The sequence below is a fragment of the Cucurbita pepo genome, chromosome 4 (assembly GCF_057944985.1).
Source record: "Cucurbita pepo subsp. pepo isolate OVF chromosome 4, ASM5794498v1, whole genome shotgun sequence".
In the NCBI taxonomy this organism is placed as follows: domain Eukaryota; kingdom Viridiplantae; phylum Streptophyta; class Magnoliopsida; order Cucurbitales; family Cucurbitaceae; genus Cucurbita; species Cucurbita pepo.
The window spans coordinates 4872813-5012167 of NC_141801.1; the positions used below are offsets into that span (position 1 = coordinate 4872813).

General features: G+C 37.3%; 9 protein-coding genes across 16 annotated transcripts; 4 read left to right on the forward strand and 5 right to left on the reverse strand.

The window, feature by feature from the left end:
* Positions 1 to 23899: 23899 nt before the first annotated feature.
* LOC111792732 (kinesin-like protein KIN-14G) lies at positions 23900 to 30079 on the reverse strand. Its single transcript, XM_087123562.1, has 19 exons — positions 29587 to 30079; positions 29147 to 29313; positions 28938 to 29081; positions 28608 to 28850; positions 28439 to 28510; positions 28288 to 28356; positions 27458 to 27535; positions 27069 to 27377; positions 26920 to 27001; positions 26748 to 26843; positions 26479 to 26655; positions 26280 to 26386; positions 26005 to 26185; positions 25759 to 25918; positions 25425 to 25678; positions 25161 to 25321; positions 24890 to 25081; positions 24363 to 24814; positions 23900 to 24276 (listed from the first exon to the last, which is right to left on the reverse strand). Exons 1-19 carry the CDS (start codon positions 29702 to 29704, stop codon positions 24135 to 24137), a joined length of 3204 nt encoding a protein of 1067 aa, XP_086979688.1. The 5' UTR covers positions 29705 to 30079; the 3' UTR covers positions 23900 to 24134.
* Positions 30080 to 49392: 19313 nt separating this feature from the next.
* LOC111792737 (RING/U-box protein) lies at positions 49393 to 52982 on the forward strand. 6 transcript variants are annotated; one of them, XM_023674311.2, is made up of 4 exons: positions 49393 to 49550; positions 50116 to 51351; positions 51451 to 52480; positions 52575 to 52982. In XM_023674311.2, the coding sequence occupies exons 2-4, from the start codon at positions 50116 to 50118 to the stop codon at positions 52826 to 52828; spliced, it is 2520 nt and encodes an 839-aa protein (XP_023530079.2). In that variant the 5' UTR covers positions 49393 to 49550; the 3' UTR covers positions 52829 to 52982. The 6 variants fall into 6 exon arrangements, with proteins under 6 accessions (XP_023530079.2, XP_023530075.2, XP_023530078.2 ...); XM_023674307.2 differs by having other exon boundaries at positions 49395 to 49550; positions 49864 to 51351; XM_023674310.2 differs by having other exon boundaries at positions 49395 to 49550; positions 49864 to 51351; positions 52578 to 52982.
* A 61-nt stretch (positions 52983 to 53043) lies between these two features.
* On the reverse strand, positions 53044 to 57254 carry LOC111792779 (protein DEHYDRATION-INDUCED 19 homolog 3). 2 transcript variants are annotated; one of them, XM_087123327.1, is made up of 5 exons: positions 56977 to 57254; positions 55984 to 56126; positions 54453 to 54532; positions 53704 to 53955; positions 53044 to 53326 (listed from the first exon to the last, which is right to left on the reverse strand). In XM_087123327.1, the coding sequence occupies exons 1-5, from the start codon at positions 57050 to 57052 to the stop codon at positions 53218 to 53220; spliced, it is 660 nt and encodes a 219-aa protein (XP_086979453.1). In that variant the 5' UTR covers positions 57053 to 57254; the 3' UTR covers positions 53044 to 53217. The 2 variants fall into 2 exon arrangements, with proteins under 2 accessions (XP_086979453.1, XP_086979452.1); XM_087123326.1 differs by having other exon boundaries at positions 53044 to 53329; positions 56977 to 57247.
* A 2969-nt stretch (positions 57255 to 60223) lies between these two features.
* LOC111792743 (nucleolar protein 56) lies at positions 60224 to 63339 on the forward strand. The gene is made up of 8 exons (XM_023674320.2): positions 60224 to 60570; positions 60711 to 60925; positions 61036 to 61193; positions 61372 to 61559; positions 61643 to 61895; positions 62112 to 62260; positions 62383 to 62517; positions 62813 to 63339. The coding sequence occupies exons 1-8, from the start codon at positions 60363 to 60365 to the stop codon at positions 63166 to 63168; spliced, it is 1662 nt and encodes a 553-aa protein (XP_023530088.2). The 5' UTR covers positions 60224 to 60362; the 3' UTR covers positions 63169 to 63339.
* A 611-nt stretch (positions 63340 to 63950) lies between these two features.
* On the forward strand, positions 63951 to 65731 carry LOC111792786 (GATA transcription factor 16). Its single transcript, XM_023674372.2, has 3 exons — positions 63951 to 64234; positions 64333 to 64437; positions 64953 to 65731. The coding sequence occupies exons 1-3, from the start codon at positions 64208 to 64210 to the stop codon at positions 65325 to 65327; spliced, it is 507 nt and encodes a 168-aa protein (XP_023530140.2). The 5' UTR covers positions 63951 to 64207; the 3' UTR covers positions 65328 to 65731.
* Positions 65732 to 69621: 3890 nt separating this feature from the next.
* Positions 69622 to 72202, forward strand: LOC111792790 (uncharacterized). The gene is made up of 4 exons (XM_023674376.2): positions 69622 to 69781; positions 71237 to 71345; positions 71599 to 71747; positions 71901 to 72202. Exons 2-4 carry the CDS (start codon positions 71237 to 71239, stop codon positions 71976 to 71978), a joined length of 336 nt encoding a protein of 111 aa, XP_023530144.1. The 5' UTR covers positions 69622 to 69781; the 3' UTR covers positions 71979 to 72202.
* A 1422-nt stretch (positions 72203 to 73624) lies between these two features.
* LOC111792781 (transcription factor bHLH149) lies at positions 73625 to 74674 on the reverse strand. The gene has a single exon (XM_023674366.2). It carries the CDS (start codon positions 74446 to 74448, stop codon positions 73825 to 73827), a length of 624 nt encoding a protein of 207 aa, XP_023530134.2. The 5' UTR covers positions 74449 to 74674; the 3' UTR covers positions 73625 to 73824.
* A 22670-nt stretch (positions 74675 to 97344) lies between these two features.
* Positions 97345 to 100743, reverse strand: LOC111792584 (pentatricopeptide repeat-containing protein At5g48910). 2 transcript variants are annotated; one of them, XM_023674094.2, is made up of 2 exons: positions 100412 to 100551; positions 97347 to 100307 (listed from the first exon to the last, which is right to left on the reverse strand). In XM_023674094.2, the coding sequence occupies exon 2, from the start codon at positions 100304 to 100306 to the stop codon at positions 98675 to 98677; it is 1632 nt and encodes a 543-aa protein (XP_023529862.2). In that variant the 5' UTR covers position 100307; positions 100412 to 100551; the 3' UTR covers positions 97347 to 98674. The 2 variants fall into 2 exon arrangements, with proteins under 2 accessions (XP_023529861.2, XP_023529862.2); XM_023674093.2 differs by having other exon boundaries at positions 97345 to 100743.
* A 1595-nt stretch (positions 100744 to 102338) lies between these two features.
* On the reverse strand, positions 102339 to 103622 carry LOC111792563 (nicotianamine synthase). The gene is made up of 2 exons (XM_023674069.2): positions 103069 to 103622; positions 102339 to 102994 (listed from the first exon to the last, which is right to left on the reverse strand). Exons 1-2 carry the CDS (start codon positions 103555 to 103557, stop codon positions 102503 to 102505), a joined length of 981 nt encoding a protein of 326 aa, XP_023529837.2. The 5' UTR covers positions 103558 to 103622; the 3' UTR covers positions 102339 to 102502.
* Positions 103623 to 139355: the final 35733 nt, after the last annotated feature.

Below are 139355 nucleotides of genomic sequence, written 5' to 3' on the forward strand. Positions count from 1 at the left end.
TTTGTTTCAGATCGATGCTCGGTCTCGTGGTTGCATTTTGTTGGTCGTCATCTGGGTCAGGGTGGTAGGGCTTCAAGTTGCTCACATGAATTACTGGGTGGATTTTTATCCATGCGGGTAATGCAACTCGGTAGGAGGTAGCTCCGATCTTTTTAAAAACTTCAACCGGGCCTTCATATTTTCGAACTAGTCTATGGTCCTTTCGGCTGCGAAATCTGATTTGTTCTGGTTTCAGCTTGATGAGAACTTGATCTCTTGCTCGGAATTGAAGGGGGCAACGCTTCTTGTTTGCCCACTTTTTCATATGCTTGGAAGCCTTCTCTAAATATGCTCGGGTTATATCTATTGTCTGCTTCCATTCTCTTGTGAAGTTTTAAGCTTGAGGGTTTTTTCCTGCATAAGGATGATCAATAGTATGGGGTAAGGCCTGTTGTCGTCCACTTACAATTTCGAAGGGACTCTTTCCCGTAGACGAGCTTGTCTGACAATTGAAGCAAATTTGGGCGACATCTAATAGTTGTATCTAGTTCTTCTGGCGAGCGTCGACGAAGTGACGTAAGTATTCTTTGAGCAAGCAATTGAACCGTTCTGTCTGTCCATTGGTTTGAGGGTGATAACTCGAGGAGATGTTTAAAGTTGTTCCCAAGAAGGCAAATAACTTAGTCCAGAATGTCTCAATGAATCTGTCATCCCTATCGCTGATGATGCTCGATGGAATGCCCCATAACTTTACAACGTGTTTGAAAAATAGTTGGGCTATGAGTTCAGCCGAGCATAATTTGGGAGTGGGGACGAACGTCGCATATTTTGAGAATCGGTCTACAATAACCAAGATGGCGTCATATTCCCCGACTTTTGGGAGGTGTGTTATGAAGTCCAGAGACACACTTTCCCAGGGTCTTGTTGGCACAGGCAGAGGTTCCAAGAGTCCTGAGACTTTGGCTTTCTCGACTTTGTCCTATTGACAGATGAGGCACGTCTTGGTATATTGCATGATGTCGTCTCGCATGTTTGGCCAGAAGTACCCCTTTTTTATTAGGGCGTATGTTCTTTGCCACCCAGGGTGTCCGGCCCATAAGGTATCATGACATTCCTGAATGAGCTTCTTCCTCAGTTCTCCCGTTCTTGGGACATACAATCTGTTTCCTTTTGTCATCAGGAGGTCTCCCTCAACCCAAAACTGTCGTATTTTCCCAACTTTAGCTAGTTCGACGACGGCTTTGGCCGATGGGTCTTTATGCAGATGTTCTTTGATGATGTCGCGCATCGATCCATCGATCTTACTTGAGTGAATATGGGCTAACATGCACAGGGCCGCATGTTTGCCCTTCCGACTCAGTGCGTCGGCTGCTTGATTACATTTTCCTGCTTTGTGTTCGAACTTGAAGTCGAATTCGGCCAACGCCTTCTGCCACCGAGCTTGTTTTGCCGTCAATTTTGGTTGATCGAAGAAGTGGCAAATGGCGCTGTTATCCGTCTTCACTACGAACTGTGATCCCAAGAGATACTGTCTCCAGACTCGTAGGCAATGGACTACAACCAGCATTTCTTTCTCGGAGACAGTGTATCTCCGTTCGGCATCGTTGAGCTTTCGACTTTCGTAAGCGATGGGGTGACCTTCCTGAATAAGGACCCCACCTAGGGAAAAGTCGGAAGCATCTATTTCTATTTCAAATGGCTTTGTAACATCTACCAACCCGAGGACAGGACCCCTCGTCATGGTTGTTTTCAGATCCTCAAAGGCCATTTGACAATTATTTGACCACGACCAAGGGTGGTCTTTCTTCAACAGCTCTGTCAATGGGGCGGCTCGTCGTGAAAACCCTTCGACGAACCGCCTATAGTAGTTGGCTAATCCTAAGAAGGACCGCACATCGGATACGGAAGTAGAAACTTTCCATTCTTGGATAGCTTTTATCTTATCGCTATCCATACTAATCTGTCCACATTTGACGACATGTCCAAGGAAGTTGATGCATGTTTGTGCGAAGGCACATTTTTCTTTCTTGACATACAGTTGGTTTTGCCGCAGCTTGTCAAACACCAGCTTCAAGTGCACTTTGTGTTCTTCTAGGGTTGTGCTATAAACAACTATGTCGTCGAGGTATACTATGACGAACTGATCCAAGTATTCGTAGAAAACTTGATTCATCAACGTGCAGAAAGTAGCTGGGGCGTTTGTCAAGCCAAAGGGCATTACTAGGAATTCGAAGGCCCCATATCTTGTTACATACGTCGTCTTGGGCTCGTCCCCCTCGGCAATACATACTTGGTAATACCCTGATCGTAAGTCCAACTTCGTGAAGTATTTGGCCCTGTGAAGTTGGTCGAACAAGTCGGATATTATCGGTAGTGGATATTTGTTGCGTATCATCACCTTGTTTAAGGCTCTATAGTCTATGCACAGACGCAACGTCCCATCCTTCTTCTTCTGGAACAGTACGGGGGCCCCGTAAGGTGCCTTTGCAGGGCGGATGAATCCCGCCGTCAACAACTCATCCAGTTGTTTCCTCAATTGGGCTAGCTCAGGCGGAGTCATCCGGTATGCGTTCTTCGCTAGCAGTTTAACCCCGGGGAGGAGTTCGATTTCGTGATCAATGCCTCGACGAGGTGGTAATGTTTGGGGTAAGCTCTCTAGCATTATGTCAGCATAGCTGTTTAGTACCTCCTTGATTTCATTTGGGACAGTTTCTTCGGTGGTCGCTTCTTTCATCAGTGGTATGGCCATAAATGTAGGTTCCTCTCGTGCGAGTCCCCTTTTCAATTGTATGGCCGAGATCATTCGAAGATTACCTGGTTGCTTGATGCTTGTAGGTATTACTGTGGGGTTGTGGTCGGTGATCACCAAGCATTTCGCCAGTGGCATTGGGATAACTTTGTGTTCTAGGAGGAACTCCATCCCAACTACTACGTCAAAGTCGTCCATGCGAACTACGACAAGGTCTAGCTCTCCTGTCCAATCCCCTATTTTGAAGGGGACTCTTTTGGAAACTCCCACAATAGGCAAGGTCTTAGAGTTGACAGCTTTCATTTTCCCCGGGTTCTTTTATGGTGAGTCCCAATCTTCGGGCTTCTTGATCGGCGATGAAGTTGTGGGTCGCTCCTGAATCTATCAAAGTGCTCTTGCTCGGTCGAGAATTTATTGCCGCATCTACAAACATGAGCCCTTTCTCTATTATCTCCTTCGGTTCGACTTTCCGTTGGAGGGCTGACAATAATTTAAGCGCGCCCATTCGGGGATTGTCTTGATCTTCCTTCTTGTCTAGCATAGTCTCGACCCTTGCGTCATTGCTGAATGGACACTTGGAGCGCAGTGAGAGAAGCCCGATGAGGACAGTAGGATACTTTGTGGGGACCTTTACACAGCATGCATTGTAAAGGCGTCGTCGGGTGGTTCCTTTCATGGTAAGGTCCTCGAGATGTCCCCGCTTGGTTGTTTTGAGGTGGTCTATCCGTTCATCTGCTTGGTCTGTCGTTACCTTCGTTTGGTCTATTGGGGCTTCCATTTCGATGACCTGGTGGCTTGTATGTTTTTCCCCTAGTGTTTGGGGCCGGTGTCGTTCTTCTTTGGGATCCCGCTTCGTTCCCATAGTTTAAGAGTCTCTCGGCGCAGGCCATTGCGGCAGCTAGGGTTTGGACCTTGTTCTCATGTAGCTTTGTTTTGGCCCACGGCTGTAACCCATTTATAAAGAAGAACACCTTGTCCTTCTCTGATGTGCCCCTGATATCTAGCATCAGGGTTGAGAACTGTCTGACATAGTCTGGTATGCCTCCAGTATGTTTCAGGGCTACTAGTTTCTCCATTGCTATATGTCCTGCGTTTACGGGGAGGAATTGGTCCCTCAACTCTTTCTTGAGGTCCTCCCACGAGTCGATGGTGCACAATCCATCCTCGATGTCTTGCACCTTCGTACGCCACCACAGTTTGGCGTTGTCTATGAGATACATCGAGGCTACGGTCACCTTCTTGTCGTCACTACAAGCCGTTGTGGCTTTGAAATACTGTTCGACATCAAAGATGAAGTTTTTCAACTCCTTGACGTCTCGATTCCCTTTAAAGGCTCTAGGGTCTGGGAATCTCAGTTTGTTGGATCCTGCATTAGTTTGCCCAGCTGTGACGTTCTCCACGGCTTTCATGGTCACTTCAATTCGAGTGCTCATGGAGGCCATCCTTTCTTGGATGTCGTCGATTGTTGTTCTGAATTCATCAGCTAATCCATTGAACAAGCTCATCATTGTATTTTGTAGCACGTCGAACTCTTCGCCACGTCCCTCTTTGTACGCGACAGAGCTATCCGGACTACCAGACGGTTTTGGGCTACTTGTAGGAGCAACTCTTTCTTCGAGGGAGGTCACTCGAAACATCAGTTCTGCGATTAGCAACCCATCCAGGCGGTTGCCCATTGCGTCGATTTCTACGACTTTCCCAGTCAATTCGGTCACCCGTGCTTCCAGGAAGCGGAGGATGTCAGGGACTTCTTTGAGGAACAACATTTCCTCCTCTATTAGCGTAAGCCGGTCGGCTTGTGCTTTGGGTGTCGACTTTGTCGCCGACATGGTTTCAGTCTTTACTATGTCACGAGCTAACAAAGCTCTGATACCACTTGACACAATCGCACTTTTGAAGGCAGCGGACTAGCGATTGTGCGGCACTCACTTTCCAACGACAAGTGAGCTAAGCCAATTTGTTCTTGCGTAGCCTATGGCCAAGCGACGTATGATCGAGCCTCTAGCCTCGATTTTAAAAGAAGGTTTTAGAAAACGAGGGTAGAGAGAGAATTTTGAAAGAGACGTTATATAAGCAAGCAAGAGAGAGATAACAACGGCTTAGCATATATAACTTTGGGTAGGGAGAAGTTGACAACTAGTCATATCCCCCTATAGTACATTTTGAGGCATTTCATGTCTGGCAGGCCTAGACATGATATTTTTGAGGCGTCATACGCCCTAGAACTACAAAAGTAAAAGCACTAGAATGAAAAGACATGACAAGGGTTTGGCTTGTCATGGGCATGCGGCCATGGGCAACACGCCCTGGACGAGCATGACCGTGACACTCGGCACGCTCCCAAAACACTTGCAGAAGAAAAACATAGAGGAAAGAGGGAGAGAGAAGTTGGTGAAGTTTTCCAGCGAGGATCCGAAAATGAAACCCATGAACGAAACAACCCAAAACCGACGTCAAAACACCCAAGTTACATTGCGAAAGAGACCCCCCAATGACTGTACAACAACCCAAGGTACGTTTTGTGTCATTTTCATACGAGCCATTGTCGAGAAACGAGGTCGAGATTTCGTGTTTTCTAAACACCCATAGATCTGTGATTATAGGTCATTTCAAGCCACGAAACTCTAAGAAAGGAAGGAGGGAAGACAAACAGAGAGGGAGAAGAAGGAAAAGGACAGAAATCGGCATTGGAAATGACGAACAGAGGAGAGATAAATGTCGCCAGAAAGTCGCGTAGGAAGTCGGGTAAGGAAGAAGAGATCTGACGGATCTGATTTGAATTTATCCGTGACCCGAGGCCTAAAAACCTCTCGGCTCAGCCAAACATATAGTGGCCCAAGCTCGAGGTCCAAACTCACCTCGGTCTAGCTCGTTCTGAAACCCGCGCTACAATCCACGAACCAACCCAAGAACCCGAACAGGATACTCGAGAACCCAATCCAGCAGCCCAGCCCAAGTTCCCTCTGCCCTTAACTCTTTTCGGCCCAGTAGCTCGAGGCCCAAGCTCATTGTTAGATAAATCCCTATTTTTGAGTTAAACCACAAAATTAAGTTGAGTGGAATGACCACGTCGGGTGGAATGAAGTTAATTGAGTTGTCACTCCTTTCCATCTTTTCAGAGTAGAATTGTTATTTAAATATGCCAATCTAATCAGAAACAAATCACTGGTATTCAGCAGAATCTAAATGTCTTCCGTCTCTTGTTTTTTTTTTTTTTTTTTGTTATTTTCTTCCTATTCTCACTGGCGTGAGTTGCTCAAGCAAAATACATCAACCTACAGCCCCAGTAGCTCACCTGCAACTAACGACCCGCAAGCCAACCCGAACCACAATCCAAACCGGAACGTCGACCTGCGCTTCGACCTGAGATGCCTGCGCTATCGTGACCCTCTTAGATGCTGCCACATGTCAATTCGCGGCGCAAGAAGCCCTTCGGCTTGAGCGGCTTAAACGGCTTGTGGAGGGCGGCGGCTTGTGGCGACGGCGGCGACTATTCAGCTTGATTTTCAATTTTTGACCCGATTTCCATCGTTTCGATCCTCCTGGACCTATTTTCGGCCTCGATTAAGGTAATTGAGGCCATTTTAGAGCCATATTTGACATTGTTAGTTGGATTATTAATTAAAATGTAAAATACTAATGAAAGGTGACGAACAGTGCGATAAGAAGCAAACCCCGACAACCTTTGGAGCAGCTCCTGAGGAACGGGAACTTACTTTAATTAAATTAAGGAATACTTCGACTAAGTCCAACAAAGTAAGTGGTCTTACTATAAGATATGCTAGAAATTGTATGAGTTATAATTTATGATGTATGACCTAGGATGATGTAATAAGTTATGATGGTGTATGAGCTGTATTGTATGATGTCGTATATTAGTATATGATGATGTATGAGTATATGATGATGTATGAGTTATGATACTTGAGAGTTATGATGCCTGATGATGTGCGTAATATATATAGTTTGATGTATGACGTACTTGGTATGCTCGATGCATTTTATGGCGATACGATGAGTATGATAATTGCATGACGTTTGTCTTAATATGTTGATGTTTTCTATATTAAGCATGCTATATGATGATGAGAGCCATATTGCACCATGTCGATAGACCAACATAGGACACAACCTTAGGAGCATGAAAATGATAGGGACCTCATGCATATTTTATGTCCATAAGCATAGGGATACTTCTCTAGAGACAATGAGTGTGGACGCGCACAGTATGATGATGAGGGTATTCATGGGGAGCATGACACCAAGGGGCTCCGTTGACCTCCGGACGTCGCTACAAATTAGCTTGACTAGAGAGGGTCCAGGGGTGTGCGAGCCCCCTGGGGATTCACACTCGCACATGTGTGTCGTGTGTAGGGAAGTACTACTCACCAATTTTTTCGAGACTAGAGGCCACCCCTAGAGAATAGAGATAGGTCTAAGAGCATGATTGCATGTGTTTGCATTTGCATGACCTCCTATAATGGGGCTACTTACTGAGTATTCTTCGAAATACTTACTGAGTATTCTTCGAAATACTCTGGCTGTGTGCCACATCATTTTTTAGGTAAAGGCAAGGCGCACATGTACGGAGGACGACGGTATCGCGAGTAGAGACTGTGACACGTGCATAGGGTAGACTCTTATTTAAATTCCTAGTCTTAGGTTAAAATAGGTTGTTTTGCATTTCATCGTTTTAAATTATTTTGTATTTGTTTTTATTTTCTCTAAATTTCAGTATTTAGTATTTAAACACGTAAGATATGTGTTTTCCAGAGAAGATGATGTTTTAAATGTTTTCGACATTTATATTATACATGATGTTTTCTTTTAAGAGTTATATTTCCGCATTAGAAATGAGCATGTGACGCTAGTAGCAACTCTGAGTATGTAGAAATTTAGGATCGTTACATCAGAACTCGAAGAGCTATCTCCCAACGTGGTTTTCTTGGTTCATGCATAAATGATTTACTCCAGTACTGGTAATTTGTCCCATTTAATTTTGTGGAACAAGTGATTATCCTGGCAGATCACTTTTTGGTTCATGCATAAATGATTTACTCTAGGATTCACAATTTGTCCCATTTAATTTGATTGGAACAAGTGAATATACTTACTGATCACAATGGTGAATCTAACAAGGATGTGTTAAATCAACATCCAAAATTTTGAAGTTGGATTTGGCTGATTCCGCTAAAAGGAAATTTTGACATTTAAGAACATCAAGATCGATATTCCCATTGAATCACTTGAGAGGTTTATGCGCATGAGTTATTCTAAGCATCAAGTTCTTGATTCCTTTAAAGAAGTTTCAGAAGATAAACCGAACAAGGATATCTCATCACTTTGGCCAGCAGTCCTATGCCGCCTTCGTGAAGATCTTGTTTACGGTCAAATAGAAGCAGTTGGAAGGAAAAGGGGTCGGTAGGTTCTTTTAATGAGGGGCATGTGCCAAAGATCGTTGTTAGTGATAATGGAGAGAGAACTTTTAACTTGAGAGCTTGCTCATCATCTAATCATTCCATTACTGGATCGTGATGGTGATGGAATATGGATAGCTCGACATAAACATCTTGATAATGAGTATGTTCTTTATCTCATTATTCAGAGGAAAAACGTTGATTATTTGCGGTTCTCAATCAGGGACAATCAGGGACAATCGCTATAGAGACCATAAATTAAAATTTTGAGATGTGGGCTTAAAAGGATGATATATCTTGGGGAAGGTGATCCCAATTCATCCTTTGTCCTCTGTCCTCATCTCTGTCACTCTTCTTCTGCTCTTCCTCCTCTCCTACTTTATAGCATGTTAAGAATGAGAAACATAAGCGGGATTGAAAGCCCAACCTTCATTAATATTCACCCGATTTAAATAGGATACAAGATACCAACTAACTCCGGTAAAAATAGAAAATATACTACTAACCAAATTCTGAAAATGAGATAAAATATATTATTAACAAAATCCTGGAAATAAGATAAAGACGTGGTACCAACCAATTCCTAAAAATAAAAGGAAAAAATCCCAAGTAATTACCTTATATAAAATAGATTCTACACTAAATTTATATCTTAAATCAAATTTCATAATAAATGACCGTCCTCAAAGTCCTCTAATGGTGTTGGGATTCGGAAAAACATTGAGTTATTTTTATGTTTTAGTTCCTGAACATAGACCACTAATATGATCTTATCGGATATCATATCACTGATATGATCTTATGCCACATTCTTTGTTTTGACATGATATTCTGCTCTCTGTTACGATTTTATTTTTATTCTGTTAATCATGGTACTGGCTATAAATATAGTAATTTTTCACATAATAAAACACTGAATTTCCTTCTTCTCTTATAAATTTGTCATTTGATATCAGCTCCTTCTCTCTTTCAACTACAATTAAAGCTGATTACTGAAGGCAACTTTGTTCAATAAGCAATACCAAAATTTGTTGGTCACTACGATCACTGGAGCATGTTAATGGAGAACTTTCTTCGCTCTAAAGAATATTGGCAAGTAGTTGATTCTGGGATTTCATCTGTAGTAGATGATGCTGATTACTCAGATGAACAGAAGAAGAACTAGGTAGCAGATCAGAAATTGAAAGACTTAAGAGCTAAGAACTATCTTTTCCAAGTCATCGATTGCTCAATTCTGGCGACTATTTTGAATAAAGAAACTTTGAAAGGAATTTGAGATTCAATGAAGAAAAAATTCTAAGGAAATATAAAGGTGAAACGAGCACAACTATAGGCTCTGCGCAAAGACTTTGAGACCCTTCTCGTGAAGGAAGATGAGATTGTTTCTGATTTCTTTTCTTGTACTCTCGTATTGCTAATAAAGTGTGTTTCCATGGTGAAACGATGAGTGATGTTAGCATTGCTGAGAAAATCCTGCGCTCCATGACTTCAAAGTCTGATTACGTGGCTTGCTCCATTGAAGAATCCAATGATTTTGACATCATGACCATTCATGAATTGCAGAGTAGTCTACTGGTTCATGAACAACGTATGCAAAGACATACTATGGAAGAACAGACATTGAAGATCACTCTTGACAGCAATACAAGGAGAACAAATCATAGAGGTGGCACATTTTGAGATAGAGGATGAGGATGTGAGAGACCATGTTTTAACAAAATTCTTGTTCGAGTGTTTTTATTGTCATGACCTTGGTCATTTTCAGTATGAATGTCCAAAGAAGAATAAGGGAAAAGAATCACAAGCTCATTTTGCTAAAGCTTCTGAACCTCTACTTCTCATGGCATATGTTGAAGAGGAGAGCTGGCCATGGGATGAAGCAATTCAAGTATCTTTTGACTGAAGTGATACAGACGAAGATAGCCACCATGATGACAAAATTGAAGCCACAAACAACTCAGTTGGTGACCTTCATGAAGAAAATTCAAAGCAATACACATTAGAAGAACACATAATTGCTTATCCTGTTGTTGATCCCTCTAACGATCCGGATGCTGTTCTTATTTTTAAACCAATAGACAACCACTCTAGACACCCTCCAACTTGGATGCGTGACTATGAGAGTGTTGAGAACTTCTCTGATGGTGATGATCAAGGTAATTTTGCTCTATTTGTTTATCAAGATCGGATGCAGCAAAAAGTGCCAACTGGCGATGTGCCATGGATTCTGAGATTGAAGCAATACGGAAAAATGATACTTGGGATCTCACTTATCCTTCTCATGGGAACTTATTATGAATCCACAAAGAGGGTAAAATGGGTGTACAAAACGACGATGAATGAACATGGAGAAAGCAACAAATACAAAGTTCAACTTGTCTCTAAATGATATACACAACAGCATGGCGTGGACTACACAGAAGTCTTTGCCCTTGTACCTCGTATGGACACTATACGATTGATACTTGCTCTAACAACTCAAAAAAGATGGACTGTGTTTCAATTGGATGTTAAATCAACATGTCTTCCTAGAGAGTTGGATGAGGAGGTTTATATGGCACAACCTCCTGGTTATGTGATCAAGGGAGAAGAGAATAAAATATATCACTTGAAAAGGGCTTTATACGGTTTGAAGCAAGCTCCACGTGCGTGGTACCATCGTATTGAAACTTATTTTCTAAAGGAAGGTTTTGAAAAGTGTCCTTATGAATATACTCTGTTTTTCAAGAAGTTATTACAAGGTAATTTCTTGCTTGTATGTCTTTATGTAGATGACCTCATATTTACTGAAACGATGATGCTTTGTTGAGTTTTTTTTTTTTTTTAAGGAATCCATGATGAAGGCATTTATATGACTGATCTTGGACGAATGCGATATTTTCTTGGCTTAGAAGTATCACAACAAGCTGCTGGTATTTTCATTTGTCAAAAGAAGTATGTCCAGGAAGTATTGGAAAGATTTAATATGGCCAACTGCAATGCTCTATACAATCCTATTGTACCTGGATTTAAGTTTGTTACGGATGCTACTAGCTTGTCTGTCAACAACACCTCATACATACAAATGGTAGGAAGCTTAATGTACTTATTATCTACCAGACTTGACATCATGTTTTCGGTTAGTTTGCTTAGTAGGTACTTGGCTAAGCCTACAAAAAATTCATTTTCAAGCCATTAAAAGGGTGTTTCGTTACATAAAAGGGACACTCACATATGGTACTTTCTACAAGCAAGATAGTAATACTGAGCTTTTTGCCACACTGACAGTGATTATGTAGGAGATTTTGGAGGATAGAAAAAATACCTCGGCCGACGAACAAACCAATTCTGCTCCAAGCCAAGTTAATGGTACTACAACTACAGGCTGGGAATTTGCACTTGTTACGGCACCAAGCTCAAATGGAAGTGTAGCTACTACAAGCAAATTGGCTGAGGGTTGGACTTGCTTACATTAGACTGCTTATATGATGATGCAATTAGAAGAAATAATCAAAACGTGTGTTACAATCCATGGGAACCAGTTCCAATGCTCGGTGCCATGATGTCACAGCCAATCCATGATCCCTTTTTCTCCTCGAATGTGGTGACTGCACCTCATTCAGTACAAATGGCAGCCATGGCCAACCAACAGCAAGCTTTCATGTTGCAGCAGCAGCAAATAATGATGACGAATGCCTATCACTACAGTTCGGGTTATTCATTTTTGCTAAATTTAGGAGCTGTTTCATGGTCCTCAAAGAAGCAACCCGTAGTCACAGTCTCCACTATTGAAGTTGAATTCATTGCTGCTGCAACTTGTGCTTGCCATATGGTTGAGAAGGATGCTGGAAAAACTTGATCATATCCCAGTTGGAGCTACAGTGGTGTACTATGATAATAGTTCTACTATTAAGCTGACCAGAAATCTAGTCTTGCACGGTCGAAGCAAACACATTGATGTTCGTTTCCAATTCCTCCATGATTTAAGTAAAGATGGAACTGTGATGTCACATCATTGTCATACTAAAGAGAAAGTGGCTGATATCATGACAAAACCTTTGATTCGAGTTGTGTTTGAGAATCTACCATGTTGCTTGGTGTCTGTCAAGATCTTGAAGTTTTATCTGAAGACTACGCCATCAGGAGGGAATGTTGAAAAAGATTTAGTTGCTATTTTTATGATTTAGGTCTTGTATATTAGATCACTCATATGATCTTATGCCACCTTCTTTGTTTTGACATGATATTCTACCCTCGGTTAGAATTTTATTTTTATCTTATGTTAATCATTGTACTGGCTATAAATATAATCATTTTTCACCTAACAAAGCACTGAATTTTCTTCCTTCTCCAAACTTATGTTCATTAAATTTATCATTTGGTATCAGAGCCTTGTCTCTTTCTGTTGCAACTATAGCATACTTTGTTCGAGGGGAGGATTGTTGGGATGGAGTTACACATTGGCTAATTTAGGGAATGATCGTGGGTTTATAAGGAACGAATACTATCTCCATTGGTACGATGCCTTTTGAGGAAGCCCAAAGCAAAGCCATGAGAGCTTATGCTCAAAGTAGACAATATCATACTATTGTGGAAAGCCGTGATTTCTAAGAGTCGAGCTACCATTGTTTAGTTTCATAACGATTGGCAATTCCACAATAACGAGTGCCTAAACTCCACCAATATGATTCCATGTTCATCTTGCCTGTTTCGATTCGAGAGATTACGAAAAATCTTCGTCTGGGTTGGATAAAATCGAATCGTTCTAAGCTACATTTGTGGTTGAATCGATCTTGGATTTGCGAAATTATATCTAGTATGTGATCACCATGCAGTTTTGCATGGCGAAATGGAGAATTGAGAAGAAGGTCAATTCCCAAATGTGTTTGTGACCATTTTTCTAAATTAGTTGTCTGATATAGTTGAAAGTGGAAGCAGAATCGTCCTCGTGGAACTATTCATGATCCATTGTTACCTCCCATTTTCACTCACACTCAGAGTTCTGATCTATTCTCACTTTTGAGGTTGCTGTTGCAGTTACCTGTTTAACAAGCAAGAGAGATGGATTCCGACGACAGGATCTCATTGGAGTAAGTGGTATGTGACCAACGTTAGAGAAGAGCCAAAAATGAAAGGGATGGCGGCTGAAATCGAAGAGAGAGAGAGAAGGAAGAATAATGTAGAAAATTCGGGTGGAGAAGACGATACCGGTAGTTCGAACTTCGGTTGGACGAAACGAATCCAAACCCGCTTGAAGTATTAACGAGCCAATACATTAAAAGCCTCGACCCACTAACACCACAACCCAACTCTCACATAATTACGGCCCAGAACGCGTGTTCTAGCTCGGCCCATAAACTTAGCGAATGCGAGGTGACACGCTGAAACGACCCTAGATTTCTATTTACCTAAGGTTGCTAATGTATACATAACGTACTCATTTGTGTGGAAATAATCTTTTGAAATTTCAACATAAAAGACTGTCATGGATTTAAGTGTTCGAAAACGTGTTTAAAACGACATAACTAAATACTAAATAAAATAAATAAACATTAAAAGTACAAACACCCTATTCTAACTTAAGTCTAGGGAAATAAATACGTGCATGTGTCATAGTCTTGACTTGCAATGTTGTTGTGCGTCGTACAGAGTGACTTGCTTTTACCTGAAATAGAAGTAGCATATGACTAGAGTATTTTAATATATACTTTGTAATTGACCCCACTATTGGGGTTAGATGCAAACACATACAATCATGAATGAGACCTATCCTTTCAATCTGTATTCTCTTAGGCGACTATGTCACGACCCTAAATTTTCACATATCTAGAGTTGCCACTAATGTCTCATGCTCATCTCTAATGCAGAATATAACTCTAAGAATGCTCATCTTTATTAGCGAAAAAATTTAAAACTTCAGAATACGTTAAAACATTGTCGGACTTACGTGTTTCAAACATCATGCTGGAGTTCAAAATAAGATAAAACAATTACAAATTAAGTAATTTAAATAAATGAAATGCAAACACTCTATCCTAACTAAGACTAGGAATTTTAAATATGCAAACTATCCTATGCACGTGTCACAGTCTCTGATCACGATGCCGCCGTCAACCGTACATGGGCGTCTTGCCTGTACCTGAAAAACAATATGGCACACGACCTTCAAAGAAATACTCAGTAAGTGACCCCACTATAGGGGCCATGCTAATGCAAACACATGCAATCATGAATTAGGGACCTATCTCTAATCATCTTAAGGGTGGCCTCTAGTCTCGGACAAATTGGATGTGTAGTACTTCCCTACACACGACTCACACGTACGAGTGTGAATCCCTAGGGCGCTCGCACAACCCCTGGACCCTCTGGTCAAGCTAATCTGTAGCGACGTCTGGAGGTCAGCGGAACCCCATAGTGTCATGCGTCTCATGAACACCCTCATCTGTGTGCATTCGTGCTCATCATACAGTGCGTGTCCGCACTCATCATCTCTAGGGGAAGTAGGCCTATGCTTATGAACATACAATATGCATGAGGTCCCTCTAAGTCCAATTCTATGTCTCTTCTGACCTAACCCTCTAATCTCCTCTCTTTGTTACACTGTGTAACACGTGCACATGGATATTTACATTAATATCATTTTCTTACTCTTAGGGTTGTGTCCTATGTCGATCTATGACACGATGCAATATGGCATACAACATCATAAGACATGTTCAACATGGAAAACATCATCATGTTAATAACATCGTCATGCATACATCATACTCATCATAAAAGCCATTAAGTGCATCAAATATAACTGTACGTGATGCATCAAAACATAAATAATGTCCATTTAACATACATCACAGTACGTCATACTCATACATCATCATAATTCAAACAATCTTTAGCCTATTCTATAGTAAGATCACTTACTTGGTTGGTCTTGGCCGAAGTACTTTCTAATTAGCTAAACGTAAGCTCCCATTTCGTGAGAGTAGCTTCCTACGTTGTCGGAGTTTTTTTTCTATCAAACCGTTCGCCACCTTCCGTTAGTATTTCACAATTAATTTACCAATAATTCAATAAATGTGAAATACGTCTCTAAAATGGCATCGAATACCTTAATCGGGGCCGAAAATAGGGGAGCTGAGCCGAAGAGCCGCTGGGAGCTGTCGAGCCGTTTGCGCCGAGAAGAGCTGAGGGACCGCCTGCGCCGCTGTGTGCCACGTGGCAGAAGCAGCTTATGGAATTCTCATATAATAACAGCTGTGGAATTCTAGAGGACATGTTACGCTCTTCCGTACTAGATTTTAAGGGAAGTTGGGATTCCAAACTCCACCTTATGGAATTCTCGTATAATAACAACTTCCAAGCCACTATTGGTATGGCACCGTTTGAGGCCCTATATGGAAAACGGTGTAGGTCCCCACTATGTTGGGACAAAATAGACGAGAGAGAGTTAGTAGGACCCGAGATGTTTCGGCTCACCAATGAGGCTGTCCAGAAAATTCGAGCGAGGATGTGTACTGCTCAAAGTAGACAGAAAAGCTACGCCGATGTAAGGCGTAGAAGCTTAGAGTTTGAGATAGGGGACCTGGTATTCCTCAAGGTGGCACCTATGAAAGGTGTCTTGAGGTTTGGATGTACGTTCAAGTTAAGTCCTAAATTCATTGGACCATTCAAGATCCTAGAGCAAGTTGGTCCAGTAGCGTATAAGTTAGCCCTACCCCCAGCCCTCTCAGGAGTGCACGATGTATTTTACGTGTTGGTGCTAAGGAAGTACATCACAAACCCTATCCACATAATAGACTACGAACCACTTCAACTCAATGAAGATATGAGCTATGAGGAAAAACTAGTAAAAATCTTAGCGAGATAAGTGAAAACCTTACGCATCAGTAACATTGCGTTCGTTAAGGTACTGTGGCGGAATCACCATAGCGAGGAAGCCATGTGGGAGCGTGAGGACGAAATAAGAGAAAAATCCCCCGAGCTAGTACAAGAATTTGAGACTTTCGAGGACGAAAGTTCTTTTTAGGGGTATATAATGTAACGACTCGAGAAAAAGAAAAAGAAAACGAAAAAGAAAATGAAAACGAAAAAAAAAAAAACTCAGTCGCCAGAAAACTCGAGAGTTTTCTAGCAATGGCCGAGTTTCGCGGATCCCACGCGAAACGACAGCCACACCTCGCTCAACCTTCAGCCCACGACTCCCATAACCTATGAGAATACCTGCAAATAGAGAAAAGAAAGAAAATACGAGAGAGAGAGAGAGAGAGAGAGAGAGAGAGAGAGAGAGAGAGAGAGAGAGAGAGAGAGAGAGAGAGAGAGAGAGAGAGAGAGAGAGAGAGAGAGAGAGAGAGAGAGAGAGAGAGAGAGAGAGAGAGAGAGAGAGAGAGAGAGAGAGAGATTTCGAATAACGTCGGCGAGTTTCTAATTTCTCTAACGAGTCCTAAACCCCCCCGAAAACCGACGCCAAACGCTCAGTTAACACCACGAGAAGGATCTGTAACGATAGCACAATAACTCAAGGTACATTTTGTGCCTTTTCATAAGCGCCGTCGTCGGTAACCGAGGTCGAAAAATTGGGTTTTCCTAAATGTTCTTAGATCTGTAGTTTTAGAAACTTTTAGGCGACAAAATTTCGAGGAAGGAAAGAAGGACGAAAAATAGAGAGGAAAGGAAGAAAGAGGATCGAAATCGGCAACAGAAATGCCGTGGGAAGGAGAGATAAAACGCGTCGAAAAATTGCGTAAAAGTCGGGTAAGGAAGAAGGATCCATCGGATCCGGGTCAGCCAGAACCGAAATACCCAGGCCCTAGGCTCAAACCCAATCTAAGTCCAGCCCGTGAAATTGAGGCTCAACTACAGCGACCCAAACCTCAAACCAGCCCTGAAGCCACGGTTCAGCTGAACCAACCTGAGACCAGACCCACGGTTCAATCGAACCAACCTGCAACCCAAATACTTGCGGGCCAGTCCAGTAAACTGAGGCCCAACAACCAGCCCAGCTGAGTAGTCTTCTGCAGCAGTCGATCCGAATCAGAGTGTGACCCACTCCTCGACCCAACACGCACTACACGATGTGGCGCTTCCTGCTTCTGCCACGAGTCACATAGCGGCGCAGGCGGTCCCTCGGCTCGGCTCGGTGGCTCCCAGCGGCTGTTCGGCTCGGCTCACCTATTTTCGGCCTGGTTTCCATTGTTTCGACCCTCCCGGACCTGTTTTTGGCCCCGATTATATCCGCGGCCATTTTAGAGCCTTATTTCACATTTATTGAATTATTGGTAAATTAATTGTGAAATACTAACGGAAGGTGGCGAATGATGTGATAGGAAACAAACCCCGGCAACGTAGGAAGCAACTCTCACGAAACGGGAGCTTACGTTTAACTAAGTAGGGAGTACTTCGGCCAAGGCCAACCAAGTAAGTGGCCTTACTATAGGATAGGCTAAGGATTGTTTGAATTATGATGATGTGTGAGTATGACGTTGTGTTGTGATGTTTGTTAAATGTACGCTATTTATGTTTCGATGCATGACGTACATGTTATATTTGATGCACTTAATGACTTCTATGACGAGTATGATGTATGCATGACGATGTTATTAACATGATGATATTTTCCATGTTGAACATGCTTTATGATGTTGTTTGCCATATTGCATCATGTCGTTAGATCGACATAGGACACAACCTTAAGAGTATGAAAATGATATTAATGTAAATATCCATGAGCACGTGTTACATAGTGTAACCAAGAGATGAGAATAGAGGGTTGTGTCAGAAGAGATGTATAATTGGACTTAGAGGGACCTCATGCATATTATATGTTCATAAGTATAGGGTTTACTTCTCCTAGAGATGATGAGTGCAGACGCGCACCGTATAATGAGCGCGAATGCGCATAGGTGCGAATGCGCATAGGTGCGAATGCACATAAATGAGGGTGTTCATGAGGCGCATGACACTCTGGGGTTCCACTGACCTCCGGACGTTGCTACAGATTAGCTTGATCAGAGGGTCCAGGGGGTGTGCGAGCGCCTTGGGGATTCACACTCGCACGTGTGAGTCATGTGTAGGGAAGCACTACACATCTAATTTGTCCGAGACTGGAGGCCACCCTTAAGATTGTTAGGAATCTCGGATCCCACAATGGTATGATATTGTCCACTTTGAGCATAAGCTCTCATGGCTTTGCTTTGGGCTTCCCCAAAAGGCCTCATACCATTGGAGATAGTATTCCTCACTTATAATCCTCAACAATCCTCCCCTCTCACTCCCGATAATCCTCAACATTCCTCCCCTCGAACAAAGTACACTATAAGCCTCCCCTGAGGCTTATGGAGCTCTCGAACAGCCTCCCCTTAATCGAGGCTCGACTCGTTTCTCTAGAGCCCTTGAACAAAGTACACCCTTTGTTCGACATTTTAGTCACTTTTGACTACACCTTCGAGGCTCACAATTCTTTGTTTGATATTAGGGCATGGCTCTGATACCATGTTAAGAATCACGACTCTCCATAATGGTATGATATTGTCCACTTTGAGCATAAGCTCTCATGGCTTTGCTTTGGGCTTCCCTAAAAGGCCTCATACCAATGGAGATAGTATTCCTCACTTATAAACTCATGATCTTCCACTAAATTAACCAACGAGGGACTCACTCCCAATAATCCTCAACATAATTGTTGAACACAACTCTCTGTGGGAAACACTAGCACTCTTTGTTAACACCAATCGAGAAGAGAATACAAGACACTCTGTAGAATACTACTACTTTTTATTGTTTTTGGATTTCTTCGATGAAAACCTAGGTAGGGTGGAGGGGTATTTATACTTGAGCCTCCACATAGACCTAACAAATCTAAATCTTTTTCCTAAAATATCTAGATCTCTCTCCTAAAATAGGTAGGTATCTTTCCTAAAATATCTACTAAAATAAATATACAATGGGCTCGTACAATTATTGGGCTTGACTCTATTGAGCTAGTGATGATATTTCAACACTCCCTCTCAACACTAGTCCTCATTCACTGCACCACAATGAAAGCTCTCATGTGTGCAAGTATTTAGCTCTTTTGTAGACAAGTCTACCACTTAGTCATCCGTATTCTTCCTTTAAGACTTTGTCTCTAATAAAATGGCAGTACACCTCCACATGCTTTGTTCTGCCATGAAACATCGAATTTTCTTCTAAACAAATCACAGATTGGTTGTCGCATTGAAGTGGTATCGAATAGTCAACTTTCTGGTGCCAATCTTCTATCAGAAGTTTCAGCCATGTACATTCCTGAGCTGCTCTCGCCGCTGCTCTATACTCTGCTTCTCTAGTAGACAATGATACAGTTGGTTGTTATTTGTTACACCAAGAAATTGTTCTCGAACCGAGCTTTAACACATACCCAGTGATTGATCTTCGAGTATCATGGTCTCCTGCATAGTCAGCATCAAAGTATCTAGCTAGCTTGTAGTCTTCACTTCTTTTATACGAAGGATCGTAATTGATTGTACCTTTGACATATCTCAAAGTCCGTTGAGCCGCATCAAGATGAGGCTTCTTCGGACTTTGCATATACTGACTAATGACTCCAACTTCGTTTTCAAATGCATTTGGTTGGTTCATGTAGATCTCCTGGTCCAACTCTCCATGCAAGTATACATTCTCATATCCATCTGCCAAAATTTCCAATCTTTATTTGCCACAAGTGCTGGAGGAACTTGTACGATAGTGATCTTCACCGTTGGACTAAACGTTTCCTCATAGTGTAGTCCATATTCTTGAGAGAACCCTGAATCTATAGTCTGAGCTTTGTATCTCACGATTGATCCATTCGGGGTACACTCTATTTTGTATATCCACTTGCAAAAGATGGATTTGATATATTCTGGTCTTGGTACTAGTTCCCAAGTTTGATTTTGCTCCAGGGCTATAATTTCTTCCTCCATCGTTTTTTGGCAAGCCAAGTTTTATGATGCTTCACATGTCTCTGGCTGATTAACTTCGTCTTCTACAATAGCTGCATTGACATACTCTGGATTTAACTTTTGGATTATCTCTGAATGTCTAAGTTGTTGAGGTGCCATTTCCTTCTCACCAGGTTTCGTTGGTTGAGTCACTTCTTGTTCATCAACATTAGTGTCACTCAAAACTCCAAGCACATTAGCATTTAAGCAAGTGTATACAGTTTGTTCCCCCGTCTTCTGTGGAGGAATTTCTTTAGTGTTGTCCAAGCCTGGTAATACTTCATTCTCTAAGGGCCATCCCTCTTCCATTGCATCGCTTTGATCGTCAATCATGTGGTTAAGCATCCTGAATCAATGATCCAGTCATCCTCGTAATCGATATGCTCTTCCATCATTGCCATGAGTGCTAGCTCATCTTCTACTATGGGACGTAGTACCTCTGCATCCCATTCATCTTCTATCTTCTTTTTGGATATTGTCACATTGCTTTCAATAGACTTTTTCCTGGACCAATAATCTTTAGACATGTGGCCCTTTTTCCCGCAATTATAGCAAATACCTCCAAATCTCTTTCCTTGGAAACTCTTGTTGTCGTTCTTCTAATCTCTCTCAGGTTGTGCAGTTCCTTGGTAGCTTCTTCTTTTCTCACCATTGTATCCACGTTTGGTAGACGACTTATTATTGCTCCGACTTTCACTTGTGTAGAGTGCTTCTTCTTCACCCTTCAATGTGATGCCTCTCATTTGTTTAGCCATGGTTTCTTGGCTAGCTAACAAATTTTCGAACTCCACAAGTGATGGTTGAATAGGCCATCCTTGTACAGCAGTAATAAAGCTTCTATATTCCGGTCGCAATCCGTGGATTATAATCCTCTTCATTCAAAATTCTACAATGGCAGACTTCGGGTCTAGTTCAGTAATCTCCGGACAGATCGACTTGATCTTGTGGAAGTACTGAGCAATCGTCATGTCACGTTGTGAAATTGACAACAACTCATTCTCCAAAAGTTGTAGCCTCGTATCGTTCTTCTTTGAGAACAACATCACGAACGTGTCCCATGCTTCTTTCGGTGTCTTGTCGTCCCAAATATGTTCTAACATCTCTTCTCCGATTGTGGTCTTAAAGGCAAACATTGCTTTGCCTGCTTTGATTCTCCATTTGCGCAAGGCGCCGTTAGAATCCTCCTCTGGCGGCGTAATTTCACACCTGCCAACGATCTCCCAAAGATCCTATCCTTGTAAATAGGAGATCATGCATGTGGCCCACGTGTTGTAGTTGTTGTTGTTGAGCTTCTTGATTCCTCCAACGATTTGGAAATCACCCATCGTGTTGGCCATACCTCAGTAATACCAAACAAGCTCTTTCGACACAAGACTTGCAGAGTCACAGACTACTCACGACACAAAAGAAACTCACTCACTACTAATCTCAAGAAATCGTTTCTGATGTGGAAGATTAGATAGAGCTGCAACCATAAAGCAAACTAAGAATTCCTAGAGATCAGATAACCTACACTAACCTCGCTTTGATACCAAATTGTTGAACACAACTCTCTGTGGGAAACACTCGCACTCTTTGTTAACACTAATCGAGAAGAGAATACAAGACACTTTGTAGAATACTACTACTTTTATTGTTTTTGGATTTCGTCGATGAAAAACTAGGTAGGGTGGAGGGGTATTTATACTGGAGCCTACACAATTTAGACCTAACAAATCTAAATCTTTTTCAAAAAATATATAGATCTCTCTCCTAAAATATGTAGGTGTCTTTCCTAAAATCTCTACTAAAATAAATATACAATGGTCTTGTACAATTATTGGGATTGACTCTATTGGGCGAGTGATGATATTTCAACAAAGATGTTTAGAGATAGGTCTCTAATTCATGATTGCATGTGTTTGCATTAGCATGACCCCTATAGTGGGGTCACTTACTGAGTATTTCTTTGAAATAAAGAAATACTCAGGCCGTGTGCCATTTTGTTTTTTAGGCAAAGGCAAGGCTCTCATGTACGGTTGACTGTGGCGCGTGCATAGGATAGTTGCATATTTAAAATTCCTAGTCTTGGTTAGGACAGGGTGTTTGCATTTCGTTTATTTAAATTATTTAATTTGTAATTGTTTTATCGTATTTTTAACTCCATCATGATGTTTGAAACACGTAAGTCCGACAGTGTTTTTTAATGTTTTAACGTATTCTGAAGTTTTAAATTTTTCCGCTAATAAAGATGACCATTCTTAGAGTTATATTCTGCATTAGAGACGAGCATGAGACGTTAGTGACGACTCTAGATATGTGAAAATTTAGGGTCGTTACACTCCTGAACCTGTTTTTTGCCTTGATTAAAGTAATTGTGGTCATTTTAGAGCCATATTTCACATTACTAGTTGGATTAATATTAATTGTAAAATACTAACAAAAGGTGACGAACGGTGTGATAGGAAACGTACCCCGACAACGTTTGGAGCAGTTCTCGAGGAACGAGAGCTTATGTTAATTATTAGGGAGAACTCCGGCTAAGGCCAACGGTGTGATGTATGCTTGATCATGATGACATACGATGACGTATGCGATATTTATGATTTATGATGTATGAGCTGAATCGTATGATGTCGTACGCTAGTTATATGATGATGTATGAGCTATGATGTCTGAGTTATGATGCATGATGATGTACGTGAGTTATATTACGATATATGACATACCTGACATGCTTGATGCATTTAATGACAGTATGATGATTATGATGTTTTGCATGACGTTTACCTTAATATGATGACGTTTTCCATATTAAGCACGTTGTATGATGATGAATGTCATATTGCATCATGTCGATAGATCAACAGAGGAACACAACCCTAAGAGCATGAAAATGATATTAATATAAATATCTAACGAGCATGTGTTACTAAATGTAATAGAGAGATGAGACTAGGTTGTATGCACATAAGCATAGGAATACTTCCCCTTGAGATGATGAGTGCAGACGCGCATAGTTTGATGATGAGGGTGATCATGGAGAGCATGACACTAGGTGTTCCATTGACCTCTAGACGTCACTACAGACAGCTAGCTTGACCAGAGAGGGTCCAGGGGATGTGCGAGTCGTCTAGGTACTCACACTCGCACGTGTGGGTCATGTGTAGAAGTACTACACATACATAGTAGTCTGGACTGGAAGCTACCCCTAGTATGAGATGAGATAGAGATAGGTCCCTAGATCATATTTGCATGTGATTGTATTCAGCATGCCCCTATACTGAGGTCCCTTATTGAGTATTCTTCAGGTTGTGTGCCACATCATTTTTCAAGTAAACACAAGATACCCATGTACGGATAAAAGGCAATTTCACAAACAGAGACAGTGCACGTGCACAGGGTGACTCATATTTAAATTCCTAATCTTAGGTCAAAATAGGTCACTTCCCATTTCATTGGTTTAAATTATTATTATTATTTTCTCTAAATTTCAATAAACATAATTTAAGATTCTAGTAAACAAAAGATCCAATTTTATATTAACTTTGAGATTCTAATAAACCTAACCTTCAATTTTATATCTAATAAATTAGTTAATTTTCAAAACTTAGATATTTTTTAAATTTAGAGATTAAATAGACACAAATTTAAAGTTTATGACCGACTAACTTGAAATTTAACTTTTAAGATTTGAAACTCGAACATCTAACTTAGTAAAAGGTGTATATACTCATTCTCTGAAGGAGGCCAAGGCTCAAATTCTCACACTCCCACGTTTACGAAAAACTGACTTATTCAGTCAAAGTATTAGTGCCTTTTAAATAGAATGGACCAATATATAAACAAATTGGAGGACCCATTTCACCATGCATTTGAAGATTCAATACAGAAACTCAAGGCAACTTGGAACTATTGCAAACTCAAAACAGAAACTCTCTCTCTCTCTCTCTCTTTCTCTCTCTCTCTCTCTATATATATGTATGTATGTATATATACACAACAATAAATAGATATAAAAAGGGAAAACAAAAATGAGGAAGACTCAATTGATGAACACACACACACATTCCATCATCATTTATTATAGCCATAGCCACCCTTCTTCTTCCCTTCAAATGGAAATGCCTGTTTTGCCACCACCTTGGCAGCCATCGGTTGGGAAGCTCCCGTCTGCGATTTCCTTGATGAAAGAGGAATTAATGATGGAATGGAGCTCCTACATTCATACATACATACATATTCAAACATATATCAATCTCAAACTCATTTCCTAATCTTTATAATTAGTTTCAGAAAAAGTACCTAACTTCTGGCTTGCTGGCTTGTTGCTTAGGATTATTAGCTGTTTTCTTTGGCTTTGATCCCAAACCTGGAATGCTTGAAGCTTTTGGAAGTGGAAGGCTGGACTGCCAAAGTACTTCTGGCTCTGATGTCTCGCTATTTGCAGCGTCATGGTCATCAGAATCATCAGTGCTGCCCACCTCAAACTGGTTCCTCTGCGCATCAGAATTGTTGAACAGGTTTTCAGAGTACAACGCCTTTGGAGGAGGATCTACAAGAAAATTCGGTTCAAATGTCTCAGAAAATTCGTTTACTGCAAGGGTTTCATCCCAATTGCTTGAAACAGATTCTTTCTTGTCATGCTTCGGATTAACAAGTGCTGCGCTCAAGGGTGGCCATGGAGATGATCTTAACATGTCTCGGGGATCTAAGCTTCTTCTTTTCAGCTTTGAGTTATTCAATTTGTTTTGAGCCTGTTGTAGTAACCAAATAACCAAATACAAATCAAGATTTTCACTAATATATCCAATCATACTGATTTTCAATACCTCTGCTGCTGCATTACGAACATCTTCCATTGAGTTGGTTCTATTAACGGACATCTCCACAACACTTTTCCAGCTAGGAAGTGAAGGGGATGACAGGAAAGTTTTCATCCTATTTTTTTCAGGAGAGCTTGATCGAGAATATTGCTCCATTTCACTCTCCTTCTTCGATAAGGCCGCTTTTAGGTTAGCTATCTGGGGAATCACAAATAAAACAAGACACAATAATAAGAAGCATATAAAGGGTGTTTCATTCAAATAAAAAGTAGAAGACCTGTTCCTTGAGCTCTTTCGACTCGGCGTCTTTGTTAACCCGAGCAGCACCGAGCTCAACAGTTGAAACCCTTTCAGCAAACTTTAAAGTACTCAATGTTTCTCCAAGAGCTTCAGGCTCTGGACTTATATGAACAAACATGAGTGTCTTTGCTTGACCCCCTGAGAAGTTATGGTTAGCCAAACATGAGTGTCCAGTCCAAGTTATGGAAGTATTATTATTATATAGGGAGAGGAGACACACTCAACAGAGGAAATAACATACCAAGTGAATCTTGGAGCAACTGGGTGAGTTTACTGTTCCTATAGGGAACATGTGCATTCTTTTGAGCAAGAGAGGAAATAACATCTCCCAAGGCAGAAAGAGATTTGTTGATATGTTGTGCCTCTTTCAATCTATCTCCTATTACCTCGGACTTGTCAACCCTTTCACTTCCTGCCAAGTCAACAAGATGCATACACCCACGAAGAATTGCCCCAGATGTCAAATCTCTTCCTTGAACATGAACAGTTAAGCAGCTGCAATTGTTGCATTAATAATTCATGCACATTAGGAAACTCTTACAACATATAAATCTTCATACATTACGAAAATGTACCTATGAGAACGACTGCTTCGATCGTTCATGGCAGTAGAGCACACTGCACGATTATTTTGGCCAATATTCATCAAATTTAGGACATCTGATGTCGATGATACGGGTATAAGGGATGCCTCGGGTACGTTAATCCCGTTTTGAGAACTGTTTCGAACTTCCAATGTAATTACCAGTTAAGGACATGCATTATTATAGCAACAGCTTCACCATATGGAACAAAATAAAGCCAAATGCAATGAGAAGGATATCTTCTGTTAGTGGAATCCGTCGCAAGGAGATCCCTTATTTGGTCGTTGTAAATCTCAAGCATCTGAACAGATATGTCATAGCAAATGGTATGTTTCCTTTCTTGTGAAAGAACAAATAAATCACTCAATGCCCTGTAGTTTACACCTAAAGTCTCCTCAGTGAGTTCGGTTGGTCCTGACTGAATTTTTTCCAATGAGATAATGAGTTCTTTTTTCTTCACAAAGACATGAAAATAAGCACATAATTTAATGTTGGTGCGCTTTATCTCTTACCATGGTGTACGTTTTTCCTGATCCAGTTTGTCCGTAAGCAAATATGCAGACGTTATAACCATCTAGGACTGATCGAATCAAAGGTTGAGTATCTGAAAAAACTTCACCTGCATGAAAGAAAGTTCATTATGCTGAAAAGTTATATGATAAGACCATGAAAGAAAGAAAGAAAGAAAGGAAGAAAGAAAGACAGTTGAACCTTGGGTGGCAGAAGGCCCAAATACTTTGTTGAAACTGAATGATTTCCTTCCCTCTTTGCTGTATTTCGATGGTGACACAATGCTCATATTCCCATCATCAATACGATCAACGGTAGAGGGTCGATTCGAGTGTCCACCGAGGAATGGTCGAACTCTACAATATACTCTTATATTTCCTGATAGATTGTAATGCATGAACATCATTGTTATATTAAGGAAGTTAAGAATACAAAACTAAAAAAACTTGAGGCATTGCAAATGATGCTACCTTTGAGGTCTTGGACTTGGTTATATAGTTTTCGATTTTCATCAAGAACTTTTCGGTATTCTGAAGCAGCATACGCCACAGTATGCATGCGCTTACCTAATTTAAATGAATTCATAACTTGAGAATACAATTGAAAGGTTACAAGGTAGAAGAATAGTAAAAGAATTTATACCAAGATTATTGAATTCCTCTTGGTACTTCATTTGCAAAATCTGCATTCCTGCTTTGGTTTCATCAAGAGTACACTTCAACATCTACAGAAGAAAACTAAGTTCAAAATCATATATTCCAGAACGGTAATTAACTAACTTCAACAGCTACCTGTATGTTCTTCTGTTGCTGTTCTAGCAGCATCTGTCTTCTCAAAAGCTGTCGTTCTAATTCCTCATTGCGTTCATCAAAACAATCACAGTCCTCTTTAGAAAAACTTTCTTCTTCAGGAAAACACTCTTTTGGACCATTTATATCTTCACAACAACTTGTTGCTTCGTGACACTCTTTTGGACTATTTATTTCTTCACAACAACTTGTTGCTTCATGACACTCTTTTGGACTATTTATTTCTTCACAACAACTTGTTGCTTCTGGACTACTAATTTCTTCAGGAGCACCACTCGTTTCCTCTTCCATCTTAATCTCTCAAAAACAGAAACTATATTAACAAGAAATTGTTTATAAATTTTCATAAGATATATAAATTCACAGCTTACTGTTTCATCAGCAGAAGTGGTTTGTGGAGGAGATTTATTAGTTACGGATTCTGCCACATCTTCAGGACTTGCCTTCATCTGGGCCGAATGAAATGCCATAAGCACAGATTAAATATGAAGATGTAGTGATTGTATTAGGCCTCAAGGGAGGCTCTATAGTGTACTTTGTTCAAGGGGAGGATTGTTGAGGATTGGTGGGAGGGAGTCTCACAATGGCTAATTTAGGGAATGATCATGGGTTTATACGTAAGGAATACATCTCCATTGGTACGAGGCTTTTTGGGGAAGCCCAAAGCAAAGCCACGAGAGCTTATGCTCAAAGTAGACAATATCATACCACTGTGGAGACTTGTGATTCTTAACATGGTATTAGAGTCATGCCCTTAATTTAGCCGTGTCAATAGAATCCTCAAGTGTCGAACAAAGAAATTACTAGTTTCAAAGGTGTAGTCAAAAGTGACTCATGTGTCGAACAAAGAGTGTACTTTGTTCGAGGGCTCTAGAGAAAAGAATCGAGCCTTGATTAAGGGGAGGCTGTTTGAGGGCTAAATAGAACTCAGGGGAGGCTCTAAAGTGTACTTTGTTCGAAGGGAGGATTGTTGGGAGGGAGTCCCACATTGTCTAATGTAGGGAATGATCATGGGTTTACAAGTAAGGAATACATATTCATTGGTGTGAGAGCTTTGCTCAAAGTGGACAATATTATAATATTGCAGAGAGTCGTGATTTCTAACCAGTACCGCTCAACTCTTGAGGTGAAAGGAAAATGATGTATTTTAAATTAAGTATAGATTGCTACTACAAAACAGTGCGGGAAACAGAGAGTATACCATATTGTTATGAGTGAGTAATCGTTGCTCAAACTCCTCCATGACTTTACCAAACATACACTCCACAATCTATAAATTCCATAAGAAGAAAAAGAAGAGAAAACTCAGCTCACCATCTTCATAGTTCTAAGAATTAAAAGCTAACACTTACACTTGGGATTTCGTCAATCTGTTTATTAGAAAGAAGTTGGCAAAGTAGCATATGTAAAGGACGAGAGGATTCCTGCACTCCAAATTGTTTATTAAATTGATTGTAGCAGCAAACAACAACAACAACATAATAAAAAGTAAACAAAAAGAAGGACGAAAAGCTCACTAACTGCTTCATTGCTAGGATCATCACTTGAAGAGGATTCAAGAGAAAAACTATCAGCAGGTGATGAGGTTTTTGTTAAAGAAGTGGTGGATGGTTCTGAATTATTTTTTGTCACCACATTTTTCCTGGATGTTGGTGATTTAGCTGTTCCAACATATTTCCACACCCCAGTTCCGCCTGCTTGTTTCCAGGTGCTATACGATTTGAGTGCCAGAACAGAGTTCACAACCCTCGTAGATTTCCCTCCCTGACATACCCATCCCCATACAACAAATACATGAATATGGTTCATCAAGTTACCATAAAAAAGGACCAAGAACTCTACGAAACTTACATGTTCTAGATCAGAGGCTTCAAAAGTTGGCAACCCCATTTCTTGTATGGCTGCAAGAAAATTTCTCACGTTTTCGAAGTGTTGGTATGCAGATAAGGGTGCCCCATCAGGGATGATTACAGAATCACATCGGCCTTCAACAACCTACTCAAGAACAGGAATTGAAACCAAAAACTAAGATGGAGAAATAGATGAAGTATATATTATACCTTTGGTACTGCCCCACGTTGGACCTTATTGAGAACATTGCAAAGAATAATTCCGCTTCTTAATCCAAGCCTAAATTCCTCTTCAGAAGGACATGCTGGCAAGTCCTTTCCACCAACAACTCCAACAGTTTTCCTTAGCCACCCCGCCGCTTCATACCTTCTCAAGGCTTCAAAGTAATATGATGAACACTCAGTTTCGTTTTCAAATGAAAAGAGATGCGAGAAACAGGAAATGGCTATCGGGCAAGTAGTTAGGTTAGGTTTTTCAAAATCCAGAAACAAAAAACACGAAAGCAAATCATTCCAACACCAGAAATATGCATAACATATCATATCATATCATATCATTTCATTGAAACCGAAAAAAGAAAAAGAAAAAGAGAACGATGAATCGATTGTGAAAATGCAAATCCCAGAAAAGAAGAAAACCAAGAACATACAGTCTTCTTCAGTTTTCTTCGAAGCCAAATCGATGTTACGAGTACGAACTCCATGCTGTTGAAGAACTTCCTCAATCACAGAAGTAACAGAAAACGGAAAAACTTGCTCTGTCGCCATTACTAACCCGTCAAGAATCCACAGAAACAAAAACACAAAATCAAATAAAATCCTAAGCTACTCCTAACGATCCAAAATTTCCAGAACCAAAATGGGCGTTGGAATAGAAATGATACTGAAAAAAAAGGGTCGAAACGAGAGATTAGGAGAAGGGGATGGTTGATTCTGGGTGAAGGATCATTGAAGAAAATTGAAGAAAATAGAAAGAGGGAGATTATTGTGTTCTTTTCTGCCCTTTTTTGTGGTGGATCGAATGCTTTTTCTTCTCTGCAAGGATCTTCCAAGTTTCAGTTTTATGTGTTCGTCAAATTTTGTTGGAGAAAATGGGAGCGAAACAAGTTCCGAGCCTTCCGCGAACAAGATGGCTCAACGGTTTGTGTTCAACGGGTGAGAAAATTTAAAATTCCCAATTAGTTAATCTTTTTTATATTAAAATTAGTTTTTTTTTTTTTTTTTTTTTTTTTAATTTCCTAAAGTTACCATTTTGCCCCTATAATTATTGTTTTCTCTTAATTTCTTCTCTACAAATTTTAAATTTTAAATTTTGTTTTATTGTGTTTTTTTACATATTGATTTTTTTCTCTTCTTATTAACGTGGGAAAGACGACAAATAAGAATATCTCTAGTCAAATTATTATTATTTGCTTTATTGCCTAAACTAATGTAAACTTATAATTTTCTTCCTTTTTTTTTAGTTAATTATTATTATTTTTTAATTTAGTCATCATAGTCTGGTTTAAAAAATATCAAATTTTTATTAAATCTTAAAATTGATCCATAATATTAATTAATAAAAATTTAAGAGGAGAATTTAAAATGTCTTCTAATTTACTATAAATTTGATAGAGAAATTTAATTATTTTTTTTAGATAACTCAAGTCAATTTTAATATTAACATTAAAAAAAATTAATTACAGATAAAATTAAAACTTATAATATATATAAAATTATTGAGAAACTTGTAATATAATTTATTTATTTATTTATTTAATTGCTTATAAATTAAGCCTTTAACCCATATAGTCGATACTTTACTTTCTCTTTCTCATGATTGAGTCCACCTCATTAAATTTTTCATTGGATTTAAGAATATGTTATGGCATGCATTTAAATCATTTAAAAAAAAAAAAAAAAAAAAAAACTTTCTATATACTTTAATATTTATTCAACTTCAAAAAATTATTTAATTCAACAAAAGTGTTAAATTCTCAAACGACTAACGTACCCTTAAGTCTGACTATTAGTTAGTGTACACTTATACTAAGCATTAAAAAAAATAGAGACCAAAAGATAATTGTGAATTATAGGAATAACTCATTCGTAATATTTGTTACCCACATATCTTGCGACTCCAACACTAGAGTTACTTACCGAGTATTTTTAAATACTCATACTAAATATAAATAAATATATATATATATATATATATATATATATGATATTATAGATGAATATTACAATACCAGTAAATGATAATTAAATTTGTATGGGAAGAATAAAACAAAGACTAATTTAATTTTAAATATTAAAATTAAAAAAGAAAATTGAATAACCAATTCATTAAAAATAAAAAATAAAAACTATATTTAAACCTGTTTGGAGATCTTCATGATTACAGAAAGATTTGTACACATAATTACTATATATAAATTCACCTTTGGATATGATTTAGCGATTTAATTACTTTTGGAATTATTTAGTAAATTTTTTTGGGGCAATTTTGTAAAAAAGGAAAATTTTGATGGGCGGTTGTAATAAATATAGGAAAGAAAGAAATGAAAAATATTAGAAGAATAGAGTCAATAATTAGAGCAAGTGCTTCTATTTTTTTTTTATTTTAATTTTATAACTTCATACTATTAAAATATTAATAAACAAAATGCTACATTTTCCCTTTGGTCCCTTTACTTCCAACATTTTTCATTTGTACCCTTTTAATTTCTCAATATTAAAATTACTTTACGTGATAAAAGTTTCACCCAAATTAAACCACTTACTCATATTTTTTATTGTGATATCCTACCTGACAACCAAATCCCCTAGGCATTTTAAAAATCTTAAAGGAAAATTGGAAAAGAAAATCTTAAAAAAGACAATATTTGTTAGCGGTGGGTCTGAGCCGTTACAAATGCGCACAAAAAGAACAATAGACAATATAGGCTAGCGATGGGCTTAGGTCGTTACAAATGGTATCGGAGTCAGACACTATGCGATGTGTCAGTAAGGACGCTAGGCCCTGAATTTGGTGGGGTAAGGATGTTGGGCCCCAAAGGGGGTGAATGTAGTGGAGATCCCATATCGATCGGAGAAAGGAACAAGTGTCAGCAAGGACGTTGGACCTCTAAGAGGTGGATGTACAAAACTTAGTTTGATGTAGAAAAAAGAAATTATTAGGTAAAATTGATGATCAATTGGTTAAAAATGTACAAACTATATCTTATTGTTAAACGCTATGTATGAACACTTTTAATAGACCCCATCATGTCCGACCAATGTTTTTTTGATCAAATATATTGGAAAAATAATGGAAAGTAATTTTAGTTTATTTTAAAAAGTTTTATTAAGGATATAATTGAATGATGTGGTTGAGCATGCATGCACTTAAGATGTAGAGTGTAGGGCAGTGTAGGCTTAATTAAATTAAGGCACATGCCCATATGCTTAGAGGAGGTAGTTAATTAAGAGAAAAGAAAAAAAAAAAAAAAAAAAAAAAAAACTATATTATTTCAACCCATTACAAAATGTTTAAGCATAATTATTATTTATTTATCTATTGCTACCTACCTACTAAATCAATCATTCATACATATAAAATTTTAATTCTAACTACTTCCCATTCATTCTTTTTTTTTTTTTTACATTATTCATTTATATATTACATTATATTTTATATTTTTCATAATTCACAAAGATTAAGAAAGGCTTTTAATAAGTTGAGATTTATGCTATAAAACTTTATATTTTATTATTTATTTTTAAGAATAATAATTTTAAATATTTTATTTATAATTTAATATTATTCCTTAAAAAATAATAATAATAAATAATAAATAATAAAGGAGTTAAGTGTAATGTTAAATAAAATGTGGTTTTTAATAAAGTTTATATTTATAAGGTTAAATATTTATATTGTTAAGATATAATATTTTATTTAAGTTATATTTAAATAGGATGAGGTATACTTAATTTGAGTCCCATTAAAATTTTAAATTATATTTTTATTCAAAGGAGATTATTGTACTATTTAATGAATCAAATAAAATATATATTTTTTTCTTTTTAATATATCTAATATATTAAAGGAATTATAAAAAATAAAAAATAAAAATTACCCACTTCCTCCATAATTTTTCTCCACTCCTACCCTCGAAACCCTCCCTAACAAACTTCTCTTTCTCTCACCTCATTCCACTGGAAGGTTTTGTTAGCTTTTCCGTTCCATTCTATACTTTTATTAAAGAATTAGAGGAACAAGGGAAGCCAATCTCAAAAAAATAGGATAGAAGGTCGGCTAAAGGTCAATCAAGTAAGTGACCTTAGTATCGCCATGGTTATATTTGATGTTGACACGTGCCTCATGGTTCTGCATATGTCATATATTTGGTGTGTGTGAATTTTTTATGAATCGATGACTATGATATGATATGTGAATTGTATAAAAATACTTGCGGTACGATGTGTTCAATGATATGTTTGAGATCGGATACAAGAAGAATGTGATAAACATTATGGTTATGATAGATTGATAAAACGATACGATAAGGTTATCTATAGAAAACGATATGGTTATGATAGTTGATAAAACGATATGGTAAGGTTCATGTATAGAAAACAATATAGTTATGATAGATTGATAAAATAATACGATAAGATTATGTATAGAAAATGATATGGCTATGATATATTGATAAAACAATACGGTTACGTTATGTAAAAAAAAAAAAAGTGATTATGATAGACCGGTGAAACGACATGGTTAGGATAAGCTTAGGAAACGATATGACCAAGATATGTATATGGAACGATATGACTATGAAATGTTTACGAAATGGTTAGGATGTAAGAATGATATATGTATTTATAGATATTGTAATATAATATGAGAATGATATAATATATGTTATGGTACTATAGGTTTAATGAATTGATATATATAGCTATGATGATATAATATATGTTATGGTACGATAGGTTTAATGAATTGATATAGCTATGATAAGATATGTTGAAGGTACACTCGAGATATGCTATGTGGCTGTTATGATTTAAGATATGATATGATATGATAGGTGCATGATGTGAATTGTTATATCTCAAAATATGGAAATGTTATGATACAATATATATGTTACTTGAATGATATGATTGACATGGAAAACATCGAACTAGCATGATATACAACCCCGACATATGCATGCAATATATGATAAATGATATGATATGAATGAAGAAGATAGCGGGGTTGTATTAATTGAAAATGGAAAAATATTGGGACCTCATGCATTATTGTGTGTTCATGCATTGAGGGATACCTCTTATCTTTCACGATAGTACGGATGCGTACGCTACGAGACAGGAGAATGATCATTATGTTATCATAATGTTGTTGTGATAGTTGTTATTCCTAATGGGTGTCCGACATCAACAACTACTAGAGAATGCTAGAGAATGATCATTATGTTATCATAATACTAGAGAATGATCATTATGTTATCATAGTACTAGAGAATGCTCGCCCGACTAGAAAGGGGGCCCAGGAGGTGTTCAAATTGACTGATGGGTGCATACTCGCACGTGTGGACCGTGTGTAGGAAAATTAAGTACATATCACAATTGCCCGTTAGGATGGCCGCCGTAGGAAAGTAGACTCTTATGATAGGTCCTATAAGGATTAAAAAAAAAAAAATTATATGAAGTATTTCCACACTCAATGTTCATAATATATATACAGTGGCGATCTTAAATTAAGTAGAAAATTTCGGGTCGTTACATCTTCAAATTCAATATACGTCCATATTTCATTATATTAGGTCATATTTTAAAATTTCATGCAAAGTGGATGTTATTTAGGGGATTAATTTCATAAGTTACTCGATTTTAGGTTTTATTAGGTAATTACTAAGTAAAATATCTTTTAAGATCTTGGCCTAATCCTTTCACATTTACTTAATAACAAGCTAACTTAACTTTTTACGATATTTCCAAGTGATTCCTACAAGTATAACGTAAGAAAAGATTGGGATGGCTACACACTTGCTCCGTCGCGTTTGGGAGCTTGGTTCAAGTCCTTTCCTTAATTAGGTCCCTTATTGAGTGAACTTTCAAGAATCGAGGCTGGTTCAAAAAACCAAGATGTGGCCAATTCAATTGAACCAATCACATCATCATCTTCTTCCTACAAACAAAAGGCGACGTTCCCATGGTTTACCTCCATCATTCGAAAATAGAGTTCGTTAAGCTCCTACGGTTGTCCTCTAGAGTTGGTTTGTTTGCCAAGAAGATGTTGGAACTAGTTTTATTAAATGAAAAAAAACATGGATGTCATGATATACCACGTGATGGGAGGTCAAGAGTCACCTTGAACATGATTAGAATATTGCCTAGTATTCTTGGATGTCAGGATAACTTTAGGGTATGGGAGTGTAATATTCTTAAATTTCATGTCCTTAGGGTAGCAATCTTGACCTAACATCTTGAGCTAATTCATGGCATGCTCAGAGTTCATGGCCCTAAAGTAAGTATGCATCTCTTATTCATGTCCACGAGCACAAGTCATTCATAAGATCATACATGTTATAACATAATTCTTGGGGTTTATGAAAACCTTATAAATCCTTGTAAGGCGGTCGTTAGGGGTATTTTAGTGTTTTAATCTTGGTTCATATCCCAAACATGTTCTAATCTTTTTAATATCATGTCTTATGATGTTATTTTTTTCTTGGTACTCCGTCTTTGGAGTGTATTCTTAGTGTCATGGGTGCTTGGGTTCTTACTCCACAACCATGGAATAAGTTTTGGCCAATGAAGTCTATTAATATGTTTCATTAACTTTTTCAAGTTTATTTGGTTCTTGAAAAAACCTTAAGGTCATGGCACCGGATTTTGATCATTAATCACCTTAAAATCTTCAAAAAAAAAAAAAAAAAAAAAAAAAAAAAAAAAATTCATGTCCATTTGTAGACCTTAAAGTCTTAGGGGCATTTTGGACATTTTTTTTAATATTTTTTTAGCCCCTCGGCATACTCTAATGTCTGTGAAACATTACCTAACTTCTTCTGTCCTTGAAAACAATATGTAAAAAAATTTCAATGACCAAATATAATAATTTATATTTAATATTATCAAATATAATAATTTTTTTAATATACTTAATATATTAAATATTAATTTAATCTTTTCAATCAAATATATATATTTATTTAATATATCTAATTTATAGTAATTACTCTAATATTTACTATTATCCAATATAATATATATATTTTTCTCTTTTTACCATACCTAATATTTAAATATTAATTTGAACTTTTCCAATCAAATATATATATTTATTTAATATATCTAATTTATAGTAATTACTTTAATATTTAATATTATCGAATATAATAAATATATTTTTCTCTTTTACCATACCTAATATATTAAATATTAATTTGAACCTTTCAAATCAAATATATTTTTCTCTTTATATTTCTTTCAACTAAAATGACATTTTAGGGTTGCTAGAAGTTAGCAAAAAAGGATTTTATGGACTTACAAATTAATAATCTTCAAATAATAAATTTATTAATTAAACTTTTTAATTAATTAAATTTTTTTCATTAACTACACGTTAATCCATTATAGATTTAGGGTTGCATTCTTATGCATTGCAGATCAAGCTGTGTTTATTGATATAATCATTACAAGCAAGTCGATCTTTGCGAATTATTCTGCACAACCTGATTTTCATGTTGAGTCATGACAAACTTGTGAAAGTAGGGTAAATTTTTTTTGTATTCAACACAAAAGTAAATGCATTTAATTTACAAATCCAAATTAAATTTGAATATACTGAGCGAGTAAATAAAATAACTTAAAATATTAAAACAATTAAAAGACGGTGTGACTCTATATGGTAGCAGCTCTAGATTCACTTCCATCTTCTACTAACTCCTAATTGACACGTGAAAAACATAAAAGAATATGAATAAGTACAAGGAGTCATTGAGTAGCCTACTTTTTAGTCTCTTAATCGTATCCTAAGCGTGTGCTAGGGTATCATACTCTTTCTTGCCTTGTTCCGATTAGTTTCTGCTCTTAAGTTCTAGGGTATCATACTCTTTCTTGACTTGTTCCTATTAGTTTCTGCTCTTAAGTTCTTGTCATGGTTTTATCCAAGGACCCTAGTCTTGGGTTTTGAATTATTAACCTTGATTCCGTTATAAGGATCTTAGTTTTAAGGTTTTGTTTTTCTTAGTACTGAAAACTTGGATCTTGATCCATGTCTGTAACGACCCGAAATTTTCTATTTAATTTAAGGTCGCTACTGTATACATATCCTAAACATTGAATGCGGAAGACTTCATTTAAATTTCATAAAACATATCCTTTATCTTAAAATACAGTCATGGACTTACGTGTTTCAAAAACATCTTTAAAACGACACACCAAAAGACTAAATAAAATAAATAAACGTTTAAGTTAAAAACATCATATTCTAGCCCAAGTCTAAGAAAATAAATACCACTATCCTATGCATGTACCATGGTCTCGAGTTGCGATGCCGTCGTCAACCGTACAGGAATACCTTGCCTTAACCTGAAAAATGTAGTAACACATGGTTTGAGTATTTAAAGAAATACTCAGTAAGTGACCCCACTGTTGGGGTTAAATGCAAGAACATGCGAATACAATGATGAGACCTATCCTTTCACTCTATTTTCCTACGGTACTATCCTAACGGGTAATTTGGACGTGTACCATATACTCTACACATAGTCCATATGTGCAAACCACGAAATCAAACTTTGAAGTCATGGAGCGCAAAATTTTCTCAAAAATGCTAACATCACTCATCTTTTCACCATAGAAACGCATTTTATTAGCAATGGTGTGAGTACGAGAAAAGAAATCAGAAACAGTCTCATCTTCCTTCATATGAAGGGTCTCAAAGTCCTTGCGCAGAGCCTGTAGTTGTGCTCGTTTCACCATTGTATTTCCTTGGAATTTTTTCTTTATTGAATCCAAAATTTATTTATCCAAAATAGTCTCCATAATTGAGCGATCGATGGCTTGGAAAAGGTAATTCTTAGCTCTTAAGTCTTTCAATTTCTAATCTGTCACCCCTTCCTCTGTTCATTTGAGTAATCAGCATCATCTGCTACCGCAGAAATCCTGTTGGAATAAACTTTAAATGTGAATGGTTAGTTTTGTTAAAATAAACTTAAATTAACTTTCCTAAATTTGTTAGGAAAGTTAATTTGAAAGAGACAGGTGAAAGAAAAGGCCAGGAACCATTTTAGGACATATGGCAGGGGTTTATAAACGTTTCTCTCTCCATATTATTAGTGTTAGAAAAGCTATAAATACCTAAAATACAGAGTAATAGAAAAGATTTTTGATCAAATCAGTGTTCTTTGTCTCCTTGTCTTTTCTCTCTCGACATCTCCTTCACAAATACGTGAGTAGTATTTTCACAAAGCGGTATCGGAGCGTTCTATCGTTAGTGTGTGTGAGATTACTTCACAAATTAGTGAGTTTTATTTTAACAAATTGGTATCAGAGCCACATTTTGTGCGTCTAGTCAGAGACCTTGCAAGTGTGTCAAGAGTGGGCAGGTGTAACGACCCAAAAAAAAAAAAAAGAAAAAAAAAAGAAAAATAATAAGAATAAGTAAATAATAATTATAAAAAAAATTAAAAAAAAAAAAAAGTAATTATCACTCTCTCTCTCCACCTTCTCCAGATATCTCCCCGACACCTCCTACAACAGCAAAATGATCTGGAAAAAAAAAAAAACGAAGCAAAAAATGGCAATTTTGAGAAGGGAAAAATCAGAAAAAGAAACAGAGGAAAGATCACAGATTTTCAGAGAGAAGAATTGGAGATGGCCTTCACTTCAAGCAGATTTGATAGGAATGGAAAGAGATGGAAAAGTAATCGGTAAGTTAGATCTCCTCTTCTTTTATCTTTTGCCAGAGATAGAAAAGTTATGTTAGATCTCCTTTTCAATTATTTATATTTTTTGATATGGGATAGTCAAAATTGATTGAAAATGGCTGTGTGAATTGCATCTAAAGAATCATCATTTGTAGGAGAGAGAAGATGGATGCATAAGCATTTTTACTGAGGAAAATTAAAATAGATTGAAAATCACTTCTAGAATTAGACAGTCATTTAGGACAGAGTAGAAAACATAATAGATGGAAAATAGCTTCCGTTTAGTTTTTAGGAAAGAGAAGAAAGATAGAAGAAAATAGAATAATAGAATAGAAAATGGTTTCTGTTAAGTGTTTAGGGAAGAGAAGAAAAAAAAAATTGAAAATGGCTTCTGTTAATTGATAGTCATACTAGGGAGGGAGAAAACAGATATTATTTTATAATTGCATGGTCATTCGTATAAAAGAAAAAGAAGAGAGAGGAGAAACAAAATGATACAACAGGGAGAAGGAAAATGTAACAGGTGAGAAATTATTATTATTTGTAACAAGAGAATATAATATTATAACAGACCATAGTTTGATTGAATGATTGAAGCGCCATGGAATAATATTGACATATTTTCAATTTAAGTTTTACTACCCAACCAAAATTTAGAAACAATGAAAACGTGGAATTCGATTTTTACTGAGACCATTTTAGAGCTGTATTTCACATTATTAGTTGGATTATTAATTAAAATGTGAAATGCTAACGAAAGGTGACGAACGGTTCGATATGAAGCGAACTCTAGCAACCTTTGGAGCAGCTCACGAGGAACGGGAGCTTACGTTAATTAAATTAGGGAATACTTCGGCTAAGGCCAACCAGGTAAGTGGTCTTACTGTAGGATAGGCTAAAAATTGTATGAGTTACGATGATGTATGAACTATGTCGTACGATGCGGTATGTGAGTTATGATGATGTATGGGTTATGATGATGTATGAGTTATGATGATGTGTGAGTTACGATACTGGATGATGTGCTCAATATATATATATTTTTTGATGAATGTCGTACTTGATATGTTTGATGTACTTTGTGGCAATATGATGAGTATGATGATTGCATGACGTTTACCTTAATATGATGACGTTTTCCATATTTAGCATGCTATATGATGATGAGTGCCATATTGCATCATGTCGTTAGATCGACATAGGCACAACCCTAAGAGCGTGAAAATGATATTAATATAAATATCCACGAGTATCTGTTACCTAGAGTAACAAAGAGATGAGACTAGAGGGTTGTGTCAGAAGAGACATTATGATGGATTTAGAGGGACCTCATGCATATTGTATGTTCATAAGCATAGGGCTACTTCCCCTAGAGATGATGAGTGCAGACGCGCACCGTATGATGAGTGCGAATGCGCACAGGTGCGAACGCACACAGATGAGGGTGTTCATGAGGCGCATGACACTATGGGGTTCCGCTGACCTCCGGACGTCGCTACAGATTAGCTTGACCAGAGGGTCCAGGGGGTGTGCGAGCACCCTGGGGATTCACACTCGCACGTGTGAGTCGTGTGTAGGGAAGTACTACACATCCAATTTGTCCGAGACTGGAGGCCACCCCTAAGATGGTTAGAGATAGGTCCCTAAATCATGATTGCATGTGTTTGCATTTGCATGGCCCCTATAGCGGGGCCACTTACGGAGTATTCTTTGAAATACTCAGGCCGTGTGCCACATCATTTTTCAGGTAAAGACATGGCGCACTTGTACAGAGGACGGCGGCATCGCGAGCAGAGACTGTGGCACGTGCATAGGGTAGATTCATATTTAAATTTCTAGTCTTAAGTTAGAATAGATTGTTTTGCATTTCATTGTTTTAAATTATTTTGTATTTGTCTTTGTTTTCTCTAAATTTCAGTATTTCATATTTAAACACGTAAGACCATGGCTGTGTTTTCCAGAGAAGAAGTTGTTTTAAACGTTTTTTTGAAGTTTACGTTATCAACTATGTTCATGTAAGAGTTATATTTCCGCATTATAGATGAGCATGAGACGTTAGTAGCGACTCTGAGTATGTGGAAATTTAGGGTCGTTATAGCAGGACAATTGCCGGTCAGAATTAGAATCAGTTGGGGGTTGAAGCCAAGACTACCCAAAGTTTATTAGTGTCGTGTGTCGACACCTCAATATAGGGAGATCTACCTGTCAAGTAAAACTAAGCTCATTTGACAAGAGCTTGTAGTTCCGAAGTGGACAAGACAGATGAAACAGAAAGTGCACCATGTCGGTGCCTTCCAAAGAACCATTCACATAAGAGGAATAATGTCAGTGGTTGCAAGCAGAGAAGTCGAGAGTCAAGAAAAAGACAAGTGTCGGCCAAGTGCCAAAGTTTAGTACGATGCAAGTCCTTATGGGAGGACGACCTTGCTGCAAAGAGGCAGTCGAGTTTGAGTGGGGGAGAGCCCGAATCAATAGGTCTCTCACCCTGTAAAGGTGCTCCAACATGCGAGCACACGTGTATTCCTTGAGCCATCACCTTGTGCCTAAGGTGGATGACTCCACAAGAATTGTTGAGATCAGTATCCGCTCGAGAATTGAGCATCAAGCTAGAAGGGGACATAGAGAAGTGAAGCTGCGAGAAGACCAAGAGTAGTGTCGATGCAGCAATAGCCACATGAATGTGGCAAAATACAAGGAGTTGGCCAAAAGGTAGCGCCAACAACTCAAGAGACTGTGTCAAAAGTTTTGACATTGCTCAATAGAAGAAGTGGCCACGACGAGAAGGAGTCGTGGCTAGGTTTGCGAGCCCCACCTCAAGAGGTGCACTAGTTTGTGTGATTCAGAGGATACACACATTGAGGCCAAGTTGGCCACGAATGGGGCAAGAGTGCCCTTAGAAGTCCATAGTTGTCTGGTAAGTGTCTGCAGAGAGAGTCAGCCTCACCCACAGCTACGACAAACAGTGAATAGTCATGTCTACGTTGCAAGTCTCGGTGGTCGAGTCCAAGATGGGCGAACAATAGAAATAGGTACGAAGGGGGATAGCCCGTAGATTGTGTGCATGAGTTTTCGTATCCGTCTGAAGCACATTTGTTTTCTAGCAAGTCAACAACAAGCCGTCTAGACTCTGCTTCCATAGTAGTTGGTGTTGCAAAGAGTAATATTGTGGTTGGCTTGCGAGCCACACCCTGTGAGGTGTACAGTTATGTGCCACCCAGAAAGTATGCAAATTGGCCAAGAGTAGTGCCAAGTTAAAGTTGGGGCAAGTTCACCCAACAACTGACCAAGTCAAGAGTAAGAACGTGGTGCCATATGATAAAAGAGAAGTCAGAAGCATCAACTCGAACTTGTCCCCAAGCTGACGAGAGGTGTCAGTAAGATAAGCATTATGACAAAAGATAAGCAACTACTTCAAAAGAAGCGTGGGACACTTTAGAGAAGGTGTTCAAAGGAACCGACCGAGTCAAGCAAGTGCGTCTCCAAACTCTTCGTGGCGAGTTGGAGAGCATGAAGATGAAGGAGTCAGAAAATGTATCTGACTACATTACGCGCGTACAGACCGTAGTAAACCAACTAAATTGAAATGGAGAAATATTACCCGAGACACGAGTTGTGGAGAAGATCTTGAGGTCATTAACCAACAACTTCGAGAATGTTGTATGTGCAATAGAAGAGTCAAAAGATCTAGCAACGTTCTCGGTCGATGAGCTCACCGGTTCTCTCGAGGCACACGAGCAGCGTAAGAAGAAGGAGGAGACACTCGATCAAGCACTTCAAACCAAGGCATCAATAAAAGATGAAAAGGTACTCTACTCTCAAAATATTCAAGGTAGAGGTCGTGGAAGTCGCGAAAATGGTCGAGGTGGTCAAGGCAGCAGTTATGAAGAACATTATAAGAAGAAGAGACAGTCGAGCCAAGCAAATTGGCGTGGAAGAGGACGCAGTCAAGGATATTATTCCAACATTCAGTGCTATAAATGTTACAAGTACGGTCACTATGCGAATGACTACAACTTCGACAAATGTTACAACTGTGGCAAAGTGGGGCATTTTGCAAGAGATTGTCGAGCCGAGAAAAAGGTGGAAGAAACGATCAACCTAGCTTTGGATAACGCAACAAACGAAGGCATTCTCCTAATGACGAGCTGAAAACACAAGAACATGATAGCGCGAAAGACGATCGCGGTAGTCGTGAGGTGGTGGAAGCTGTTGGAAATGAGATGATATGCAGTGGATTTAGCGAAATCACGATATCGGAGACGAAAAAATCGAAAAAGGATGAACAGCTGGATAACAGATAGCTTGAGCTCGAAGAGGTAGAGCTTCAATGGCGGGAAAGGGAATTTGAGGAAGAAAGAAGAAAGAGGATGAGAATGGAAGAGAAAATAGAGGAAGAAAAGAAAGATTTAGAAATGTTGATTGAAAGGTTGGAGAAGGAAGTGGCTGAGCTGAGTGAGAGCTCCTTCTATCTCAAACAAGAGAAGGAAGAGAATGGGAAGGTAATCTCTAAGCTCGTGAAGAAAATTGAAGAAGGTGTGGAGAAAGAGAATGACTTGTTAATGGAGATTGATGGTCTAGTAGAAGAGCTCGTGAGGGAGGAGAAAAATATAGAGATACTAACTCAAAAAAGAGACTCACTCGACGTGAACCTGAATCAGGTCCAATAGGAGGCAGTGAATTTACCACACACGATTGAGATAATCACTCGTGATAAAGCCGAAATGGAGGAGGCAAAAATGGAAGTAGAAAATGTCATTGTGGACTTGCGAAGGGAATTGAGTAAACTAAAAGAAGTTATGACGTCTGAGTCGAGCGTGGCTAAGAACGGGAGAAATGAGGAGTTGGTGTCTCAAATGGGCTGTTCTCGAGAAGCTCCAAATGAAGTCTCATTAGAAAATGACAAGCTTAGTTTGTTGCTCGAGGACAAGGAGAGGAAATTGAAGAAACCACGACTGAGCTCGAGAAAAAAAAAATGGCTCAGGTGGAATCGTTGAATGTAGTATTTAAGTTTATGGGGGAGTTTTGTTGGAATAAACTTAAAATGCTCGATGTTAGTTTTGTTAAAATAAACTTAATGTTAATTTTATAAATTTGTTAGGAAAGTTAATTTGAAAAGGCAGGAAGTTTTAGAGAATAATGGTAGGGTTTATGAGAGTTTCTCTCACCCTATCATTAGTGTTAGAAAAACTATAAATATGTTGTCTTTTTTCGGTAGAGTCAAAGCAAAAAAGAAAGAGCAAAGAAATACAAGAGCAATAGAAAAGGTTTTTGATAAAATCAGTGTTATTTGTCTCCTTGTCTCTCCTCTCGACATCTCCTTCACAAATACGCGAGTAGTATTTTGACAAAGCGGTATCGGAGCGTTCTATCGTTAGTGTGTGTGAGATTACTTCACAAATTAGTGAGTTTTATTTTAACAAATCCCAGACTCAACTACCTGTCAATATTCTCTAGAGCGAAGAAGTTATCCATTAACATGCTCCCATGATCGTAGTGACCAACAAATTTTGGTATTGCTGGTTGAACAAAACTGGTAGTCATCTTTAGCTGCGGCTAAAAGAGACAAGTCCTGATACCAAATGATAAATTTAATAAAGATAAGTTTGCAGAAGGAAGAAAGATCAGTACTTTATATTACGTGAAAAATGCCTATATTTATAGCCAGTACAATACTTTAATAAAAGATAAAAATAAAATCCTAATCGAAACAGAATATCAGGCCAAAATAAAGAATCTGACATAAGATCATATCTATGATCCGGTATAAGATCATATCAGTGATTTGATATTGAGTAACTAAGTCATAAAAATAACAATTAAATCTTTTTCAACATTCTCTCCCTTAAACTGATAACACACAACTAAATCTTTTTCAACAACAAAGACTTCATTTGGAAAAAAAGAAGATATATATATATAGGGTAGATATGTCGGAAATTTCTTTATCCTCAATAATTGGACTAGAAGGTGGCGATATTTGCCATCATTTTGTTTTAATTGATATCATCAAGAAGATGGATCTGAAGTTGATTTGGATCTAGAGAAACATATTTAGGCTAGTACAAAAAATAATTAGTAACTTCAGCCTAGGTCAACCAAGTGCTCACTGTCGTATTGGTTGGAAGAATTGTTTATGTACGATGACACGTGTCCAATGGCCCTGCATGTGTCTCATATGTGTGATATACTTCGATATGTGATGTTGTATTATATTACGTTATAAGATATGCCAAATAATATTATGGTATAAATGAAATGACATGTTATGTAACGATAAGCTATGTTATGTTATGACATGTCATGATATGCTACGATGTGTTACGTTATACTATGACATACTATGACATGTCATGATATGTTTTGAAATAAGGAAATCTATGATGAATAATCTTCGTATGTATAAGAATTATGTACGCATAATTACCAGATTTAATATGCTATGAAAGAATGGAGATTGTCCCGCATCTATTATGTCATGATGGAAAGTAAGGGGACCTCATGCATAATTGTGTGTTCACGTGCATCAAGATACTTCCTCATTATGATGAGTATGGATGCGTACACTATGAGACTAGTTATGAACATCATGTTCACCATGATGATACAATGGTCTTTATTCCCTTCGAATGTCTAGCAATAGTCAGTCAACAATTACTAGTCCGATCAGTAGGCCCAAGGGGTGTGTGAGCCAACCTGGTGGATCAACGTTCGCACATGTGTCGTGTGTATTGAAGTACTACACATCTAATTTAGCCCAAACTGGAAAATCACTTAAGAGAATGAAATGATGTTTTGAATGATGGGTACCACCATGTTGTGTGTTTGCATTTTACGACCCCAAAAGTTGGGTCACTTATTGAGTATTTCTTATACTCAAGTCACATGCTACTCTTACATTTCAAGTAAAGGCAAGACACCCATGTACGGTTGATGGAGACGACCCGTGAAGACTATGAAAAACTGGTGTTAGGATAGTTGCATTTCATCTTGTTTATTAGTCTAATGTTAGATTAGGGCAATATGTTGTTTTTAGTTTTTTGACATATTGTCTATTCTCGTTTCTTATATATATTTGGATTGATTTAAGCATTTTATTTTTAATGTGTAAGTCCATGGTATCGATAATGAACTGTTTAAAATGAATGTTTTTGCAGAAAACGGACACCATGCATATGATAGCGGCTCTATTTCAGTAGGAAAACATGATCGTTACATCCTTGTTGATTGATCTCCACATTCCAAACACCATGTCCTCTAGTGGACACCCGTCTCCTATTTCAATCATTGTCTATTTCAATCATTGTCAATTCATTCTCTTCCATCACTTAGATGTTGTGGCTCATGTTGTTCAGTTCTTTGGTAAAGGACAAAGACTCGTCCTCACGGATGACGTTAATCGTTGATATTGAAATTTGAATTACAAGATCATGGGTGTGATATTAAAATCGCTCAAGTTAAAACTAAGAATCGGGTTTATAAGAAAGCTTAGACCGTAGAAAGTAAGTATTGATTGTTTACCTTGGAATGTTGTCATAATTCATAATTTATACTCGTACACATATAAAGTATATTTGAGTATCCCAAACTTCTATAGAAATTTTGTTGGGTTAATGAGACTCTAAAATTATAAACAGTTACGAGTGTTAAGGATGTGCTCACTACTAGCTACCCTTAACCTTTTCTCTCATATGTAAGGTCGGTCTAGTTCTAAGGTTCTTCAAGAGTCTCCAGATTAACTTCCGAGGAATTGATTAAAGCCTTAGTCAACCTTATGGGCGTGAATGAACAAACTAGGACAAGTCCTTGAGAGATTGGCTAAATACGTTTCTTAACCGGCCCTTTAAAGGTTTAACCAAATAGGCTTTTCGGCTAACCGCTCGAGGGATTGACTAAATGAGTCAAATCCTAATCATTCATTGGATAAAAATTTAAAATTATGGGTTCCATGTGGTTACACTGAATTCATTGTTTTTAAAATATGGTGTGAATTTACTATTCGTATATTGCGGATGATCACGTCTTCAATCGTTTATTATTACGCGAGACGCAAATCAACTTTTACTGGTTCTCTGTATTGATTCTCTAATTAATTTTTTTTTTTTTTTTTTTCTCTTCCTACTCCTTCCTTTTCTGAAATTTCTTGGATTAAAATATATTAAATACATTTCAATGTCATAAAAATTGAACCAACCAATACGTTGTTATGCAAAGCGTTGGGCGAGTTATGGCATTGTTTCAATTGCCTTCCATGCCCAAAACCGGGTTCAAACGTTTAACCCGGCCCATGGTTTTGGGTGGTCGCCACATGCTTTCACGCGCCTTGCCTGAGTTCATTCCATCACCGTCCACGTGTTTTTGAGATTGACTTCTAATATGATTTGTAATTTTGGACGGCTGAGATTCATGTTTAAAAGGTTGCACCGTTTTCAAGATGGGTAGGCATTTATTTTGATAAAGCTAGAATCAAAGCTACAGCTAAACTACTCTACCTAAGCATAATTCTAATATTAACAAATAATATTATTATTAATAAAATATTTTTAGAGTAGTTTTTAGTGTTTAATTATTGTTTTTCAATTTTAAAATGGATTATTATATTTTTTTTTACTTTAAATAACAAATTGTCTCGGGAATGCCCGTATTTATTTATTTTTAGTTCAGTATCAATATTTAACTATGTTATAATGTTACAATTTTCGCTTGTTGTGACTATATTGATGAAGAATTTGTTTGTTTGAATGATTATTTGATGTCCCACGTTGGTAGGGGAGGAGAACAGAACTCCTTTACTTGTTATGAATTGATTTGTGTTTGTCTGTGAACTTCTAATATTAATATATATATTTTTTAAAAAAATTACTTTATTTCAATCGAAATCCACCCAAAAATAGAGGGTTGGGTTGGGTTGGGTTGGGTTGGGTTGGGTTGTCCAAAAATAGAGGGTTGGGTTGGGTTGTGAAACAATTTGTAATTACCCAGGCCCACCGCTAGCCGATATTGTTCTCTTTAGATTTCCTTTCGAGCTTCCCCTCAAAATAGAGGGTTGGGTTGGGAAACAATTTGTAATTACCAGGCCCACCGTTAACAGATATTATCCTCTTTGAGGTTTTCCTTTTGGACTTCACCTCAAAGTTTTTAAAATACAATCTTGTAAAGAAAGGTTTTCACACGGTTATAAATACCGATATGGGATCTTACACTATTTCAGGTTGAGTTGGGTTATCAATCCAACCAACTCGAACTTTTGGGTTGGTTCAAAAAATTACTTCAACTCAACCCAACTCTACTCTTATACACCTCTAGAGTTCAACATGTTAAAGGTTAATTATAAACAATAGATGTATTTTCCTTTTACGACAAATATTCACTACAAAAATTAATGACTTAAAATAATATTTTTACTCGAACAACTTTCCAAAATATATTAAAAGCATAAAGCATATTGAAATGAATTCTATTATTTTAAGGGATAACGTTCAATCCTGAAAAAGAAATCTCGAGAGAAACTCGTGACACTCTGAAAAAAAAATCTCGAGAGAAACTCGTGACACTAAATAACAATGGCGTGTTCGAGTCACAAGACATGCAAGGGTAATAAAGGTACCAAATCCCAATATCATATTCTCTAACGTTCAATCCAGAAAAAGAAATCTCGAGAGAAACTCGTGACACCCTGAAAAAGAAATCTGAAGAGAAACTCGTGACACTAAATAACAATGGCGTGTTCGAGTCACAAGACATGCAAGGGTAATCAGGGACCAAATCCCAATATCATATTCACTAATCTTCACCGAATACGTATAAACTACGATTAAACAAGCTTAAATTAAATTACTACGGATGAGACATGAAATACACAAAATTCGAAAAAGAACAAACGGTTGCAACAATTTCAGCATTTCCTTCAACCTCTTTGTCTTTACACTTAATTTGATGCTTCAATATACGAACACGACAAATTCACTTACCAAAATCGACATTATTCCCCCCGCAAAATGAGAAAAAAACCGACTATTGGTAATATTATTTTAAGTACATATTTCGGTAAGTACCAAATTCAGTTCTAAATGAGTAAAAAATAAGCAACTTTGTTAATTCTTCTCCGTCGTTTTCCCGAAAATTATAAATAATTTCGTGCTTAAAAAAAACGCAAACTCTTTCCAAAATTGCAAATTACCTTTATCTTTTTAGAAACGTTTCGCGGATATTCTTGAAGTAGAAAATTGTTACAGTGTTGTTGCACGGAAGTCGAAGAAATAACTTAATCCGAATGAGCGTATTAGTGAGTACAATGTCGTTCTAAGCTACTTTCACGTCTATTTTCTATTGGAGATTTATATTTTTTAACGATGAATTTGAAAGGTTAATAAAGGGTAAAGAGGTAATATTACAAAATTTGAAATAATTAAGATTATATTTTTATTTTTATTGGGGTGAAGTAAATTTATTCCAAAAATGGCAATTTGTGAAAAGGAGGAGGAAAGAGAATGGGAGGGTAATTTGGTAATTTCATACATAGCATCGCATAATAAGAAGAGCCCCCAACGCCTACTCTGAGTGTATGATTTAATAAATTAAAAAAATAAATAAATATATTTTTCCCGAAAGGAAAAGGGAAAAGGAAAGGAAAGAAAATATTTTTGGGAAATCGGAAGACGTTTTCCAATTGTCCGTGGTGTTTCCTGCTGCTTTATTCCTCCTCTCAGGTACCCTCTCCCTTTCTCTCAATCTCTCTCCCGATTTTTCTCTCTCTAGGTATGAATTCAAATCTTAACTCGTTTCTGGGTATGTTTAGGATGTTCCTGGGCGTTTTTAATCCTTCAATTTCTATTCAATTTTGGTATTTCTGTGTGTTTTTTTTTTTTTTTTTTTTTCTGTTGTAAATATGTCAATGGAATCATACCCTGTAGTTGATTTTTGGGAGAAATAGGTGTTTGATGTTTCGGCTGTTTATTGCAGTTCACAGTGAGAATGAATCTTGTTGTTTTGTTTTGTTTTGGTTTCAATGTTGTTTTTCAGGAATGAAGCAGATCGAGAATGGGGAATCGTTTGTAGTTAGTGGGGTTTTTTAAAATTTCGTATGCAAAATTGGTTGTATGGACATTTATGTTGGAATTATCCAGAAATTTTCAATTTATGTTTGTCTCTTCGATTTGATTAGATTTGACGAATAGGAGTTGGTTTGGTTGAGGAATTCTGATCGTGTTTTTGTGGACTGAATTTGTGTGATTCCGTTTTTTTGGCGAATTTGTTTTTATGTGCGAGGAACAGATGGTAAGGGGAGGGAAGGTTGGTAGTAGGAAGAATTTCAAGAAGAAATTTCGACCGAAAGATAAGGGTTCCGATGATTCTGATGAGGATTATGTTGTTTCCAATGATGAAAATGGAGTTTCTGAGTTTTCTGATGAAGATAATTGCTCCTATTTAGACGCTAATGCGTCGGGAGAGGATAACTTTGTTGTGGAGGAGGAGGAGGAGGTGGAGGTGGAGGAGCAACAACTGAATAAGGCGAGGAAAGGAGTCAAACCAAAGGTCGCAAACGCTTTGGGTTCAGGTAAAGGAAGGAAGAAAAACGGACGAAAGAGGCGAAGATTTAGTTATCAAGAAGAAGAAGAAGATGACGGGGACGAGGACGATGAGGATTATAGTATAGATAACGATAACGATTATGAGGAGGAGGAGGAGGAGGAAGAAGAAGAAGAGGAAGAAGAGGAAGAAGAAGTTGAGGTTGGGATTGAAGATGAGGATGAGGAGTTTATGATGGAAGAAGAGGATTTTTCCGATGAGGAAGAACCGCTCGTTAGAAAGAAAGCAACCAATAGGAAACGGGGTCGACAAGGGGTGCGGAAAAATACAGTTGGCAAGGTTTGCAAAAAGAGGAAACCAAAGGCTGCAAAGAAGCCTGCAAGGAACAAACGAAGAAAGAAGAGTGAAACGGTTAGAAGCTCAGATGATGATGATGATGATTTTTCGGAGAACAACGCTGTAGTAAAGAATACGAGAAAGAAAAGGAGTGTTTCAAAGCGGAAGAATCATGTTGGTCAATCAGATTTAGATACTTTCGTTTCCGGGTCATCGGATTATGAATATACCATCTCTGAAGAAGAGAGAGAGCAGGTGAGAGAAGCGGAGAAGTTGTGTGGTAATTTGAGAAATCGAGCAAGGACGGTACCTTCACCCTCAAGGATTGAGGAATCTGAACCACGCCAACCGAGAAAACCTCGACCTCCTGTTAGGAAAGGGAAAGAGAAAATGGAGGAAGTCAAGGCTGAGGTGATAAAGCAAGTATGCGGGATATGCCTATCGGAAGAGGATAAGAGGAGAGTTCGGGGAACGCTTAACTGTTGTTCTCACTTCTTTTGTTTCTCTTGTATTATGGAGTGGGCAAAGGTTGAATCACGATGCCCTTTGTGCAAGCAGAGGTTTCAGACAATTAGTAAGCCTGCAAGATCTGCTGCTGGAATTGACCTAAGAGAAGTCGTCATACAGGTTCCCGAGCGTGATCAGGTATGCTCGTAGTTTGTACGTTGTTCTTGTTTTCCTTTTTGGTCCTTCTATATAGTTTTTTTTTTTTTTTTTTTTTTTTTTTTTTTTTGTATCCTTCAGGTCTATCAACCATCCGAGGAAGAATTGAGGAGTTATCTGGATCCATATGAGAACGTAATCTGTACGGAGTGTCACGAAGGTGGCGATGATAATCTAATGTTACTGTGTGATCTATGTGACTCACCAGCGCACACGTATTGCGTCGGTCTTGGTAGAGAGGTACCAGAAGGGAATTGGTACTGTGTTGATTGTACAATCCTTGCTCAGGGATTATCAAGTCCACAGCCTCCTCCAAACCGACTGTCTGATCGAAGAACAACCAACAATTTGTTTAACCGAAGTTTCCCTGTTGCGAATCGGGATGGTTTAGACTTGAATTCTCTATCTTCACCTCGTACCCCAATGACTCAAGGATTTGGAAGCATCCCATCTCCTAGAATACCTGTGGAGGTGCAATCAACCTCTCCCATGTCTCAAGCAGTTGCGCCGACTCTTGTACGAAGACGAATTCTTCGACTACACATCAATCACATGCGCTCTTCAAATCAAATGGGGTTAGTAAACAACAGGACTGAGGGTGTTTCTGCTGCTGCTGCTGCTAGTTCTTGTGGTGGAGCTACCATAATGGGTCAAGAAACGACAATGGCAAGTCAAAGTTTGTTTGGGGAGAGCTTATTACATGACAATCCATCTCCATTGATGCAACATGGAGTTTTTCTTCACTCCGAAACAACAAGTATGTCTATGCAAGTAATACAAGATCCTCACCTTAGCATGATGTCTATAGATAGAACAACCAGCAGCAATGGAACAATTTTCAACACTTTGAGAGGAGGATTCCAAGGTGAAAATTCGACGACTGTTGATCGAAATTTGAATGGGACATTGTGGCATGAGTTTGCAGGAGTGAATTTGCTATCGAACTGCGAGACGATTCATGAATACAGCAATATATTGAATACAGGCTCTGATAGCAGTTCACGCCCCACTCGGGTCGGAGACGAGAAAGATTATTGCGCAGCAAGAGAGCATCTACAACCCATGATTGAAAGTCATTTGAAGAATTATTTATCCATAGATGTTGATCTAGGTATGTTCTTAACATTGATTCCTTTTTTACTCTCTTAGCAGCTTTTAGTTTTTGTTGCTAACTCATAATTTATTTGATGTTCTTCTGGTTACAGCAGGTCAGAGCACAGCAAACGAGATCGCGACGAAAGCAGCTGGTACGATCTTAGCAGCATGTGGGTTCAAAAACTCAATAAACGAAGCTTGTAGAGCAACACCACCATCCCAATGCTCTCACATTGAATTGTCATTGGGAGAGGAGCAAAGAAGCCTTATAAAGGGCCTCTGCTCGGCTTGCTTCGACTCGTATGTTCGGGATGTAGTGAAGAAGTTTACGGACGATGCATCGTGGTTAGATCTTACGCTATAGGGGGATTGTTTGCAAAAGCAGGCTGCATTTTACCACCCTTTAGGTTGTTGGCTTGTCCATAGGACATTTAAATCATAGTTTTATTGCTACACAGCCACATGTGATTTCTCATTATTGAAGAAATGAAGCTATTAAAGAAGTTACTTTTGTCAAATTTAAGCTTTTTTCTTTTTCTTTCTTTTCTTTTTTTTTCTCCATGAACATAAATTTAAACAGAAAATAAAAGTGTTGTCAGGCCTAAGAATTGGTGTTTTACAAGCAAAATAAATTACACTACACCTTATTTTGACACTCATTGAAGCATAATACTAGTAATTTGAGAGCTTGCAAACCAAGGAGGGCCTATTGCAGCAGCCAACTTTGATTTGTGCAACAACACAACTGTCTCTTCATAAATTATCACCAAGGATGGTCGACATTAACAGCCCTTGCACAAACCCGCTTCGTTTCGCTTTCTCTTCCTTGTCCTGCATGGACAGAGGCGACGACGACGGGATGCTTCTGTCACATGAAACCAAGATTTTAGATCCAGGAATTCAAAATCAATGTGATAATATAGACATTAAGAGAAAAGTATCTATAACGATTGCCAAGATTTTGGTACATGTACTTAATATTCTGTTTCCCCATATCTTCTACCAAAACTGGTCCTTGCACTAGCTCGCAGCATGCGTTCATTTCAACATACATACTCAGACCCTCATATTCTATCCTAGTTAAAACATCCTTGACGACAATAATATCAACTGAACTCAAAAGACAAGATAGCCAAAGAGAAAACATCTATTCGCGATGCAGCCTACACATACTTTAGAGTCATTCCTAGAACACTTTGTAACTCCACCCAACGGAACTTAGGAATATATAGAACTTACCGTTCTGATAGTTTGACTTGTGAATTACTCTTCACAGAGCTTGATTCAGCCGACAAGCGAGGTTGAACATTGCCATAGTCATCAGACAAAGGTAGAATAAACGATGAGAGCAGTGGATCAGGCACTGAATTGGAGGTAACTAAATACGAAGAACCCCCAAAAAGAGACTGCAAATTTCCTTCTTGAAGCTCTTTCCTCAACAAAGAGAGAGTTGAGTGTGAACCACCTTTACGAGATTTCCTCTTACGCTGCATGTAACCACTGGTTAAGGAACTAAGCATGGGATTAATCTTCCAGTTTAAATTTCATATAGAGTTCGAGCAGAAAACAGTAGCAGGTAAAATTTCAAATGATGTGATCCAATAAGAAAAGTAAAAGAATAGAAACGGACAAAACCTTAACTTTCCTTTTCCCTCCCTTCTGAGAAAAAGTCAAATGAATAATTTTCGATGCCAATTTATATCAAGGTCTTATAGATATTCTATTCTGGTAAAAGGTTCCAGTAGCTTAGAGGCAAATGGGAGCATAATAGAAGAAAGGGTCACATTCCTTACTCCTCCCAGGAACATGAGAGAGATCTGATAGATGCAAAAGAGATCATTGAGAATACTGCTAGGCGGACACTGAGCTGATTTTTATAGAATACAGCTACACCAAAATCGTGAATGTGAAGCATTCTCGACGAGGCAAATAAGATAGTGGAAAACAGAAATGATAGAAACTAATTTTAACATGATAAATAAAAGGATATCTTGAAAATATTTGCATGCTGCAGGGTTATATGCGCAACCATGTCAACTCCCACCCTCGTATCACAGACTGGACAAACCTGCAGATTAATAATAATGTTTAGCTCTTTAATTAATGAAGCTATCCTTTTTTAAACTATGAATAGCCATTATGCACTGCACTTTGAACACAAAGGAATTCATAATGGACTAAAATGGTGTAATGAACAAGGAGAAGTAACATCACTGATATCAAATTAAATATCCCGCTTTATTGCACTTGTGATTACTAGCATCCCGAGTTGAAAAAATGTATTTATGTGATTGAGCCAAGAAATATCCTAGATATTGACATAGATTCTGTTAATACATATGTTTTCTATATCAAATGTAGAAAACAAAATTAGAATTTATTTTGTAAAAAGGGACATTAGCAAATTTAAAGAATAAGAATCCACAAGAATTAGAAAATTGTACAGCAACAACTGGTTGGCACTGTATGATGAGAACGACACTCTTAGCTATCCAAAAGAAAAAAATGATATTGAGATGAATGAATAGTATCTTGCAATGATTCAACCTGAGATACATTGAATTTGAGGCTTCATTTATTTTGTTAAAAAACAGAGCTTGCAATAGTATAAGTGTGAGGAGGTAGGACAAGAGCTCTTCCCATTTATCATCAGCTCTGGAGATTACAAAAGTACAAGTAGAGTAGTCGGAATATGCTTGATATATAACTCTCAAGTGGAAGCTACAAGATACACTTTGTCCCATTCTTTCTCAATCCCCTAGAAAATTTCCCAACCAACTTCCAAAGAATAGCTTAAGGTGCATTCCCCTGTAATACTCTTGCTTTATTCCTCAAGAGATTCCAAATACTTGAAGAGGAGCCGCCAGCAAGGGAATAAATAGACAATGCATGAGTAGGTGATCTACATCTTCTGTAGTTTGTTTAAATTGAAAATGCTAATTTGGAGAACAAAGGGGGTTTGCTTATGAATTCCATCACATGCGATAACACATCCCAAAGCTGCAATCCATGGAAGAGGAAAAAAAGAAAAAACTTGACTCTCCTCAAACAATTCCCTATTTTCTCCGTCCATAAAACTTTGATGAGATTTTTAGACAAATTGTGTTTCCTGTAATGGTGCCATGAATACCGATTTACATGTACAGTTCCTCAATTTGTACACCCCAAATCTTCATATCTCGATGGTAGTTGGGGAAATTAAGGCTTTCATTAGGTAAATATTTTTCTTTACTTCTCCTCGGAGGGCTCTAAACATTTCCAGATAGACAAAGTCATCACCATACGCTACAGAAAATGAGACTATATGAAAAAATATATATATATACATATAGGGGCCGTCTTCTAAGTTCAAACAAAGTGAAAAAGACAGATATCAGGATTTTTTTTTTTTTTTTCAAAAACATTATTAGATATGTATTTAAGCCAGACAATGATCATAAATCAAAAGCTCAATCAAAATTAACTACTTTTCGAACGGAAATACGCAATTCAAATAAATTGTTTTGCAGGGATTCATACCCCAGTCTTTGCCTCGATAGGATGTTCTTCATCAATGTGACAGCACAATCCAACTATGTCAAAATATTCTGCGCAAAACGGGCAGGGAAACTCTTCTCTTATATCATCATCCCCTTCAAGTTCTTCAAACCCCATGAACATACCTGCATATTGAGGTACTACAGAATAAGTCTAAAACTGAAGGTAAAGGCAAAAGGATATAGACAATAAAAAAAATAAAATAAAAAAAGAGTAGAGGGACACATAAAAGCATTGACCCGTATAAATGATGATCTAAAACAAATTGAAGCAGAAGGCAATATCATGAGTGACAGCAGAAAGGTAGATGCACTTTGTCTTAATAACAAAACATTAAGTGACACATGTTGTAATCTTCTTAATCGCCATTTTCAGAAGTCAGCCCAAGAATCCCCAAGAATCTAGATTAGCATGCTTGCTTATTAGTTCATAAGGTGATCCTTTTTATTTTTCACATACTATGGCCTTATTTTTCAAGACACACAATACAGACACTACAAAGTACTTCTTGGACTAATGCATCTACTATATTCTCAATTTCTCGTCTAAGCAAGCACACATAAGCATCCTACCGAAAATCCATGGTTAAAAATTAAAAATTAAAAAAAAAAAAAAAAAAAAAAAAAAAAAAAAAAAAAAAAAATCAGAAAGCACAATCGAAATTCATAAAAACAAAGCACAATCGAACATTATTCCATCATCTTCACCACACTGGAATAAACAATATCAAACAAAAGCAGAATTACAATAGTCACAGTAGTTTCGATTTATTGTCATCAGTTCTTCGATGTATCCACAGACGGCAACATTATCAAGGAAAATCAAATAAAATCAAGGTAACAAAAAACACAACAGTGTATGAAAAAAAAAAAAAAAAAGGTAATGGACAGAAAAGCAATTAGAAAGGCAATGAGTTGGAAATGAGTGGAAAGGCAGTGAAAATGAGAAATGGAAATGAAGGAGCGGGAAGTATACCAGATCGTGATAGAAGAGAAGATTGGTAGCGCTTAGAAGCAGAAGAAAGGCGAGAAGTCCAGGGATCAGCATCCATGGGTGGAGGGAGGATTGAAGCAAGTTGAAGAAGGTTGCGATCCCGGAGAGAAGAAGAGAAAGGGGGAGAAACCCTAGAAAGAGAAATTGGAGAGGGAGAATTAAGGGGGGGAAGAAAAGCGAAGAAGATTGAAGGGTTTTGAGGAGAGAGAGAGAGAGAGAGAGAGAGAGAGAGAGAAAACTGCAAACTGAAAATCAAAAATTGGTTTTGTCGAAGCTGAATTTCACCAACCAAAATGGAAGAAAGAGAAACTAAGAAATTAAATGCAACTCTATATTTATATGATGCTCTTTTAATTCTGTTTTTTTATTACTGAAATAATAATTCAATTTACTTTTCTTTTTTTTTTTAATATTTTTAATTTCATTTTTGTTATCAAAAAACCAAAAAAATTAAAAAATAAATATTAAAAAAACAACTTCTCAGTATGGAATCATTTGGTTTTGATTTGTTCCTAAGAATTTACAACAATATTTGAGATTAAATTCAATATCTAAAAATATTATTTTATTTTAAAATTAAATTATATATCACTTTTAAAACAATATTTGAGCTCATTTTTAAACTATTTCAAAGTTTTTGTAATTGAAATGGTTGAAATATTTTTACATTTTATATATTATTTCACGAGTGTTTTTTTTTTTTTCACGAGTAGGTAAGCCATGTCTTTGCCCCTTTTATCCTTCGGTGTGTTGTCGATTGGAATTTTCAAGGAAGAGAGTACGAGTATTTTATTGTTTCGATCTCATGGTCATTGTTGTGTGTAGGGATCTCACCATCTAGACCCCACGAGTGGTTTGAGCGGGGGTGTACTAGAGCGAGTGGTGTGTGACCACCTCGAAGAAGGAGAAGGAGCAAGATGAAAATTTGGAGAGAGATGATTATAAAAGTTGTGCAATGGATTGAGTAAAGAAGAAGAGATTTGCGGGTTTAAAATCGAGTCGAGTTGATCTTGAATTTGAAATCCATCGTTCCAATGAGTAGTGTAGTCTAAACACACCTATATAGGATAATTAAGAAATGTTTAACGAAAGTGGATAATACTTATACCAACAGGGTGCACCTTTCTTTTCGGTGACTCAATCATATGTACTTCATGACTAAGTGTGTTTTACTTGGAGCAATGCTATGTTGGGTGAGCTCTTAGGAATTTTTCTAAGATGTATGTGAGTGAGAACAAAGCATGCTAAAATAACTCATGTTGGCTTGTGGATACTTTGGCTGCTCATGGATCCACTTTGGGCATGAAGGAGGTGGTTCACTAATTTCTGGCACACAGGTCTTCTAGGTGACAAATCTAATCTCTATGGTCAACTTACTTTTCTGTTCTTAGACTTAGGTAGCTTGCTTTGTCTATGCAATGTGAAGCCAATGTCCTAGGTCAAGGTGCTACCTCGTAGAACTCTGTCTCTCTAGTGGGGATAGTATGGTGTGTGCTAGTCTGCTCGTCTTCTATAGAAGGTTAGCTAGAGAACCCTTCCCACAGGACCATATAGACACTCAAACTTGTGTAGCCCCAATCCTCCGTATCATGGTGGATTTACGGTTGCTGTTCTTCCACAAAATTAGTTGCCTAGTCCCTTTGACGCACTTCCCTAACACGCCTATACCTATCTGCACAGTACTTATGAGATCCCACATCGGTTGGAGAGGAGAACGAAGCATTCTTTATAAGAGTGTCAAAACTTCTCCCTAATAGACGCATTTTAAAACTATGAGGTTAACGAGCCCTAACAAACACATTTAAAAATTGTGAGGCTAACGAGCTGAAGCAGACAGTATCTGCTAGCGGTGGGCTTGGACCATTACAAATGGTATCAGAGCTAGTTACCAAGCGATGTGCCAGCGAGGATGATGAGCCCCGAAGGGAGGTGTATTGTGAGATCCCACATCGATTGGAGAGAGGGAACGAGTCCAACGAGGATGCTGAGTCCCGAAAGGGGGTGGATTGTGAGATCCCACATCGATTGGAGAGGAGAACGAGTGCTAGCCAGGATGCTGAGCCTCGAAGGGGGGTGAATTGTGAGATCCTACATCAGTCGGAGAGGGGAACGAAACATTCTTTATAAGGATGTGGAAGCCTCTCCCTCGCAAACGTGTTTTAAAATCGTGAGACTAATGGGCCGAAGCGAATAATATCTGTTAACGATGGGCTTGGGCCATTACAGTATTGGTACTAGAGTGGATATGGTGGTGAAGACCCTGATGGTACTGTTCGTACATACTCTTAGCAACATATAGGCAACCTTTGTCTTTCTTGTATGACGTAGAGTCTACTAGATTCTTAATCCTCTAGGTGGTTTAAAACTTGTCTCTTGTTTCCAGGATGTCTAGGACCTACACCTTGAATTAATCCACTCTTTGGGTGCACACAAGTCTATATATTTGATCACCGCTCACAATCATGGGGAGAGGCATGTGACACCATGGGATTGTGACACATTTATCGTCATGACGCTCTCTAAGGTATATTATGAGACATTTCCAATTTGGCAGGTGTAAACATCATTTTGGCGAATGATGATACATTGTGGTGGAGCCTCCACCCAATGTTTGATTCACACCAATTTTGGTGAGCTTCCATCTTTTATATAGATAGAGTTAATTCTAGAGTTGCATGCCCAAATTCCTTTCTAAACTTTGAATTTAAGGATAAGGCTTAGACCTTACGCGACCCTTTATCAAGTCTATTTTTGTCCCTCATGTCGATATCAATGCCTCCATGTCTCGCTTGACTTCGATGCACATCCATTTGGTATGTTAGATGATATACCATTCTCGTCGGTCACATCATGACACTCTTCTATCTTGACGATTATGTGGCGGATGGATGTGACTTGAGGGACGTCGTTTTGCTTGTCGGTATGTGAAGGTCACAACATAAGTGATGGTTTTGGGTTGAATCCAATTCACATCCCATCCAAATCCCAAACCCAGAAGTTGGAGCAGCCCATGTGAGCTTAGGCCCAAGCCTCAACACACACATGTCAGCCCACAATGCACGCCTTGAACTCCAAGACTCAATTCGCCCACACACGTAGAGCAGCCAATGTCAAGGTCAAGCACAAACCCTAAACCCTAATTCAGGCCCATTCGCAGGCCCATTTGGTCTCGAAGCCCAGCCCAACAAAATGAACTCCGATTAGAATTCAGTAAAAAGCTTTCATCCCCATCCCACAACCCTAAACCCTAAACCCTAAACCCTAAACCCTAGACCCTACACCTTCGCTTTCTCTCATCTCATCTCATCTCAACTCCGGCAGCTAACGCCTTCAGACAACTTCTTTAGTGTACCTCTGGTTTTCTTCCCATGGCGTCCACGTATCTTCTATATGAATCTGCTTCTGGTTATTCTCTCTTTCATGCCCATGGCCTCGACGAAATTGGCCAGAACACTGAAGCTGTTCGGAGCTCCGTCTCCGACCTCAACCGCTTCGGCAAGGTAGTCAAACTTGCCGCATTCCACCCCTTCGAGTCCGCTCTCGATGCGCTCAAGCAATGCAACTCGGTCTCCGAAGGTAACTAACTCCCTCATCGACTCAATCTACCATGCAGTCGTTTGACTTTCGGTTTTAATCGTTTCCTCGAATCAATTGTTTCGTATACCACGTTGAATCTTTTCAGTTTCTGTTGCAAATAATGTATTGATAAATGGCAGGGCTTATGACTGATGAGTTGAGGAGTTTTCTGGAAATTAATCTTCCGAAAGTTAAGGAAGCTAAGAAGGCCAAGTTCGTTTTGGGACTAGCTGAACCCAAAATTGGGTCGAACATCTTTGAAGAAACTAAAATCCCGTGTCAAAGTAATGAGTTTGTTTTGGAGCTGCTTCGGGGTGTGCGTCTACACTTCGACAAATTCATAAAGGACCTCAAGGTTTGCCTGCTCGGTTGCTCCTACTATTTCACTTTCACTTCTTGCAGTATTGATTGGTATCTACAGTCGAATTACTTTTTTTTCCTCTAACCGTTTATTTGTATCTACAGTCAGCAGATTTGGAGAAGGCCCAGCTTGGTCTCGGACACAGTTACAGTCGAGCAAAGGTCAAGTTCAATGTTAACCGTGTTGATAACATGGTGATTCAAGCAATCTTCCTTCTTGACACTCTAGACAAGGACATTAATTCCTTCTCCATGAGAGTCAGGTATTTTAATAAACTAGCAGCATCAGTTTTTGAGGAAGCTTTAAAATCTGGAGAAAAGCTTACTTTTGTTTCTCTCTTTCAAGATGGTGATTTTGGATGCTATTTTAACGATCTTTGTTTCTCTGGGACATCACGAGTCTTCGTCATCAATTACTAAATGTTTACTTTTATGGTGCAGAGAGTGGTATTCATGGCATTTCCCTGAGTTGGTGAAGATTGTGAGCGACAATTATCTTTATGCCAAAGTTTCTAAATTTATTGAGGACAAATCGAAGTTGGCAGAAGATAAAATCCCTGGTTTGATTGACATTATTGGTGATGAAGATAAAGCAAAGGAGATTGTTGAAGCAGCCAAAGCCTCCATGGGTATATCTCTGGCTTAATTTCATTTTCCTTCAATTTTTGTTATTTTTCCGATACTTGATTTGGTAATCGTCTATATACTGCAGGCCAAGATTTGTCTCCAATTGACTTGATCAATGTTCAGCAATTTGCACAGAGGGTGATGGATCTATCTGAATATAGGAAGAAGCTATTTGATTACCTAGTTTCTAAAATGAATGATATTGCTCCCAATTTGGCCTCTTTGATTGGTGAAGTTGTTGGGGCCCGTTTGATTTCACATGCCGGTAGTCTCACGAATTTGGCCAAGTGCCCTTCTTCCACCCTTCAGATTCTTGGTGCAGAGAAAGCACTCTTCAGGTCTGTGTCTTCCTCTGTTTTGAAATAGTAAGCATCATTTCCTCTTTGAGATCATAATGCCATGGGTTCTAATTTTGAAATATCTTATTCGTAAAACTATAGAAATGTAGCCACTTAATGTTTAAGTATATTCATGCCATGAAAGTAAAGTATTATTACTAGTTGAGATTTGTTTAATAAAATGCTGGTCCAATAAATTCATTTTTTTCTATTCAGGGCTTTGAAAACAAAGGGAAACACCCCTAAATATGGTCTGATCTTCCATTCTTCTTTCATTGGTCGAGCGTCTGCACGGAACAAAGGCCGAATGGCTCGTTATCTTGCTAACAAATGTTCAATTGCATCACGGATTGATTGCTTTGCAGGTAATTATTGTGTAGCCAACCTTTGTTGTGTAGTTTTCTGCATAATACAATGGACTATTTTCTATAATAAGTTATGGCTACCAGTTGCTGGGTCTGATTTATAATCTTGTATTGCCATTTAGAGAAGAGTACCACAACCTTTGGGGAAAAACTTCGTGAGCAAGTTGAAGAGCGCCTGGACTTTTATGACAAGGGAATCGCACCTCGTAAAAACATAGATGTTATGAAGGATGCAATTGAAAGTGCAGATAACAAAGGTATATATAATGCTATGATTGTGACTGTTCACCTTAAGAATGGTCAATATTTGTTTGAGATAGTGTGGCTCTGCAACCATAGTTTTTCATGCTTAGTACTACCTTGTTCACACTATAACCTTTTCTTTTATACTAATTCATTAACATTGGTGAATTCCACTTGTTTTTAAAATGGATCCTTCGTTATTTTTTATGTGCTAACGATGTGACTAACAGTTGATGGTACCTATGTTTGTATGTTTTGGGTATGGTTGATGTTTTGAGCACTTGACACTGATGAAAAATATTGTGGCAGCAACTGATATGGATATAGAAGAAGTGCCAAGTGAAGCGTCAGGGAAAAAGAACAAGAAAAAGAAATCGAAAGGCAATGCAAACGGTGAGGTAGCGGGTGAGAACGGTGATGTTGGGGAGGATGTGAAATCGGAAAAGAAGAAAAAGAAGGAGAAGCGAAAGTTGGATAGGAAAACAGAGGAGGAGGGTTCAGAAGACATAAATGGAGTAAAGGGAGAGGAAGAAGCAGGGAAGAAGAAGAAGAAAAAGAAGAGCAAGGAGGAAAAGGTGGTGGTGGTGGATCATGTAGAAGATGGTAAGAAGAAAAAGAAGAAAAAGTTGAGAAGGGAAGAAGAAGAAGATGATGATGATGAATAGGTTGTTATGAAATGTGGCTGTGGCTCTTTTTGATGTTCGATCCACAGTTTGGTTTGGTCCTTATGAATGAATGGATGAAATTATTGTATTCTTCTCTTAAATTTGTTTGATTGATTGAGCTGTTGTTTATCTTTAGTATAAAAGATTATCTTACAAGATGAGTTCCCTTTATTTCTATTTCTCCATGCACTTCTCATCTAACATACTCACCTAAAAGTTAGCTTCTTATACACTTAAGCTTGTGTGCACTCTTGCACTTAAAAGCTTGTGTTACGAAGAAGTTTTCACGCCCCTTTAAAGAGTGTTTTGTTCTCCTGAATTTTACATCTTTTATTCGCATTTTTTCTACTATGTTAGGTCGTAGAATAATGTGTAATTTGTGGCATGTTTATAATTGTTGAACACAATTCTGCGTGGGAGATACTTACTTCCACTCTTTATTAACACCAATCGATAAGAGATTATAAAACACTTTATAGAATACAACTTTGTCCTAGGTAGAGTAACCTAGATAGGTAGAGATGTATGATAACCTAGGGTAACCTTTATAATGTCATGTATGATAAGCATGAATGAATGAAATACCACGAATATGTACGTCCATGTGTAAAGAAGTATTATGTGTATCATCTCATCTCATTGAAGTATTATGTGTATCATCTCATCTCATTGAACCATGAAACTTCATACGTATATCTTCTTTCTTTTCTTTTGAGAAGTGTGAGCATGCAGGGCTAATCTAGAAGATACGTACGAGAAAGAGAGAGAGACGTGGAGAGAGTGAAAAATAGAGAGGGGGGTATCGTGTCAGCAAAGGAAAAGGGTTCAGCTCCTGCTGTTCCTTAAACCCCATTTGTTTGGGCGTTTATTTCTGGGTTTAGGGTTTTGGCAATGCCGTCTAGGGTTTTTCCTCCCTTTTCGTATCCCTTTTCTTATCCCTTCTCTCTCCCTCTCTTCCTCTGTCGGTTCCTCTCCCTCTTCCTCTTCTCTTTTTCCACTCACTAATGATCATCTTCACTTTTCTTCACAAAACCTCCAAATGGGTATGATGGATGTCACACAAAAGGTCGGTTTCACACCGCTTCATACTAATCTAATCCCCTCTTCTTTGTTTTCCCCAACTGATGGAGGAATCATTACATTAATTCCACTTCTGTTCTTCAGGGGCTGTTGCCGAGGACCCAACTCCAGGACCAGACCAACAAATGCTGTGTTGATTGCAACACTACCAAGACTCCTTTGTGGCGTGGAGGCCCTGCTGGTCCTAAGGTTTCTCTCATCGCATTTTTCTTCTTTTTCCCTCTGTTTTCATCTTCTGTTTCAGCTTCAGCTTCTTCTTAGTATGTCAGATTCATGGTTTCTTTCTGATTATTCATTTCTTCTGGGTTTTTTTCGTATCCAATATCGTTTTAGCCTTCTGTTCTGTTTCTGGTTATGTTCTTCTTAATTCTTGAAACTGGGTTTCTACTCTGTTCATGTACCTGTTCTTCTTCCAGCATTTCTGCTCTGTTTCAGATTCATGGTTTGTTTTTTGTTTTTTTTGATTTTTAGCTTCTGATATGGATTCATGTTCCTTTTTGGTTCTATTTGTATTGGGTTTCTCCACTATCTATCAAACCTATCTACCCATTTCCACAACTGTTCTTAATGTTCATCTATTTTCTCATCAATACATTCATAGTTCTCTCTAGTTTTTTTCTACTTATCCCTCGTATTTAGCTTCTAAAGAATGAAAAACTCTTAAAAGAAAACCCGCTGTTCCCCCCTATATGGGATTTTTGCAGTCACTGTGTAACGCATGTGGGATCAGGTTTAGAAAGAGGAGAATATCCACAAACAGAGGATATGTGAGGAAGAAGGAAAGACCTCATAGCTCCACCGCGATGGCCGCAGTGTCAGCCACCACTTCTTCTTCTTCCACTGGCACAACGGCCATCAATACCACCACCACCACCACCACCAGCGGTGGCGGTAGTGGAGATGGGGAGGAGGATTTGGGGGAATGTAGGTCATTGAGGATGAGGGTGATGATGCCATTCAGGGAGGAGGTGGTGGTGGTGCAGAATGTGTCATCGGTTCAGAAACAGGGGAAGCTTGGGGAGGAGGAGCAGGCGGCGGTGCTGTTAATGGCGCTGTCTTGTGGTTCTGTGTTCGCCTGAGGAAGAGGAGGAGGAAGAAGGTATAGAAGTAGAAGAGTTCTAACAAATACTAATTACACCAACAGCAGCACCTCATTTCCTGTGCTTGTTTGTCACTTTCTTTTGGATGAATCTCTAAATTAATGAGATGGAAGAAACCCAAAATAGTAGGAATTGGGTTTGTTTTCAAAAGGATAGTTCTAGGAAAATCAAGAAGGGAGATTATTATTAGGAAATTCAAGATCATATTTTGTGTAGTTGTAGTATCCTTCTGTTCTTTAGTTCTATGTCTGTAAATATACGTTGATCTTGAAGAACCACCACAGGTATTGTTTTCAAGCTTTCAATCATAGATTACTCGCATTTAACCTTTATACTTTCATAAATACAACATTCTAATTTCATTCATAACACATTGGCATTGACATTGATAGACGAACACGACTCTCCACAATGGTATGATATTGTCACTTGGCTCTCCTTAATCGATCCAATACCCTCTCCTCGAACAAAGTATTGCTTCTCCTTAATTGAGGCTCGTCTCCTTTTCTTTTGGAGTTCTTTGTTCGACATTTGGGGATTTACCAATCTATTGGCACGACTAAGTTTAGGGCATGATACCATATTAGACGAACACGACTCTCCACAATGGTATGATATTGTTCACTTTGAGCATAAGGTCTTGTGACTTTGCTTCGGGCTTTCCCAAAATGACTCATTTCAATGGAGAGAGTATTCCTTGATTATAAACCCATGATCATTCCGTAAATTAGCCAATGTGGGACTTTCATCGTCTCCATCCAATAGGCATCTTTTCCAATTTGGGTTGGATCTTTTCCAATCTGGGACTAAGGCATTTCAATAGTATAAAAGTATAAAGCCACTGTTGTTTACAAACTTGAAAAAATAAAACTACTTAAAATCAAATGATTATTTACCCGAGACGCCCTTAAATCTCGATGGTTTGAATCATGTTTAAATGTATTTTAATTTGGAGATTCGATCTATTAACATAATCTATCGAGAAATGTATTAGAGAAACGTTGGTGGTGTAGATGTTGTTTGTGAGCCAATAAACTTGAGGACTAAACTTGAGCCAATAAACTTGAGGACCAAGTTTAGTTCCTACTTAGGAAGATAAAGATTGAATAAGTTTAGTTCTTTCCATATTAAAAGTATTGAAATTTTTTTGTTCCAAGGAACTCTCTCTTCAAGTTGTTTTTTGTGATTCATTTGGTTTGTTTGGGCATATTATGATCATGGAGCACGTCGAATATTTGGTATAAGAACTAGGATGTCGAAACAAGTGTCGTCAATACACAAAGTCACTGAAGGAGATATGACGACGATAAATAGCAGAAAGAAGGGGAGTGTAACACTTTAGCACTCGGTATTCATGAAGAGTAATTAGGCAACATGGTTAATGAATATGCGCGTTAACTTACACGCACAAGGCAAGTGGGACGCCATTGAGCATGGTGACGTTGAGGAGGGTAAAGATAGGATGACTCTTGCTGCCATCTACTAAGAAGTCCTAGAAGACGTACTTCTCATGTTGGCAGAGAAGGACTAAGCAAAGGCAGCATGGAAGATGCTACTAACAGTGCATGTGGGTTACGTATCAAGGAAGCAAAGGTGCATACCTTGAAGAGTGAGTTCGAGGCTATCCACAAGAAGGACGGTGAGTCAATAAACGACTTTGCCGTGAAGTTGACGATGATCGTCACAACATTCGTTCATTAGGCGGCTAGGTAGAGGAGATGTTTATCGTCATGAAGTTTCTTCGAGTTGTCCCTCTTGAGATTCATGCATATGTTACCTCCATTGAGTAGTTCGTCGACCTTAATAACATGTCAGTTGAGGAGGTCGTTGGTCGTCTCAAGGTCTATAGGAGAGACTTCATAACTACGACGATAGAGAGGAGGAGAAACATCTCTTACTGACACATAAGGAGTGGCTCGCACAGACGAAAAGGGAAGATGCGACTGATTCTTCCTTTTTCAGGTACGAGTAGACATGACTGCCACAAGAAGAAGCGGATGAGGAGACAAACCTCACATTCACACATGATCAAGATTCTACAATGATGTTGGGCGAGAAGATGGCTAATTTGTTGATTCCCAATGAAGAGATGATTATGGCAAACCTTCTCACAAAAGGAGAAGACCGAGTGGAAACAACATGTGGTACCTAGACAATGGAGCAAGCAACACATGATCGAAGATCGAACAAAGTTTAAAAAGCTTGATGAGAAGCTCATTGGAAACCTGAAGTTTAGCGATAGATCAATTGTATCGATATGCCATAGGCCATAGGATAAGTGTCATTCATACTCAAGTCATTCAATCAAGATCGAAAGCGTTTTAACAATAAATCCACCTATTTTGTTGGCATAAGCTGAAGTCAGTAAATTTTTTGAGTTATGTTCGTTTGATCCTGCTTGTCGAGTTTTGGTTTCCTAAGTTGAGGTTCAGTTAGTAGTTTCGGTTTGAAGTAGAGGTTCGTCAAGAATGATAAGCACTAACAATGCTGGATTTGCAAAGCTAGAGTTCCTTTAGGATCATTGCAAACTTCCACAAATAAAACTGACTTTTAACAAATGATTCCAACCAGAGCTAGTTAGAAGGATGAATAACTCTTAAATCGAACTTTGAATTTATGATGTTCACTCTTAGATCCCAAGATGACTCACTCTAGAATTAGTTTGATCAGACTAATTAGTTAAGCAAGATTTAAAAAAGAAAGTGTAATGTATGGAAAAAAAAAAAATCAGAAATTACTGAGGTCTTCGGCGAGACCTAAAACTCCGGCCAGTGCTAGAGTTTTCGTTTCAACACCCCGCGACGCGCCTCGCCGATGCCCACGGATCTCCATTCCCCATCTCAGTCTTCAGCCATGCCTCAGAACACCTGCACAATGAGAGAACGAGAGAGAGAGAGCGAGAGAGAGAGAGAGGAAAAGAAAGTTACGTAACTTTTGTCGGCGAGCGTGAACGAAGAAGAACCAACGTCGAAACCTCCAAGTTTTTGCCTCGAAAAGAACCACCGAGGTCTGTACACACACAAGAGGCAAGTTTCGGCGCCCCATTCACGTCGTACATCATTGGAAGAAGAAGATATGGTTTCGGGTTTTTGGGACCTTCTTAGATCTAAGTGTTTAGACCTTTATGAGCCAAACAAACACGAGAAAGGGGAAGTGAGGGTAGAGATGGCGCGAAACCAAAAGAAAACAGGGGAAAATAAATGCCGAAACGACGTTACAAAAGAGAGAGAAAGTCACCGAAGAAAATTGTAGAACTTCGGTGGAAGAAGACGAAGCCCGATAGGTCAAATCTGGATTCCATTAGTAGTATAAGTTAGTATAAGTTGAATTGTATTTCCATTTAAATAGTATATAGGTTAGTATTGGATGTTTCATCCGGCATTATTTTCCTTTGTTTATTTTCTTTCTATTGATTTTTTTATTTGTATTGATTTTATTCCAAGGTAATAAATGAAGCATACAAAATTTAATATTGAAGTTATGATAAGGATTCAAGAAAGTTAGTTTCCATTAGATGTTAAGGTAGCGATCTTAGGTTAAATTGCATTACATAAAGATAACATATAAGGTTTCATAAAACACAAAGTTTTGTATTCAAAATGATAATTAAACTGAATATTTTGGTAGTTGGAGTACCAACCACTTTAAATTAAAAGTTATTAAATAAAAATGGAAGAAAATAAAACATTAATAGTTCAACTACTAAGAACATAACAGTGTAGTTCAATTTATTAACAAAAAGTCTTTCTAAGCCCTCTCCGAAGTCTGAGTGATGTTTATTGCCACTACCTACTCCACCTCGTAACTCCTAGCATTTTTTTTTTTTCTTTGATTCATATCATTCTCTTTTTTATTTAATATACTAATATTATAAAGATATTTGGGTTAAAAAATGACTAGCCTTTGAGAATGTAATGTAAAGATTTCTTAGTTTATTTTTCTTGCTTCTTCTAATTGTTGATTCGGGCACCTATAATAGATTAGTGGCTGGATTCATATCATGTTCGATCTGAAGTTAATTCTAGACCTGTTTCCTCTCTTTTCTATATTCGTTTGATCCTACCCGTCATTGGTCTAGTTTCGAAGTTGAGGTTGAGTCCGTACGAGAATTTAAGAGCGAATTGGGGTTGGTGTGAAAAGTTAAGAGACTATTTTATTAGAATATCAAATGGTTTTAAAAATTATTTTTGTTATTTTAAATTTAATATCGAGAGTAAATCGTTACAATAAAATAAAAAAATAAAAAATAAAAAATAAAAAATTAAACCCTACCGTGACGGTCCGTCTTTCTTTTTCTTTTTTCTCTCTCTACCTCTCGTATCTTCGCCGATCGACGGAACCCAGTCCACCGTCTTCTGCTGCAATCTCACGCCGCCACGCCAACCTCCGTCGTCGTCCGCAGTGCCTTCAACTCTTCTACGCTCGCCGTTGAGGTCTTTTCTTTCTTTTCTTTCTTTTCTTTCTTGTTTCTCTCTTTTTTCTGATTCAATCGATTTCCAAATAGCCTACAGTTGTAAAGACTTCGATTGTGAGTTTGTAATCCTCCAAAATTTGACCTGTTCATATCCTGGACTGATTTTTAATTTTTATTTTTGGTTCGAAACAATTTTTAAATCATACTGGAGGTAGATGATTTCTCGTTCCTCCCAAATCTAGGAGTCCAAACAGAAAATGAAAGATTGACTTCCGGGAGAACTTCTGATATTCCGTAGGGCTTGAACAGTTCTGTGTTTTGTGGTATTAGTTTGAATTTAAAGTGAATTAGGTGTTGGCAGGGTAGGAAGAGTATTTTGTTTTATTAAAAGAGATTTGGTGGAGTTTTTATTTTTTGAAGTATAGAATTAATTGGAATCCTTATCAGTTCGAACTAGATTTCCATTCAAAATATTGGAAGTTTTAAAAGTCCTTGGGTGATCTTGTTATTTCCATGAATGCAATGGATCAATTCAATGCTTCCATGCCCATTCTATTGAATATTTGTATGGAAAGAAGATATCAAAGGATCTTTGAAGTCAAATCTTCAGCTTGGTCGGATCATTTTAAGGTCATGAAATGTAAAGCTTTTAGATGGTATTCTCTGTCTACGTTCTTTTTTGGTAATTCTTCTTATGACATCTGATGATCATCAGAGCAAAGCCCGCATCGACCTTTTATCTAATAAAAGCATCCCTTCCAAAAGTCGGGGTTTGTTTCACGTATTAGCTCTAGAATTACTATGGTTATCCGAGTAGCAAATACCATATAATTGATTTTGTGATGTCCCATATTGGTTGGGAAGGAGAACAAAGCACTCTTTATAAGGGTGTGGAAACCTTCCCCTAGCAGACACGTTTTAAAGCATTGAGGGAAAGCCCAAAGAGGATAATATCTGCTAGCGGTGGATCTGGGTCGTTACAAATGGTATCAGAGCCAGACACCAGACTATGTGCCAGTGAGGAGGTTGTTCTCCAAAGGGGGTAGACACGAGATGGCAAGACGGTGTGCTAGTAGGGACGCTGGGCCCCAAAGGGGGTGGATTTGGCGGGGGTCCCACATCGATTGGAGAAAGGAAAGAGTGCCAGCGAGGATGTTGGGCCCCAAAGGGGGTGGATTGTGATGTCCCACATTGGTTGGGGAGGAGAACAAAACACCCTTTATAAGGGTGTGGAAACCTTCACCTAGCAGACGCGTTTTAAAGCCTTGAGGGAAAGCCCGAAAGGGAAAGCCGAAAGGAGGATAATATCTGCTAGCGATGGACTTGGGTCGTTACAAATTTAATGGCCATTTGCAGTTTCACAATTTGAATGAGTTCATACTTAAACATGCATGACTTAAACTTAAAAACTTAAGACCTTCCTCCCTAGAAAAATTGCATCTGATTTGAAACTGATGGGTTTGTTGCAAATCAGATGGGTTTGTTGTCCACAGCAAGAAGAATGGCATGGAGGCAGATTACACTGCAACCATACTCAGCTCCTTTATTTGCTAGATTCTTTTCTAAATCTACCCCATATGTCGGTAAGTGTTTCCTTCACTCTTATTTTCTTTAAAAACTAATTCTCATCTGACCCAGGAATTGAGCCTTATACCTTATTTGTTATCTCTTTATTGAATGAATTTGATACCCAAAGAGGCAGAGCATGATTGTGTAGTAAAGGAAGTGTTCATATCTTCGTATGTCATCCATCATTGGTTTGCTATTATTATTTCCTTGTGAGTGTGTGATCAATAAGATGTAGATGTGCTTGATTTGTTGTCATTTGCGTTGTAGTAAAGGTGGGAATACCAGAGTTTTTAAACGGTGTTGGACATGGGGTTGAGTCACATGTGCCTAAACTTGAATCAGAGATTGGCGATTTCCAGAAGCTGCTTGTTACTCGCACACTTGAGCTAAAAAAACTTGGAATTCCATGCAAACATGTAAGTATTTCCTCAACTCAACATTATTCTTATTATTTGAATGATATGGATTAGCAAGACAGAGACATGTTGCACCGCCAAAACAGCTCAAATGATAGCCATAGGCTTTGTATGCAATTATCAAAATGCTTCCATCCTTGTGGTATGTGGCAGAGGAAGCTGATATTGAAGTACACACATAAGTACAGGCTTGGACTATGGAGGCCCCGAGCTGATTTGGTGAAGGCCTGATGGTTTTAACAATGGGTTCATGAGGTGAATTGAATGATTTGGCTGATCCCTGGACCTCAGTTTGAATTGAATTGAATTGAATGATTCTTCATGTTACTGCTTTTTTAATTCTTTCTATGCTAATATAATATGTGCTCTATTCCTTGTCCTTCCTTGCTAATATTTAATCAGCAACTCTTTGTTGGGGTTACATATGTATATGCATACGATTTGATGGTGATCAAGTTGCGATGGTGAACTTAATTTCAAGATATAAGGCTTTCCTATTATAACAGGTTGTTCAAAAGGATTTCCCGTTCTTCTATCAAATATTCTGCTTTTTTTCGGGTACTCGGGTTCAAATACTTATGGACTCGCTGTTTGCTTATTGACTTCATATAATTCAGAAAAGATAATGCATCTAGCAAACTCCCCTCTAACCCGAATGAGCACTCAAATATCTGTCCTATATTCATTCATGAGGTGACTCCTAATGGATTAAAAATCGTATCAACAGGTCTTCCATTTTGCAAATGAGACATGTCTTCCCGCTACCTTATCGCCTACTTTGATTTCATGTTTTTGTGAAATACATACATGAATCATTTATGGATTATAACTTAAACCTTTTTTTTTTTTTGATCCATCTGACATCAATAACTCGATCCTGAATGCCAAGTGTGGCTCTAATAATCATCTAAGGCATTAATTTACATACTAAAACTATACTAATTTACATACTAAAACTATACATGTCAATTACCTTTAAAGAAGTTTCAAATGAACACAATAACCAAAACTACCCCTAAAAATCTAGAATAAGGCTAGATTTGGATAGCCTAATTTGTGATTGAAGATGATGTTTTGAGACAACCCACGACGGTGCTTCACGTCGATCCGATTCCCCCCTAAAGTGACGACCCTCGATTCATTTTCAAGCAACGCTAATGACACCTCTAGATTTTAAGAGTGGAGAGATTAAATTAAGTTATTAAAAAATAAAATTTGAAGAACCCCAGAGCTATAACATAAAAGTTGAAAGTGAAAAAGGAAAGGAAAGTATATTTGCGCACGTGTGTGAGAATTTAATTTAAAAAAAAAAACAATAAATAAATAAATAAGAGCTCATCCATAAATGATTTTCTGATAATTCATATTTTCTAATTAGAGTTGAATTAATCAATTTAAAATAGAAAATATAAATAAAATTTAAGCCCTAAACTTGAATTGAATCAAAAGGAAAATGAATAATATAATATAAATAAAATTTAAGCCCTAAACTTGAATTGAATCAAAAGGAAAATGAATAATATTTATAGAAAAATAAATAATATTTATAGAAGAATTTAGTAATTTGCTATGGGCTTACTCAAGTTCGCATGACTTTGCTATGAACTTATCAAAAAGCCTCGTATTAATGGGGAGAATCTTTTTTGTTTATAAACTATGATCATTTAGACTTTTTATAAATCCATACTCATTCCCTAAATCTGGTTGAATCATGAACGAGAGTAATCATGAGAGTAAGTTAGGCATATAGGCATAAAAGAGTGAGAGAGAAGGAATATCCATTGATATTATCATATTCCTTACCTTCCCTGTATTTAATACTCCAAATTCATGCTTCATCTTGATCTTATCAAGATTAAATCTTAACATAACCTAAAAGCACTTTCAAATTGTTGTTTCACTTTTTCTCTATGAAGTATGAACAATTTTGAATATATTAAGAGAATCAAAATTAGGTACCACTTTTCAATCAACAAATTCAAAACAAAGAACAAAGAGATCAAAATGTGTACAATAAAATATTTCATAACAAAAAAAAAAAAAAAAAACCTGGCATTCCAAGCCTTGGACCTGGCTTCTACGAATTCGTTCTGAAGCTTTGACGATCAGCCGGAGCACCGGCGAGAATCTCGGCAACGGCTGTCATGGCGCGGACCTGCATCTGAAGAGCGGCGATGTAATCTGTAGCTTCTTCAAGGAGGTTCGGGAATGAGATTTTCCGGCAGCCGGGAACTAGGCGGCCGAGAGTTCGAACTTTTCGCTGTACCGCCGGCAATTTCCTCGTCTTCGATACTTCCAATTTCTTAGTCCACCTGCCGTTTCCGGCCGGTTTCACCTTCTTTTGCTTCTTGAGTTTGAGATCCAGTCGATTTGACAAGATCGCTCTGCTCCACCGCGTCTTGCCTTTAGCGGCAACGGCGAGAACTCGATCCGCCGTATCGCGTACTTTCCGACCGTTAATCGAAGATCTCGCCAGCGGTGATGCGGATTTCTGGCTTATTCGATGGAGAGCTTGAACTAGTTTTGAAGAGTAAATATACTTCTCCGACTCTGTTCTCCACCGTGTTCTCAAATCCGTGGATTCGGCGCCATGAATATCCGCCATTCGATCCTCCGATTCGATTTTTCGGCGTTTACACGGTCGCTGCTCCATGGAATCGGAATTCCTCAGCTCTTCCAGTTTAGAGACAATCACATCCATCTTAAGAACTCAATCACAGAAATATACGAGAATAAGCACAAAGACGATCCGAGATTAAACAATCTGCAAATCAAATCAACCAAAAAAACAGTCGTAGAGAGGTGAAAATGAGATTTGGTTAGAGCTTCCGAAGCGGTGGTAATGGAGGAAGCTTGAGAGAGAGAGAGAGCGAGGGGGGGACCGCGAGAGGGTAATTATAAGAGCAAGCAGAAGCAACCACGCGGCCTCTTCTCAATCACATCAATTTATTTATTATTTTTATATTATTATTTCTTCATAATTTTTTAAAAAATATTTATTTTAATTAATTATGTAATTCAGTGGATTAAGGGATGAATGAAGTGATTACTTAAGAACTAAGACATGGTCGCAAATCAGATGGATTAGTTCAACCAAACACACAATAATTAAGGTTTTTTCTTTTTTTTTTTTTTTTTTTTTTTTTTTTTTTTTTTTTTTTTTTTAATGTTTGGTGGAAAATACAAAATAAATCTAAAATTTCAAAACCCGGAATTAAAAAATTATGAAAATATAAATAAACGTAGAATCTTTCATCAATATTATGTGGATCTAGTCACGAAATGAAGTCATCGTTGGAAGAGACCATCTTGATAAGTCGAATGTAACGTGTTTTTACTATTGTTGCTACTACATGCATGACAGGTCTTTAAAAACATTTTAAAATGATGCTATGGACCTATATGTTCATAATAAAATCGTTGAACAATTACAATTGAAACAAATCACGTGAAATTTAAATAAAAACAATATACGGAATAAAAAATGCTATGATTTAATCTGAGGGCTACAAACAACATGAATATACATCTACCCTACCTTCAGTCCCATGATCGTCACCACGATGTCGTTATTCGTAAAAAGATGCTTTGCTTTACGTGAAAAGTAAGAGTATCACGTGGTTTGAGTATTTAAAAAATATTCAGTAAGCGACTCTACTATTGGGGTCAGGAAAAAAATCACATACAATCATGTTTGAAACCTATTATTTCAAAAAATATCATTTCATGGCTTTGGTCTCAACTTTCATTCTAGATAGAATTGGATGTGCAGTACTTCTCTACAAGGGTCCAAGCGCGCACACAGGGACCCTAGGTGAGCTCGTATTTGTACTCCTTGGACCTGGCCTTTGACTAGCGTACACTCATGCTGCCAGTATACCACATAGAGAAGGGAGCACACATAGTATCATGATATACATAATATGTATCGTAGCATCATAGTGTGTTCGTCCGTACTAGTCATAACAGGGAAGTATCCCGATGCACGTGAACATATAATACGCATGAGGTCTCCATAGTTTAAAACCATAGCATGTATTTATGATGAAATATATATCTTCGTTCATTTCATATGTAACAATCATTTTATGTCATTTCATATGTAACAATCATTTTATGTCATTTCATAATTTAATGTATCACATGTAACACACTTTCATAACATACCAAAAACACATACTGGTGTAGGATCTAAGCCCAGAAACGCATTGTCGTGCATGGCCCACGTCCCAAGCCCTCTCGATGGGCCAATGTATGCGTGCGCGGGCCGTGTGTGGAGAAGTACAACACATCCCTGCCTGGACTGGAAAGAACTTAAGGTCATGCTTTGTTGTTTTAAAATATAGATCCCATCATGTATTTGTGCGTTCGCATTACCCATCCCCAAGAGTGGGGGTAACTTATTGAGTATTTCCTAAAATATTCAAGCTACGTGCTACCCTTATTTTTTAGGTAAAGGTAAAGTGTCCTTGAGCGGATGACGGTGAATGCTGAAACGCCCATGGAAGCTAAAATAGGACAATAGTATGTATTGTTTTCAATTAGCAGTTTCATAGGTGGCTTTTCATTTTCGTACTAAAAAATTATGTTAAGGTTTTAATTTTTATGATGTTACTATTTTTATTTATGGTTTTATATTAAACGTATATGTCCATGACTTCGTTTGAAATGTTTTATTTAGATTTTTACACATGTTATTAAAGACATGCATGTAATGACGTCTTTGATGTAGGCAAGAAAACTAGGGGCGTACAAGCATGTTATTATCTCAAAACTTCTTAATGTATTACAAAGAGGAAGGCATCGAACATCTACTCACCGCGACATATACCCCACAACAAAACGGTGTGGTTGATCAAAGAAACCACACTGTAATGAATATAGTAAGAATTTTATTCAAAAGTGGCGAGACAATATGTGGTTTGTCTTCTAAACTTTTTTTTTTTGTCAAGGGCATTAAGCTTGATGATAGAAGTCAAAAGATGGTGTACTTTAGCATAAAGGATGGGACTAAGGCACACAAGCTGTATGATCCTTAAGATAAAAAAATTCATGTTAGTGGAGATGTTGTATTTGAAGAAGAGAAGAAGTGAGATTGGTGTAGCATTAGTGACAACAAAAAGACTATTGTGGAGTGCACAACTCTAGAAGATGAGTATGATGTAGCAGACCTAGAAAATGCATCGACATTGACACTGACACTGACACCAACACCAACAAATCCATACATGTCATCACTGGTGACACCAAAAGGCGTGATGAGTTCTCCAGAACAAAGAAGCTCAATGAAGAGCACAAAAGAATCCACAATAGATGGTGGACCAAAGAAGTTTCGTTCTCTCACTGGAATTTATGCAGATACACTTGGAAAAGAGTTAGATCCAGACAAGCTAGTTTTGATCACTGTTGAGGAGCTGACAACCTATCGTGAGGTAACAACTGAGACGGAGTGGCAAGAGACCATGCACAGATGTGGATCCCACTGACTTACTGTCCAGTCAAAAGGCCCTCAATTTGAAGTGGATGTTTAAGTTGCAAAAGAATAGTGAAGAGAACGTCACTAAGCACAAGGCAAGACTCATGGTGAAGGGATACATGCACCAACAAGGAGTTGATTTTGAGGAGGCCTTCTTGCCCTCATAGCTCAACACGATGGGAGGTTCATGACTTAAAAAAATGTTAAATCAGCGTTCTTAAATGGTGGACTCCAAAAAGAAGTGTATGTTGTCCAACTTGAAGGTTTCACCATCAAAATCATAGAGCCCAAAGTGTACAAGTTGTCAAAGACCCTCTACAGTTTACGACAAGTACGGAGGGCGTGGAACATACAACTGGACGAGAGCTTGAAGAATCTCATATTCATGAAGTGCTTGCAAGAGAAAGCAGTGGATACAAGAAATCAGCGAGCTAAAGTACACATTATTAGCTTGTACGTTGACGATTTGATTGTCATCTATAAAAGTGTGAAAGACATCGAAGAGTTCAAATAGAAAATGATGAAGGAACTTGAGATGAACCGACCTTGGGTTATTCACTTCTACCTCGATATTGAGGTGTACCAGAAGAAAAATTGCATCATGCTAAAGCAATAGACCTATGCTAAAAAGGTGCTGCAACAATTTAAGATGGAAAGTGCAACTCGACCAAGTATTTCATAGAAGTGAGGTTACAGCTTGAGAAAGACAATGAAGGAAGCTTGATAAATCTCATTGAGTATAGGCATATCATCGAAAGTCTAAGGTACTAGACTTACAATTGTACTAATCTTTCATATTTTATTGAAATGATGAGTAAGTCAGGCACATTCTCTGCTCTGTGAAGAGAACCATAAGATACAAGCTAAAGTATCAAAGAGGGTGAGAACATGAAGAACCAGTCAATTTTACCAATAGTGATTTAGCTGGAGACATTAACGATAGAAAAAGCACCAGAGGATTGACATTTTATATCTACATAAATTTATTTACTTGACAATCTCCGAAGCAGTGAATTGTGATGCTATTTTCCTATGGGGCCAAGTTCATTGCAGCAACTGTGGCATCATGCCAAGCATTGTGGTTGAAAAACTTGTTGAGCGAAATGATTGAAAGTGAGCTAAAGCCATTAATTCTATATGTCAACAACAAATCTACGGTTATGTTGATGAATAACTCAATATTTCACAGCACAACAAACACATCAACACTCACTTCCACTTTATTCATGATTGTATTGAGAAGTAATAGATTGTTGTGGAGTTTGTTCGATACTATTAGGGAGGACCTTTTGGTTATAATTCAGTAGGCAGACATGTGTAGAGTACAGTCACCGATTTAAGAGCAAAGGGCTCCTCCATATTTATGAATTTACCTTAGAGCTCTTTCCATGGGCCATGGTGACTCAAGGTACAAGGTTGATGATGGACCTAGGTAAACGTAAAACATAGAGCTAAGAGGAATGTATAGGGTTTATTTACGTATAAGCCTGAAAAGACTAGCACAAACTAGAGCCACAATACTCGCTAAGGAGTATATAGCTGAGCACATAGCTTAATAATATATTATAAGAAACAGGTACGACTAGAGCCTACAAGTAGGTAGCTTACTGAATATTTTAGTACTCATTTTAGCTCCACTTTATTTTTCAAGTGGCGAATAGAGCACTTATCATTGTGATTGTGGGAACATGTTGGCTTGTGCGATTGTCGAGGAGGCTCGTCGGCTTGTGTCTTATTTTTATTGTACATGGCTTTTGTAAGCCTCATCTTTTGTAAATGAACTTTATATTTAAAGTTGCACGTGTGCACATATGTTTGACTTGTTTTGTTTTAGTGTATTTACTGTCTTTATATATTTGTTTTAAATTCACAAATTTTACTGTATTTTTATTTCTGTGTCAGCGTTATGGTTCGTGATTCAATAGGTCAAAAGGGGGTCGTTATATCGACTTTGTGCTCGAGTCATAGCGAGGAAGACTTTATAGAAGAGACTCAACCGTTGTAGAAGCTAGAGCAAGTAGATTAAGTATTCATTAGAACTTCTCCATATTTCTTTCATGTAAATTTGCCTGATTCTAAATAAAACTAAACCGGATTCTAATGCTTATGCTTCAAGAGTGAAGCATTCATTCCCAACAAAATGTGGCTCAAGAATCGAATTGGACATACGTATCCTCTAAGGCGCAATACATCTAGTCCATATGTAAATCGGGCATACATAGATATTTCAACCTCTTCACATGCTTCTAAGGACATGAGTGACATTAAATCATAAATCATACATTTTCTCACATCATACAAGCCTATCGAGCAAGGTACCGTAAATCACATTGTGCCACAGTCCTAATGAAGCATTTAAAATCAATCCGAGTCAACTTTTGCATAACATAAGTTAAAAAAACATGCAGCCAAGCTAAACCATGGTTAATTCATAATTTGAGGCTTAACTAATCCATTTTCATGCTCCATTCATCCTTAAATCATATTTTGAGTATTTAAGGAAATATTTTCGTCTATGCGAATTTAAAAATGAATCTTAATGATTATAAAAACTAAAACATTAGTTTTAAAATTATATAGATTTATTTTTTTTAAAAAAATTGATTGAATGAATTTAAAATTATGAATACGAAAAATTGGATTTGAACATGAACATGAACATGAACATGATGAACATGGAGAGAGATGGAAGAATTAAATATACGAGAAGACATACAAGTTTGGGAGTTTGTTGCCTCTCCTTTGCCTCCTCCTCGCCGACAGCTCCCCACCTACTACCTCTTTGACACCATTTTGTGCGTTCATACTTTATTCACCCTTTACTTTCCCAACTACAATTCTATCAATTTGAATACTCATTTTTATAAAATTTTGTTTACAAAACTTTACATGTGCAAACCAATAATTCTCAACTATTAGTTGTGATAATGGAAGATGGTCTAGATTTTTTTTAAAGAAATTTATTCTTAGGGCATGTACCATTTTTTTAGATGGGAATGAGTGCATGTACCATTTTGCAAAATAAGATGTCAGGTTCTCTCTTCGACGGTAGCTCTCATAAGAGAACTATATGAGGAATTTCCACTAATCCCTTCCTCCGGACTTAGTGGAGCTACCCAAGTTGCAGTGGCCATACTGCATGGTCCCCCTTGGATTAAGTAACTCAGGGTGATTCACTTTTGACAATTTGATGGAATTATAAGTTTGCGCATTTGTAAACGAAAGTTTTTCAAATGAAATCTAATCAAGAGTTTAAATTAATATGTTGATACAACCCAAAATTAAGGAGTAAATCGACAACTAATCCCCTAGTTGCGTGAATGAAGACTTTTGGAACTCGTTCTTTTTACATACTACTGACTAATTTTTTTAAATCATAAACCAAATCTGCTCGTGTTGGTAGTATAATTTAGTGATTGAACTTTCATAAAATAACGAATCTTAATTTAAACACTTCGAGACAAAAAAAAAAAAAATGTTCAAGGTTATCCACAATCGATGCATTAATAATTTCATATGATAAAGCGGTTGAGATGTGTAATGAGATAATCAAGAATTTAAACCTAAATAATGATATGAATGGTTTGTGTTCCACTGCCCCTAACATGGGCCAATGAATATTCAGAATATAGTAATATGTCTCTTGTTTGCACATCATTGGTATGAAATTGACACGTAAACCATTTCTTAGATTGAATGTGAACAAGAGGATGAAGATGGTGTGTAATGGAAGAAAAACTGTCATCTTTGTGTACTATCATATCTAATGGGATTCCTCTCACATGGTTACACTAAACACCTGTCGTTTTCATACTAAACAATTATATAAAGATCCTAATCACCCACCCACCAATGATTCTTTTAACATTCCTCCTCAACACTAGCCTTCATTCGATGTATCATATTGGTCATCCGTCTTCTATAATAGTTGCATTGGTATATTTATGATTTGACTTTTAAATTCTTTCTGGTCGTCTAAGTTTTTGAAGTGTCATTTTTTTTTTTCATTGGGTTCGCTTAGTTGAGTCACTAGTATCCGTGTCACTTTAGATCTTCAGATGTATCTAAATCTTCATTGTCTGATCGTAGGCAACAAATCTTCATTCCTACTTCTCCTTTGATCGTCGTCTTGAACTCTTGAAATTTGGAGAATGTGTCGGACTTTTCTGTAACGACCCGAAATTTTCTACTTAATTTAAGGTCGCTACTGTACACATACCATAAAAATTGAATGCAGAAGACTTCATTTAAATAACATAAAACATAACCTTTATCTTAAAACACAGCCATGGACTTACGTGTTTCGAAAACATCTTTAAAACGACACAACAAAAGACTCGAAATAAAATAAATAAGCGTTTAAGTTTAAAACATCCTATTCTATCCCAAGTCTAAGAATATAAATGCCACTATCCTATGCATGTGCCATGATCTTGAGTTGCGATGCCGTCGTCAGCCGTACAGGAATGCCTTGCCTTAACCTGAAAAATGTAGTAGCACATGGCTTCAGTATTTAAAGAAATACTCAGTAAATGACCCCACTATTGGGGTTAAATGCAACAATCACATGCAATCAAATGATGGGACCTATCTTTCGTTTTGTTTCGTTTCGTTTCATTTCGTTTCATTTCATTTCGTTTCGTTTCGTTTCGTTTCGTTTTTCCTACGGTGTAATCCTAACAGGTAATCGTGGACGTGTACCATATACTCTACACGCAGCCCATACGAGTATGGGCTCACTAACTAGTTCGCACACCGCTGGGCCACTGTCCCTAGCCGGTGGGCATGCTCTGGGGGCCACCGGGACCCGTTAAAACTAAAACCGTCACGGCAGCGCTATGTAGGGCATAACGATCGTTGTCCTGCCATTTGGATGTACGCGTCCGTACCCTCGTGATGGGATAGGGGTATCCCCCCATATGCATGATCACACAATATGCATGAGGTCCCACTAGTCCTACAGTCATCATTTAATGAACATAACCCCGTGTCACGTTTTCATGCTTACATGTCATTCTCATTCTCATTTCGTTACATATCATACATATTCCTAGCGGGGTTATGTATCATGCAATTTACTGTATTTCATGTCATACAATTCATTCAGTTACATTCCAATACTCATACAACAAGCCATAATCGTACAAGGGCCACACATCGTCACATGCATTCATATCACATCAACTAAGCAGCATAAATAACATACATTCACGTTCACATGATTTCGTACTTGAGCACAATAATCTAGCATACAATGTATCATATCATAACCAAGTCATAACGTAAACACTTCATAGTCATATCGTTCTCTAACTTACCATAGCCTTAACGTTCTTATACCTATCACGGACATATCATTACGTGACGTACCTTAGTCATATCGTCACAAGAACGTACCCTAACGCTATCATTCTATCAATCTATCACAAACCTATCCCTTTCTACCCATAACCTAACCGTATTCTTTCATCAATCTCTCCTATCCATAGCACTCCGGTATGTAACCTAACTCTAACGTTTCATGAACGTATCTTACTCCTATCGTTACATTTCGTTTTGTGCATCCTTCTCGTACCCTATCTCAAACATATTCTTGAGCACATCGTATCATAATTATTATCATACAAACCACATATTATAACATAACATAACATATAGGAAGCATATCGACTCACAGACAAGTCACACATCAATATATATGACACGTACAGAACCACAAGGCACGTGTCAACATCAAATATAACCATGCCGATAGTAAGGTCACTTACCTGGTTAGCTTAAGTCGTTGTCACGAATATATCCTTAATGAAAGTTCGATTCCGTCGTTATCCTTAATGAAAACCCATTAAACTCCAAGTCAACCTATGTGAGCCCATGACATCAGTTCCGAGTTTGAATTTCTACAAAATTGTTTCTCTAATTTATATTGATCCATGTGTTATACTTCATGCGAACGTTAGAATCTTTGCTTGAGTTAGGTCTTGAAATATTTATATACGTCTGTTATAGTATTATTTTCATATAAACCATTTAATACCCATTAAAATTTTCCAGATATTCTATTTTCTCTTACCGTGTTTAATACTCTTTAACAATTTACAGATAATTTCAATTATATTCACAATCTTCCCTCCTGTCTCTTACTGTATTTCCCTCACAATCTTCCCTCCTGTCTATTACTGTATTTCCCTCCTTTTAATTATCCCCTGTGTTTGAGGATGACTTTTAATATCATTAAATAATATAAAAGGAAAACTACTTAAATGCAAAATCCTTTTAATATCATTAAATAAAATAAAAGGAAAACTATTGACCTCTTCAAATGCAAAATCTTTTTCTAGCAAAATATCTCTCACTGCCAAAACTAAATCTGAACCTTTTTTTTGTTGTGTTTGTTTTTGCCGATAGAAGAAATTCTGATACGTTAAATCTGTTTAACCCTTCTTCTTTAGTTTTGTTTGCTACCTTTTCAATTAGGTTAGCAATTATTTTGGCCAATTTAATGGATTCTATTTTTTCTGCTATTCTTCCTGACGATCTTTCTAACCACGTAAATTGCTAAATAAAACTAAATAATTAGATAAAAAGAAGGAGATATGAGATATAATTTACAGAGAAATCTCAAATCTCTCTCCCATGTAAATCTTGATCATCTCTGCAAACCCATCTCCTATAAATTTGACGCTGTTTTCTCAAATCTGACCTTTTTTTTCATTTCTGTTTTATTTTTGGAGGAACTATCGGGTGGGTTGAGGAGAGATTGTCGGGGAGGGTGACTAGGAGAGATGAGGTAATAATTATTTTTATTTACTTATTTATTAATTTATTATTATTATTATTATTATTATTATTATTTTACATAATAATAATTTTTTGTTCTTTATAATAATTTTTATTTATTTATTATTATTTTTTTTTGGCTGTTACATTTCTTTCATGAAAAACATCCACACATATCTTTAGTAGTCGTCAATGAACATCACCATTTATCGTATCCGACTAATTGATGTTTGTTTGAATGGACTAAACACATCAGAGTGAATTAACTCTACTGGCTTTCTTGCTCTAAATTTTTTTACCCTTTATATGGTAATTGATGAGCTTTACCATACTTACATCCAGTGCAAACATTATCTGTTTTGACTTCAAGTTGATATTGACCTTTGAGCATGAATTTCTCCATAATCACATTCAACTTGTGGTAGTCAACATGTCCCAACCTCGTGTGCCATAGATTTACTGTGTCATTCTTCTGCATCTTGTCTACATAAGCAGACTTTGTAGATAGCAGGTAAACAAACTTCACTTTTCGCCCTTCCATCGTTGGCTTTCCCAATATCTTAACATCTTCATAAACTTGCACCTCTTCAAGAATAATCATGGTGTTGCCAATCTGAGCCATGGGCAATTGTGAGTTGTTAGTTGTGCCTACCACAACTTTTTTTGTACACTTTCTTGTCATGCAGTTTCCTTTGACGTCAGTCATGTGGTTTGAGCATCTTGAATTAATGATCCAGTCATTCTCATAATCAATATACTCTCCCATCATTGCCATGAGTGCTAGCTCGTCTTCTTCTAAGGTACCAAGTACCTTTGCATCCCATTCATCCTCCATCTTGTTTTTGGAGGTTACAACATTACTTTTAACATAATTTTTCCTTGAACAACAATCTTCAAACATGTAGCTCTTCTTTCCGCAATTGTAGCAAATGTCTTCAAATCTCTTCTCTTGAGAACTCTTATTGGTGTTCTTTTGAGCTCTCCAAGGTTGTGCGGTTCCTCAGTGACTTCTTTCTTTGTCAGCATTTTTGTATCTACCTTTGGTGGGCGACTTATTATTTCTTTAACGTTTACTTGTGTAGAGCGCTTCTTCTTCACTCTTCAACATGATGTCTCCCATTTGTTTAGTCATGGCTTCTTGGCTGGCTAGCAAATTTTCAACTTTTACAAGTGATGGTTGAGTGGGTCATCCTTGTACAGGAATAACAAAATTTCTATATTCTAGTTGCAATTCGTTGATGGTGATCCTCTTCATTCGAGTTTCTTCGATGACGCACTTTAGATCTAGTTTAGTAATCTCCTAAAAAATCGACTTGACCTTGTAGAATTATTTAGCAATCGTCATGTCATGTTGTGAGATTGATAACAGCTCGTTTTCTAAAAGTTGTAACCTCGTATTATTCTTCTTTGAGAACAACATCATGAACGTATCCCATTTTTCTTTAGGTATCTTGTCATCCCAAAGTGCTTCAACATCTCTTCTGCGTAAGGTGCTATTAGCATTTTTTTTTTCTAGATGCGTAATCTTGAGAAGGATTGACCAAAAGTGCCAGCTCCATCAACAACTCTTGTTGAAGAACCAGCCTGATCAACAACTCTTATTGTTTTATCAGTAGCTTCTTTAGAAATCTCACTCAATACTAGTTTGCTGCGAGGTTGATAATTTCTTACATGATCTTCCTCTAAGAATGTAGCATTTGTTGATACAAATACTCTGTTTTCTTGAGGGTCATAAAACACACCACCTTTCGTCTCTTTGGGCATCCTACAAATAGGCATAATTTTGAACGACGTTCTAATTTCTTGGGGTTTTGTACCAACACATGTGTTGGGCATCCCCAAATCCTGAAGTGACGTAAACTACCTTTACGCCATCTCCATAACTCATAATGAAACACTCTTAGAAGGAATCATGTTTAAAATGTATGCAACAGTCTCCACTGCATATCCCCAAAACGAATAAGGCAATTGAGCGAATGTAACGACCCAAAATTTTCTACTTAATTTAAGGTCGCTACTGTATACGTACCATAAACATTGAATGGAGAAGACTTCATTTAAATTCCATAAAACATAACCTTTATCTTAAAACACAGCCATGGACTTACGTGTTTCGAAAACATCTTTAAAACGACACAAGAAAAGACAAATAAAATGAATAAGAGTTTAAGTTAAAAACATCCTATTCTAGCCTAAGTCTAAGAAAATAAATACCACTACCCTATGCATGTGCCATGGTCTCGAGTTGCGATGCCGTCGTCAACAGTACATGAATGCCTTGCCTTAACCTGAAAAATGTAATAGCACACGACTTGAGTATTTAAAGAAATACTGAGCAAGTGACCCCACTATTGGGGTTAAATGCAACAATCACATGCAATGAGATGATGGACCTATCTTTCATTTCGTTTTTCCTATGGTGCTGAACTAACAGGTAATTTTGGACGTGTACCATATACTCTACACACAGCCCATACGTGGACTATGGGCTCACCAGCTAGTTTGCACACCGCTGGACCACTTTCCTTATCCGGTGGGCATACTCTAGGAGCCCCTTAGGCCGAACACCCACTAGAACTAGTAACCGTCACGACAGCGCTGTGCAAAGCATAACGATCGTTGTCCTGCCATTGGATGTACGCGTCCGTACCCTCGTGATGGGATAGGGGTATCCCCCAAATGCATGAGCACACATAATGCATGAGCACACATAATGCATGAGGTCCCAAAATGTAACGACTCTAAATTTCCACATACTCAGAGTCGCTACTAACGTCTCATGCTCATCTATAATGCGGAAATATAACTCTTACATGAACATAATTGATAACGTAAACTTCAAAAAAACGTTTAAAACAACTTCTTCTCTGGAAAACACAGCCATGGTCTTATGTGTTTAAATATGAAATACTGAAATTTAGAGAAAATAAAAACAAATACAAAATAATTTAAAACAATGAAATGCAAAACAACCTATTCTAACTTAAGACTAGAAATTTAAATATGAGTCTACCCTATGCACGTGCCACAGTCTCTGCTCGCGATGCCGCTGTCCTCCGTACAAGTGCGCCTTGCCTTTACCTGAAAAATGATGTGGCACACGGCCTGAGTATTTCAAAGAATACTCAGTAAGTGGCCCCACTATAGGGGGCCATGCAAATGCAAACACATGCAATCATGAATTAGGGACCTATCTCTAATCATCTTAGGGGTGGCCTCCAGTCTCAGACAAATTGGATGTGTAGTACTTCCCTACACACGACTCGCACGTGCGAGTGTGAGTCCCCAGGGCGCTCGCACACCCCCTGGACCCTCTGGTCAAGCTAATCTGTAGCGATATTCGGAGGTCAGCGGAACCCCATAGTGTCATGCGCCTCATGAACACCCTCATCTGTGTGCTTTCGTACCTGTGCCCATTCGCGCTCATCATAAGGTGCGCGTCCGCACTCATCATCTCTAGGGGAAGTAGCCCTATGCTTATGAACATACAAAATGCATGAGGTCCCTCTAAATCCATCGTAATGTCTCTTCTGACACAACCCTCTAGTCTCATCTCTTTGTTACTCTAGGTAACGCATACTCGTGGATATTTATATTAATATCATTTTCATGCTCTTAGGGTTGTGTCCTATGTCGATCTAACGACATGATGCAACACTCATCATCATCTAGCATGCTCAATATGGAAAACACCATCATATAAGGTAAAAATCATGCAATCATCATGCTCATCATAATGCCACAACGTGCGTCAAACATATGAAGCGTCATTCAACAAATTATGTATATATTGCACATATCATCAAGAATCATAATCCACACATCATCATAACTCATACAATTTATTTAGCCTATCCTATAGTAAGGCCACTTACATGGTTGGCCTTGGCCGGAGTACTCCCTAAATAGTTAAACTTAAGCTCCCGTTCCATGAGAGCTGCTTCCTACGTCGCCGGAGTTTGTTTTCTATCACACCATTAACCACTTCCCGTTAGTATTTCACAATTAATTTACCTATAATTCAATAAATGTGAAATACAGCTCTAAAACGGTCTCAGATACCTTAATTGGGGCTGAAAACAGATCCAGGAGGGTCGAAACAGTGGAAACCGGGCTGAAAACAGGTGAGCCGAGCCGAACAGCCGCTGGAAGCTGCCGGAGGAGCTGCTGGAGGGAGCCCGAGCCGTTTGCACGGAGTCGAGCCGAGGGACCGCCAGCGCCGCTATGTGACATGTGGCAGCAACAGAGCGAGCCACATCGCGCGGTAGCGTCGGGTCGAAGCGCGGGTCGCAGTCCGGGTCAGGTCGTGGTCCGGGTCGCGGGCTGCGGAGGCTACTCGGCCAAGACTACAGTTGGGCCTCGGCTTATTGGGCTGGGCCAAAAGTTTTTTTTTTTGGGTTGCAGGCCGGCTCGATTAGACCGTGGGTCTGGTCTCGGGTTGGTTCAATTGAACCGTAACGTCTGGGCTGGTCTGAGGTTTGGGCCACTGTAGTTGGGCTGGGCCGAAGGCAGAGGCCGAGGAAAGAATGGGCTGACCCTCTCGGGTTCTGGGTTCGGGTTGACCCGGATCCGTGGGTCTCGTCTTCCTTACCCGACTTTGGCCGATTTTCCGGCGAGCTTTCTCTCTCTCCTTTCCGCGGCGTTTCCGTTGCCGATTTCAGTCCTCTCTCTTCCTCTTCCTCTTTATTTGTCATCCTTCTTTCTTTTCTGGAAGTCTTGCGGCCTAAATGTTCCTAAAACCACAGATCTATGAACGATTAGGAAAAACCCAATTTTCCGACCTCGGTTACTGACGACGACGTTTATGAATAAGCACAGAACGCACCTTGAGTTATCGTGCTTTCGTTAGGGACCCTTCTTGTGGTGGTAACAGGTCGTTTGGTGTCGGTTTGAGGGTGGTTTGAGGGTTCGTTGGAGAAATTGGACACTCGCAGATTTTTTTTTTCCGAAATCTCTCTCTCTCTCGTAGTTTCTGTCTTTTCTCTCTTTGCAGGTATCTTGATGGTGCTGGGTGTCGTGGGCTGAGGGTTGGGCGTGCTGTGGCCGTCGTTTCGCGTGGGTTCTGCGAAACTCGGCGGTCGCCGGAAAACTCGCGGGTTTTCCGGCGACTGAGTTTTTGTTTTTTTTTATTATATATATATTTTTTTCTTTCTTTCTTTCCCGGGTCGTTACACAAAACTTTTCCATTTTCATTATCCTTTAATACAACCCCGCTAGTATTATGTACATATTATATCATTTTTCATATCGTTCATTATTCATATCATATCGTTTCTCATTCTTCAGTTCTCAAATTATACATTATTCTAACGGGGTTATATTTCAGGCCATTTATCGTAATTTCATGTCATTCATATAATGCTGTATACACACAATTTAAGAGACCTAACATAACGCCTAATGCTTTTAACATAACATTTCATCATATACACATCATACCATGACATATTGCATCACAATGTATCATATCATAAACAAGTCATAACGTAAACACTTCGTAGTCATATCATTTTCTAACTTATCATAGCCTTAACGTTATTATACCTATCACAGACATATCATTACGTGAACGTACCTTAGTCATATCATCACAAGAACGTAACCTAACGCTATCGTTCTATCAATCCTAATGCTATCATTCTATCAATCTACAAACTTATCCCTTTCTACCCGTAACCTAACCGTATTCTTCCATCAATCTCTCTTATCCATATCACTCCGGTATGTAACCTAACCTTAACGTTTCATAAACGTATTTTACTCCTATCGTTACATTTCGTTTTGTGCATCCTTCTCGTATCCTATCTCAAACATATCATTGAACACATCGTACCGTAATTATTATCATACAATTCACATATTATAATATATACATAACATATAAGAAGCATATCGATCCACAGACAATTCACACATATTAATATATATGACACGTGCAGAACCACGGGGCACGTGTCAACATCAAATATAACTATGCCGATAGTAAGGTCACTTACCTGGCTAGCTTAAGTCGTTGTCACGAATACATCTTTAATGAAAGTTTGATTCCGTTCTTTGAAATCGAGTCAACATATGTGAGCCCATGATATCAGTTTCAAGTTTGAATCTACAAAATTATTTTTCTAATTTACATGGGTCCATTGTTAAAAGTCTTGAAATATTATAGGTCTATAATTATAGCCATTGTTAAAAGTCTTGAAATATTATAAGTCTATAATTATAGATACAACTATTTAAGTTATTTTGGGCTTTACTACTCTCTTTATTTACCTTCCTCTCTATATTTAGTTTGTTGTTTTTAATTCCTTAATTTTTTGTATGTGTTCCTCCTAATTCTGTTCTACAAATCTTTCCTCAATCTTCCCTTCACTCTCTTTGTAATTATTTTTATTCTGTAAATAGATTTTCAATTTTGTACCCATTATCAATTATGTAAACAAGATCTCTAACCCTATATATATTTTCGTTATGTAAACATATATTATTGGCCAATTTTAATTTATTGTTTAGCTAAATTTAGATCTGCCAACTAAAATTTTACTGATTCTAACCTTATTTCCTCTACCTTCCCATGCTTAACAAAAAAAAATCTAACTAATTGAACATGGGATCTAATTATCTCGTCAAATATGAAAGAAGATTTGATGATAAATTAATTTCTTATAACCATAACTCAACAGAAAGAAGGAAATGGATTTTACCGTAATAATATACCAAAATCTCTCTAGTAAATCTTCATCATATCTGACCTTTTTTTTTCTGTTTATTTTTGGACGAACGTGATATTGTGGGGTTGAGGAAGGAGGATGCTGTTGGGATGAGAGGTTACTGGAGAGAGGTGGGTAAATTTTATTTTTATTTTTATTTTTAAGTTATCTTTCTAGTGATTTATTTATGTATTATTATTATTATTATTATTATTATTATTATTATTATTATTTTGATGTATATATTTTTTTTATAATTATTTTTATTTGTTTATTTATTTTTATTATTATTATTTTCGGGCTATTACAGCGAAACTCATCTTAGACCGAACCATGTCTAACAGAGTTATATGTTTCCTTTCTGATACACCGTTTTGTTGAGGTATACCAGGGACTGAGAGTTGAGACGTTATTCCATGTTCTATCATATAGTCATTGAATCTTAAGTCCATATACTCTCCACCTCGATCTGATCGAAGTGTTTTAATAGTTTTTCCTAATAGATTCTCAACCTCAGTCCTATACTCTCTGAATTTTTCAAGAGCTTCGAACTTGTGATGCATTATGTAAATATAGTCCTACCTTGAATAATCATCAATAAAAATGATGAAATATTCATAGCCTCCTTGTGCTTTGACATTCATTGGATCACAGAGATTTGTATGCACGAGTTATATGGTTTCTTTGGCTCTATAACATTTTTCGGTAAAAGGTCGTTTAGTCCTTTTACCGTCAAGACAGAACTCACATGGAGGTAAATAGTTGTCTTATAACTCATTTAGAAGTCCTCTTTTAACCAATCTCTCAGTTCTATTGAGATCAATGTGGCCTAGTCTTAAGTACCAAAGATAGATATTAGGAGAGATCTTTTGTCGTTTATTTTGAGTTTCAGCTGTTTTAAACATCTCGGTATTTAAAATAGCTTTTGTTTCGCTTGGTTTTAACATATATAAGTTGTTATATAGTTTTGCAGAACAAATATGGATACCTCTTTAGCAAATAAACACTTCTCTGATTTCAAAATATACTTTATACAATTGTTCTAACAAACAAGAGATAGATATTAGATTTCTTTTCATTTGAGGAACAAAAAGTAAATTATCTAATATAATGAATCTATCTCCAAAACACAACTTTAAATTTCCTACTGATCTTGCTGAGACAACCTCTCCTGTTCCAACCCTGAGTGTTATCTCGCCTTCCGCAAGCATTCTCTACCTCTCCTGTTCCAACCCTGAGTGTTATCTCGCCTTCCGCAAGCATTCTCTAGGAACTAGTTTCCTGAAAAAAAGAACAAATATGATTAGTGGCCCCTAAATCTAGTATCTAAGGTGAGTAATCATACTCTACTAAACATATTTTTACAACTAGTAAATCATATTTACCTTGTTGTGCCTTTTCGACTTTCTTCTCTGCAAGGTATTTTGGGCAGTTTCTTTTCCAATGCCCCTTTTTCATTGCAATGGAAACATTTTCCATAATATGCATTTTGAACCTTGTGTTTGCGGTCAGTAGGAATCTTATCTTTTCCCTTACCCTTTCTGTCATATGCATCCCAAACTGTTCGGTTTGCATTTGAGGTGGGGTTTAGATGACATTCCTCAGTTAAAACAAACCTCAAATCATCATTTACAAGTATTGCATTTTAAGTTTGATTTCCAAGTTGCATAATTGTCGCCGTTTAATTTTTCAGAAGTGAGTAATTGTACTATTGAGCTTGTCATGCTGAGAAATAAAACAAATTCTATTAGTGAATTGAATTAATCCTTTTTAATCCAATTGGTTTAGCAAATGTAATAATGTACCAAAAAATTATTAAGTTTGCAACGATACTTTAGTGAGTCAGAGCAACTGCTACCGAGGGGCAGTCAATCACTTCTTCACTAAACCAAGACATTGTTGACTTAAACACTAATCCCAGAATAACTCTTATTCCTATAGTGTTTTAGTTATCGTCACTTTGGTCAAGAATATACTAACTCTTAGTAATTCTTCGTAAGTGTGACCCGCCATTTTTAGACATCAGAGATCGTCCCCAATAATGCTTATCGAATGAAAAAGCCAAAGTTGGGAATAGACCTAAGAAATCATATCCATTTCTAGAGTTTGCGTTGTTCTGACTCCCATGTTACGACCCTCCAAATGGGTAGTTGCTCTAGGGCAACATGCAGGCGGAACATGGGAATCTCACGGTGCAACCTAGTGGTGGAGACCATATGATGTGTTGATAGACTTCCTTCTCACACTTACTATAAATACTCTCTCTATTCACCTTGTTATTGACTCATGCAAATACCTTTCAAATGGAGGCCGCTCCCAAGGCAACACGAGGCCGAGTATGAATCTCACGGTGTGAATTTTTCAGAGAGCGTAAAAAGAAAAACGATGTATCTCATATACCTTTTTCCTCCCACTAAGTATTTTAGACGGTTGAGTATACTTATTACTTAAGTATATTCCGACTAATTAAATATAACCTAAGTCTACGTGATTTTTCCTTTTTTTATTTAAAAAAAAATCCTTACACCCGTCATGCATGCTCATAAAACTGGGCTAATTAAGCTCAAGTACTGGCCCGACCTCCAGGTAGCAGGTGTTCCGTAAACTGTCAACTTAAGTACCTCCAGCCTAAGACAAGATCGTGCCACGTGAGCTTTCTTGTAACTACAGTTTTAGAAGATATCAATCTATTTTAACTATTAAAATTAATCGTGCTTGGTTGTTAACCCTAAGTGAGCATGCAATTATCTTTGTTATAGATTTTAACGTCTATCTCATTTTATGACGTTTAAAAATAACCTATAACATGTATCTAACATGCTTTATATAAAATTATATAATCATCAATTCCATGCAATAATATAACTATTAATATCAATCACTCATGGAACCCTAAACATGCATACTATACATTATAACACTTATAACATACTTGTAATGCATGAAACATGCTTAGCCTATGGTGAGATTTTAAATCTATATGGCGTACTTTATGCATATATATTTCTATTTAATTAAAACATACATTCACAATGCATAATTAAACACACTAGAGTGGACTTGTTTTTTAATTTTAAAGCAAGCGATTGATAAATTATTATATTAATAATTAAAAAATAACGTGATCCGCTCCCTCGAGCCTGCCGCGGGTCGGGGTCGGGTCTGGAAACAAAAATTATTCCTTCTTCTTCTTCGGTTCAGCTTGTCATCTCTTCCATTTTTGATCAATTACAACCTAAAATGGACTCTAATGACTCCATAAAAATTACCTACATTTATTCCCTCATTAAAGCCCATATACATTAGGCCAATTACAATAATTGTATCAAATAGAAGGATAAAAAAAAAATGTCACCCACCATGAACATCCACTTTTGTAGTTACTTGCTCTGATACCAATTGATGGTGTTAATATAACACATGCGGAAGCAATTTGGATTTTAGGCTCTCTAATTACATCAATGTTAGTAAATTAGCTACCATGTTCAAAAGCATTAAAAACTTGAGGAGTTTGAGTACTAACCTTTTGTAGTTCAAATTCCTTTCTTGTTTTAATTCTGTTTTCCTCACGAACCGATTTCGAGCCACCACTAGTGTCTTTCCTACTATTCTCGGGCCTTTTGTAGAATTAAGAATTTTAGGATTGTGGAGAGGGTTTAAGAGAGATTTTCTCAAACATTTTGACTTTCTCTATTTTAATTCAATAATTAATTTAAATAATTAAATTTAAATTAAAATAATATTAAATTATTAATTAAACAATTTAATTAATAGTTAACATTAAATCAAATTCAGATTCCTAATTTGAATTCGAACCCTTCGAACTTACTTGTCACATTGTTCTAAAGTTTAGTCTGATATGAGCTAGCAAGGGAACCTAATGGATCTACAGATCATGGGCTCCAACGATCCGAGATTAATCGGCTAAACTCATTAGCCTTGTTAACCAACATTCGTTAACTACCAGGACACTCTACTATAGCCTAGTAGTTGCACTCCCCTCACTATAGAAATATTTATGTTCATTTGATATAACCATGATTCGTAAGTCGATCCTTCACAGGTTGTTCGCAACTAGAGCTGGGTCAATTTACCATTTTACCCCTGAAGTTACTTCTTGTTCCTTAAGTCCCACTAATCCTTTAATGAACAAATGGTTTGTGGTCCGACCACCAAACTGAATCCCTCTCGGGCCAGAGAGAGGGTGAGGGCCCCTTGTTCAATACTTGGAATTAGTACTTAAGGGAACAACCTCTCTACTATCCCTAAAAGCGGGGAGAAGTGAATTCCATCTTGTACCCTATGTCCCCAGTTATTCACCCAGTCTTGCCCATGAAATGAGAGGCTTATTGAGTAGGCAAACTCGGGCCACTATGTAACGACCCTAAATTTCCACATATCCAGAGTCGCCACTAACGTCTCATGCTCATCTCTAATGCAGAATATAACTTTAAAGATGCTCATCTTAATTAGCGGAAAAATTTAAAACTTCAGAATACGTTAAATCACTAGAAAACACTATCAAACTTGCGTGTTTCAAACATCACGCTGGAGTTCAAAATAAGATAAAAACAATTACAAATTAAATAATTTAAATAAATGAAATGCAAACACCCTAGCCTAATCAAGACTAGGAATTTTAAATCTGCAACTATCCTATGCACGCACCACAGTCTCTAATCACGATGTCCCTGTCAACCGTACATGGGCGCCTTGCCTTTACCTGAAAAACAATATGGCACACGGCCTCAGTAAGTGACCCCACTATAGGATCCATGCTAATGCAAACACATGCAATCATGAATTAGGAACCTATCTCTAATCATCATAAGGGTGGCCTTTAGTCTCAGACAAATTGGATGTGTAGTACTTCCCTACACACGACTCACACATGTGAGTGTGAATCCCCAGGGAGCTCGCACACCCCCTGGACCCTCTGGTCAAGCTAATCTGTAATGACGTCCGGAGGTCAACGGAACCCCATAGTGGCATGTGCCTCATGAACAGCCTTATCTGTGTGCATTCGCACCTGTGCGCGTTCGGGTTCATCATACGGTGCACGTCCACACTCATCATCTCTAGGGAAAGTAGCCCTATGCTTATGAACATACAATATGCATGAGGTCCCTCTAAGTCCAATTATGCATCTCTTCTAACACAACCCTCTAGTCTCATCTCTTGGTTACACTATGTAACACGTGCTTGTGGATATTTACATTAATATCATTTTTATACTCTTAGGGTTGTGTCCTATGTCGATCTAACGACATGATACAATATGACAAATAACATCATAAGACATGTTCAACATGGAAAAACATCATCATGTTAATACTATCGTCATGCATGACATTTGATGCTTCTATTGACATGGTTAAGTCTAGGGCATGACTCTGATACCCTGTTAGGAATCACGACTCTCCATAATGGTATGATATTGTCCAATTTGAGCATAAGCTCTCATGACTTTGCTTTGGGCTTCCCAAAAGGCCTTATACCAATGGAGATGTATTTCTTGCTTATAAACTCATGATCATTCCCTAAATTTGCCTATTAAGCTCTCGAACAGTTACTTGTCAAAATGACCATAACTTCTTGTTTAGTAAACATTTGAAGGGCAATGGGAAATAACTTACCAATCATGATCAGTAACTTCTTTTAGTGGGCATTTGAAGAGTTGGAGTTTTTTTTGTGGAGAGGCTATAAATTGTTGAAAAATATTTAGTTGCTATTTTTATGTTTTAGTTCCTTAATATCATATCACATCTTATGCCATATCATATGATCTTATGCCATATCAAATCATAGATATGATCTTAGGTCAGATTCTTTATTTTGGCATGATATTTTGCTTTCTGTTAGGATTTTATTTTTATCTTTTTCATAATAAAGTACTGAATTTTCTGCAAACTTGTCTTCATTAAATTTATCATTTGGTACCAGAGTCTTGTCTCTTTGAGCCGTAACTAAAGATGACTACTAAAGGCAGCTTTGTTCAACCAGCAATACCAAATTTGTTGGTCACTACGATCATTGGAGCATGTTAATAGAGAACTTTCTTCGCTCTAGAGAATATTTGCAAGTAGTTGAATATGAGATTAGTAGATGATGCTAATTACTCAAATGAATAGAGGAAGGAGGTAGCATATTAGAAATTAAAAGACTTAAGAGCTAAGAACTACCTTTTCCAAGTCATCGATCGCTCAATTCTGGAGACTATTTTGGATCAAGAAACTTCGAAAGGAATTTGGGATTCAATGAAGAAATTTTTTGAAGGAAATACAAAGATGAAACGAGCACAATTACAGGCTCTGCGCAAGGACTCTGAGACCCTTCATATGAAGGAAGGTGATACTATTTATGATTTATTTTCTCGTACTCTCACCATTGCTAATAAAATGTGTTTCCATGGTGAAAAGATAAATGATGTTAGCATTATTGAGAAAATCCTGCACTCCATGACTTCAAAGTTTGATTACGTGACTTACTCCATCGAAGAATCCAACAACTTGGACATCATGACCATTGATGAATTAGTCTACTGATTCATGAACAATGTATGCAAAGACATACTGTGGAAGAGTAGGCATTGAAGATCACTCTTGACGGTAGTACAAGGAGAACAAATCGTGGAGGTGGCACAATTCAAGGTAGAGGACGAGGTCATGGGAGACCAGGTTTTAACAAAACTCTTGTTGAGTGTTTTTATTGTCATGACCTTGGTCATTTTCAGTATGAATGTCCCAAGAAGAATAAGGGAAATGAATCACAAGCTCACTTTGCTAAAACTTCTGAACCGCTGCTTCTCATGACATATGTTGAAGAGATGGTAGAACAAAAGGAGGACTCAACAGATTATTTGTCTAAAATAGAAGCCTGCATTCCAACTTTTCAAAACAAAGGTGGAGAAAGAAACTGGGACAAATATTTTAGGTTTGAGAACTAATCGAGGTGGAGAATTGTGGAATACACCGACAACTCACTGAAAAATGGAGTGGCAGAAAGAAAAAAATCGCTTGGATGAGGAGGTTTATGTGGCACAACCTCCTGCTTATGTGATTAAGGGAGATTTGGAGGATAGAAAAAGCACATAAGGTAGAGGATTAGCAGAGATGCAGTCAGATTTCACCGACGGTGGACCTCTGGATTTGCATAATATGGACTTGAAGAAGAAGATGATGATGAATCATCGCCTTCAGGAGTTGGCTCGAATGCACACTCTTGGTGAGTTGGATAATGCACCGTCCTCTTTGGTAGCATTATGTCACTTGTCTATCTAGACCTTCATGTGGGTGTATAGGCGCAACTTGAAGAACACCACTTGTATATCTTGCCTGTGGGGTCACAATCTACTTTCTCTCAATGAGGGTGTGAAATTCTCCTCCACTTCATCTTAACATTATCTCAACATTGTCACGTTCACAACCCAAATATTGGACTGACTGATAACTTGACCCACCCAACTTTGTCATGCCCCGTAATGGGACTTGCGCACTACTATGGACTATCCCACTGTTGGAGCTTCTGTTAGTCAAGATTTGCAGTATAAGCTGTCCAATGGAGTGATAGCATTCAGCTTAGGTTGACGACATTGACTTTGCAACCCTTTCCAAATTACTTTTGGCGAAAGTAAACTGAATAGTGTACGACTATGATGATATTGCAAGGGAAAACAGAAGGCAGACTAATCCTATGCCATTGTTGAAACTTCAGCATTGGTTTTATAAAGTTCATTCACAAGCACATACACACTAGCTAAGTTGTGTAAAAACTTCTCCATCAATACAGAAACCTAAGATACGATGATTCTTACAAGAGGAGGTGAAGTCAAACAAAATTGGGATTGGAAATGGTTCAACTATGTGGTGAAGCCATATGATCAACCTCAAAATCAAAAGGTTTGCTGCATATGTTGCTGGGACTGAACCAATCTATGGAGCATTCATACTTTCGGGGCGCATAGATCACCAAAAATCTTTGCACGAACACGTTCCATTTTTGAAATGGTGATAGCGAACACGGTCCCTCACAATTATTTCTTGATCATAAATTTGAGATATGAGCTTTGTGACTGAATGGCAATCGTCACAGATCCTCAAGTTCTTCACTATGTGTATCGTTTTACTGGGTGAGCTATTAATCAATCCGAAAGCAATTGCAAGCTTTTCACTGTGGCACCTTACTGCACTTTCCTTCTCTTCCTCTTCAATATCAAATAAAACTTGAGATGTATCAGGTGAATACCCTGCCATCTGCAGCCTTTCTTTTATTCTTTCCAGCTTCCTGTATATTTCCTTCATTTGCGGATGCGATCGATCGCCCATTTTGAATTCGTGAACCGTACCATTTATATCAACCATGCTGACACCAGGCACTGTTTTTATCCCCTTCTCCTTCATCATCTTTCTTATTTTAGCAACATCATCGAACCTCCCTGCCTTGGCGTATATGTTCGACAGTAACGTATAATAGCCACTGTTGTGCACATCTAGTTCGAGTAAAATCTTCCCCACCCTTTCAGCCAATTCCACATTTCCATGAATCCTGCAGCCACCTAAAAGTGCTCCCCAAACAGCTGCATTGGGCTTCATTGGCATTGAGCTTATCAACTCCTCTGCTTCAGAAAACAACCCTGACCTCCCTAGCAAATCAACCACACATCCATAATGTACCATTTCGGGCTCAATGCCATAAAACTCCTTCATCGTCTCGAAAATCCTGAGGCCTCTGTCAACAAAACCTGCATGAGCGCAAGCAGTTAGGATGCTCACAAGCGTGACTCCGTTCGGTTTTAGTCTCCCCTTCTGCATCTTAGAAAAAAGCTCAAGTGCATCCTCTGCTCTTCCATGTATAGCAAGCCCACCGATCATGGCATTCCAAGTGAAGACCTCTCTTTCTTGCAGCTCATTAAATACCTTCCATGCCATGTCTAGCCGCCCACATTTCGCATACATATCCAATAAGGCAGTCCCCAACACTGCATCTAATTTAATGGAGTTCCTTTCGAGATAAGCATGAACCCACCTCCCTTGATCGATGGCTCCAACACTGGAACAAGCAGCTAGCACACTGCACAAAATGAACCTTCCAGGTATAACCTCCTGTCTTTGCATTAGCTGGAAAATCTCTAATGCTTCCTTGTAACAACCTGCTGAGATGTAACCATCAACCATAGAACTCCAAGTAATTTCATCTCTTTTGCGCATTTCATCGAACACCTTCCGTGCATCTCCCAACTTCCCTCCCTTAGCAAAGCCACTGATCATCACATTCCATGAGCCAATGTTTCTGGTTGGCATTTGCTCAAATAATCCTTTAGCGGCTTCCAAATTCCCACATTTCAAGTACCCATCAATCAATGTATTCCAACAAACAACATCAGATTCCCCATTATCAAGAAGTTTCCTAGCATCTTCGAAGCTACCAAAAGAGGTATACATTTGAATACCAGCGCTTTTGATATGCATGTCACTACCGAAGCCATGTTTAACAACATGGCAATGAATTTGCCTACCTTCATGAACAGCTTGCGCCACAGAACAAGCTTTAAACAGAGTTGGGTATGAAAATTTATTGGGCCTAGCATCAATTACCATCCTACCATAGAAGTAAATAGCTTTAAACGGATTGTTGTTCTCTAGACACCCTTTAATTACAATATTCCAAATGAAAACGTTGGGATTTGGGATTGAGGAGAATACCTTTAAAGCGAAGTCAAAATTGCTGAAATGGGGATTTGCGTAACACTTGACCAACGCGCCAGAAACATAATGGTCTTGGAAATGGCCGCTTCGCAGTATAAGTCCATGAACTTGGCTGAGATATTCCAAAGAAGTAATCGATTTTGAATCGAAAAGCTTCAGAACTGTTTTCTGTGGAAGCTTTGATGTGGGAAGTTTCCTCTCTGCCTCAAAGTGTTCTGGCTTCAGGGGAGAAGGAAGCTGTGCGGCGGTGGAGATTGAGCTCATCTTGTGATCCTTCTTCTTTTCCCGATCAAAGAGAAGCGAATCAAAATCGTTTTTATAAGCTACTCGCAAGATTGAAATTAATAGAAATATCTCTCAAATTTATTTTAAAATTTTAAAAATAATAATAAATATTTTTTAATATTTTGGGTTACCGTACCATGTTTAAAAAAATACTTTTAAAAAGTTGTTACAGTTCAAACGTAGAGATACAAAAAGAGATATTTATTTAATCCGTGGAGTCTGTAGATTTATGGGGAGTCATCTCGGGATAAAGAATCTCTGTTTAAATGGAAAATGGGGAAGGGAGTGGAAAACGAAGTTTCTTCTTTAGTCAAATGGAGATGCGGATGAGCCGACCCTTTCACAATCTCTGCTCGCCCTACTCCACTTTTATATATAAATATATCTGTCTATATCCATAGATATAAATTCGAATTTTTAGAAATGATGTTGAATATTATATTATATTTTTCTTACCATACATTTTAAAATTTATTAGTACGAGTTAGATTAGAAAGTGAAAATTATCCTTTAAAGCATTTATATGTGCACGAAACTTGATCCCCGCAAATTTCCTACACAAGAAAGGTTTTTCGGTTCCCCCTCTTGCTCATTGACATTTCTAATCAAAATTGTTCATCTACACTTTACCGTTCATCTTCCTCTTTAATTTTAAGAGTATTAACGATACAAAAAAAAAAAAAAAAAAAACAATTTAATCTATTTTCTAAAGCATAAGGGTACTAATATTACTTTAATTTTGAGAGTTTATAGTTATTTTTTAGACACAGGGTTAAGTTCGAGGATATTTTTATTAATTTAGCTTAGAAAATTCCTTAAATTATAAAATTTGTTTGAATAATATCCTGTTTCATTTATTTGTTTCGATATAGTTCGATCATTGGGACATATCAAAAAAAGATTAAATTTAAAAATTTAAAAATTAATGTATTAATTTATCATGTTAATGTTAAAATTAAAAAAAAAAATTAATAATTGAGATTCAGTTCTATTTATAATTTGATTGATCAAGTAATTCAACTAAAAAGTGAAAATGAAAATTCGAAAGTAATATATAGATTAAGTAGGTATATATTTTAATTAGATTAGGCCGCTTATATTTTTTTTAAAAATACTAATTTTCTTGACGTTGGAGATTCAAATTTTTGTAACTCATATTTATTGTGTAGTAAAATAATATTCGAAAAGAGAATATATACTCTGTCTACTTAATTATGGCTCATACACGTGATTGATTCATTATTAACCAAATCAAATGGATGAAATCTACTTCATTTTTCGAGTTTCATGAAGCAAAAGATCATCACCAACATTCACGTTGAATGAAGTTAAGCAGAAACACAAATTTAACTTAATGGAAAAGCCTACCTAATCAGTCTGTCAAAATGAAAATTTCGAATTTAAAAAAATTACCTTTTCAGAATTTAGGGTGTAAATGATACCGCCACATATTATATTAAATAACGATGGAACCAAGAAGAATCTATTCAAACTTTAATCCGTTCACATCATTCCATCCAGAAAAACATAACTCAACTGATCATATTAAACATTTCTAGAAGAATATATAGAAACTTTAAAACACAGTAATCGAGTAATCCAGAAAAACATAGTCCAACGGATTGAAACGGTAAAAAAAAAAAAAAAAAAAGGATTGACATTCTCATTCAATCATAAATGAGAACACAAAAATTATTACATAAAAGCATGAACCAAGATAAGTGAAAGGGTGGTTGATTTGCCCTAAAATTAGCCCTAAAACATGAACATAATCAGAAACCCACATAAGCTTAACATCATTTACTACTCAGCTAACTCCTCAATCATTCCTCCATGATTGTTGAAGCCATGAATGTGATCACAACATTGTTTGTTATGAACAACAACACCATTTTCAATACCATTTTCATGATTATCATCACCAACAATCTTCAAGCAATCATCATCATCATGATCCTTCTTCTTTTTTCTTGCAATTATCACTGAGTTTATCACTTCATCACTCGGATGAAACACCGATAGAACCTCAAACCCTACCAAATCACATTCCTCCACCACAGGATAAAGGAAAGCCCTTCCTCCATGAGCACTTCTCACCATCAAACAAGCCCCTTCCGCCATGAACTCACACAAATGCTCTATCACTCTCAATTTCTCCTCCTTCTCCATTCCTACTAGAGCTGCCAAAAACACAACCTCGTACTCCTTCAGCTCCTCCGTCACTTTCATGATGTCGCACGTGTGAAACACCATCCTCGTCTTCAGGTCCGCGTCCACCGATACCAATTTCGACGCCTGCACAACCACAAACAAGTATGAGAAAATAAACTAAGAAATAATACGATATTGTCCACTTTAAGGTATCAGACCTGGGAATTAGCAAGTGGGTCGAGATCGTAATTGTGGAAGGAGGTGGAGGGGAGGTGGCGGGTGGCGAGGACGATGGAGGTGAGAGGAAGAGGGCCGGAGCCGACGAAGGCGACCGAGGAGGGGAGGACGGGGCAGTGGCGGCGGAGGATGGAGAATTCAAGTAGGCTAAGCTTGAGATAATTGGAGAAGTAAGGGAAGAGATGGAGATGGTGAAGAGGGTAATCAAAATTGGCTAAGAGATCAGAGAAATGGGACTCCAAAAGGGACTCAGCTTGACCGCAAAGGCGGATCAAATTTGATCTCATTTGTTGAACAGGGTTTGAGAGTGAATTGATGTGGAAATTAGGGCTGGTGGGTGGCATGCACGTGACCACCAACTCTGTGAACAGAGTGTCGACATGTTTACAAGGTTTGAGGCTTTCAAGCCCAGAGATTTGCTCATACAAATCCACCACCTTTTGGATCAGAGCTTCTTCTTCGCTAACCATGTCGACACTATGAGGATAAAGGAGAGCAGAGTTTTTTTTTTCTTTTTTTTTTTTTAAATTTGTTTTGGGGGAATGATGGTTAAGGGCTTCCATGGGTGGCTTTATTTATTGACATTTGAGCCATCTTCTTGTGGGGTCCATTCCAGGGTTTTCGAATTTTAGAATTTTAGAATTTTAGGTAATTTGTTTTCCAACTTTATTTATTCATTTTCTTTTCTCTTTTTCCATAACCTTATTGTATTGGAACTCGATACTACCTTTGATTCATGAAAGACCGAGTCCTCAACTTTTGAGATTGGTATTAGTGTTGTCATTGTTTGAGGGGGAAGGATGTGACTTGCCATGCAAGGAAATTGTAACGCTCCAACCCGCTATCAAATATTGTCCTCTTTCAACTTTCCCTCAATGATTTTTTCAAAACGCGTCTACTAGGGAGAGGTTTCCACACCCTTTCGATGTGGGATATCACAGGAACCCTACCTACCAATGTGTTGTTTCTCACATCACCTTCGATGCCTAAGTAAGCATAGAAAATTTGAGGTTAGCAAGGGTTTAGGTATGAGGAAGATCTTACTTCTCGAGATTGAAAAAAATTTATTCAAATTAGGTTAAAGAAATAAAAAAAAAAGAGATGGGTCCTTCCAGAATTAGGCCACATACCTTATGAGGTGAATTTCGAAATTTCGACACAAATTCTTGTTTTCGTTTGGTGGTTAGATTCATTTTATATTGGTTTGATTTTATCCTGTATTATTATTTTTTATTTGACATTTTATTTTCTTAGGTTTAGTTTCACTCATAACATTATCCGTGGGATTCATAATTTTACAGTATTATTTTAGAGTAACTGTATAGAACGAAATTTGGGAGTGGTTTTTGTTTTCGGGTGTCCCTTTCTTGAAAAATCTTCTATTTGGCATTTTTGTTTATCCTCGAATATGGTACCCATATGCTTAAGCAAGTTTTTTTTTTTTCTTTTGTACAAACAACGCTAGCTATTGTTATCAGTAAAATTTGATGGAATTGAATAATTTTTTAACCATCGGAATCTGACCTATATCCAAATGGACGATATTTGAGGGGCTTAAATGATAGGACATTGAAGCATCAAAATTATGCACTTGAGTGCTCACACTATTCATTGTGGCTTTTCCAATACACAAATGGGTGTCACAATTTGACATTGTTAATGCTATGTGTATGTATGAATCCCCCCTCATTTCATATTCTATTCAACGTCATTCCTTTTAATTAATAGTAAATTTTTTTTCTTTTTTTCTTTTTTTCTTTTGACATTATGCTTATTTATTTTTATATAAATAAATATAAAAAAAAAAAACATATCGATGAGCTCCGTTTTATTTTTATACTCTTTAATTCTCTATTTTCATGGCTTTTATAGCGTCGTCTCTCATATTTTTCAAGTAAATGTAAGGCTCCTATTTACCGAAGTCGTCGTACCTAAATAATAGTCAGTTGAATTTCTGCACTTTAAGTTGTAGCTCTTAAATTAGGATGAGACAATTACATTTCTTTTAAACTTTGATACGAGGGATTGCTTTCTCTATTTTCAATTATTTAAAATTGAAATGAATTTGGTGATTAACGTCATTTTTTACACTTAATTACGTCATTTATGACATGTATGTAGTAGCTGATGATATTGTTTCTGGTTCCACGAAATTTGATCGGTTTCTATTTACATCATCAAATATCCAAAACAAAAAAAAACATATTTTAAATTAATGCTCTAGATGATGTTTTATAATTTAATTACAAAATTTAAAAATGAATTTAATCATCATCATAGGTCAAGTCGTCGAAAAATATATATTTATGGACACCTTACTCTGTCGTATATATCATAATTTATATCAATTTATAAATATATGTGAAATAGAGTTCTAACAATCAATTAAATAATAATCTATTTAATTTTTAAGCGAAAAGAATTAAAAAGGAATAAAAGAACCTAAATTATCTTAAAGAATTTGAGGAATAAAGTTTAGGTAGTGTTTTTTTTTTTTTTTTTTCAAGAACAAAAAGACAATTTATTGGCCCTATGTGTGTATTTTGGCCATTGTTTTATATTCTTGTTTGTATGTGATATACGTTCTATTTCAAGTAGTACTACTTGTAATTTTGCATATGTTCTGCTTAAAATTTGTAATAGCCATCCATTATCTGTTCCTAAAGTTCTCTCTTCTATGCTAGAAATTGAGTTATTAGAAGTAAGATACTAAGCCTACGGCGGAACATCTTTTATTACTTCTAACGACTCAAGTCCAGGATTCATAATTAGATGGCCTCGACATTACTCTGTAGCATGGTTACGATATTCATTTCTAAGAGGGAAAACTATCCTCACTGATCAAGACGAGTTCTTCCAACCTATTTTGTTCTCTCACATATATCTTTGGAAGTAAAACATGCTTGAAGATGATAACTTTCAATTCTTCTAAACCTTTGATCTTCATGAATGCTCTCGTTCGAATGTTGTTTCAGTTTATTTATATACTCCTCCTTTGCTCAGTATCACTATAACTTGATGTTGTTAAATTGTTAAATTGTAGTACAAAACATATATATATGTATGGTGTAGAATATTCATTTGTAGTATTGGAGGAGAGTTGAAGTAGAAGCCAGATTGGGCACATGGAAAAAAGGCTTTGTACTTTAGACAATGCATTTTGAGATTCCATTAAAGAGTCTTGATCACTTTGTTTTAATCAATCATTGGGGCTCTATTAAATTGTTTAAATTTTTAAATGTGTGTTCTACGAGATCAATAAATAGTAGAGTATTGTACTTTGTGTACATAAATAATAGTTTAATGGGAACGAAGAAGCCTAGTTAGGAAGTATTTTTATAAAAGAATGAAAGCGATTATAAGTGAATTGTAACAACTTCGCACCGATTAGATCGAGACTCCAACTCAAAAGGAAGGTCCCTTAGTTTACTGAGTCACAAAAGTTGCTCCGTTTCATCCCATCAGCAATTTGGAGCCCGTCCGAGAATACCTTTTATGAGGGCTCCAACTTAGCTTTCCCGCTAATTCGACTTAGGTCTGATATGTTTGGATCATTTCCTACCATTTTCTACTATTGAAGAGTCATTTTTAACATTATTGGAGGCGTTTATGGTTAGTATGACTGCTTTTTAGTTAATTTAAATTGCTTAGAAATAAGTTTAGATTATTTTATGTAAATAAGGTGAGGCAATTTCAATAATAGGATTCTAAATTATGATGGTGGGGTTTTAGGTGGAATTATATTTTAAGTAGTAGTTTTAAGCTAGCATCAACTAAGGGTAGTGACTTCAGCTTAGGTCAACTAAATAAGTGGTTTCACCGTTGGCTTGGTTGGATGACTTATTTGCTATACGAAAGATGAGTGCCCTGTGGCCCTTGCACGTGTCATGTTTTATAACTGTTTGATGTGTGCTATGTTATGTTTATGTTAAGATATTAGCTAAGCCATGATATAAGATTATGCTACGTTATAAGTTATTCTACAATATGAGTTATGCTATGGGATGGAGCCGTGTTGTAATATCAATCTATGATGTATGAAGCTCCCTATATTTCGACATATAGTAAAATATGTTAACATGTTCACTCTATGCCTATGAGACATTGATAAGTTATATATGTTAATCACGAAAGATATGACAAGTACTACATGTATGTCTGATAGAGGTGCTATGTCACAAAAAGAACGGGGGTAATGAGTTGCATCATAAAGTATATGCCATAATTTAAAGCTATGGGGACCTCATGCATTTTGTAAAACATATGAATCGAGATATTTCCTCGTTATGATTAATACGGACGAGTATCTTACAACATTTATGTTCACCATGATATTATGTAGCCCCTTTTCCTCTATGGTGTTCGACAGTATGTGTGTGCGCTAGCCCGACCGTTAGGCCCAAGGGGTACGTATATGAGCCCGCTTGGTGGGTTCATGTCTAGAGAAGTGCTACAGTGACTAGCAGCTTTTCAACGATCCTGGAATCATTTAACACAAAACCAAGCAATCTCACCTTGTTGGCAATGCTGAGAAGTCTGTCAGAGTACTTTTTCACCGACTCAGACTCCTTCATCTTCTGCAACTCAAAATCCCTAATCAAATTCAGGACTTTCATTCAACGAATCCTCTCATCTCCTTCATATTCAAACTTGAGGTAATCCCATATTTCTTTTGCTGTTTTGAGGGACATTATTAGCATGAAGATCATTTGAGATACAACTGCAAATAGGCAAGCTTTTGCCTTTGATTTTCTTGTCTTCTTTTCCTTCTGTGCTTTGATTTGTGCTATAGTAGGATTTCCTGGAAATGGAGGGACCTCGTAGTTCTCTTCTATTGCTTCCTAAAGATCCAAAGCCTCCGATAAGTCTCCATACGAACTGCCCACATTTGATAATTGTCTCCATCGAAAACTGGTAGTGCAACAGCTGAAAAACTCGATTCTCCTCCCATTTTGATCTCACAGATCCCTTAAGAAGATAACTATGATACCAATTGTTAGTGAAAGAGGGAGTGATTGAATGGCGCATAAGAAGATTATATTATAAATAGCAAGAATGCTCTATATATATACAAACCATACAACAAAAAAAGAAAAAAAAATAGAAAATCTACCTAAAAATCTGCCAATGTGGTAACAAACGAGTAAACAAATAAAAAATTAAATTAAATCAACTCCTAACTACAAGTAGATTTAATCATATATACAGCAATCTAAACAAACACCTGATCTTTAACAGTAATTTACTTCTGCTAGGCTTGACGGTTTGGTGACTCGACTTCTCGACTTAGGCGGCTCGGTATACAAATAATATATCGTTTCCTAAGTTTTCGACACTCCTGAAGCTATAATTTTTTTTATCTTGTTTAAGACATTTGAGGTCAATAAGACTTCTATTTACCCAAGTTTAGTTAGTGTTAAGACTTATGTTAGAAATAATCTCCATGTTTACCTATTGAAATATTAATATCCTGAATGTATCATGTGAATTGATATAGGTGAGAACTAAGCATTGGAACATAGTTTAAGAGTAACTACCGAGTAATAAGTAACTTTGACCAAGGCCAACCAAGTAAGTGATGTTACTATTCGAGTTAGCTAATTGATTGGTGTATGATAGTTCATGCCCTGTAGCTTCTGCATGTACCATATTAAATGTGTAAAACTTATATTATGTGTTGCTTATATGTTCTTTGTATTTTCATGTGATATATGTCATGTATGCATGTTAATCTAATATACTATATTGCGTATGAACTGAAATATCATGTATGAAATGTTATGTCTTACCGGTAAAGTTATGTGATGGATTATGTGATGTCTGTCATGTATACATACTGCATATATGATATACGTTATGTAGGAAAGGAGAAATGAAATGAAATAAATGTTATGTTATGAATGAAAATTATGGGGCCTCATGAATGTATATATGTTGTGTGCATCGGGATACTTCCCCGTTATGTTATGTTAGTACGAACGCGTATATTCAATATTTATGTTAGCCATGATATCATGCATGCCTTTTTTTTGATGTGTTTGGTGATGTGCAATGCCTTCTCCCCCCTACCAAGCCAGTCACAAGAGGTATGTATACAAGTCCGTTTGGTGGGCCCATGTGCGCGTACATGGGCCGTGTATGGAAAAGTACTATGCATCCAATCCTGCCCGAAACTAGAAGGAGCCTAAGGTCATGTTACATTTTTAAAAGATAGGTCTCACTCATGTATTGTATGTTTAATACTCGTGAGGATTATGATAGGATTGTAATTAGTAATCACAATATAGTTCACTAGTGGCATTTGGATGACTTTATGTTCAAAAAGGAAATTCATTCCAACACTACGTCAAAGTCGTCCATACGAACTACAACTAGATCCATTTCTCTCGACTAAGTCCCTTGCTTTAAAGAGACTCTCTTGGAGAATCCTACAATGGGTAGGGCTTAGAGTTACTTTCATTTTTCCAAAGTCCCTTTCTACTTTGAGTTCGAGCCTACAAGCTTCTTGGTCAGAGATGCAATAGTGAGTTGTACCTGAGTCTACCAAGGTTCTCTTGCTCAAGCGAGAGTTGGTTATTGCATCAACAAACATCAACCCTTTTTCAGATACTTCTTTCAGATCAATCTTATCTTGTATGACGGATAGAAATTTCAATGCTTCCATTGTTGGAGAGCCGTGGTTCTCTTCTTTCTCTACCGCTGGTTCGACTTATGGGTCACCACCCCTTGTATTGAGGCTTGAAGCTTGAAGGACATTGAGAGAAGCTCGATCAGGGCATTGAGGGATCTTGTGGGGGCCTTTACAAAGGAGACATTGTAAAGGCATTCATTATAGGTTACTTTGGGGGAGACATTGTAAAGGCATTCATTATAGGTTACTTTGGGGGTAATGCCCCCTGTACGAGGCCAACATACATATTTTGAGGTGGTCTATATGTTTTTCTGTTTGGTCTCTCATCTTTTCCAACATTTGTTTTTTTTTTTTTTTTTTTTTTTTTTTTTTTTTTTTTTGGGTGATGTCATTCCTTTCCTGGTGTTTTAGGGTGATGCTCGTTACCTTTGAAAGGTTGCTTCACCTCAAGAGTCTTTTTATGGTGGTAAATGCAACGATAAGATCATTTGGTTCATATAATTTTGTTCTCGCCCATGATTGCAATCCCTTGAAAAAACAAAATACTTCGTCTTCCAATGACATATCCTTCATATCCTCCATGAATGCAAAGAACGACTTAACATAATCTCTTAATAGTATGTCTTAGTTCTCATGATTTTTGTCTCGCTATGAATTCAACGTTTTCAGGGAACAACTGAGTCCTCAACTTTTTCTCGATGTCTTTCCATGAATTGATAATGTATGAACCACTTTGGATATCATTCACCTTTGAGTGCCACAAGAGTTTTGCATCGTCCACAAGATGCATTGTGGCTAGTGTAACATTCATATCCTCAAAGCAGGTTCTTGTGGCTTTGAAGTATTGTTCTACATCAAAGATAAAGTTTCGAGTTCTTTGGCTTCCCAATTCCCTTTAAAGGATTAAGGTTTCGAGATTCTCAACTCGTTGAGCCTAACATTAGCTTGGTTCGAGGTATGATTCTCTACAATTCGAATGGTCAAACTCACTTGAGTGTTTATCTTGGTCATCTCTCCCTTGATAGCATCAATATTGTTCTGCAGTCTTCAGCCAACTCATTGAACTACTTCAGCATGGTCTTCTGTGAATTATCTAGCTCTTTGACATGTTCTTCTATGTGTGCGACAGAGCTCTTACAGTTACCTCCACGTTTGAGCTACTCGATTAGGTGACTCTTTCATTTAAGGAGTCATCCTTAAGTATCAATTCTTTGATCAGGAACCTATCCAATTGGGTGTTTATAGTGTCTATATCACAAACTTTTTCATTTAGTTCCAGTAGTTTGGTTTTGAGAAAAGCACCATGTCGAGTATTTTTTTTTCAAGAACATCATTCATTCTTCCATCAAGGTAAGTCAATTGACTTGCAATTTAAGTATCGGCTTTATGGTCGACATTGTTTCCATCTCGATGGGGTAAGGAGCTAACTGAGCTCTAATACCATTTGTCACATTCACACTTTATTTGTAATGAGACAACGATTGTGCAACACTTGTTCTAACCCAGTGAACAAGTCATTTGTGTAAAAATCGTACTTTGCAGACAATTTTGACGTATGGTTGAGCCCTGAGTCAGGTTTCGAGAGAAAATGTTTTATAAAATGTGAGCGAGAAAATTAGTTGAAAATAATTTGAAAGAAACCCTTTTGAATGTCAATTGCATTGAAAGCATATGAGCAAGAGATATTATAACAGTTGGTCCGGGAAAGATTTGATGATTACTTAGTCTTCTTTTCGTATATTTTGAGGCAAAGCATGAGTAGATATGATTTCTCTTATGCTCATAAATAAATATAATAAATAAAATAAAAAGAATATAAAATAATTTAGTATGACATGGTCATGTGGCCAAATGCAACATGCCCTCAACAATCATGAATATGACACTGTACACGCTAGAAAAAGATGTTATTGACGTATGAAAAGCTCCTCTTTACTTCATCCTAATAATAAAATAATCTTTTATATGTGAGACCTCATGCATTTTGTATATTCATAAAGTCATAAAAGGTATAAAACAATTATGCTTCTAATCCGAGGATTTGATGTACATCGAATTGACATGTAAGAAACATTTTACTCCTCAAGGAAACGATTCTTAACAATTTGAATTTTAGTGTAACGACCCAAAATTTTCTACTTAATTTAAGGTCGCTAATGTATACATATCATAAACATTGAATGCGGAAATACTTCATTTAAACTTTCATAAAACATAACCTTCAGCTTAAAACACAACCATGGACTTACGTATTTCGAATGCACTTTTAAAAATGACACAACAAAAGGCTAAATAAAATAAATAAACGTTTAAATTAAAAACATCTTATCCTAGTCTAAGAAAATAAATATGACTACCCCATGCATGTGTCATAGTCTCAAGTTGCGATGCCGTCGTCAGTCGTACAAGAATGCCTTGCCTGAACCTTAGTAGCACATGGCTTGAGTATTTAAAGAAATACTCAGTAAGTGACACTACTATTGGGGTTAAATGCAAGAACATGCGAATGCAATGATGGGACCTATCCTTTCAATCTAATTTCCTACGGTACTGTTCTAATGGGTAACTTGGATGTGTACCATATACTCTACACACAGCCTATACGTGCGAGTATGGACTCACTAGTCAGTTGCACACCGCTAAGCCACTTTCCTTGTCAGGCGAGCATACTCTTGGAGCTCCTTAGGCCAGACAACTGTTAGAACTAGTAACCGTCACGACAACATTATGTAAAACAAAATGATCCTACCCCTGCCGGTAGCATTATGTAAAACATAATGATCGTACCCTTGCCAACAACATTGTGTAAAACATAATGATCATACTCTGCCCATCGTGATGAAATAGGGGTATCCCCCACATGCATGAGCACACATAATGCATGAGGTCTCAATATTTTTCCATTTTCGACAGTATTAATATAACACTGCTATCGTTTTACATTTGTATCATATCTTTTCTCATTTTTCAGTTTTCATATCATGCATAATTCTAACGGGTTATATTTCATTTCATTTATCGTGATATCATGTCATTCATAACATGTTGTATACATACAATTTAGAAAACATAACATAACACTCCATGCTTTTAACATGTCATTTCATACATGCAATTCATACAACAATTACCTCAATGGTCACACAAAACAATCTAAACATAACATATCACATCACAATATATCGTATCATAAACATGTCATATCGTAAACACTTCATGATCATATCACTTCCTAACTTATCAGAGTCTTAATGTTCTTATATCTATCACAGTCATATCGTTATGTGAACGTACCTTAGTCATATCATCACAGGAATATATCCTAACACTATAATTCTATCAGTCTGTCACAAACCTATCTCTTTCTACCCATAACCTAACCGTATTCTTTCATCAACCTCTCATATCTATAGCACTCTTGTATGTAACCTAACCTTAATGTTTCATGAACGTATCTTACTCCTATCATTAGATTTCGTTTTGTGCATCCTTCTCGTATCTTATCTCAAACATATCATTGAACACATCGTACCATAATTATTATCATAAAATTCACATATTATAACATAAAAATAACATATAAGAAGCATATCGATTCACAAACAATTCGCACATGTCATTATATATGACACATGGAGAACCATAGGACATGTGTCAACATAAAATATAACCATGCCGATAGTAAGACCACTTACTTGAGTAGCTTAAGCTGGTGTCACTGATTTATTCTTAAGAAAGTTTAATTTTGTCCTTTGTATCCAAGTAACCTATATGAACCATGACATCAATTTCAATTAGAATTCTCTAAATTTTACAATGGTCCATGTGTTAGACTTCACCGACTTCATGATTAAAGTATTGGATATATATATAATTCTATTTTCATTAAATATTTATTTTCTATTCTTACCGTTTTGTTTTTGCGAATATATTTGTAACTTGGATTCAAATCTTTCCTTTTACTTGGTATTTATTTTAATTCTGTAAACAAATATTATTGTCCAATTTTGTTAATGGATTCTTCCTTCCAAAATTTGACCTTTCTTTCTCCCGTATTTTTCTTATTTTCTTGTTTTCTCATTCTCTATTTTCTTATTTTCCCAGTAATCTAATTGTATTTCCTTCTTTTATTTTAATTCAAGTTTAATTCAGATAGGTATTCTTGGCGCGACTCTATTTCCTTATTTTATTTTATTTTAATTCAATATATTCAAGGCCAATTTTTTTTATCCATTGTTTCACTATTAATTTTGGATTGTGATTTACTAAAAACTCATAACTAAAATTTTATTGATTCTAAATGATATGGACTCAACAATGGATTTCTTATAACATATTCAAAAAAAGTCTGAAATATAATTTACAGACCAAATCTCTTTCTGTAGATTTGCAGCATCACTTGTAAACATGGCAATAGGCATTTTTGTTTGAGTTCTCAAAATCTGACATTTTTTTTTATTTCTATTTCATTTTGCAGTGAAGTGGGTTGAGGAGTGATTTTTGGCACGAGAGAGGCGGGGAATAATTGTTTTTATATTTTTATTTATTTATTATTATTATTATTTTTAAACCAAATAATAATTTTTATTTATTTATTTATGTTCGGACTATTATATTTAGTTTTTAATTTTTACAAATTATGTTTGTTTTTCTCATATTTGAATTATGGTTGGAATTTAAAAAATAAAAATAAGATTTGAAAGTGTGGAATATGGAAGCAAGAAAGGGTGAAGATAAGAAAATGGTTACGAGCAAATTGGGCACTTTGATTGATGCATGCTTCTCCATTTGTTCCCAACCAAAAGGTAAAGTCTTTCCCAATGCGACTACTCGACGTTGAATTTCCAAGCACCAAGCATCTTTTTTTGAAAAGTCCTTGTGGGTTTATAATCTTATTCCCCATCAAACTTTTTCTTTTCTTTCGGTAATATTCTTAAGAAAAAACGAATGAAGGAGTGAACGTATCTAATATATTCTTTTTGAAAACCCAAATCATTTCATTTTCAACGAACAAGCAATGAATACCATATTTCCATATTTGTTGGCTATAAACAAAGTCAAAACTTCCCACCACCTCAACATATTACATTGCGCATTGGTTGGTTGGACCCTAAATTTATATATAATTTCAAACTCTGCCCTTCCATTCATTGTGCTTTTCATTTTTAATGGAACACTTTTCTTTTTGAATAGAATCTCTTATTTGAATATCATTATTTTTATGTCTAACTTGACTTTTCAAACTTTCTTTTTGCTTTATCGTTCATGGTTGTTGTTTTTGTAGTAATAATAATAATAATAAAAGAGTGATTTATAAATTATATATTTAGTTTTAAAAAATTAAAATATGGTCTAAAATCGTTTTGTTAAAACCGTCTCTTCATTTATTGAAAGGATGAAGAAAAAAAATCTCGTGAGAAATAATAATTTTTATTAGTACGAGACTTACAAATTAAACTAAACTTTAAGACCAATTTATTAAAAAGCTATTGTTTTGTGCAAATTTATGAAGTTCATTTGAAAAGAATAATAATAATAATTCGTTCTCTGTTGCATACCAAAGTGTTCGGACTTGGAAACATTTATTGACTTCGCTTTGGCATCCTCAACTCATAAATTCTATCTATAAGCGCTCTTGTCAGTAATATTCTCTTAAAATATTATCACTACCTCAATGAGGTCAAACCCAATAATTATAGGAGTTCACGGTATATTTATTTAGAAAAAGATTTTGATATTTTAGAAATATATTGTGTAGCCAATGCTATTAATACCCTCCCACGTAACTAGGTTTTCATTGGTAGAAATATAAAGCCGGAGTAATTTCTACGGTCTCTTGTAATTTTCTCTTGTTTGATCTTACAAAGAGTGTGAGTGTTTCCCACAAAAAAAACTCTTGTATCAAATTGTTGAACACGATTCTTTTTGAGAAACACTCACATCCTTTATCAAGACCAATCAAGAATAGATTACAAGAGACTTTGTATAAACTAGTGCAGTGCTTTGAATTTCTTAAGATGAAAACATAACTAAAGTGGAGAGTATTTACAATAGAGAATAAACAATCTATTTTTAAGGTATCTAACCATTTATTCATAAAATATCAAAATCCTTTTCCTTACACGTATATATATATTTTTTCCTTAAAATACCTAAATCATTTTTTAAAAATAAATATACAGAACTCATCTAATTATTGGACTACAAATGATATTTTAACACTCCTTCAACACTAGTTCTTATTCGCTGCACCATGTTGAGCTGACAACGAAAACTCTCATGTTTGCTAGTGTTCATTTCTTTTGTAAACAAGTCTGCCACTTGGTCATCTGTCTTAATCTACTGAATCTCGATTTCTTCCTTCAGTACTTTTTCTCTAATGAAATGGTAGTGTGATTCCACATGCTTTATTCTAGCATGAAACACTGGATATTCTGCTAGCGAACTGCAAATTGGTTGTAGCATTGAAGTGGTATTTGGTAGTCAATTTTCTAATGCCAATCCTCCATTAAGAGTTTCAACTATGTACTTTCTTGAGCTGCTCCAACCGCTCTGTACTCTGCTTCTTTAGTTGACACTGATACTATTGGTTGTCTTTTGTTACACCAAGAAATTTTTCTCGAGCTGAGCTTGAACATATACCCGGTGCTTGATCTTTGGGTATTGTGATATCTTAAATAGTCAGCATCGTGGTATTTAGCTAGCTTGCAATCTTCACTTCTTTTGTACAAAAGATCATAATTGATTGTACCTTTGTCATATCTCAAGATGTGTCGAGCTACATCCAAATGAGACTTCTGTAGACTTTGCATGTACTAACTAATGACTCCAACTTCATTTTCAAATCCATTTGGTTGATTCATGTAGATCTCCTGATCTAACTATTCATACAAGACAACATTCTTCAAATCCATCTACCATAATTTCTAATATTTATTTATCACGAGTGCTAGAGAAACCTATACGATAGTGATATTCGCCACTAGACTAAACGTTTCATCATAGTCTAGTCCATATTATTGAGAGAACCTTGTAGCTACAGTTCAAGTCTTATATCTCACAATTGATTCATCCGGGGTACACTTTATTTTATAAATCCACTTGCAAAAGATGGATTTGACATCTCCTAGTCTTGGCACTAGCTCTAATGTTTGATTTTGCTCCAAGGCTATAATTTCTTCCTCCATTGCCTACTATCAAGTCATATTGTGTGATGCTTCTTCATACGTATCTGCCTCTTTAATTCTTCTTCTATAATAGTTGTATTGATAGACTTTGGATTTGGTTAGGAGTTTTTCTGACGGTCTAAGTTGTTTGATTTTGCTCCAATGCTATAATTTCTTCCTCCATTGCCTGTTGTCAAGTCATATGTGTGATGCTTCTTCGTACGTATCTTCCTCTTTAATTCTTCTTCTATAATAGTTGTATTGACATACTTTAGATTTGGTTTTAGGAGTTTTTCTACCTGTCTAAGTTGTTGAGGTACTATTTCCTTTTCATCGAGTTCACTTGATTGAGTCACTTCTTGCTCACCAACATTAGTGTCACTCGGATCTTCAGACACATCAGGACTCAAGCTATAAGGATTAAAAAAAAAAAAAAACAAAACAAAAAAGAACTAAAAGGACAATGTAATGCAAGAAACTATTAAATATTAATCTAGTTGGTGAAATAAAGCAAGTTTGAAAGTGAGAAAGTTGAAATTAAGATTTTGTTAAGTATTTAAAGTTTTCCAACCTTAGTGTCTATTTATTAATTTCAATGAATGGCATGAGCCACAAACTTGCTAAATGAATTATGTTGCTCATGAAATTTTAGGAGAATGCTCAATATGACATGACAATGTTATGCATGAAATTTGGTGACTATTAGGTTATGATAACGGGCTAAACTAAGTGTAGGTGTAAAATGACTAAAATGCCCCTATAATTATGTACCACTAGCTTACGACCAAAGTGACCTTTAAATGACATGAAATTTGATGAGGAGCCTTATGCCATGGTTTCAAGGGATTGCACAAAGTTACAAGGCCATTAGAATATAAATATTAAACCAAGATTTGGGGTGATAAATGACCAAAATACCCTTATGAAAATTCTAAGATGTTTTCAAGATCCTAGTAGACTCAAAATACTATAGAAAATTATAGGAAACTCATTTATGATATAAGGGTAAGTATGCTAGATTTTAAGGGGATTAGGACAACTTTGGAAGGTGAACCAAGAGAGTTTTTGTGAATACCAAGTAACAAGATGCTTATGGAGTATTTATACTATTATTTATGTGGATTAGGGCGTACTTGTTAAGAATTTTTCCTTGGTTGTACTTGAAGACTTTAACTCTTAGAATAAGGACCCGAATTATTCCAAAATTAAACATTTCCAGAGACAAGAGTTTATTTTAGAGGCACATGGTATAATAACTCAAATAAATAAATATATAAAATAAAAATAGTTTTTAAAAAAATAGGTTTGAAAAAAAAAAAAAAAAAAAACCTTCCCCACCTCTCTACCCTAACCCTCCTCCCTTCCTCCAATTATCCCTTCCCCCAATTATCTCTTTTCAACCCACCCACAAACAGAAAAATAAAAAATGTCACATTTGAGAAAAAACGACAACCAAAATGGCTTTCACCTATAGACCAAATTTATGTGAAAAGAGATATCGTCAATTTATTAAAGTATATATTAAATCTCAGTCGATTATATTTTAGATATTCTTAACTTATTCTTCTAACCACTTATTTGACCATCAAAATTCGGGTAAGAATCCCTTTCCTTAAGTTATTTTTCAAGAACTTATTCTTGAAGCAACTTTAAAATACTTCTAATTTGAGAGACTTTGTCAACAAATCAGCAAGTTGATTTGGTGTTCCACAAAATAATAAATTAACGGTTACTTCTTTTGTAAGATCTTTAAGGACGTGAAATCTTACTCTTATGTGTTTGGAACATCCATGTAGAATTGGATTCTTGGATAGCTTAATAGTTGAAGTATTATCACACATTAGCTTTGTTCCTTCTATTTGAGAGTGATCAATCTCTTTGTGTATCCTCCTCATCCAAACAACTTGAGATTCACAGACACTAACAGCAACAAACTCAGCTTCTATGGTTGATAAGGTGACTATAGGTTGCTTATGAAAAGACCAAAAGGTGACTATAGGTTGTTTATGAAAAGACCAATATTACTCCTCCACTCATCATAAACACATGGCCTGAAGTACTCTTACTATCTTCCATGTCTCTGCATAGTCACTATCAGTAAATCCAATTAAATCACTAACTCCTCTCTTTCTATAAAATACACCATAATCTACAGTACCTTAAGACCCTTTTAGCATGTTGTTGTGTTGAACATGCAGTAAAACGACTAATCAAACTTACGACTAATCAAACTTACAACAAACATGAGATGAGTAGCTGTGAGATACACCAAACTTCCCACTATTTGTTTGTACAAATTTACATCTACTTTTGCACCATTTTCATCTTTGCAAATTTTCAGTTTTGGAACAATAGGATCACAAACAGAATTGTAATTCTCTATTCTAAATCGATTTAAAACTACAGTCGCATACTTTTTTTGACATATAAAAATACCATCTAATCTTTGTATCAACTCGAATCCAAGGAAAAATCTTATCTGACCTAAGTTAGTCATATCAAACTCTTTCTTCATGGAACGTTTAAACTCCTCCAATAATTTTTCATCATCTCCAGTAAATAAAAGATCATGAACATAAATGCTTACGATAAGAATTTTTCCTTCTTTCCTCTTGATCAAGAGTAGATCACTAGAACTGCTCTCGAATCTTTCCTTGATGAAGTAGGACCATGTTTCCTTGATGAAGTAGGACCATATTCTAGGTGCTTGTTTTAATCTGTAGAGAGCCTTTTGGAGTTTGTACACAATCTCCTCACTTTCCTTTTTCTCATGCCTTTTGGTTGTTCAACAAAAATATCTTCTTTTATCTCGCCATATAGAAAAAGCTCATTTGACATTTAACTAATAGAGTTTCCGACCTTTTTAGGCTGCAAAAGCAATGATCATTCTCACCATATCCATTCTAGCCACAAGTGCGTACATTCAGTATAATCAATTTCATGCTCTTGTGTCTGGCCTTTGATGAAATTAAAGAAATAATAGCATAGAAAAGTAAGTTTTGGAAGGAAAAAATGCTCTGTTATTGAATTGGAAAATACCAGGCTATTAAATAGCCATATACAGCAAAACATAAAGAAACTATAAATAAGGAGTTACTCCAAACTGACTTCTTAAAGTTAATGTCCTATTCTTAAAGCAAAGAGTTACACGTGGGATTTTATTTAGACGAAGTAAACTAACATTTCCTCCCCTCCCTTAAACGGAATGCCTTACAGCATCAGTTTACATCAAATTCAGAACAGACCCCTAATAAAGCTCTCAACTTCAAGAAGATATCCAGGTGTGGTCATCACATCAATCACTTGATCTTTGTGTGCTGCAATATACTAACTCAAGGGTCCCAACTTTTGATAATTCTGTCAGAAAATGAAAGGTACATCTACATGTTTTCTTGGTACATCTATATGTTTTGACCTCTAAAGTACAACTCTTTGTTAGAGATAAATATCTCGATATTTGCCTTTTCCTTGTCATAAATATCATATTTGACCTTTTATTATAGGCAAATATCTTGTATACACTTATTACTTTTTCCGTTTATTACTCTTTCCATATCTTTGTAAATTATTTGATTCTATAATGATTATAAATAGACAACTTTCACCACCTTTTAGGTGTGTTGGTTTCAGTAAATATTATCATGGTATCAAAGCCCCTCGGTTTAGCAACCCTAGTTCTTTCTTTTCTATGGCTTCTGAATTCTCTTCTCATCTCCTTCCTTTCAACACTCTAATCCACATGATCACCATCAAACTTGTTTCAGCTAATTATCTTCTTTGGAAAAGTCAACTTCAACCCCTCTTTAAAAGTTAAGACATGTTGGGCTATGTTGATGGAACTATGGTTTCACCACCTCGCTTTGAACTAGAAACATCCTCAACACTCAGCACCGAATATTTGTCGTGGAAAGCAGCCGATCAATAGCTTTTATGCCTCATGCTCTCCTCTCTCACCGAGGAAGCCATTATTGTCGTCATTGGTCTCTCCACTGCACGTGACGTTTGGCTCGCGTTGGAGACTACGTTCAGCCGTCATTCAAAATCCCGTGAATTGAGATTCAAAGATGACTTGCAACTGATGAAACGCGGCATCAAACCTGTTGTTGAGTATGCCTATACCTTCAAAACAATATGTGACCAACTTCATGCTATTGCCAGACTTGTCGAGGACATTGATAAAGTGCACTGGTTCCTTCGTGGACTTGACATCGATTTTTCAACTTTTTCTACTGCTTAGGTGGCTTTCACCCTTCTCCCCTATTTTGCAGATTGAGTCTCTAAAGTTGAAAGTTTTGAGTTGTTTTAGCGGTCTCTTGAGTTCTCTAACTCCACTCATACGACATTCACAGCCACTAATCGTTGTCGCACCCATGGAAGTCACCCTGCTTCCTTTAGCAACCAGCGAGGTCGTTCTCATTCCCATAATAACTCTTCTAACCGAGGAAGAATCCACTCATGTTAGGGTCGTCGACCACCTCGCTGCCAAATATGTCGCACTAAGGGCCATTATGTTGATTCTTGCCACCAATGGTACATTCGACTTGATTTTGCTCATGCTCACCTTGTTGAAGCCTTCAACACATCCTGTTCTATTGCTGGACCCGAGACTGCTGATTAGTTTTTGGACACTGGGGCTTTGGCCTATATGAAGGCCGACCCATCTATTTTGGATTAGTCTAAAAATTATATGGGTAAGGAGTCTGTGATTGTAGGAAACGGTGCATCCCTACTCATTACCCACACCGGTGCTCTTTCTCCTGTTCCAAATATTCACTTATTAGATGTCTTGGTTGTCCCTCATTTCACTAAAAATCGTCATTCAATTAGTAAATTAGCGTCTGATTTTCTTCTCTCCGTTGCATTTACTAATAATCTTCTTACTATCTAGAATCGTCAAACAAGAAGGGTGATGGAACCGGTAAAAGGGATGGAGAGCTATATGTGCTGGAGCGCAGCAACTCTGCCTTTATTTCTGTCCTTAGAAATAAATTTTTACGTGGTTCATATGATTTATGGCATGCTTGCATAGGTGATGTGAATTATTATGTTATTTCTTTTTTAGATAAAAAATGTTATCATTCTCTTACATGTTTATTGCCTTCTCCATCACTATGCAGTACTTGTTAGCTAGCAAAAAGTTATCGTTTGCTTTATTCCCACAATGAACGTAGTTCGTCTCATGTGTTAGATCTTATTCATTGTGATCTTTGGGGTCCTTCCCCCTTCAAATCCAATTTGGGTTTTCTTTGCTATGTTACTTTTATTGATAATTTTCTTCGATTCACTTGGTTTTATCCTTCAAAATTTAAATATGTTTCTTTGATATTGTTCTTCAATTTAAAAAATTTGTGAAAAATCAACATTTTTCTCGTATCAAGGTTTTTCAAAGCGATGGAGGTGCTGAACTTACTAGCAATTATTTCAAAACTCACTTACGTACTTTTGGCATTCACCATCAACTCTCTTGTCCATGTACACTTGCTCAAAATGGTCGTGCTTTGAGAAAACATCATCATGTGACTGAAACTGACTTGCCCCTTCTCTTTCACTCCCATCTTTCTTCTTATTTCTGGGTTGACGCCTTTAGCACTACAGCTTATATTATTAACCGATTGCCTACTCCACTTCTTGGAGGTAAGTCACCCTTTGAATTCCTATACGGCTACTCTCCATATTATGAAAATTTTCATCCCTTTGGTTGTCGTGTTTATCCTTGTTTGCATGATTATATGCCTAACAAACTTTTTCACTGCAGCATTTCTTGCATTTTCTTGGGTTATAGTCCCTCTCAAAGGGCTTCATTGTCTTGATCCCACCACCACTAAGCTATACATCACTCGCCATGCTCAACTGGATGAAAATCAATTTCCTATTGTCTGTAGCTCCCAGACCCAACCTCTTTCCTCTCTTCATAATTCAAATTTCTTGGAACCACATTTTTACCATATTGATTCATCCTCCCTACCTCTTTTTCACCGCACATTCCTCAATCCAGCTCATCTCTGTGTGACATTTGTTCTGACCTTGTGGATGAGTCTGTGCAGGTTAATACTTCTCTTCCAGGTTCCTCTTTGCCACCCTCGGCTTCTGATCCGCCCTCTATTGAACCTGCTGCTGATTCCTCTTCTTCTTTGGGCTCTCATCCTAGGATCACACGAACCAAAACTGGTATCTTCAAGACTCGCCATCCAAGAAATCTTGGTATTTTGGGCTCATCTAGACTTCTTTATGCTCTTCTTGCATCCACTGAGCCAAGAGGATTCAAATCTACTGCTAAGAATCTTGCTTTGATTGCTGCCGTGGATGAAAAAATTCGAGCTTTACAACAAAATGACACTTAACTTTGGTTCCTCGCCCTGCCAACACCAACATCGCTAGCTCTAAATGGGTGTTTCGCATTAATTATTTACCTGATGGATCTGTCGAGCGTTTCAAGGCTCATCTTGTTGCCAAAGGTTATACTCATGTTCCTGTTTTTTATTACATTGACACTTTCAGTCCAGTTGTCAAAGCTACTACTGTCTTTGTTGTGCTTTCTTTTATTGTCACATATAAATGGTCTCTTTAGCAATTTGATGTCACAAATACTTTCATGGCACTCTTATTAAACACGTTCATATGGAACAACCTCCTGGGTATATTGATCCTCAATTTTCCAATCATGTTTGTTTATTAAAGAAAACCCTTCATGGCTTAATGGCTTAAAGCAAGCTCCTCGTGTTTGGTTTCAACGTTTTTGTATTAGCCCAATATATATATATATATATATATATATATATATATATATATATGAACAAATAAAAAAATTATAAAAAAATATACGTCAAAATAATAGTTATAATAATAATTCATAAATAAATAACTAAAAAAGGATTACTTAAAAATAATAAAATAAAATAAAATAAAACTTACCTATCTCTCTCCATTAGCCTCTCATCCCAATCCCATCCTCTCTCCTCAACCCACCTCACACTATCACATTTCCTCAAGAAATAAACAGAAAAATCTTAGATTTGAGAAAAATTAAAATGTCTTTCAACAGAAGCAGATTGCAGATTTAGAGATTTTGGTACGTTATTAAGGTAAAATCCTATGTCACATTTCCTTTTCCTTCATGGTTATTGTTATAAGAAATTATTTAGGATTAGATTCTTTCCTTCTTTCCTTTATCCAATATTTTACCAGATTATGTAATAATCAAATTTCATTTTCACGTATCCAATTAATTAGATGTTTGTTGGCAGTTATATAAATCTGTAAGACTAGCCAAACTTGAGTAGTAATATCTGTTTATAAAATAAATACTGAGTAGGAGTAATGTCTGTTTAGAGAATGAAAATCTATTTATACAATTAGAAGTGAGGACGGAAGATTGAGAAAAAATTTGGTGAAGAGACTTTAAAAATAAAATGGGAAATATCAAAGGGGAGAGGAAACTCCATTAAATTTTGTTGAGTAAGAATATATTCCTAATAATAGAAAACAAGATATTTACTGAAAATAGCATTATATATATATAAATAACATTTCTTAACAATCGACCCACGTACATTAGAGATAATGTTATAGAGTTCAAACTGGAAACTGATGTCATGGGATCATATAGGTTGACTCGGATTTCAAAGGACAGAATCGAACTTTCATTAAAGATATATTCGTGACAACGACTTAAGTTAGCCAGGTAAGTGGCCTTACTATCAACATGGTTATATTTGATGTTGACACGTGCTTGTGGTTCTGCACATGTCATATATACTGATATGTGTGAATTATCTGTGAATGGGTATGCTTATATTATGTTTATGTTATGTTATAATATGTGAATTGTATGATAATAATTGTGGTACGATGTGTTCAAGGATATGTTTGAGATAGGATACGAGAAGGATGCACAAAACGAAATGTAACGATAGGAGTAAGATAAGTTCATGAAACGTTAAGGTTAGGTTACATACCGGAGTGCTATGGATAGGAAAGATTGATGAAAGAATATGGTTAGGATATGAGTAGAAAGGGATAGGTTTGTGATAGATTGATAGAACGATAGCGTTAGGATATGTTCCTGTGATGATATGACTAAGGTACGTTCACGTAATGATATGACTGTGATAGGTATAAGAACGTTAAGGTTACGATAAGTTAGGGAACGATATGACCACGAAGTGTTTACGATATGAAATGTTTATGATACGACATATTGTGATGTGATGTGTTATGTTTAGATTGTTTTGTGTGACCATTGAGGTAATTGTTGTATGAATTGCACGTTATGAAATGACATGTTAAAAGCGTGGAGCATCATGTTATGTTTTCTAAATTGTATGTATACAACATGTTATGAATGACATGATATCACGATAAATGAAATGACATGTAACCCCGTTAGGATTATGTATGATAAGTAGACTGAAAAATGAGAAATGACATGTTAAGCATGAAAGATGATAGCTGGGTTATATTCATTAATATTAAAAGTAGAAATATTGGGGACCTCATGCATTATGTGTGCTCATGCATTTGGGGGGATACCCCTATTCTATCACGAGGGTACGGATGCATACATCCAATGGCAGGACAACGATCGTTATGTTTTGCATAGCGCTACCGTGAGGGTTACTAGTTTAACGGGTGGCCGACCAAAGGAGCTCCCAGAGTATGCTCGCCCGACAAGGAAAGTGGCCCAGCGGTGTGCGAACTGACTGGTGAGCCCATACTCGCACGTATGGGCTGTGTGTAGAATATATGGTACACGTCCAAATTACCCGTTAAGACAGCACCGTAGAAAAATAGATTGAAAGGATAGGTCTCGTTATTGCATTCGCATGTTCTTTCATTTAACCCCAATAGTGGGGTCACTTACTGAGTATTTCTTTAAATACTCAAGTCATGTGCTACTACATTTTTCAGGTTAAGGCAAGACGTTCCTGTACGGCTGACGACGACATCGCTACTCGAGACCATGACACATGCATAGGATAGTGGTATTTATTTTCTTAGCCTTAGGCTAGAATAAATGTTTTTAACTTAAACGTTTATTTATTTTATTTAGTCTTTTGTTGTGTCATTTTAAAGACGTTTTCGAAACACTTAAGTCTATGGCTGTGTTTTAAGATAAAGATTATGTTTTATGGAATTTAAATGAAGTCTTCCGCATTCAATGTTTAGGATATGTATATGGTAGCGACCTTAAATTAAGTAGAAAATTTCGGGTCGTTACAGTTTTAGCTTATTTTTTCTCACACTTGGTTTTTCTTGCAGTCGCGCTGACACGTCTCTTTTTGTCTTTCATTAGCAATTTAACCTTATTTATCTGCTTTTTTATGTTGATGACATTATTGTTACCTACAGCAACTCATCTCTTCTTGACAGCTTTACTCGCAAGCTTCATTTTGAGTTTGCTACCAAGGATTTGGGTTCTCTTTGTTACTTTCTTGGTCTTGAAGCTTCACCCACTCCTGATGGTCTTTTTATTAGTCAGTTAAAATATGTTCGAGATATTCTCACTCGTGCTCAGTTGCTCGATAGCAAACCAGTCCACACTCCCATGGTTGTTTCTCAGTACCTGACTACTGATGGTTCTCCTTTCTCTAATCTTACTCTCTATCTATCTCTTGTTGATGACCTTCAGTACTTAACCATTACGCGTCTAGATTTTGCCCATGCTGCCAATTCTGTCAATCAATGTTTGCATGACCCTACTGTAGATCACTTTATTGCTATCAAACGTACTCTTCTCTATGTTAAGTGAACACTCCACTTTGGTCTTACCACTGTTCCTAGTGCACTAGTGGCTTATTCGGATGCTAACTGAACTGGATGTCCCGTCGTTCTGCATCATGCTATTCTATTTATCTTGGTAACAATCTCGTTTCTCGGAGTGTCAAAAATTAACCTACTATCTCACGCTCCAACTGTGAATCTGGGTATCGTACTCTTGCCATGACTGCTGCTAAACTTCTTTGGGTTAAACATCTTTTGCTTGATCTTAAGGTCTCTATTTCACAGCCGCCCTTACTCTTATGTGACAAGAAAAGTGCTCCGCCCTTACTCTTATGTGACAAGAAAAGTGCTATTTTTTTTAGCTCTAATCACGTTTCTCACAAGCAGGCCAAACATGTTGAATTAGATTATCATTTTTTTTTTGGGAACTTATTATGTAACGACCCAGATCCACCGCTAGCAGATATTGTCCCCTTTTTTTGGGGAACTTATTATGTAACGACCCAGATCCACCGCTAGCAGATATTGTCCCCTTTGGGCTTTCTCTTTCGGGCTTCCCCTCAAGGCTTTAAAACGTGTATGCTAGGGGAAGGTTTCCACACCCTTATAAATGGTGGTTTGTTCTCCTCCCCAACCAATGTGGGACCACAATCCACCCCCCTTCGGGGGTTTCCACACCCTTATAAATGGTGGTTTGTTCTCCTCCCCAACCAATGTGGGACCACAATCCACCCCCCTTCGGGGCCCACCGTCCTCGCTGGCACTCTTTCCCACCTCCAATCGATGTGAGACCGCCCCCAAATCCACCCCCCTTTAGGGGCCCAACGTTCTTACTGCACACCGCCTCGTGTCTACCCCCCTTCGGGAAACAGCGAGAAGGCTGGCACATCGTCCGGTGTATGTCTCTAATACCATTTGTAATGACCCAGATCCACCGTTAGCAGATATTGTCCTCTTTGGGCTTTCCCTTTTGGGCTTCCCCTAAAGGCTTTAAAACGCGTCTGCTATGGGAAGGTTTCCACACCCTTATAAATGGTGGTTTGTTCTCCTCCCCAACCAATGTGGGACATACAATTAAGGCGTAGAAGCCTGGAGTTTGAGATAGGGAACCCAGTATTCCTCAAGGTGGCACCTATGAAAGGTGTCTTGAGGTTCGGACGTAAGGGCAAGTTAAGTCCTAAATTCATTGGACCATTCGAGATCCTAGAGCGAGTTTGTCCAGTAGCGCATAAGTTAGCCCTACCTCCAGCCCACTCAGGAGTACACGATGCATTTCATGTGCCGATGCTGAGGAAGTACGTTACGGACCCTATCCACATAGTAGACTATGAACCACTTCAACTCAATGAAGATCTGAACTACGAGGAAAAACCAGTAAAAATCATAGCTAGAGAAGTAAAGACCTTACGCAACAGGAACATTACGTTCGTTAAGGTACTGTGGCGGAATAACCACAGCGAGGAAGCCACGGGGGAGCGTGAGGATGAAATAAGAGAAAAATACCCAGAGCTAGTACAAGAGTTTGAGACTTTCGAGGACGAAAGTTCTTTTAGGGGTAGATAATGTAACGACCCGTAAAAAAAAGAGAAAAAGAAAAAACAGAAGACACAAAAAAAAAATGTCAGATTTTGGGAAGGAAAAGATAGGAGAAAGAAACCAAGGAAAGATCACATATTTTGGGAGAGAAAAATTGGGGATGACCTTCACTTCTTCAAGCAGATTTGATAGGAAGGGAAAGAGAAAAGTTGTCGGTAAGTTAGATCTTCTTTTCTTTTATCTTTTGCAAGAGATAGAAAAGTTATCATCTCTTTTTCAATTATTTAGATTTTTGGATATCTTGTTGAAAATCAAAATTGATTGAAAATGGCTTTGTCAAATGCATCTAAATTGGATCATCATTCTAGGAAAGAGAAGAAAATCATAATTGATTGATGCATAGACAGTTTTATAAACGAAAATTAGAATAGATTGAAAATGACTTCTTTTGTTGGATAGTCATGTGTGAAAGAGAAGAAAATGATGGTAGTTCTTAGGAAAGTGAAGAAAACATAATAGATTGAAAATGGGCTTCTGTTAATTGGATAGTCATATTAGGAAAGAGAGGAGAACAAAATTCATTGAAAATTGTTTTATAATTGCATAGTCATTTGTAGGAAAGAAAAAAAAATAGAGAGAAGAGAAACAAAGTGGTACAACATATAGAAGGGAAATGGAAGATGTGAGAAATTATTATTATTTGTACCCAGAGAATATAATATTACAACAAACCATTGTAACGACTCGGGAAAGAAAAAAGAAAAAAAGAAGAAAGAAAAAGAAAACAAAAAAAAAAAAACTCAATCGCCGGAAAACTCGCGAGTTTTCTGGTGACCGCCGAGTTTCGCAGACCTCACGCGAAAAGATGGCCACACCACGCCCAGCCTTCAGCCCATGACTCCCAGCACCTATCAGAATACCTGCAAAGGGAGAAAAGAAAGAAAATACGAGAGAGAGAGAGATTTCGGATAAACGTCAGCGAGTTTCCAATTTCTCCTACGAGCCCCCAAACCACTCGAAAACCGACATCAAACGATCAGTTACCACCACGAGAAGAATCCCTAACGAAAGCACAATAACTCAAGGTACATTTTGTGCTTTTTCGTAAGCGCCGTCATCGGTAACCGAGGTCGGAAAATTGGGTTTTTCTAATCGTTCTTAGATCTGTGGTTTTAGGAACTTTTAGGCTGCAAAACTCCTAGAAAAGAAAGAAGGACGACAAATAAAGAGGAAAAGGAAGAAAGAGGACCGAAATCGGCAACGGAAACGCCGCGGGAAGGAGAGAGAAAACTCTCTAAAAAATTGACCGAAGTCGGGTAAGGAAGACGAGATCCACGGATCCAGGTCAACCCGAACCCAAAACCCGAGAAAGCCGGCCCATTCTTTCCCTCGGCCTTTGCCCTCGGTCCAGCCCAACTACAACGGCCAAAACCTCAAACCAGCCCAGAAGCTACAGTTCAGTTGAACCAACCCGAGACAAGACCCACGGTTCAATCGAGCTAGCCTGCAACCTAAACACTTGCGCCCCAGCCCAGTAAGCCGAGGCCCAACGATTAGTCTTGGCCCAGTAGCCTTCCGCAGCCCGCGACCTGGGCCACAAACCGAACTGGACTGCGACCCGCGCTTCGACCCGACGCTATCACACGACGTGGCTCTCTCTGCTGCTACCACGTGTCATACAGCGGTGCAGGCGGTCCCTTGGCTCGGCTCGACACAAACGGCTCGGGCTCCCTCCGGTGACACTTCGGCGGCTCCTCCGGCGACTCCTAACGGCTGTTCGGCTTGACTCACTTGTTTTCAACCCAGTTTCCACTACTTCGACCCTCCCGAATCTATTTTCGGCCTCGATTAAGGTATCCAAGGCCGTTTTAGAGTCGTATGTCACATTTATTGAATTATAGGTAAATTAATTGTGAAATACTAACAAAAAGTGGTGAACGGTGTGATAGGAAACAAGTCCCGGCAATGTAGAAAGCAGCTCTCACGAAACGGGAGCTGACGTTTAGCTATTTAGGGAGTACTTCGGCCAAGGCCAACCAAGTAAGTGGCCTTACTATAGGATAGGCTAAAGATTGTTTGAATTATGATGATGTGTGTGTATGTGGAGGTATTGTGATGATGTTTGTTAGATGTATGCTATTTATGTTTTGATGCATGACGTACATGTTATATTTGATGCACTTAATGGCTTCTCTGATGAGTATGATGTATGCATGACGATGTTATTAACATGATGATGTTTTCCATGTTGAACATGCCTTATGATGTTGTTTGCCATATTGCATCATGTCGTTAGATTGACATAGGACACAACCCTAAGAGTATGAAAATGATATTAATGTAAATATCCACGAGCACGTGTTACATAGTGTAACCAAGAGATGAGACTAGAGGGTTGTGTCAGAAGAGATGTATAATTGGACTTAGAGGGACCTCATGCATATTGTATGTTCATAAGCATAGGGCTACTTCACCTAGAGATGATGAGTGCGGACGCGCACCGTATGATGAGCGCATATGCGCACAGGTGCGAATGCACACAGATGAGAGTGTTCATGAGGTGCATGACACTATGGGGTTCCGTTGACCTCCGGACGTTGCTACAGATTAGCTTGACCATAGGGTCCAGGGGGTGTGCGAGCGCCTTGGAGATTCAAACTCGCACGTTAAGGTACTGTGGCGGAATCACCACAGCGAGGAAGCCATGGGGGAGTGTGAGGATGAAATAAGAGAAAAATACCCCGAGCTAGTACAAGAGTTTGAGACTTTAGAGGACGAAAATTCTTTTAGGGGTAGATAATGTAACTACCCGTAAAAAAAAGATAATAATAATAATTAAAAAAAAATAGATTATGGACTCTCTCTCCACCTCCCCAAATATCTCCCCAACACCTCCTCCAACTGAAAAATGATCTGGAAAAAACAAAAAAAAAAAAAAAAAACAAAACAGTTGCAGATTGTGGGAAGGGAAAAATAGGAGAAAGAAACATAGGAAAGATCATAGATTTTGGGAGAGAAAAATTGAAGATGACCTTCACTCCAAGCAGATTTGATAGGGAGGGAAAGAGATAGAAAAGTTATCGGTAGGTCTCCTTTTCTTTTATCTTTTGGAAGAGATAGAAAAGTTATCTTAGATCTCTTTTTCAATTATTTAGATTTTTGGACATCTTATGGAAAATCAAAATTGATTCAAAATGATTTTATCAATTGCATCGATCATCATTTTAGAGAAGAGAAGAAAATCATAATTGATTGATGCATAGACAGTTTTATAAAGGAAAATTAGAATAGATTGAAAATGACTTCTTTCATTGATAGTCATTTTGGGAAAGAGAAGAAACACAATAGATTGAAAATGGCTTCGCTTAATAATAGTAGTTTTTAAGGAAAGAGAAGAAGCTTAATAATAGTAGTTTTTAAGGAAAGAGAAGAAAACATAATAAATAAAAAATGGCTTCAGTTAATTGGATAGTCATACAAGGGAAGAGAGGAGAACAGAATCGATTGAAAATTGTTTTATAATTGCATAGTCATGTGTAGGAAAGAAAAATAAGATAGAGAGACCAGAAACAAAGTGGTACAACGGAGAGAAGGGAAATGGAAGATGTGAGAAATTATTATTATTTGTACCAGAGAATATAATTTACAACAAACCATAGTTGGATTGAATGATTCAAGCGGCATGAAATAATATTGACATATTTTCGATTGAAGTTTTACTACCCAACAAAAATTTAGAAACAATGAAAAAGTGGAATTCGATTTTTACTGAGACCGTTTTAGAGTCGTATTTCACATTGTTAGTTGGATTATTAATTAAAATGTGAAATACTAACGAAAGGTGACGAACGGCGGGATATGAAGCGAACTCCAGCAACCTTTGGAGCAGCTCCCGAGGAACGGGAGCTTACGTTAATTAAATTAGGGAATACTTCGGCTAAGGCCAACCAGGTAAGTGGCCTTACTATAGGATAGACTAAAGTTTGTTTGAATTATGATGATGTGTGAGTATTACGTTGTGTTGTGATGTCTGTTGAATGTACGCTATTTTGATGCATGACGTACATGTTATATTTGATGCACTTAATGGCTTCTATGATGAGTATGATGTATGCATGACGATGTTATTAACATGATGATGTTTTCCATGTTGAACATGCCTTATGATGTTGTTTGCCATATTGCATCATGTCGTTAGATCGACATAGGACAGAACCCTAAGAGTATGAAAATGATATTAATGAAAATATCCACGAGCACGGGTTACAAAGTGTAACCAAGAGATGAGACTAGAGGGTTGTGTCAAAAGAGATGTATAATTGGACTTAGAGGGACCTCATGCATATTGTATGTTCATAAGCATAGGGCTATTTTCCCTATAGATGATGAGCGCGAATGCGCACAGGTGCGAAAACACATAGATGAGGGTGTTCATGAGGTGCATGACACTATAGGGTTCCGCTGACCTCCGGATGTCGCTACAGATTAGCTTGACTAGAGAGTCCAGAGGGTGCGCGAGCACCTTGAGGATTCACACTCGCACGTGAGTCGTGTGTAGGGAAGTACAACACATCCAATTTGTCCGAGATTGGAGGCCACCCTTAAAATGATTAGAGATAGGTTCTTAATTCATGATTGCATGTCTTTGCATTAGCATGGCCCCCATAGTGGGGTCACTTACTGAGTATTTCTTCGAAATACTTAGGTCGTGTGCCATATTATTTTTTTCAGGTAAAGGCAAGGCTCCCATGTACAGTTGACGGTGGCATCGTGATCAGAGATTGTGGCGCTTGCATAGGATAGTTGCATATTTAAAATTCCTAGACTTGGCTAGGATAAGGTGCTTGCATTGCATTTATTTAAATTATTTAATTTTTAATTGTTTTTTTTTTATCTTATTTTGAACTCCAGTATGATGTTTGAAACATGTAAGTCCGGCAGTATTTTCTAAAGTTTTAACGTATTCTGAAGTTTTAAATTTTTCCGCTAATAAAGATGAGCATTCTTAGAGTTATATTCTGCATTAGAGATGAGCATTCTTAGAGTTATATTCTGCATTAGAGATGAGCAGAGACGTTAGTGGCGACTCTAGATATGTGGAAATTTAAGGTCGTTACATATTATCGCTGCAAACTTTGTACATAGTATGTACCTTTCAATCTACAAGTTGTTGACATCTTAAAAAAAAAGTGTTTCTCGACCTCTCTTTGAATTTTTCAGATTCAAGCTTCACATTCGTTCAAATTCGACTCTTATCTTGCGGGAGTGTTAAGGATATTTAGTCTTGAATTATGGTTTACCATATTTATCATATTTGACCTTTTATTCTATTATCACTTACCATAGGTACCATATTTGACCCTTTATTAGACGCTTATCTAGTATACATTTATTACTCTTCCATTTATTGATCTTTCCATATCTTTGTAATTTATTTGGTTCTGTAAATGATTATAAATAGACAACTTTCACCACCGTTTAGGCGTGGGAATTTCAGTAGATATTCTCACTAAAGTTCTAAACATGCATATTATAGAGATTGGTAATGCTTGCATGCTAGCTCATCCTAACAATCCCTACAAGTATCGCTTGAAAATGTTTGAGTGACTACTTACTTGAATGAAACTAGCTAGCTTTTTCGCGTGTTAGGAGCTCCAAGATTGTTGAAATTTTTCTGATAGGTCATAATTCAAGTAAAATTAGGGTTAATATCAAAATTGGAACAAAAGACTAACAAACGAATGTCAAACGGAGCAAAAAAGGAGTCACTCATGTGCCTACATGCGCCCATACGCATGCAAAAGGGGAAGAACACGTATGGTTACACACACGCCTAAGTAGCGTACTCATGCCTATCGTGCGATGCATGGTGCACTAGGAGTGGCGCAGTTGAACTGATTCAGGACGACATCCGGCTCAGGTCACAGACCTTGGACTAGGTTTGGTGTGAGTGTGGGTCAGATCAAGTTGGCTGCACATGTCTCCTCACGAAGCTAACACATAGCTCCAGCCGATAATAAACACGTGGCCGTCTTTGGTTCTTCCTCTCTTTTTCTTTTATATATATATAGTAGAGATTTTTTAAACAATTTTCTCTTCTATTTCATCTTTAAATTTGGTCTCTAAAATTCAACTTAAAAAAAATATGTGTAAAGACTATTAAAAATGAACCATTGTGATTTTGAAACTCTTAAATATAAAGTATTTAAATCTAATTTTTAAAATATAGACAATTAAAAATGAACCATTGTGATTTTGAAACTCTTAAATATAAAGTATTTAAATCTAATTTTTAAAATATAGAATTATCATTCATAAATTCATCATCTAAAAATGTAGTTTAACATTATCTATCAAGAAAATGGAATATTGCATTTCTTTTATATATATATATATATATATTTCTTTGAAAAGACTTTACTTGTGCCCGAAAGCATTTGTCATAGGTGGGAAAAACAAATTTTCTTGTAGCTCGGATTGCATTTTCAAACTTTGAAATTTGACCGTTAATGGAGGTCAAATTGGTGGAATAGGTTTGGGACACTTTAAGCACTCGACCTCACCAAAGTTGTGGGAAATCTTGTTTAATATGGGTAGGAACAAGTTTGAGATTAAATGGCTCATATAACTCTTGAATTTGGAAGAAATTTGAAAGTGTCAAACCAAAAAAACTAAACGTTTATTATTTGTAATTGGGGGATCAACGTTGCTTGTTTCTTTCTCCAAATGACAACGCAAATTTTAAAATTTATAGAGGGAGCTTGAATAACATGAACGTGGCATCTTGTAAAAAATGTGGTGTAACAACTCGTACAACTGATAATTAATGAGAAAAAAAAGCTAGTTGTACCACCCTTTTGGGTAAAGAAAAAAAAAAAAATTAAAAGAAAAATAATAACAATAAATATAATGACAAAAGAATATAAAAAAGCATAAAAGGAGGGCGGATAGAAAGAGGATAGGTCTGCCACCTACCCCAATTTTCTTAACTTGTGCTGGGAAGGGACCAATATGTTTAAATTAGAGGGAGGGGGTTTGAAGGAAGGGAGAAAAAACTTTAGTGCTTTATTGGAGTCAAGGCAACCCACAGGAGAAAATACCAACGAGACCATACGCTTGCAAGGACTGACCGTTGCTTGTAATCAAAGTCGGACGGTCAAGGGCTAAAGAAGCGGGAAGAAGGAACGTTGGCAAGTGTCGAAGAAGTTGAAGAAGAGGAGGAAAGTCGCGAGGAGGAAGGAGCTGACCGCTGGATTGAACCGACCATCAGACCAAATCGCCCTGCTGTACCGAACCGTCTAGCCAAACCACACTGACTCATCGACCGACCCTACCCACCTAGTGACCCAAAAGCCAACACCGGTCTGACCCGACCCATCTAGCTGCATCCGACCCACTATCCAAATCAGACCCGAAGGTAAACATGACTCAAGATTCTGAGACCCAATTCTTACAAATTTGCATCATTTTGACTCGAATTCTACCAAACTTCTATAATTTTTATATATTTTCTTAATGTAGGACCTAATTGAAGATTCTGAAGGAATTGAAATTTTTTGAAGACCTGAAACAAGCTCGGGAAGCCTACAAGTAAGTAACCGCATGGAGCAAGGTTCTAAGAAATGCTTATAGGAGTCGGTTTGGAGTATGGGCAAACGATCTAGTATTATACTTAGGAGTTTGGTTAACATTAGTTTCATGTGTGTTGTACTTCGACATTGTGAATGATTATACCTTGATTATAGTTAGGGTTATATAGCTTCGCATGTATAAATGTGAAATTTTCTGATAGGCGTTTGGGTTTATGTGTTTTCTAGGATGTTGAGGTAGATTGTTATTTCTTGATTGGCATGATGAGTATGATGTGAGCCCTAATACTTTGTTTTGCTTTGATTTGGGGTTTGGATAGCCCATTATTCTCCATTGTGAGTTGTACCCGTTGCTACGTGCTAGTTAGCGTGAATTATGAATTTCATAGGTTATGAGTTACCGTCTTTTACTTGTCACCTACAGTGGATATGGGTGGTCATAGTGAGTATACTATTGGTCAGGGGTGCCTAGTGGAGAGAGTCATGGCTTTTTATTGATCTAAACCCGACAGGGGTGTCAGACAGGTAGTTTACTGACCTAGCCCAGCGGAGCGTAGTGGCAGGTAGTTACTGATTCGCAGGAACAGGTAGTTGATGATAGGCACCACTAAGGGGAATCCACTAATTTGAGCTCAATAGATAGTTAGGTATGGAAAAGAAATCTAGAATCCATAGGGTCTTCTTTTGAAACCACAGTAGACTTTGCTAGAGATAGATTCGAGCACATAGCCAAAGTTTCCGTGAATAGAATTAAGTCTGATAAGAGCCTACAAGTAGGTTGCTTACTGAGTATTTTTTTTATTACTCATCCCATGTTGTTTCTATTTTATTTTATTTTTATTACTCATCCCATACCAAACTCTTTTATTTGCTTTCATATTAATAGGTCTTATTATTCTCATTATGTCAATACGGGGGTGCATGAATGTTTGCCGAAATCCTATCAGACCTGCCAGGGCTATAATGTCTCAAAATGTACTATAGAGGGATGTGACTAGATGTTAATTCTTCCTACCATGGTTACACACTATCAAAGTTGTAGTTGTTGTTAATTCGCTTTTAGCCTATGACATTGATTTTTTTAAAAAATTGTTTTCAACTCATTTCATCACTCACAATTTATTAAAATATTTTCTCTCAAACATAATTCAAGACTCAATCATAAATCAAGATTGTTCTCCAAGTTCAATTTTCACACAACTGACTTGTTCACTTGGTAAGAACCAGAGTGTGATTGTGACAAGCGGTATCAGAGTTGAGCCAGCTCCTTAAATCTTAGTAAATGAATATGTCTGTTGCAAAACAACTAGGAAAGTCCCAGGCAACCGATTGGTAGAGATCGAAGATTGGTTGCTCTACCTGAGTGATGTTCTTGATGGCATGGGACTTTTGAAATCTCGCATGAACTCAGTTGCAATTAAAGACGATGGGATCGATGAAATGGCAGGCCACCTTGAGGCAATGCCCATACATGAATTCATGTTGAGGATCAAGACCCTAAAAGACAATGCCCAACATGAGATCATTTAGATGGTCTCAGAAATGTGTGAGGATTTAAGAGCAACCCTAGGAGTGGCGAGAGCTGAAGTGACGAATTTGAGCGCCAATCTAAACCTCACTATGAGAGTGGTGGGAAACCAAACTCCAGCTAGAGTGCAATCCAATATAATAAGGTAAAGGTCCTTAAGCCCAAACCCTTCGGTGGGATTCGAGATGCTTAAGCTCTAAAGAACTTTATCTTTGACCTTGACTAGTACTTAACCACAAATTTTGTGGCAAAAGAAGCAAGGGTCACACTGGCCACAATGTATCTAGTCGACAACGAAAAGTTGTGGCATACAAGTACATCAACATTCAAGATGGTTGATGTATCGTGGACACTTGCGAGAGCTTAAAACAAGAACTTTATTCTCAGTTCTTCCCATAAAATGTTGAGATAATAGCAATAAGGAAGTTAAGGGACCTGAGACATACTGGGAATATCCAATACTACATTAAGCAGTTTTTTGAGATTATATTGGATATTCGTGATGTGTCCAAAAAAGTAAAAGATTTCAGTTTAGTCGAGGAGCTGAAGTCGTGGACGAAAACCAAACTCCACAAACAAAGCGTGCAAGACCTTTCTATGGTCTACGCTACAGCCAAACAGTTGTTTAACCTTAGCAGCAACAATCAATCCCAAGATGTAAGGTGAAATTAGGCTTCTCCAAGTGGAGGTGGTAGAAATTATCAATCCAACCCTCCCAAAAGGGGGAGAGGTGACAAACTTGAAGTTGGAGGAGGGGACTATGAATCCTCCCAACAAAGAGGTAAAACTCCATGGTGGAGACCTCACAACTAAAACAATTACCATCAAGGACCCTCATCTTGCTTCATATGTAGGGGACCCATCGAGAATTTGAATGACCACAAAAGATGATTCTATGCCTTCCAAGCCAAATTTGGAATGAATTCAGTACAGTTGTGTGTGAGACGGTGCAAGTTGAAACACAGTCGAAAACATTGCAAACTTCCGTATTGGGCACTAAAGTATTTCCCTACTCTCCATAAGAGAGTGGTAGAGATAGAAGAGCTAGCGAACATGATCTTATGTATGTCGAGTCCTGAGTTAAACATAGAGCAGCCAAGAACACTATTGTTGATTTTGGAGATGCCCACAACTTCACGATGGAGACCAAAGTGAAATGCTTGAACATTCTATGGTATCAAGACATGAGAAGGATGAAAGCCATCAATTCGGCAACCCTGCCCATCTCAAGAGTTACAAAGAAAACTCCAATCAAATTGAAGACTAGGACCGGACAAACTTACTCTGTGATTTATATTTTTATCTTAAATAGCTATTAAAGCTTAGGTACAAACTCTCTGATTATTAATTTATTCACTTTCCCAGACACCACTTTTGGGATAGTCTTAACCCAGTACTCCTAAATTCAAATCTAGCTTGTGATGGCGGTATGAGTATCATCTTCTATTGAAAATAATACATATTAGTAAAACTTTTGACCTCCAATCCTTCCCCAAATGTATCATGTTTAACTATCATGGTCACATCTAACCACTAAATCCACATCAATACTTGATTCGGTTTTATAAAGCAGCGACATAGAAGTGGCAACCAATTAGCCAAGTGATGGTTGAGACAAGACAAGTGCCATATAGTTGATGATGAACCCGGTCTGTTATTCAAAGATAAATTACATCAGAAGATAATACCATTTCACTAGCATGTAAGTGAAAGAATGTGATATGTGTTTTGAGAAAATAAAGGGTGCATCAACCTGACATATTAACAAAATGTGTAAATGTTGAGAAATTGAGATTTTGCAAAGTCTTGGTCTTTTGCCGCTCTTGCAGATGTTGCAGTGAAGGGGAGAATTGTTAAGTTGTATTAGTAGTTTCTAAGATAGAATCCTATTCTTAACTATAACTATTTGAAGTCATCTATACCTTTTTACATCGTATATTTCTTCTCTCTTTTGTTCTTAATGTTCATCTAGATTGATGGTTGAGTTATGCGATCCTAACACCATAAGTGGAGATATCAATGGATCAACATAGGCTAGCTCCTTGTAATAATATAAATACTCGTGTATATATATATATGCATTTGGAGGACAAAGCAA

Coding starts and splice junctions, on each gene's coding strand:
- LOC111792790 (XM_023674376.2), top strand. CDS start 71,237: ATGGGTTTGTTGTCCACAGCAAGAAGAATGGCATGGAGGCAGATTACA. Junction 71,346..71,598: donor TAAATCTACCCCATATGTCG/GTAAGTGTTTCC, acceptor TTTGCGTTGTAG/TAAAGGTGGGAATACCAGAG. Junction 71,748..71,900: donor TTGGAATTCCATGCAAACAT/GTAAGTATTTCC, acceptor GGTATGTGGCAG/AGGAAGCTGATATTGAAGTA.
- LOC111792781 (XM_023674366.2), bottom strand. CDS start 74,448: ATGGATGTGATTGTCTCTAAACTGGAAGAGCTGAGGAATTCCGATTCC.
- LOC111792779 (XM_087123326.1), bottom strand. CDS start 57,052: ATGGATGCTGATCCCTGGACTTCTCGCCTTTCTTCTGCTTCTAAGCGC. Junction 56,127..56,976: donor TTCTCTTCTATCACGATCTG/GTATACTTCCCG, acceptor CTCAATATGCAG/GTATGTTCATGGGGTTTGAA. Junction 53,330..53,703: donor CAAGTCAAACTATCAGAACG/GTAAGTTCTATA, acceptor TTCATGTGACAG/AAGCATCCCGTCGTCGTCGC.
- LOC111792584 (XM_023674093.2), bottom strand. CDS start 100,678: ATGAGCTCAATCTCCACCGCCGCACAGCTTCCTTCTCCCCTGAAGCCA.
- LOC111792563 (XM_023674069.2), bottom strand. CDS start 103,557: ATGGTTAGCGAAGAAGAAGCTCTGATCCAAAAGGTGGTGGATTTGTAT. Junction 102,995..103,068: donor ACCCACTTGCTAATTCCCAG/GTCTGATACCTT, acceptor GTGGTTGTGCAG/GCGTCGAAATTGGTATCGGT.
- LOC111792786 (XM_023674372.2), top strand. CDS start 64,208: ATGGGTATGATGGATGTCACACAAAAG. Junction 64,235..64,332: donor TGATGGATGTCACACAAAAG/GTCGGTTTCACA, acceptor TCTGTTCTTCAG/GGGCTGTTGCCGAGGACCCA. Junction 64,438..64,952: donor GAGGCCCTGCTGGTCCTAAG/GTTTCTCTCATC, acceptor GGATTTTTGCAG/TCACTGTGTAACGCATGTGG.
- LOC111792743 (XM_023674320.2), top strand. CDS start 60,363: ATGGCGTCCACGTATCTTCTATATGAATCTGCTTCTGGTTATTCTCTC. Junction 60,571..60,710: donor ATGCAACTCGGTCTCCGAAG/GTAACTAACTCC, acceptor GATAAATGGCAG/GGCTTATGACTGATGAGTTG. Junction 62,518..62,812: donor TGAAAGTGCAGATAACAAAG/GTATATATAATG, acceptor ATATTGTGGCAG/CAACTGATATGGATATAGAA.
- LOC111792737 (XM_023674307.2), top strand. CDS start 50,101: ATGTGCGAGGAACAGATGGTAAGGGGAGGGAAGGTTGGTAGTAGGAAG. Junction 51,352..51,450: donor AGGTTCCCGAGCGTGATCAG/GTATGCTCGTAG, acceptor TGTATCCTTCAG/GTCTATCAACCATCCGAGGA. Junction 52,481..52,574: donor ATCCATAGATGTTGATCTAG/GTATGTTCTTAA, acceptor TTCTGGTTACAG/CAGGTCAGAGCACAGCAAAC.
- LOC111792732 (XM_087123562.1), bottom strand. CDS start 29,704: ATGGCGACAGAGCAAGTTTTTCCGTTTTCTGTTACTTCTGTGATTGAG. Junction 27,378..27,457: donor CCACTTCTGCTGATGAAACA/GTAAGCTGTGAA, acceptor TGAGAGATTAAG/ATGGAAGAGGAAACGAGTGG. Junction 26,844..26,919: donor AGAGGAATTCAATAATCTTG/GTATAAATTCTT, acceptor CATTTAAATTAG/GTAAGCGCATGCATACTGTG.